The 144,179-nt window shown below is 44.7% G+C and overlaps 1 protein-coding gene and 1 pseudogene across 1 annotated transcript; one reads left to right on the plus strand and one right to left on the minus strand.

Annotated features, from left to right (window-relative positions):
- Positions 1-19,560: 19,560 nt before the first annotated feature.
- Gipc2 (GIPC PDZ domain containing family member 2) lies at positions 19,561-93,680 on the plus strand. Its single transcript, XM_052178950.1, has 6 exons — positions 19,561-19,933; positions 52,867-53,052; positions 61,010-61,190; positions 78,654-78,760; positions 84,990-85,071; positions 93,224-93,680. Exons 1-6 carry the CDS (start codon positions 19,694-19,696, stop codon positions 93,370-93,372), a joined length of 945 nt encoding a protein of 314 aa, XP_052034910.1. The 5' UTR covers positions 19,561-19,693; the 3' UTR covers positions 93,373-93,680.
- LOC127682558 (60S ribosomal protein L13-like) lies at positions 31,986-32,615 on the minus strand (annotated as a pseudogene).
- Positions 93,681-144,179: the final 50,499 nt, after the last annotated feature.

Below are 144,179 nucleotides of genomic sequence, written 5' to 3' on the forward strand. Positions count from 1 at the left end.
CTTTTGGCGCTGCTGGCTGAGCTCAGAGCTTCCTGCACACTGAGTGCCTCTGACATGGGGCTGTGCCCAGCCAGCCTCTCTCTTACCCTTGGTAGTATAGTTTTGGAGTTAGTGTATTCATGGACTTGTGCAGTTACCGTTGCTGCTGTCCCATTCCCATGAACAGCCTCTCTGCCCCTCTCCTCCAGCCTCGGACACTGATCAGCTTATGATGGATTCTGTCTTGTGATAGAACCAGTCAACAGGTGGCTTCTTCATGTGATGCTGTTCACCAGCACAGCATTGTTTTCAAGGCCTAGCCTGGCCTTGTCGTCAGTAACTTCTGCCCTTTTGTGGCAGATCATGTGCTGGGTAGAGTCCGATTCCATTTACCTCTTCATTGGTGTTTTGGGCATCTGGGTTCTATCTACTCAGTATGAATAATGATGCTATGAGCATTTGTAAACAAATTTCTGTGAAGACAGACGACTTAATTCTCTGAGGTACATACTTGAGAGTGGAATGGTTGGGAAAAGCTACATCCATTAGTTGCAGATAGAAAATGTTGGGGGCTGGAGAGATGGCTCAGCAGTTAAGAGCACTGACTGTTCTTCCAAAGGTCCTGAGTTCAAATCCCAGCAACTACGTGGTAGCTCACAACCATCCATAATGAGATCTGACTCCCTCTTCTTGAGTGAAGACAGCTACAGTGTACTTATATACGTGTAAAAGTAAATATTTAGGTCAGGCAGTAGTGGTGCATGACTTTAATCTCAGCACTTGGGAGTCTCTTTTCTTTTTTTTAATTATTTATTTTATTTTATATGAGCACACTGCAGCTGTCTTTACATACACCAGAAGAGGAGATCAGATCTCATTACAGATGGTTGTGAGCCACCATGTGGTTCCTGGGATTTGAACTTGGGACCTCTGGAAGAGCGGTCAGTGCTCTTAACCGCAGAGCCATCTCTACAGTTTGGGCAGGTGGATTTCTGAGTTTGAGGCCAGCCTGGTCTACAGAGTGAGTTCTAGGACAGCCAGGGCTACACAGAGAAACCCTGTCTCAAAAAACAGAAAGAAGAAAGAAACAAAGAAACAAAGAAAAGAAAAAGAAAATGTTAAAAATGTCAGAGTTGAGGTAATCACACCATCTCCTTGAACATCATGGAAATTCTCACAAATATAAAGAGCTAAAGTCTTGGAGTGATCGTTGTAGTTCATACTTGAAACCCACAGTATTCATCTTTTGGGTTGTTTGAGGGTGTGTGTGTGTGTGTGTGTGTGTGTCTGCTTGTTTTGAGACAGGGTCTTCCTCTGTAGCCCTGGCCGCTGGAATGCAAGGCATGCACCGCTTGCACCACACTTGCTTTGAACCAGCAATTATTATTACAATCTTATTGAGTAAACATTTTCTCTGAGCCAAAATTAAGGGTTTATAAACATGAATAATCTTTTAGTTAGTTTTTTTTTAGTACATAATTATTCTAACAGTAAAATAAATTTGTACTACTCTTGGGGCTGAGGATATGGTTTGGTGACAGTAGAATAAAGGTACAAAACCATACAAGTTTAGAGGAAACATGCTTCAGAGTGCATTAAGTGCCCATTGTTTCATTAAATATTGAATTAACAGTAATAGTAAAGTGTTAAACATTTTCAGATATAACTATGAGAGCACTTCTGATTTTTAAGATGTTCCTTTTAGGGGCCAGAAAGAGGGCTCAGAGGTTTAAAAGCTCTTGCGTCTCTTGCGGGTGGACTTGCATTCGGTTCTCAGCACTCACTTGGTGCCTCACAACCATTTGTGACTCCAGTTCCAAGGACACCGCTTTGTCTTTATGGGCACCAGGCATGTATGTGGTGCACCTACAGACATGCAGACAAACACAATCCTTTTTTTAAAGTGCTTACTTTACTAGCGCTCTTGCATGGCTCAAATGATTTTGCAGTGTCATGACTCCAGGAAACCCACTTATTAAAGATGTTTGTCTTTCCTACAACAGAGCAGTACATGTTGCTTATGTTAAAATGAACATATATCCAAGGAACTTACGGCCTGCCAGTGCACATGTTTGACTTGGTAGCTCAGTAGTTCAAGAACAGTTTTCTTAGGATGGTTCTAAGGAAGACACACTGCTCCATCATGTCTGTCCTCCTCCACAGGGTGCTTAGTAACCTGTGACCTTGAAAGCATTTGGGCTTTGACACCCACATCAGTTCTTCTCTGGCCATTAGTAGCCAGTCTTGGAGGCAAGGAGTTGAACAAGCCTCTTGTTTAGTCTTAGGAAATAGTCATTGGGATATTTATGATGGGTGAAATGAAATTAGTACTGGACTCAGTCAATGGTCTCCATGTGACACTCGTCTCCCATTTTAGGAATTATCTCCTCAGTCTCATGGAGTCAAGGTCAACATGATTTTCATTCAATAATATATAACGTAGTGTGACTGGCTGTCTCCACAAACTGTGTGTGTGTGTGTGTATACATAGGTGAACACGTGTGTTTAAGCAAATGTCTTAACATAAAAGAACTAATACTAAGGCAGGAAAAAGTTTTATGCTGCTTATAACAATGACAAATGACTAATACCCAAAGTTAGATTCTTGGTTTATAATCTTTAAGTTGTTTATACTTGATACTGAAGTTTTGTAAAATGGACTCAGGAAACAAAGCTAGAAAGTTACTTTGCCTGGGTTTCTAATATCCTTTAACCTTTTTGGAAATCTTTTTCTTCTAATTTTTTCTGAAAATTAAATTTGTTCTTTGACAATATCATAAATGTATATAATGCTTTCTGATTAGTCTTACCCCATGCTCGCCTATCTCCTACCACAGTCAAGGTCTCTTCCCCTACAGACTCCTTTCCCACACGTCATGTTTTGTCTGTGAACTGTTAGGTTTAACCAGGGCCGTTTGTATGTCCATGGATTTGGAGCTGTGTTTGATGGTGTGCATGCAACAAAAGACAATGACTTTCAATCTCCCAAATCTGTCAGTAGCCAATGGCTCAGCATCTGGGAGCCCCACCTCTGCCCATGATGACTGTGGACAGGACCAGTCTTGAGCAGGCGCAGCATGAATCACTGTAGCTGCTCTGAGCTCATGACTGCAATGACTGTGTTGTTCCCCAGAAGATGGCATTTGATTTCCCTTCTCCCTGTTGTGCCTCTTAGGATCTTTGTAGAGAGTCTTATTGGGGTGCCATGGCACCTGGCAGGAACTTGACATCAACCAATGTGAAGTTCCTCTCCCAGCCTTTGAGTGGGAACTCCTGTGTCGGCCATAATCCCCTCCACCTAGGGTAGAGTGCTCAGACCAAGGTGAAGTCCATGTTCTTCAAGGACCTGCAGCTTCCTAAGAAACACTAGCCACCTGCGGAGCAATCAAACTGGTTCTGTGGAGAGGTTTCCAGCCTTTGGGGGGCAGGGTTCCCCCCTGCCTATATATTAGGAGTCCTCCATTAAACTTGGAGACCTTGAGTAGCAGGTGTTGTCTTGTTCTTCGTCTCTTTTTGCCACCTTCCCATACATCCCCAGCTTCCTTTCCAGGTGACACTATCGATGTAACTGCAGGAAGTTACAGATCTTTTGTTCTTTCACCTGCTGTGATGTTCACTGAGCCTTAAAAGGAGGCTACAATTGTCCAATTTAGGACTGTGCTCCCAGCTGTCAGCTATCCTGGGTAGCCACTCACCTGCATTCACTGCAAAGAGGGGCTTCTCTGAGAAAGGCATTCAACCATGGGTTGTGACCTCACGGGTCATAGGATCATAAGGCGGTTTGATGGTGTGCCAATTCAACCAAACAAGCAGCAAGTTCTCTCCTGAGGCCCATGATTTCCCCAGCCTTGTGCTTCTACTAGGTTTACAGTGCTGGGCATTGATTTTTTTTTTTTAATTTTACTTTTCTGAGACAGTCTTACTCTGTAGCCTGAGCTAGCTATGAGCTCATGATCCGCCAGCCTCTGCCTAAGCCTCCTGTGTGCTGGAAGAGCAGGTGTATGCCACCATGCCAGGCCTAGATTTAGAAACACATTCACTGTTGTGTCTTGATTGCCTGCAGTCCTTCAGTACAGTAACTTGCCATGCAGGGGTGTGGCCTAAGCAGTTCGTTAGATTGCGCAGCCTAGCTGCCTAGTAGGTAATCCATCTGGATTTAGATACACACACTGATGTTAGCACCACAGAATTGCCTAATGGGAGAGGTCTCACCATGTGCCACACTGTCTTAGTTACTTTTTGATTGCTGTGACGAGATACCACGGTGAAGGTAACATAGAAGAAAGAGCATATTTGGGACTAACAGTCTCAGAATATTAGAGTCTACGACCATCACGATGAAACCTGATAGTGTGCAGGCAGGCAGGTCTGGCACTGGGAATGGCTGGACTTTTGAAACCTCAAAGCCTGACCCCAGTGGTATACCTCTTCCAACAAGGCCACACCTCCTAATCCTTCCTAAACAGTTCTATCAACCAGGGACCAAATGTCCAAACATATGAGCATGTAGAGGTCATTCTCTTTCAAACTACCACAGAAAACATACAAACATACATGCACATGCACACACACAAGTATAGTCACCTGTAGCTACATATAAACGGCTTGGGTTCCCTGGAAAAAGAGATGGGGAGAGAAAACTGGGTGGCAAGAAAAACATATGGAGTCAAGGCATGATTTCTTGCTCAAGGCTCAAACTTTAATGAATCTCTCCAAATATATATAGGCGGGGCAAGACCCCTCCCCCAAAGGCTGGAAACTGGTTCTGCTTGTTCTGCAGGAGGCTGGCATCAGGTGGCTGGGCTGCTATTCTTTGAGAACAATGGGTGAGACCCTCAAAGGCTGGGGGAGATCACACACAAGTACACATGTAGGCACACACACATGCACACGCATGTGTACTATGTAACATGGCTTTCTGAGGGGGTTGGTAGTTCTTTTTTATAACTGTTGTAAGAATACAATTTCATGCTGTCATCTAGTTGCCTTCATGATACTTTGGTATTAGTTTAAATGCTGAGTTGCAGATACACAATTTCTTGTCTATACAAAAGACAATATGACCTTATCTGATTCTTTCTCCCCTGTTTTGGGGTTTAAACTCATCCGTCCTGAGCAAGTGGCCCATGAATGAGCTACATCCAATGCCCACATTATCTGATTCTTTTAGCCCATGAAAATTATTTTCAGTTGAGTGATATTTGTGAAATTTCTCCTGAAGCAGGAGGTAAACAACTCAAAGTAGCCCCAGCAAGTGCCCGAGATGGACCAGATACTCTAGGTCCCTCCCTGCCCAAGAAAGTAACAAAAACCGTGAGTTTTTCTCATGGAGCAGAGCCAAGCTGCAAAGACTCTAGAATCAGACCAGCTGCCTGGAAGAAACAGAAACCAGCCAAGCAGCCTGGAAGAGGTTTAGACCAACTGAGGCGCTCAGGAATGACACTCTCCAACCTGTTGAGCAGCCTGCAGGCTGTGCAGCGTGCTCCAAGTTCCCAGATTGTGAGCTGTCACCCATGCTGGGGTGAGCATTGCTTTCACAACTGCATGTGAGTTTTTGCTGTTCCTGTAAGTAATCCCCCACCCATATACCTGCAAGGAACTCCAATAAGCTCACTGGCTCGCCGAGCTGGGCTTTAGTGTGCCGTGGGAATCTACCGGGTGAGTAGATGTGTGTTGCATGCCCCCAGGAAATGTTTTGTCACACACAACATAAAAATAGGACAATGCAACTTGTAATGCCGTGGCTTTAATTTCAGTTCTTGGGAAACAAGAGTCAGGCAAATGTTCTGAATTTTACGGTCATCGTAAGTGAATACCGATGCAGTGTGGGGGAAAAGCTATGTCTCCTGGGGTTGCTACCTTCATGGTTTTCTTTATCACTTGCATGTATTTATCTGTGCATGTGTGGACATGCGTGTGCCATGGTAATGTGTAGAAGTCTTCTTCCAACTTGTGGGTCCTGGGGATCAAACTCAGGTCATCAGGCTTCGCCACAAGTACTGTTGTCCTCCGAGCTATCTCGCTGGCCCACGTTCAGTGGTAAGCATTCATCCAAATCTTAGTGTTTTGCTTAGTATTTACATGTTGGGATTCAGAGACCATTAGGCAAGTGTCCTCTTTATCAATGCTATTTCAGTACAGTGTTTCTGGGATCTAAATAGAAGGGCTAAATGCATCTGTCTCTATGGCAACAGTGAAGAAAATGATAACGGTTCTCAGAAAAATTTAAAAATGTGGAGCTGGGCATGACTGTGTATGCCTGCTTTCTCAGCACAAGTCTGAGGCAGGAGGATTTTAGTTTGAGGCCAGCCTGGATTATGTAGTGGGACCCTGAGTTCAACAAGTAAGCGGACAATAAAAAATATTAAAAACATTAGAAAATTAATTTATATTAAGTGTGTGTGTGTGTGTGTGTGTGTGTGTGTATTATCTGTCCTCAAAGTGATGGAAGTATACTTTCAGAAAAACAACAACCTGTTTTTCTTTCATGAATTGGCTGCACATATGTAGCATTAGGTCTGGTTGCTAAGTCACTGTCCATAGTGAACGTCATATATAAGCGTGCTTCTTTTTCCTCCCCCAACAGGGCAAGGGGGGGAGCGGGTAGTCTCAGGTTTTACATTCTCCCCCTTTTACAGACACTAGAAACTATTACAGTGTCTGACTTGGTTATTAATAGTAGCTACCATTAACTACATTCTGGGACGTTATTGAATTAGAAGCCTATTTTCAAACCTTAGTTGCTAGCATTTTTTGATCACTCTCAATTTAACATTTATTTTTGGTTCATTTCAATTGTGTGTGTGAGAGAGAGAGAGACAGAGACGGAGAGACAGAGAGAGTGTGTTGGGTACTCTTACATTAACTTTATTCAGGCTAGAGTCATTTGAGAGATGGGAGCCTCCATTGAGAAAATGTCTCCCTAAGATCCGGCTGTTGGCAAGCCTGCAGAACATTTTCTTAATTCATGGTTGATGAGGGAGGGCCTAGTGCATTGTGGGTGGGGCCACCCCTGGGCTGGGAGTCTGGGTTTCATAGGAAAGCAAGAAGAGGGCACCTTGGGGAGCAAGCCGGTAAGCAGCACCCTCCATGGCTTCTGCATCAGCTCCTGCCTCCAGGTTCCTGCCCTGCGTGAGTTCCTGTCCTGCCTTCTTTCAGTGAAATGTTGAGCCACGGATGAACTGTTAGGCTGACCCAGATCCCTCTCCCAGGTTAGTTCTTAAACAGAACAATTTCTTAATGAATGCTGAGATAAATCTATGCTGAAGTGTTTAGTAAATGTTTTGTGAAACTGATTTGGTGATACATTTAAGTTATCCAAGGAGGAAGATAATGCAAAATGTTTTTGAAACATGCTAAGTTAAAACAATTTGGGAGAAGACTATTATGAATTAAGGGAATATAAAAAAAATCATGAAGTTAGACCTATTACTTTCCAATTAAGTTTATAACCTGAAATACTTACTTTAGGTAAATGTACTTCAGAACTCTATTTAAAGAACAGTTAATAGTGTGGTATTTAGTGTATTAAATTACTGAAATTTCCTACTATAATTTAAAATTATTGGATTCCAAGTGTTTTTTTTTTAACATTTTTCATATAACTGTTTGCCATTTAAACCAGTTTCTTTTTTTATTAATTTTATAAATTATAAAATTTAATTGTATTTATTCACTTTACATTACAATATCAACCCCCCTTCTCCCAGTACTCCCTCACACAGATCCTTACCCCACTTCTCCTCTCCCCTTCTCCTCTGAGAAGGGGGAGCCTCCCCTAGTCTCCCTCTGCCCCAACATCTCAAGTCTCCACAGAACTAGTCAAATCCTCTCCTACTGAGGCTAGGGGAACAGGATCCACAGGCAGGCAGCAGATTCAGGGACAGCCCCACTCTAGTTATTGGGGGACCCTCATGAAGACCAATCTGCACTTCTGCTGCATACGTGCAGGGGATGGGGGAGTTCCAAGGTCTAGCCTGTATATGCTCTTTGACTAGTGGTTCAGTCTCTGGGAGGCCCCAACGGTCCAGGTTCATTGACTCAGTTGATCTTTCTGTGGAGTCCTTGTCCTCTTTGGGTTCCTCAGTCCTTCTCCTGACTCTTCCACAAGACTCCTTGAGCTCCATTTCATGTTTGTCTGTGGGTCTCTATCTGTTTCCATGGTTGCTGGGTGGAGCCTCTCAAAGGACACTTGTGGTAGTCTCCTGCTGTAAGCATAACAGTATCATTAATAGTGTCAAAGATTGGTATACAACTCCTGTGCATAAACCCAAAAGATGCTTCGCCATCTCACAAGGGACACTTCCTCAACTATATTGTGAATATGCTTTATTCACAACAGCCAGAAACTGGAAACATCCTAGATGCCCTCAACTGAAGAATGGATACAGAAAATGTGGTTCATTTATGCAATGGGATACTACTCAGCTATTAAAGATAAGGACATCATGAATTTTCCAGGCAAATTGATGGAACTAGAAAATATCATCTAGCCTGGTCAGTGGTGGTATATGCCTTTAATCCCAGCACCTGGGAGGCAGAGGCAGGCAGATTTCTGAGTTTGAGGCCAGCCTGGTCTACAGAGTGAGTTCTATGACAACCAGGGCTATACAGAGAACTCGGTCTAGAAAAAAACAAAACAACAATAAAAAGAAAGAAAGAAAGAAAGAAAGAAAGAAAGAAAGAAAGAAAGAAAGAAAGAAAGAAAGAAAGAAAGAAAAGAAAAAGAAAAAGAAGCAAAGAAAGAAAAAGAAAATTTCATCCTGAGTGAGGTAACCCAGACCCCAAAGTGCATGTGTGGAATGGCCTCACTGATAAGTGGATATTAGCCAAAGAGTACAGGATAACCGTGCTACAGAACCAAAGAAGCCAAATAACAAGCAGGGCCCAAGGGAGGATGCCTGAATCTCACTCAGAAGGGGAAATAAAATAGATTTCAGAGGTAGATGGGTGAAGGGAACTGAGTGCGAGAAGGGGTGGGAAGAGTTGGGGTGGAGGGAGGGGGATCAGGTGTAGCGAGAGCAGGGAGGGAGGGAAGACAGAAATCTTTGGTGAGAAGGCGTCTCCAGGACTTGCCAGAGACCTGGGATTGGAGTGGGGGTGTGGGGGGTGGTGAGGCGAGGGAGGAAGCCCCAGAGTGCTATGGGGGGGGGCAACTCTAGCTTGGACTCTAGCAGTTCCAGATAAGGACCCTGAAGTGGCCACTTCCTGTAGCCAGGCAGGACTCCCAGAGAGGGGATAAGGCCAACCACAAAACCTTCAACCCAAAATGTGTGCTGCAGAGACAGAGGGACTGGCCAACCAGTGCACGGCCAAAATTGAAAACCAATGTTTCTTAATTCGAAATCCTTGGAATGGAATGCTATTACTCACAGCCGAGAGAGATGCTTAAGTATGGAGGTGCAGATAACCTGTTTTCAGAGTAGAGTCTAGCGACTCACGCCTGTAATCCCAGGGCTTTGAGAGGTGGAGGTAGGGCGATCAAAATGAACCTTGGCCACCGAATGAATTTGGGGCTAGCCTGGGATACATAGGACCCTGACTCAAACAGACAAAAATCCAAAATGCAGTGAATTATGCCACAAAACATGGATGGTGAATGGGGTCTGTGCTTTTCAGAAAGGATTATGTAATCCTGGAGAAAGTGGTTCATCTGCCTATGTACATCTAATACTGTGCAATAATATTAATATTTTTGTGTTCGTTCTGGAGACGGGATCTCATGTATCCCAGGCTTGCTTTGAACTCCAGAGCCTCCTGTCTTCACCTCACAAGTGCTGGGATTACAGGCGTGTGCCACCTTTCCTAGCACTAATACTTTTTAATCATTTACTGTGTGTTCAGGGCTCTGTCACCAGATCTACGAATCCTCATAGGACATCTCTAAGAAACTATTAGCTCAGAGAGATGAAAAGAACTTGCAAGATTATATATAATTCATGACAAGTTTTGAATTTGTCATCTGTTTTGTTTTATTCTTTTTTAAGTTTTTTCTCTCTCTTCCTCTTTGTGTGTGTGTGTAGATACCATTCTCTTATCCCTCATTTTTTTTTCTCTAAAAATCCATTTTAAAAAGGGACTGGGTGTCTGCAGAGGCGGCTCAGCACTTGCGAGCACTTGCTGCTCCGACAGGGCTGAGGTGTCTTCAGTGTCCAGCACCCACCCAACGGCTCACGAGGATGTGTAACTAACTTCCCTTCTGATGGTCGTTAGAACATCTAATATCCGATCCTGGCCTCCACAAACACCAGGCAGGCATGTGGTACGAAGACATGCATGCAGGCAAGCTCTCACATAAAAAAAAAAAATTAAACCCAATCAATGTGTTCTGTTACCCAGCTTTGGAGCAGAAAGCGAGTTTCCCTCAGGAATCCATTCGGAGTTTGGGATGTCTCTACCCTGTGGAAGGCAGCATTGTTCTCACCCTGTTGGCAGATATACCACCAAAATTACAGCAAAACCCAATCACTGATGTGGTGAGGTTTCATCTTCAGGTCACATTCTAATTTTAAAAATTTACTGAGATGCCAGGCGTGGTGGCACGGGCCTCTGATCCCAGCCCTCGGGATGCAGAGGCAGGCAGATCCCTATTTTTTTTCAGGCTAGCCTGGTCTACAGACTAAGTTCTAGACAGCCAAGGCTACACAGAGAAAAACCAAAAGAGGGACTGGAGAGATGGCTCAGCAGTTAAGAGCACTGACTGGTCTTCTGAAGATCCTGAGTTCAAATCCCAGCAAACACATGGTGGCTCACAACCATCCATAATGAGATCTGACTCCCTCTTCTGGAGTGTCTGAAGATAGCTACATTATACTTAAATATAATAAGTAAATAAATCTTAAAAAAAATTGTAAAGAATAAAAGCTTATTGAGTAAGTTCACGGTTACAAAATGAACGACCAAATGGGGCAAAAGTATTTTTGGATAATATTTCCTAATACAAAGTTTCCAGTGCAACTATGGGAGGAGAGTTGGAGTGATGGTGTGTGCCTGTTACTCCTGCATTTGGGAGGAGGAGTCTAGAGGATCAAGTTCAAAACCAACATGGACTACATGTAAAGACCCTGAACCAATAACATGATAAAACAAAACACCAACAGAAAATGAAATGAGAGATGTTTGGCTGTGATTGAGAGCTTTTCCAGTTATACTTATTTTAGGTTCAAAATATAACAATTGAAGAAAAAACCGCCCCTATCTTATTCCCAACAACCCCTGGTCAATGGTGGCCTGTGCCCCTTCTCTAGTGAAGGGAGAGTGTGTTGGCCACATTTCATTTAAAAATTTTGGGGGGTTGCTATTTTTCGAGAGACGGGGCCTCACTATATAATTCTGCCTGGCCTGGAACTTGCTTTGTATATCAGGGAGGCCTCCCGCTTATAGCAATCCTCCTGCCTTTGCTTCCCAAGGGCTGGGGTGACAGGTATGCACTATGTATAACTGCCCTCAGATTTCATATTGTAAAAATTACAATATAATTGCTAAAAATTCTACTCTAATGGTATGTTCTTCTCTCTTAAATATTTCCTCATTCTTTCCTCTGCCACAGCTACCTCTTGTCCTCACAATCAATGTAATGGGGCTGGGGCTGTAGCTTGGTGAGCGAGGTGCTTGCTTAGCATTCAAGAAGGCTAGGCTTTGATCTCTACCACCACATGCACCAGGCAGGGTCGGGACTTCAAAGTCATCCTCCGCCATATAGTCACTGTAAGGCCAGCCTGAGACAGTGAGACTGTCTCCAAAAATTAATAAATGAAATTCACTGTAAAAGTTATGTTCAGAGTTAGTTCTTTGCATTGAAAGTAATTTTGTCTATGTGCATGTGCCTGTGTGTATGTGCATGTCCATGTGTATGTGTGTGCGTGCATGTGCACATCCGTGTGTGTGTGTGTGTGTGTGTGTGTGTGTGTGTGTGTGTGTGTGTATGTGTACGTTCTTGTGTTTGTGTGAGTGCATGTCCTTGTGTGAGTGTGTATGTGAGCTTGTGCATGTCCATGTGTGAGGGTGAGTGTGTGTGTGTGTATGTGTGTGTGTGTGGGGGGGGGTCAAAGGGCAAAATCTGATGTTGCTTCTACCTTCCACATTTCTTGAGACAGGGTTCCTGCTTGCATTGTGAGCTTCTTGGGACTCTCTGTGCATTCCCTCCCGACCTAGTATGAGTGCTAGAATCACGCCTTTACTGCATCCAGTTTCATGTAAGTACTAGGCATACAAATTCAAGTGTTTTAATTTTATTTTAGGTATGCGGGTATTTTGCCTGTAATGTGCATGTGTGTGCATGTGTGTGTGTGTGTGTGTGTGTGTGTGTGTGTGTGTGCATGTCTATATAGCATGTAGGTGCTGAGAACTGAATCCATGTCCTCTACAAGAGCAGCTAGGCTCTTAGCTGCTGAGCCGTCTTTCCAGCCAGATTCACGTCTTCCTGTGAGCTCAGTGCTCTGCTGTGGGAGTCTCTGTGGGCTTTAAGGCCATCAGGAAGTGATCCGATGAGGTTAGAATGAAAGAGTTCAGCTTGGCTGAGTTACCTGGTGCTCTTCAAACTTCTGACACTGGTTGTTTTATTTTAGCCGTATGTAAGCACAGTGCGATTTTGGAAAAAGGTTTTCTAATAACAATTAACTAGTCCTACAAGTATAAGACATATATGTTTACACTGAAATTCTTTACAAAATACATCTGGTGTCTTTCACAAAGATAGGTTTTATTGACTCAGAGATAGTGCCCGAGATCTAGGGTCCAGGGAGACCGCCTGAGGTGGTCAGGATTAGCCTGTCCTTAAGAGAACATGGGTGTCAGGTTGTTTAAAGTACAAGTGGCATCTCTCACAAGGGTGGATTTTATGGCCTAGAAGCACAGCTCAAGATTTATGGGGAAAGAGTCTGGAATAAGTGTAATCCAAATTCTGGGGGGATATGGGTGACGCCTGGCTCTACAGATAGCAAAGGATCACCAGGGCACAAACGACATTCTTTCACAGCCTGGGGGGGGGGGGATGGGGAGGGGGCAGGTAAACATCTCCTTCCTGTGAAGAGATAAGCCTTCGTTGTTTAACTTTTCCTGGCTTCTCCAGTGCTTATCCATGTGCACAGTGACCTTTTGCCCTCTGCATTTCTCCCTCAGAGCCATCTCCTTAGCCCTTCAATGAAAATGCATTTAAAAACAAAACAAAACAAAACCTGGTCTACTACTTGGGGTTTGTATAACGGAAAGTGTTTGCCTGGCTCTGAGGCTCCAAAGGCTTGTGTACCAACCTGTTAGTGTTTCTATTTTCAGTTTTGTGTCTGATTCTGAATGGCTGGAGTATATGTCTCCTGAACATGTCTGCCTTTTCCTGTCTGTTATGGTAGGCACATTGTTTGAAGTAGCTTACCCTTCGGGCTGGTGAAATGTCCCAGTGGTAAAAGCACTTGCCAGCAAGTCTGATGACCGAAATTCCACCCTCTGATGCCATCAGGAGAAAGTTAGCTCTTGAACATTTTCCTCTTACCTCTGCATGCATACTCTGATACCTGCACTCGTGTGTGTGTGTGTGTGTGTGTGTGTGTGTGTGTGTGTGCGCGCGCGCGCGCGCGCGCGCGTCTCATACACACACACACACACATGTTTTTAGAGATGTTTTAGCTTTCAGATTTGTTCTTGCCTCTGTAACGTTTTATTTGCCATAACCTTGGAGAAGCAGAGTAATTGGAACTCTACATCAAGGCCTTTCTTTCAAGTCTGAGCAGAGGTGATGCCTGTGAAATGGGGAGCCCTGAGCCAGACACAAAGCCGTCGTCCACTAGACTCTTAGGCACCCGCTGTCTCTTATTGATCTGCGGGCTTCACATTCCATCTTTGTCCCCTTTTCTCCACATGTCAGTTCTCAATTTCCCATCATTCCTGGCAAATTTTATATGAATTTCAGCTGAGTTATTTCTTCCTCTCCCTGTCATCTTTCGTTGTTTGTGGTTGCCATGCAACCGTAAAACATGCTATCTTTAAGCCAAGGAAAACTGCATTGCATTTAACAAACCCTGTGTTTATTTTCTCCTAAGTGTTTGCTTACTGGATCCATCCACAGTGGGGATGCGGGGTGGGGACCGTGTGTGTTTATTCAAAGCTAATGTAATCAGAGGCTATATTTTCTGAGAAAAATAAGATAGTAACTTTATCTTCTGAGTCATTTAATGGTGTATATATTGTCTTATCAGCAAGGCAATAGATCTTTTGGCAGACAAAAGCATTATATTGATTTGAGAATTTTGATGATTCATTTATACTTGGTTCTACGATTGATGCTTTAACATTGTTCTAAATGCCAAAATGCCAGTGAGCAGAAGAAACAAAGACAGGCGATTGGGGTGCACCCTAATCCTAGATGCAAAATGAAAACCTAAATCTGCTTTTTAACTGTGCTGAGATCATGCACAGGTTAGCTCTCTCTTATCAAGCCACGAACTTAGCCAGATACTTTCAGTTGTGTTTTCTTAATTCATCTTTGACCATAGCAAAGGAGAATCTGGCTTGTTCAACTATACTTACTAATATTTATTACATAAATAATACAATAAAAATTAAACAGGACACACCAAACGAAATGTGAAATGCTTTCTCCTGTGGAGGATTACCTAGGTAGAGTCAACAATTCAGCAGGAAAAGTGAGGGAGTGGAAACCCAAAGACTCCAACCAGGAAACTCTCAGAGCTGGTGAGTACTTTCTGCAAAGCAGCAGGACAGGATATCAACCCTCAAAACCCAGCAGCCTTCCTGTTTACCAACGATGAAGTTGCTGAGAAAGAAGTCAGGGAAAACACAGTCGTATTCACAGTAGAGATGCTGCAAGACCACCACCCTCCCGGAACAGTGGGAAGAAGCCAAACCAAGGAGGGGAAAGACTTCTACCATGAAAACAGTAGACACTGAAGATAGACACTGAAGAAGACACTGAAAGTCAGAAAGAACTCCCTAGCTCATGGGTTGGCAGCACTAATATTTTTTTAATTAACCATTTTGTTCATTTACATTTCAAATGGTATCCCTCTTCCCAGTTACCCCTCCGCAACCCCTCCCCATCCCATCTGTCTCAATGCGATTCCCATTAAAATGTCAGGACATTTTTTTTTTTTACAGTAGTAAAAGGAATTTTATAATTTGTATAGAAACAGAAAAGACCAGGAGTGCCCAAAGCAATCCTTAGAAGAAAGAGCAATGTTGGGGATAACACAATCCATGATCTCAAACTATGCTGCAGAGTCATAGTGACCAAAACAGCACGGCACAGGCACAAAACCGGCATCTAGATTAATGGAGCAGAACAGTGCGCTGGAAACAAACCCACACAGCAGTAGCTACCTAATTAATTTTTTATTTGTGTGTGTGTGTGTGTGTGTGTGTGTGTACAGCACACACACATTTTGTGTAAGCTGGCAGGCACTGTACCAACAGCCACATCCCCAGCCCTCCCAATGCCAACACTTTTCCCTGCTTTTTTTGGTGTTTTATTGGATATAACTCAAAATCCTATTTTGCTGGGTGTGGTAGCAAACGCTGCAGTTCTAACACTGCAAAGGCTGAGGCCAGAGGGTTGTAAGCTAGAGGCATGAAGGGGATGAGACACCCACATTTTTCTCCTTAAAGGTTTTCTAAGGTTTACGCCCTGTGTTCCCAGATTCCCGAGACGCACCTGCCACAGCCCTGTGATGCCTTTTACTTAGTCAGAGGTCCCCTGCACTTTTTATACAATTAGGCGAGCAGTCCTCTAGCTTCCGCAGCAAAGGGCTGCACCACTTCTTTATACTTTTCTTCGCTTGTTACTTCTATTTGAGACATTGTTTCTCTCACCTGGTTTAGCCTCAAACTTGAGCTACATCCTGCCTCAGCCTCATAAGTGCGAGGCTTAAGTGCGAGGCTTAGGGGGTCTGACTGTGCTGGCTTTGCTCTTTTCCCATTAGGCTAAGACTGAGTGATACTATTTTGTGCTGCATACATCAGAGTCACAAAGGCAAATTCAAACTCTGAGGTCATATGGCAGAATTTTGGATTCAGTCATTCATATGAACAAAAATGTTCAATATGGACTGGAGAGATGGCGCAGTGGCATGACCATCTTTGAAGGGACCTTCTGGAATGACTCCTATACTTTTTTTGGGGGGGGGGATTTGGTTTTTTCTTTTCTTTCTTTTTTCTTTTTTTGGTTTTTTGGATTTGGTTTTTTCGAGACAGGGTTTCTCTGTGTAGCCCTGGCTGTCCTGAAACTCACTCTGTAGACCAGGCTGGCCTCGAACTCAGAAATCTGCCTGTCTCTGCCTCCCAGAGTGCTGGGATTACAGGCGTGCACTGCCGCCGCCACCACCACCCAGCTGACTCCTACATTTAAAAAAAAAATACACAAATAAATACACTTTTTAAAAAAGAATGTTCAATATGTTCATAAAATTTGTGTTTGCGCATTGTGCGGTCAGGGCCTCCTCAATTGCTTTCCACGTTATTTCTTTTTTGAATCAGGGTCTCTCGCTGAACCAGAAGCTTAGCAATCTATCTCAGCAGGCTGACAACAAACCCACACATCCTCTACTCTGCTTCCTGTGGGCCTGGATTACAAGCTTATGCCTCTCTGCCCCTGGATGCTGGGAATCCAACTTGTGTCCTCACGCTTACACAGCAAGCACCACCAGCAGCTAGATCTTCAGTGCCCCCGCTGCTTTTTGAAATGACAGAAACAAACAACAAAAACATTCAAATTATCCTAAGGATATCACAGACTCCTCTGTCCTCACCCCAGAACATCTACTAACCTTACCTGAAGAAACAGGGACTTCCTAGCACTGGCCTTACAGGAGAAGTGATGGGAGATGAAAAAAACTTGCTTTGATTACTCAGGATGTCTTGACGTGGACCACAGTCATGTCAGGTCTGTTTGCTTTAGTTGAGAACAGAGAAAGAAGGCACTCACAGGAAGAATGAGGTCAGTACGGCTGTCTGAGAGTATTTGTATACCATCTCCTTCCTGTGGGACTGAACTGCAGATCACGTAGTTTGGCTGGCAGTATCTGTGGAATGGAGGGTTAGTGCAGTCACTTGGAGGAGCACACAGGGATGCGGGAGGAGGGCTGAGTAAATCTGGGGAGCATCTGAAAAGGAGCGGCTCAACGGAAGTGAGGTGGCTCAGTGTCAAGAGGTACGAGAGGGTGTAAAGACCAGCACAGACCACTTAAAGCTACAGGCAGATTGATCAAAAGGAGTTAATTACATCAGGTGATTGAGGCATGGCTCACTGTACACAGCCTGTGGAGCACAGTCCGCTTCTCCTGAGCTAGCAGCAACTGCTTCTTTGTAAAAAGGAAGCAGCCTGAGGATACAGCGAGGATGAGGGACTTGGGAATAACGTGGCCCCAGGGGCTAAGGAAGAAATCAATAGGTAACTTAAAAGTAGACACAGCCTCAGGCTAGGGCAATGGCTCCATGGGTCAAGACTGTTTGCACAAGTGTGAGGGCTGAGCTAGGATTCCCCAGACCCTTTATAAAGCCCGATACAAAAGCACACAGGTCTGGAATCACAGCATGTCTGGGAGGGGGAGAAAGAAATCCCAAAAATACTTGGGCCAAATGCCCTGGCAAACACAGCATCATCCAAGAGACCTTGTCTCAAACAGGGAGGCAGTGAGGACTGACACCAAGGTTGTTCTCTGAGCTCTGCACACTCTCATGCAGCACACAGATGCAGCACTCAAGAGTGTGTGCACACACCCGTGAACACATACACACATGCACATATACACTACACACATGCAATTACATATCCACACATATACACATACACATGCATATATACACTACACACATGCACATACATATACACATATACACATACACACATACATGCATATATACACTACACACATGCACATACATATACACATACACACATGCATATATACACTACACACATGCACACACATATACACACATATACACATACATACATGCATATATACACTACACACATGCACATACATATAGACACATATACACATACACACATGCATATATACACTACACACATGCACATACATATACACACATATACACATACACATGCATATATATACTACACACATGCACACACATACACGTACATACATGCATATATATACTACACACATGCACATACATATACACACATATACACATACACACATGCATATATACACTACACACATGCACATACATATACACACATATACACATATACATGCATATATATACTACACACATGCAACACATACACATACATACATGCATATATACACTACACATATGCACATACATATACACACTACACACATGCACATACATATACACACATATACACATATACACATACATGCATATATACACTACACACATGCACATACATATACATATATACACCACACACATACCTATACACTACACACATACACGCGCGCGCACACACACACACACACACACACACACACCATTTTTTTCTTATAGAGAGCCTTGAGTGGAGAAATCAGATGGGGTCAGATGAAGGATTGCTTCAGACTTAGAGAAGTGAGGTGGATAAAATTCCTGATGAGGCTTGGGGATTTGAGGGCATGCACATCTCAGTGAATGGCTTCAGCTCTCTGAAGAATAGGAGTTTCTCTTGGATGTGGAACAATGGACTTGGGAATGTTAAAAACCTAGGGGAGAAAGTAGGCCTTCCAAGGGGAACAGGTTACAGAGAGGTGCTGCGGAATGGCTGAGGTATTTGACTTGACACTCTCAGGCAGGGTCTCTGACTCCTCTGCAGAGAGGGCCGGAAGGATGGCTTCTGCATAAGCTCCTATAGAGAGAGTCTCTGGCTGCGGTTACCCAGATGTGGCCGAATGCTGTGTCTACTACAACTTTTTAGGGTAGCACACCAGGTCATGAGGTTTCCTATGGCGTTTTCACACATACAGGTTCGTTGTGGTCTGTTTCTATGTCTCCTCCCCCACTGCTCTCTCCGGACCCCCTTCCCCCACCTACTTTCATGTCACATGTATTCCCTAACCCATGTCACATGTATTCCCTAACCCTGAGCCTCTCTCATAGTTCCTTCTCTGTTTGCATGTTCCCCACCACATGCTACACACAAGAAGAAAAACAGGCAACATTTTTCAAGTCTAGCCTACTCTATTTATCATAATAATGCCCTCTTTCTGTCTTTTCGTTTTCCTGCCCGTATTATAACTTGAGGGGCTTTTGGTCGTGGGTGTGTGTTTGAGAGGGGCTCACTCTGTAGGCCACGCTAGCCTCCAACCATTGCAATCATCCTGCCCCAGCCTTAACAGTGCTGCAATCACTGACCGGAACCACCACGCCCAGTTAAGCGCCCAGATTCTGGAAGGCAAAGCAAGGCCAATAGGCAAGCAAAGACCCTTTGTTAGCATACCCCGACCCTTCCTAGAAATCAATTCCTTTCCACTGAGAGGAGGCCTGAGTCTAAAAGGGAGTTGGCTCGTTGGGCACAGCTTTCCTTCTGCCTGAGTAGGTAGCTGCTCAGCTCAGGTGCCCTGTCCTTCACGGGGAGGGGACCTGAAGCCCGCGCCGCTAGGCGGAAGCGCTGCTACCATTGGCCCAGCAGCCGCTGTCACCTGCGCGGAGCCGGGCCCCCAAGCACAAAGTCCGCTGTCCGAGGCCAGGGAGCAGACGCCGCAGCACAGGTGGTCCACGCCCTCGGACCGGCAAGATGCCCCTAGGGCTGCGTGGGAAGAAGAAGGCGGCCAAGACCAAGGAGACCGCCAGGCTGGTGGAGGGCGAGAGGTCCAGTGGCAGCCAGGGTGTCCCCGGACCCCCAGCTCCGGCACGCAGGCTGGTGTTCCACGCACAGCTGGCGCACGGCAGCGCCACGGGCCGAGTGGAGGACTTCTCCAGCATCAGCGAGCTCTATGCCAAGATCGCCGGCGTGTTTGAGATCGCGCCGTCCGAGGTAAGCGCAGGGGACGCAGCCTGTCCGCCACCCAAGCTGCCTGCGCTGCAATTCCCGAGCTTCAAGTAGCCTGCAGGGCGGGGTCGGTCCCCAGCGCCTCAGGGGAAGAGAGTTTGGTGGTGGAAAGGCCAGTCCGGATGAAAGTATTCGCTCAGATCCGGCTTGTGGGTCACTGGCAAGGCCACTAGGCTTTCTTTTGTTAAGGAGTCTGCTGTAGACGTGCTCAGGGCTAGTCTGCAGGATAGGATGTGCGCCAGCACCTTCCGGGACTCGGATCTCCTGGGACAAATGAACGCCTTCCACGGGACTTGGACTTTACTCTTAGGCTTTCTGTCAGAGAGCTGCATTGGGAGTCTAACGAGAGTTAAAGAGGAGGGGGAAAGGCCTCCCTGGACACGCCAGAGTAAAGGGGAAGACCGCCTGGCGGGTGCAGTGCGAAGCTTTTCTCACCACTGGACTGGACGCTGGTCCAGCTCCAGGAAGAATCGCTTTGGTGGTAATATATAAGAAATGTAAAACATGGGTAAGTTACTTCCAAGGGAAGTAACTCAGAAAATCACAGCAAACTGTCCGACTAGCGCACACAGTTTTCACGGAAGATCTTAGCTTCTTTTTCCCTAGGTATCTTTAAAAAGAGACCAAGAAACGTAAGTAGATTGATGATTTGATGCCTGAAACCGGAGTTGCCATAGGTCCTATTTTAGGTGCATTAGTTTATGGGGATTTTTGGTGGACGCTTTGTGCTTACTCAAGAGAGCTACCTGCAAATGCAGGTGTGAAATAAACTTTTAGAGCTTTAGCAAAAGCAGAAGACCCTAGAGCTCAAATTCCTGACCTCGTCTGAAAAAAAAAAAACAAACAAAAAATTAAAACCACACGATGATAACCCCAGTGCCTAGGGATGGGCTTGAAGCAGCCTAGTCTACTTAGTATGTTTCAGGATTGTGAGAAAACTTAAAAAAAGAAGAAGAAGAAAACGAATAGGGTCTAAGAAGCAATGCTTAGGACTGTCCCCTGGCCTCTACAAGCAGCTGCACACATGAAAAACATTTTGTTCATTTTTGTGTGTGTGTGTGCGCGCGTGCGCGCGCGCGCGCGCGCGTGTTTGTGTTGTTGCCGGGGCACATGAAGTATGCGTGTGCGCATGCGCACATACCCCGTCTCTTTAGGTGCTCAGCGGGCTGTGGGCTTTCGGAATCGTAGAGGGCAACTTCTGGTTGTCAGAGCGTGGCCTACATACATCTGTTCTGTAATTACTTGTGCCGTGTTTTGTTATTTCTCTTTTTAAATTAGTTGTTTGTTAGGTCTGTTTAAATGAAATTGAGGTCAAGGCGAGGTTTCAATAAGAAAATAGTTATTTTTTTATAATTTTTTTGAGATTTAAAAATGTTTTATGTGTGTGGGTGTTCTGTTCGCAGGTGTCTGTTCAGTCTGATTCCCTAGAACTGGAGTTACAGAGGGTTGTCAGCAGCCATGGGTGCTGGGAATCAAACCACAGCTGTCTGGAAGATCAGTCAGTGCTCCTAACTATTGGTCCATCTCTCCAACCCCAAGAAAGGAGTTTTTAAAGTGCTAGTCTTTGTTCTTTTAGGGTTCCCAAGCTCTAAGGGACAAATCACAAAGTCTTTTTGTGGGTTCTTTATTTTAGCATAGGATCGCCATAATATCGTGTTTGTATAGGAATGTTCAATTGAAAAAGGACTTTCAAAGTAATATTTGCCCTTCACCTTTTCCAGGTGAGGTAGGTGATGGTTAACCATGTGGTTGACTGTGGAGCCAGGTTCTACTGACTTGCAGTAGCTGGGTAGCCTTGGCCAAGGTCGGCTTTTGTCAGCATGAACTACCTATCGGTGGAGATAAGGATGTCTCCCAACAAGGCTGTCCTTCAGATGGGAGGAGTCTGTATGTAAACCTAACAGGTTACACTGGATACGGTCAGTGCTCTGAAAACTGTAATTAATACCACGGATACAGGCCAGTTAAACAAGTGGGTGACGTGCAAGAGGTCGGGCCTTGACCGAGGTCAGGCAGCTTGGGAGAAAAAAGTGAGGCTGCTATTCAGGCTGAGTCGTCTGGCTTCCGAGCTAGTCCGATTGTTAGCAGAATTCTGGGGAGCTTTAAATGCTCTCCTGTAACCAAGGACCCCAGACTGAGTGTTCCTCAGGAGGAGTTTTCCTCATCACGTGTGTATACATGATTCTGAGCTAAAGATACGTGATTTTAGTCAATCTACTTAGTCTCTAAGAAGTATCATTGTGTTCTTGCTTCACAAAGAGGCAACCAGGGCTTTGAAGTTCAGATTCTAAGTCATACATTGTTGCAGGATATTCGATCACACTGTGAACCCAAAGATTGTGTCATTTACTGTGAAAAAGAAACCTATTTCTGGTTATGGTGTGGCTCAGCCTTAGCACATGCCTTTAATCCCTCTAGCTGGTACAGACATGCTCTTAGCACACACCTTTAATCCCAAACAATGAAGGTAAAGCTAGTTTGTAGAAGGAAGCAACCGTGTTTAAAGTGATGTCTAGTTGAGTGGCAGACAAAATGACCAATCAGAGAAAGATTTGACAGAATAGGGTATGCCCAACTCTCTTGAGAAGAGGGAGGAAATGGAAGCTAGTTAAGAGAAGGAGTGCAGAGGAAGAGGAAGGAGTTTTGTTGGGACAGTTGTACAGAGACAGGTTGCAGAGAGAACAACCTAGACACAGGCAAAGACAGAATGAGCCAGAGAATGATTGGAAGCCAGAAGATTAGAACGTGTTGCCAAAGTTAGTATGAGGCCAAGCAGAGCAATTTAGTCAGAAGCTGAAAGAGGCTAATTTAAATCAGTCAGCTTGGAGAGAAGTTTTGAGTCAGACAGCTGAGTTAAATCAGCCAGAGTTCAGAAAAACAAAAAACAAAAAACCAACCAAACAAGAAAGAGTAATCTTATTCAGCAGTCTCAGAGGCTGGAAATATTCTAGGCCTAGATAAGATTGTACAGAGGCTAGAAGGTTTTAGGCCTGGGCCTGGGTTAGCAGACAAAGGCAGTAAACCTCACAGACAACAGTTACCACAGGAGATTAAAATTTACATTTATGACACATAGTAAATGGCAGAGCCTACAAGTAAGCCCATTCCCCCCCCCCCTCCAAATTCTACAAAGCAATATTCCTAACTAGTTTTTCCAGTCCTTTAACGATAGCTTGGTAGCTATGTTAAGTGTTTTCAGTTTCCGGTGCGTTGACTTGCAAGATAAAATCCCAAGATATTAATGAGCATAGGTGTTTTGATGTGCAAAGTCCATAAGCAGATTTTTTATAGCAACAATATGTATGTTGGCGTGTTTGTGTGTACAATCAACATTAGTTTTCCAGATGGATTTTAAAACGTTAGAAGTAGGTGAGATAGCTCAGTGGATAAAGGCTCTTGCTGCCAAAGCTGGGTTCTATCCTCAGAACCTACTTGATGGAAGGAAAACAGACTCATGGGACTTGTTCTCTGACCTCTATACTTGTACTGTGACACATCGCCACCCTCTCTCCCAAAAGCGGAAACAACAACAACACCAACAACAACAAATGAGTATAATAAGTACATGCAGGCCAGAGTACTGGTCACCTGCTCCTCCCAGGGAAGTTACTGACTGCTGAGGGCTGCTGGGAGAGAGAGAGAGAGAGAGAGAGAGAGAGAGAGAGAGAGATGTCTTGAGTGGTGTAGACCACACTGCAACCCTAGCTAAACACAAAACCCCCCATATGGAAGTGGGAGGAGGAATTTTGGCAAAAGCTGGGGCTTGGCAGAGGCTAGAGGAGGATAAAGGGCATGGGGGAGGGTTTGACCAGATTACATTATACACACGTGTGAAATTGATAATACCGCTGCTCATCGTTGGAGACAGTAAACATCCCAGGGGCTGACACTGAAACTGAAGTTGTTTAATGAAATCGAAGACACATACAGCTCTTCTGTAACTGCCACACCCTCTTTACCATGTACTAAGGAAGTGACAAACAAAGCCAGAAACCTTCAGCTGCATTTTAAGAAGCTAAGGAAGGTGCCACGTACCTGTAACCTTAGCACTCTGAAGCTGAGGCACAAGGATCAAGAGTTTGAGGCCAGGCCAGGCTAGAGAGCAAGTCTGAAGCCAGCGTGGGCCACATACATGGCAAGACCCTGTTAAGAAAAAAAAGTACAGACAGACACAACAAAAAGCTCACCCTAGGGGTTCTGTTCCCTCTCCTGCTCTCTCTCTCTCTGGCGAGGGATATGGTGATATACACTTGTGTTTTGAGATGCACACACACACACACACACACACACACACACATTTATAAAAGAAAGAAAAAAAATCTCCTCCCTAAAAAGAGTAGACAGGGAACGCGGAAGCCTCCTGACTCTACAGAACTGACTGCAGGGATGGAAATATCATTGTACCAAGAGCTTCACTCTTTTGAGAAGAAGTCTGAGGTCAGGTGAGGCAGGTGCAGGCAAACTTCCAGGGACCCTGTGTCCCCAGCTGTGCTAGGCGTGCAGGGTAGGGTGTGGTCACTCTGCTCACTGGGTTCTGTTGCAGTTTGTAGTTGGACCAAGTGTGCCTCTGAGAAGTTAAGCTGCTTTTCCAGAATCCGTAGGCTCGTGGGAGCCAAGACTTAATTTGGGTTTCTTGGTTCTAATTGGTCGCACAGACGCTAGGAGGTTCTTAGTAATTGCACTCAAATTCTAAATACGAATTCAGAAAGACTGTTCTTTTGAGACTGGCCCTGGTTACGCAGCCCTGGCTGGTCTGGAACTAACCTTGAGGAGGCTAACCTTGAACTCACAGACTTTTGCCTGCCTATGCCTCCTGAGTACTGGGATTAAATATCTGTGCCACCACACCGTGTCAGGAAAACTTTAAAAATGTTTACTGAATTTTGGTGTGTATAGGTGTGAACCTAAATGTATGTGTATGCCGTACATGCATGCAGTGCCCTTGGAAGTCAGGAGAAACATTAGGTCTCCTGGAGCTGTAGTTACTACTAATGCTTGTGAGCCGCCATAGGGCTGCTCAGAACTGATCCTGAGTCCTCTGCAAGAGTGGCCAGTGCTCCTGAAATGTAAATAAAGAAGGGATCGAATAAAAAAAAGAAGCCCGGGCGGTGGTGGCACACACCTTTAATCCCAGCACTCTGGGAGGCAGCGGCAGGCAGATTTTTGAGTTCGAGGCCAGCCTGGCCTACAGAGTGAGTTCCAGGACAGCCAGGGCCACACAGAGAAACCCTGTCTCGAAAAAACCAAATCCAAAAAAACCAAAAAAAAAAAAAAAAAAAAACCAAAAAAAAAAAAAAAACCTTCCCTTTTATTATTGTTTTGCTTTACTTTTGAAGACAGGGTTTTTTTTTATGTAGCCCTGGCTGTACCAAGTAAAACCTTTTAGCCAGAAGCTTTTCAATTCAAACACAAAAATATGTATTGCTTTTGTTCCCAAAATGTCTTGTATTAGTCATTAGAAAAATGCAAGTCAGAACTACAAGGAGATCCCTTTACCAGATTCAGAATCGCTCTCATTAAATAGAACAAATGGCAGGGCTGGCAGTGTGGCCCAGTGGTAAAGCCCTTGCCTTACAAACCTAGTGACCTGGAACCGTGTCAAGGGAGAAGGAGAGAACCGACTTCCCCAAATTGTCCTCTGACCTGCACATGTGCCATCTGGTATTCCTGGACATACCTCATCTCACACACACACAGACACACACACACACGCAGCAACAGCAACTACAATAATAGACAGAACCAAACGTAACAGTGCACAGCAGGGCTCCCTGCATACTGTCAAGGGAATGTAAGGTAGTGCAGCTACTATGAAGTTACTATAAATGGCCCAAAGAGAAAATGCCATAGAGTAAACTGTAAAGCTTCTCGGCAATCACTCAAAGAACTTCAATTAGCATGTCACAGACATAGCCATGTTTATTGATGCACTGTTCAGAGCTGAGCTATGGTCACCTTAGGTGTCTGTCAACTGATGGAAGAATATAGACCATTTTATATATGCACACACATATATGTATGTATATACACACACATATGTGCACACACATACATGTACATATATACATACACACATATATATAATACACAGATACACTCAGTGGAGTTGTATTCAACTATAAAGAATGCAGTTGTGTTCTTTGAAGGAAAATGGATGTAACTATAGTTAATCATATTAATTGAAGGAAGCCAGACTCAGACAAACTGCACATTTTCTCATTTATATCATATATATTCTCATATGTATCACATATCCTAGATTATATAGGATGTGTGTACATCAATAATAACATATATTAGGAACAAGACTGGGAACAGGAAGGGACCTTACAGGGTGGGGGCTGTATGAGGAACAAATATGGTCAAAGCACTTGAAATATTGGAGTGAAAATATCTCTACAAACCCCAGCACAATGCACAGCGAACATACATAAAACAGACAATGCTTCTGGGCAGTGACTGCTCTGGGTTCCAGCTGTTTCGTGGTCCCTGGAGGAGGGAACAAATGAAGCCTGCGAATTGTTTCAGATTTGCTACTGATGTTGGCTGGGTACAGACTATCGTGCATGGAAACAGATGGCAATTATGCAAAAAACCTCTGTTGGATGCTTTTCCCCCAAATAACTAACTGAACAATTCAGTAGAGAGAGAGAGAGAGAGAGAGAGAGACAGAGAGACACAGAGAGACAGAGAAAGACAGAGACAGAGAAAGACAGAGGCAGAGAAAGAGAAAGAGACAGAGAGAGAGAGAAACAGAGAGAAACAGAGAAACAGAGACACATACACAGAGAAACAGAGACAGAAAGAGAGACAGAGATAGAGGAGAGAGGAGAGAGAAGAGAGGAGAGGGAGTCTGGCTAATTCATCACATAAATGAAGGACATATAATTCATCACACAAATGAAAGACCTTTCTTTAGAAAACCGACTAGCGTTTTTTTTTTTTTTTTTTTCATTTTTTTATTTGTTGTATGTGTGGAAGTGGATAGTGTGTGTATGTGGTATTCGTGTGGGGGTGTACGTGTGTGTGTGTGTGTGTGTGTGTGTCATGTGTATGTGTATATGGTGCATATGTTTGGCTCATACACATAAGCATGTATGTATATGCACATAAGACTTGAATTCAGAGGGCAGAGCAGAATGTGGGGTGCCTTCCTCTTCTCTCTGCCTTACTGCTTTGAGACAGAGTCTCTCACCTAATCTGACCTTCCCCGCTGCAGCGAGGGGGACTCTCAGACTCTGCCTGTCTTTGCCCCACAGCACTGGGCTCACGGGCATGCAGAGCCAGACTCAGGGTTTTACATGTGTGCTGGTCTCTGAACTCAGGCCTTCACCCTTGGATAAGCTCCTTAACCACTCGGCGGACCCCTAAGGTACTGGAAAAAATATTCAGATTATATAAGAGAGTTGAGTCATTGTGCCTGTAGTTCGTGGTTTAGGCACGTTATACATTTTGTTGAAGAGGCGTTTTGAATATTTAACTACTATAACTGTTCAGCAAGGAGCTGGTGGCTTGATATGTTTATAAATCCTTACTGTGGTGAAAGGCTGCAGGAGCAGACCGTCCGTTTGAATATGGCTAGAAGCTGGTCTATCCAGAAACCTGAAACTCAGACTAAGTTTCTTTACAGGATTCAGAAGTTATTTCGATGATCTTGGTTAGACTGGCTAGTGATTTTCCTCACCAGAAATGCTTGTGGCCAGGGTGTTTCAGGCTTCTAAATAAATACTTTGGAATATTTGCATACACACAATGAAAAGCCCTGGGATGGAACCTAAATCTAAACAGAAAATTAATTTCTGTTTTATGTATACTTTATGTGCATAGCAAAATGAATTTTATGCTTTGTATCCATTTTGTACAAAATCAGAATGTAATTTTATAAACCACTCTGAGTGCATGCCCAGATTCTGTCTGCCTTCCGTCCCATGAGGTCAGGTGTGGTATTTTCTGCTTATGCCATACTGATGCTTAAAGAGTTTCAGATTTCAGAATATTCTGGATTAGAGATATACAATCTTTATCAGTTTGTTTCGTTAGGTACTGAACAGCTTATCGGATGAGTGGGCGAACCGTTTGGTGGTTCCTTCTCTCTTGACATATCTCACAAGCGTTTGAAATGGAGGTCTCTCTGCTGTACAGACTTGCCTCTTAACTCTTGGCTTTAGACAATCCGGCCTTTTGAGTAGCTAGGGCCATGTGCTGTGTCATCATGCCTAGCCAAAAATACATTTAAAAATGTGATTTTAAATTTTCAAACTCTCAGCCAGGCAGCGGTGGTACGTGCCTTTAATCCCAGCACTCAGAGGGCAGAGGCAGGTGGATCTCTGAGTTCAAGGCCAGCCTGGTGTACAGAGTGAGTTCCAGGACAGCCAGGACCCACAGAGAAACCCTGTCTTGGAAAACAAAAACAAACAAACAAAACTGAAGCTCTCAATTTCAAAATATTTAATTATTTATTTTAAAGGGAAAACAACCAGTGCTCTTTTCAGGGCATTTGTTCCCATCTCTAGAGCCTGTTCCCAGCTTCATCTCTGTTGAAGAAGGGTCTCTGGTGTTTCCATCACTGCACCAAGTACTGCAGGCGTCCAGCCGATTGCCCTGCCTCAGTTCTCATCTCACCGTGCGAGTGCTGGGCTACAGATACGCACCACTGCATCCAACTTCTGATTAACTGGCTTCCAGAGACGGGGCTCAGGTCATCAGGTCACCAGGTCATCAGGTCTCGGTGACTTTTATTCATTGAGCCATACCCCTCCCCTTGGTCCCATATCTTCAGCGTACCACGCTCACCTCCTTTATAGAGAAACTCCATCAGGGCTGCTGTTTCTAATGGACGTAGTCAGCGTTTCATCTGTGCTCCCAACCCTTTATGGCGTCTCATCTCGTGTGGCAGTCAGGCTTGGACAGGAGTCTTCTGGCTGCAAGCTGTTTCCATGGCCAATGTCTTCTTGGCAAGGCTGACGTCTCATCCCCTCAGAATGTATAGCACCCTAACCGCTGCCTCGCTTAATGTCCCTCTGCTGCCTTCTACTGTCCCAGCCATACGATGTTACTTTCTGTCCTGCGCCCCTGATAGAGCAAAATCTCCCGAGGGCTACAACTTTTGTTTCTCTTGCTTACAGGCACAACACCAACAGCCTGAAAGCTGGGCCTGGCCTAGAACATCCTTGGAAACTTTATTTTGCTTCATGGGTTTTTTTGAGTCAGGTGCTGTGCAGCCTACGCTATCCTCGAACTCGCAGAAGTCCTTTTTCCTCAGTCTCCTGAGGGCTGGTGATACAGGACGCCCCACCACGCCCAGCCTATGTTATGCTGGGGACTGGGTACCGAATCCAGGGTTTTGTGCATGCTGAGTAAGTCCATTCTACCAACTGAACTATATCCCCAGCCCCGTGGGTTTATATTTATTATTAAAAATGTATTTGCTGAGTAAAAGAATCCCCACAAATTTAGTATTTATAATTCTGCATCATTGGCATTAAACCTTTAGCTTAATGTAGATATTAACTTTTTATATTGTATGGAGGAGAAGTGACTGCTCTCAGTAAGGAAAATGAGGAACATCATATCTTAATGTTTTCTCTTTATTTTCAATCTAATTCAGCTTTATGCCTGTGTGTGTGTGTGCATGCGTGCATGTATGTGTGCACGCACGCGTGTGTGCGTGTGTGTGTGTGTGTGTGTGTGTGTGTGTGTGTATGTGTGTATGTGTGTGAGAGAGAGAGAGAGAGAAGCACATAAGCTTGCCGGTGCACACACACCTTCCTGTGCATGTGCGGGGGTAGAGGGAGATGTTGGGTGTTTTCTTTTATTGCTTTCTATCTCTTGTCTTGAGACAGGTGTCTCACTGACTGGAAGCTTGCTTTTTTGGTCAACTGGCTACCCAGCTTCCAAGCTCTGCCTGCCTCTACTCCCCAGTGGTAGTCTTACAGGCATACACAGCAAAGCCCAAATGGGGATTCAAATTCACTTGCAAAGCTTCCTTTAACATAGCAATAATTTATATATGCTTAAGATGTGAAACAGTATTATATATAATATTAATATATACAATTTAATGTATTTAATATATACAATTACTGCAGTCAAGCTAATTAGCATACCCACCTTATAAATGGTGACATTTGCAGCTGTTTGCAAGCAAAGCCACTTCCCAGTGAGTCACAGCATAGGGGGAGCTGCCTTATGAGGCTTCTCAGAAGCATTTTCCCTTCCTGACTCCTTGGTACGGGCGCCAAGCTCCTGTGGAAGTCAGTACTATACACTTTGGCGGCAGTTCTGGAGAACATAAAATGTTCTTCTGTCTTTACCGTTTCCCAGAGACACAGATGACTGACAGGTGAAACTATTGTCACCTGGCTCATACACGGGAACTCCAGGAGGACTGGGGGACCTGGGATTCACAGGCCTGTAGTGAGCTCCCACACCCCAACCACAGAGTACCCCAAGGATGGGACGGGGGACTGAGTCTTTGGAATCATTGTTACTGCTGATTTCTGAGGACAGTGAAGTAAGCCCAGCAGAGTGCGAGGGAACCAGCTGATGCCTTGGGGTAGGCTAGTATTTGAGGTTACCTAGGCAACCTGCTCCTGTGCAGAAATAGCGTGAGGAGGTCAGGTTAGACCCCTGAAAGACTGGACAATATTGTCAATCAACAACTTTTCTAAGGTGCATGGTTGTAGGATGGGCCCCATGTCCTGAGCATGTACGGGTGAACCTGTGCTTTGATGGCCTTGCCCCAGATCACTGCTCACTAAACGTAGATCCTTCCTTCCTTCCTTCCTTCCTTCCTTCCTTCCTTCCTTCCTTCCTTCCTCCCTCCCTCCCCCACTCTCTCTTTTTCTCCTTCATTTCCAGTTGCTTCTGATTTAAGTTTTTATTCTCCGACAGGCTTTAAGCCCATTGAGTATTTTGATCAGATTCCTCTCTTCTTACCCTGTCTTGTCCCTTCCCAGCAAGCCCCTCTCTACCTTCATGTCCTGCTTTGTTTTGACCCAGTGAGTTTAGCTAGGGTTGCTTGCATAGAGCACGCGTGCGGACCTATTACTAGAGCCTGGGAGACTTACCAGTAGCTACATTAGCTACTGGTTGAAGAAACCAGGACATTATTGAAGAAAAATGACCCTCAGCTTCCAACAGCCATTCATTCTCAGATTCTCATTTAGCCAAATACCATCTTACACTCGTGTGTGTGTGTGTGTGTGTGTGTGTGTGTGTGTGTAAGAAGGGCTGGGGATTGAGACTTTGTGCATGTTAAGCCTGTGCTCTACACATGAGATACTGTCATCCAATGGTACATATGTGTGTATGCGTGCATATGGGGGTGAGAGGTCAACCTTAGTGGTTCTCAGGGTCTGCACACTTCTGTTTTTTGAGATAGGGTCTCTTACTAACATGGAGTCAAGTAGGCTGGGTGGTGATTGAGGCCCAGGACCCACCTGACTGACCTGCTTTTGCACTGGAGTTTACAAGTGCACATCTCCATGAGTATTTATTTTACTTACGTGTACACGTGTATACCTGCTTGTCTGTATATGTACTGCGTGCATGCAGATGCCTGTGGAGCCCAGAAGAAGGTGTTAGAACCTGTGGAGCTGGAGTTCCAGGTGGCTGTGAGCTGCCTAAAGCAGGTGCCAGCAACCAGAGGCCTCTTCAAGAGCGGCAACTGTTCTTGACCATTGAGCTGTCTCTGCAGTACGCCCTCCCCCACATGGGCTTATGGGAAGGAAGTCAGTTCTTCATGCTTGCAAGGCAAATGCTTTACTGTCCCAGCTGTCTCTCCAGACCTGCAAGCCCGTCGTTTTAGCTCCTCATCAAGACCCCCACGCTCCCCTGGGAATGCAGTCTCAGCGGTGTTCTCATTTATTACACGGACGACTGAACTTTGGGCTGTTGGTGTGTGTGCTACAGAAGCTCCCTCACTACACCTCCTCTGCCCTACTAGTCCAATTCTGTGATATTTCCTTTCTTTTTTCTTTTTCTTTTCTTTTCTTCTTTATGGAAAATTTATGGCAACTCTCCAAGCACACGCGCATTACTTTTTCTCTTCAACATCCTGCCCTGCAGCTTCTTTCGCCCTTCCCCCCTCCCCCCATGCCAAAGAGCCAGCACAGGAACCGGCCACGCGGAGGCTGGCAAAAGCCTTAAAGTCCTTCTCTTCTTCTGTGATGACTCTGGCCTTTTCCTTTTTGTACACATTCCGGATGGGTATCACAGATCGTGTTATCCGGGTGGCCAATTTAAGAACTGTCTCCTGTCTTTGGAGCAGAAGGCTTCCTGGGGAAAAGTGTCAGCTTGGAGCGGTCGGTCCTCCTTCAGGAGCTGCGTGTTGGCCTACAGTGATTCAGTGGATTTATTTCACCTCCTTGGGTCCACCGAGATGCTGATGGTGCGAGGCATTGTGGGTACCAGCCACCCTCAGGTCTTCCAGGCTGAGGGCCCTGTCAGCCCGGACTTTGGTGTGTTATCTAACTGTAGGGCACTTCACGAAGGGACTGATGGGACCAAGGATGAAGGGCAATGCGGTGCGCTTTCGCCTGCCGCCTGCCGGGCCTTGACGTCTGCGGATCTTGCGTGCCAGCTGGTTAAACCGAGTGTCCACTGGCTGCTGCCAGTCCTTGTGGAAGTGGGGCTTCAGGATCACGCCATTCCGGATGGGCGCCATGACTGCCTCCTACACAATAGATTCCATGATATTTTCAATCGTCAAGGTTCCTAGTTACTTCTAAATGCCCTCCGCCAGCCAAGAGGTTTCTCATCTTTTTGCTGTCTCCTGAGTCTTCCTCCTTGGCTCCTGTGCCCATCACATCTTTTGAGAATCTTCTCTTTACACCTCAGATCTTTCCGTTAGGGTTTCCTGTGTCCTGGGTTGGCTCTATGTGGATTAGGAAGCTCTTGAGTTTCTGATCACCATGACTCCACCTCCCGAGGGCTGAGGTTATAGGTGTGTCACCGAGCCCAGGTTATGGGGTGCGAACCCAGGTTTTTGTGCTTGTTGGCCAATTCACCAGCTGAGTCACATCGCCAGCCCCACATTTTATAGTTTTTAAGCATTTCATTCTACTGTGTCTTTTTTTAAAGTTGTAATTGTATTTATGTACAGAAAACTTAGCAGTCAACGTTTAACCCAGTTTGGTGATGAGTTCTTTAGCCTCTGCCTTTCCAGCTTGGCAGTGCGAGCCACAGACTTAGGACCCAGGATGCTGCCTCCCCAGTAGCGGCTCAGCTAACAGCTGAATATTGTAATTGGTGCTAACAGCTTAACTAACAGCTAAGCTATCAGCTTAGCCAGAGCGCCCTTGACTTCCGAGTTAACCTGTGTGAAGGCAACAGTGGTGCGTGTCTTCCTGTGGAGCAGGCGCCCCAGCCTGGCCTTTCCCTTGACGATGCAGTAGCGCGCCCCCCCCCCCTCATCTTTCGACACAGGGCAGGCAGGAAAACCACCAGCTCAATGGGGTCTACACCATGGGCAGTCACCACCAGCTGAGCCTTCTTGCTCTCCACCGAGGCGGTGACTGTGCTGACTCCTGCTCGGAGGACAGGCGGTCTCTCAGTTGGGACGTCCCCTTTGCCAGCGGCTTTCTTCTCAGCACGGGCCAGGAGCCTTTGCTGCTTCTCCTGCTTTGTCTCTGGCCTGCATTTGTGGGCAAGCTCAAGCCGCTGGGTCGCTGTTTGTCTGTCCGGACCTGGGTGAACTGGTTCCTGGCAGGAGGGACTTTGAACCGCTTGTAGAGGATGGCTCTGGTCGCTGCAGCCGGATGTAGCGGGGCCATTTGACCAAGCGTGTTAGGTCTCTTTTGGGCTGGATGTCCTGTCCAACGCTGAAGTTCTTGGGCCTGTTCTCAAACAAAGGATTGACCACCTCCTTGGCCTTCTGATTCTTCACGACAGCAGGGGCCGGGGCCACCGTCTTCCCCTTGGCCTTTTTTCCTTTGGGTATCTTGCTCTGCTGGAGGAGAGAGCCACTGTGCCTTTTTTAATGATGGTTTTTGTTTCAATTATTTGTTTTAAACTCACAGTCCAGTCTTAAAACTGCAGTTCCTCCAAGGAACTTTCCCTCTGGGCCTCGTGTCCCAACAGTGACAAGCACACACTGTGCCTCATAGCCTCAGCACCCTGCGCTAATTCAGTGACACTCCTCGATTTTGTCCCAGCTAAGCTGGGCTTGCTTCCTAAGTCACCAGATGGTCAGGTGCTCCATAGACCTGTGCTAAATGAATGTTCGTGATGGGTACAGTGGGACAAACTGAGAGTGTAGACAGGGGTGGAAATCTTTAGGGTGGTGGGGAGGGGCTATAGGGTGTGTGGGGAGGGGGCTATAGGGCATGGGGGAGGGGCTATAGGGTATGTGGGAAGGGGCTATAGGTTATGTGGGGAGGGGCTATAGGGTGTGGGGAGGGGCTATATGTTATGTGGGGAGGGGCTTTAGGGTGTATGGGAAGGGGCTATAGGGGGTGTGTGGGGTTTACTATAGGGTATGTGTGGGGAGAGGCTATAGGGTGTGGATGGGGGCTTACTATAAGGTGTGTGTGAGAAGGGCTTTAGTGTGTGTGTGTTTGGGGGGCCTTTAGGGTGTGTGGGGGGGCCTGAGTGTTTGTGTGGGGAGGGGCCTTAGGGTGTATGGGGGCAGCTGTACTATAGATTGTGTGTGTTGAGGGAGGAGGGGGCTGCTTTACTCTCCAGGCTGGGAGACTCAGTTTTTAGAAAGTGCAGAAATGCTTGACTCTTGCTCTACAGGTAGAACCTAATCAACTATGTATTTGCTCTGTTTTCTCTATAAATAAGGTTTGGTTTACTGGTATTTTCTGGATTTGCGCTCTCTTGTGTGTGAACTTATGAATGTGTTAACAGTCACTTTGTGTGCTTAATATTCCCCTATGAACAATATACATATATATTCCCCCACCCCACCCCAAACATTATCATGTGAAAGCTTCAAGAAAAATGACCCATTTTGAGAAGAAAAAGGGAGGGCCAGTAGGACGGCTCCATGGGTAAAGGCGCTTGTGGCCAAGCATGGGACCCCGGGCTCCATACCTGGAGCCCTAATACTGGAAGGACAGAACTGCCTGCTGCAAGATGTCCTCTCCCTTCCATGTTCCTGCTAGGGTACATGCTCATATCTGTGCACACACACACACACACTCATATCTGTGCACATACACATATGTGCTCATATTCATGCACACATACAGATATACATTCATATCCATACACACACACACACACACACACACACACACACAGGAGTAAGAAAGGGAGACCAAGAAGCACAGAGACAGTGCACAGTGTTGGGCTGAGCAGACCAGCCTGAGGAGCTGATTACATGGCACGCCCTCAGTCCTGCGCACTCCAGCTATCTGGAGTCTGCAGTAGGCATGCTGTACAAGAGTGGGACACTCAGATAACCTGGGCCAGACTGTCTGGGTGGCTGGGATGAACTACCCTAGACCAAGCGGCTAATAAGCTCCTTTGTAGGGCTGGGACATGGCTCAGCAGGTAAAGCAGCGGTGTCTCAGTGAGGGGCCCCAAGTGCAGATTCCAGAACTCACATAAAGCTGGATAGACAGCATGCCTATGATTTCAGTGTGTGTGCAGAAAGATAGAGACAGGAGACTCCCTGGGAGCATTAGAGCCTGTTGTCCCAGTGAACACGTCAGTGGGTGAAAGGAGAGAGCCCAACTCAAGCAAAGTAGGTGAGGACTGACTCCTGATGCTGCCCTCTGACCTGCACACACACACACACACACACACACACACACACACACGCGCGCACACACACACACACACACACACACACACACTCGCACATGCACACACAGATGCACACACGCATACCTTTTTGTTTTGTTTTGTTTTCAAGACAGAGTTTCTCTGTGTAGCTCTGGCTGACCTGGATCTCACTCTGTAGACCAGGGTGGCCTCAAACTCAGAAATCCTCCTGCCTCTGCTTCCCAAGAGCTGGGATTAAAGGCGTGAGCCACTATTGCCTAAGCTACTTTTCTTTTCTTTTCTTTTCTTTTCTTTTCTTTTCTTTTCTTTTCTTTTCTTTTTTCTTTTCTTTTTTCTTTTCTTTTTTTTCTTTTTTTTTAAGCAGTCTCTTCCCTCTTTTGCTGGAGGATTACATGGTTTTCTATGCCCCACACTGTGAGTCACAAACCAGTTTCTCAGAGTCTCTGTGTGCTCAGGGTCCAGTGTGGTGGCGCAGGACCCCCTCACGCCTGTGGCTCCTGGATTCAGCTCTGCGCTGCCTGCAGTGCAGTGGGCAGGCAGGGAAAGACTCAGGAGTCCTGCAGACGCGGAGCTGGCCATGCTGAGCTTTCTGAGGCAGCTTGAAGGCGTGCTGTTCTCTGGGTCCTCCATGCACCCTCTCCCCCTTTGTCTGAAAGTTTTCCCTCTGGTGTTTCCTGTTAACCTGTTCTTCATCTGGAGGACACAGAGCATCCCAGAGCCTGCCTTCTGCATTGTGGACTGCATTGTGTGCCTCTCCCCTGCATGTCAGACTCTTGATCTGTTCTCTCTCCTCTGTGATTTTGAGACCTACTTTGGGCAGGGATCAGCATTAGGCTACAGTTAAAAGTTTATAATGCTAAGCTTTTTATTATGGAAACTTTATATTAAAAAGCAAGAGGGTAATATAATTTATTCCCATGCCCGGCGCCAGCAGCTATCAAACATTTACCAACATTTCTTCATCTCATCCTCCACTAAAAGAAGAAACGTAAGCAAAGGAACGCACACGAGGCAAATATTGTATATAATGGAACGGCCTTGAAGCCAGGAGCATAAGGAGATAGACCATTGCCCAGAAGGTCCTTCAGTGTGTTTCCTCCCACAAGAGTAACCACAGTCTTGGTTCTTATGGTAATGTGTCTCACACAGATCTTTATAGTGTTTAAAAATCATTATGAGTGAGTACATGTGTCATGTGTATGAGGTGCTGAGACTGAGTATGTGTTTTACATGTATGCAGGAGCTGAGAGTATGTGTGCTACATGTATGCAGGTGCTGAGAGTGAGTATGTGTGTCACATGTATGCAGGAGCTTAGAGTATGTGTGTCACATGTGTGCAGGTGCTGAGAGTGAGTATGTGTGTCACATGTATGCAGGTGCTGAGACTGAGTATATGTGTCACATGTATGCAGGTACTGAGAATGAGTATGTGTGTCATATGTATGCAGTGCTGAGAGTACGTGTGTCACATGTATGCGGGAGCTGAGAGTGAGTACGTGTGTCACATGTATGTAGGTGCTGAGACTACGTGTGTCACATGTAGACAACTGGAAGAGGACATTGGATCTCTCAGAACTGGAGTTACAGATGATTGTGAGCTGCCACATGGATGCTGGGAATTGAGCCTGGGTTCTTAGCCAGAGCAGTAAGTGCTCCTAACTGTGGAGCAGTCTCTGCAGCCATTATAAGTTTATCACTTCAGTTTACCTCTCCATAAGGCACTGAACTCCATCTGCGAATGAGAAAGACCTTCAACTTCTTACATTTTAAATATCCTTTTTATTTATTTGTATGCGGAGTGCACAGCTACAGTGTGGACATGAGGCTGGACAATGGCGTGGGCACGTGGGACTTGGTTGGTTCTCTCCTTCCTCTGGGTGGATCCAGAGGCCTAACATGTCTGTCACCAAACACTTTTATCCCCATAGTCAGCTTTGGAGTTTCAATTTCTGAACCCCCTGTCCTACCTTCCTAAATTTGGGGGATTACATGACCAGCAAACTCAGTAATAATAATTAGTTTCAAGGGACTAATTGTGTGCTGTTAAGGTTTGAACCTTTGTGTCAGGTGTCATGGCTTCATGCATGCCTGGTAAAGATAATGTACCATAATTGCGTGGTTATTACTTTCCCCATACGTTTAAAATAAACCTGGTTGGAAGTATTCTGAACATCTTTTCTATATGGTTGGTAATGGCAGGAGAGGAGTGGTTTTAAGAAAGAGAAAGAGACAGAGGCCTGGGAAGGGAAGGCACAGTGAGCCTTCTGTGCCCCATGGTGTCTTCCAGGTGCTAGGAGAAATGATATTGTATCATCAAGAAAGAGCCAAAATTGAATGATTACTAAAACTCCTTGTGTCTCCAGGAAGGGTTTCTTCTGTTGTTTTTCCTGTCTCCTGAGATACTCCCCACCAGCTAGCCAAAGGTGTTCCTTGAAACTTATTATTCAGAAAGAAGTAACTAATTAACAAACAGCTTTGGGCTAGATGCTTGCTGAGATACAGAGGAGAAAGACAAGAGAAGAGGTGGCTTCTCTGAGTTAGGATACAAGAAAACCAACCTTGGCCACAGCCACAGGAGCTGCAGCTCTGGTGTGGTGGACTGAGCTGGGTGTTAAAGATATAGCTGGAAGTCAAAACTGGGACTTTGCTGACGCCAGAGAGGCCCTGCAGGTTTTCTGGATATCTGAAAAACGGGAAGGGACCTCAGAGTTTGCTAGTGGTAGGCTGTTCGCGGTTCAGAAATGTATCTGTCCTCTGTTAGTGGCTGAGTGGGTTAAGAACTCAAGCATTGAGAAAACATCTTTGTTATGTGTATGAAAATCTCCCTGGAGATAAAGTCTCATAGAGCGACAGGTCCAACTGTTTTCACTTGATGGCTGACACCCAGGATCCACATGTCAGCTGGTAAAAGTCACAGGTTCCTAAGTTACAGTGTTAAGGTGGCTTTGGAGGAATACACAGTGTCAGAGTTAAGGAGCTGGGGTGATTCTGCATCTTTGTCACCATCATTTGCACATCCAAGTGTCACGTTCACACAGCGGTGACTGGTTATTTGGTGTTAGCACCGTTTCCTTCCTGACTCGGGGCCAATTCTGACTCAGCTTCCCAAACTTGCTCACGTTCTGGTTTCTGTCAGGATGTTCCCCATCCCTGTCACTTCTGTCTCTTTCTGTATTCTTTGTATTTCCCATTTTGTAGTTCGATTTTCCTGTCTGTAAATAAACGTGGGAGACCGGAAGCACACACCAGAAAACAGGAAGAGCGCAGTTACTGCTGAACTCCTAGTGTATAGCCTTAACGTGCTATTTCATCTAAAGCGAGGATTCCTTCAGAACCTCCAGAAATTACCTCGATCCACAGCGGAGGTAACTGGAGCTCACAGCATAGGTGAAATACTCAAGGGCAGGGCAATGTCTTCTATCCCAAGTGTCTGTCCAAATCTAAAGTTTGTTTCCTCCCCTCTTTCTGCCCAACCACACAAGGTCTTCTTGTGTAGTTAGGCTTGCCTGTGAATCTCTGTGTAGCCCAAACTGGTCTCAAAATTGCCGTCCTCCTCTTGCATGTCTTCCTTCAATTCTGTACAGAATGATTCTTTTTAAAAATTAAACAAAAGGTCTACACATGTAATTCTAGCTGTCCTATATCCCATGAGGTAGACCAGGCTGGCCTTGAACTCACAAATGTCCACCTGTCTCTGCCTCTGAAGTGCTAGGGTTAAAGGTGTGCACCACCGTGTCTGCCTCCCCAGCTGATTCTTAACTTTATACTCAAATTTGTCTAATACTAAACGTGTGGCACATTTTTACCTCTCTGTAATAATATTTTAATCACCATCTATCTACATATGCAATTTAAAACATGGTATATTAATTGACCATAATATTAGAGAGAAATATATTTTTTAGTATACAGATGTTTGGAAAAAGTAGAAGACACATGAATTTATCAGGTGTTTGTACCTACAGGTAGTAAAAAAAAAAATGGACTTAACTAATAAAAACAGAATAATATGTGTCTGGTGCTGGAAGGCCAGAAGAAAGCCTCTAGTGCCCTGGAACTGGAGTTAGAGGCATGTGGAGGCTGAGAATTGAACCCAGGCTCTGGTAGAGTAGCCAGTGCTCTTAACTTCCAAGCCATTACTTCAGCCTCCCATGGAAATTTAAAATAGAGAACAACCAAGTAATGTTTCTGAACACTTGAAATTATTTATTGCAACACAGAAACACCAGGAGCTGGCTGAAATGCATGTTAAAGGTCAAATAACACGGGCAGTACCCTGGTTAGTGATGCCAATGTCTCAAATGAAGGATTCTTGCTTTTGCATAAAACAAATGGGTCTTTGATTTGGTCAAATCAAATGGTCACTGCAGTCTAGGAGAACTCAGAACAAAAAGTATTTACTTCACTTGTGAAACAGAGCCCAGGCTTAAGTAATTATATTTCCCACCTCATTGGTCTGAATATCTAACAGCACACTTGAAAATTATTTGGAATCTTTCCCAATTCTTCACCAAACCAGGCAGTCCACGTGGCATCTCTGAGCCCTTCCAAACCTTCTGCAAATGCCAGAGTCGCCTGATCAAGTAGCAACCAAGCACTTTCCCAGATCTCAGCTATTTCATTAGAGGTTGGTACCAGCCACCCCTGCCCTAGCCCTGTTGCTTGGCTTCTGGCTACTGCAGGCGATGGTTCACACCGGGAAGACCGGAGAACATCTCTGCTGGGTCTAGGCTTTTAGATCAATCTTTTTTTTTTTCCTACTTATTATTATAAATAGGTGCACTGTAGCTGTCTTCAGACACACACCAGAAGAGGGCATCAGATCCCATTACGGATGGTTGTGAGCCACCATGTGGTTGCTGGGATTTGAACTCAGGACCTTCAGAAGAGTAGTCAGTACTCTTAACCTCTGAGTCCTCTCTCCAGCCCCTTTCAGATCAATCTTATGGACTGCCTTGGTTCTCTAGATGTTGAAAATAGAAATCCAGGCAAGCACTGAGCCACAGTCCTGGCTCTCACAGGTGTATAACACACAGAATGGAGCATGTGGTTGCAACGCCTCAAAGTGTCACAGGCCACTGCAGCTCCGCACAGGTTTACGAGGCTCTTGACAGGTGGTGAGTCAGCACGGTGCAAAGGGAGAGGACAGGCGTTGAGGGTCAGATAGCAAGGTAGGCAGGGGAAGGCATTCCCTGTGTGTTATCGCTAAGCATGGAAAATGCACGGTGGGCTTCTTCTTAGCGTTTAATTCTGCTAATCTACTAAATGTTCTGCTAAACATGCATCCATGTTCAGCAGTCAAAGCTAATTCTCACCCCTCCCGATACCCATTCTGTCTCCTAGAATCTTGGTGATTAGGTTCATATTATGGCCCTAGAAGCCCAGACTGGGGAATCTAGGGATGGTCATCAGCGTCAGACACAGAATAATAATTCAAGTACAGTCTCTCCCCAGCACCTGTCTCTTAAGATTTTCCTTTATTATTTATTTATTTATTTATTTTTATTTATTTTTGGATTTTTTTTTTTTGAGACAGTGTTTCTCTGTGTAGCCCTGGCTGTCCTGGAGCTCACTCTGTAGACCAGGCTGACCTCGAACTCAGAAATCTGCTTGCTTCTTCCTCCCAGAGTGCTGGGATTACAGGCATTCACCACTACTACCTGGCTTTTTTTTTTCCTTTATTTTTAATTAAATGTTGCTATTACTGTTGTAATTGGTGTGTGTGTGTGTGTGTCTGTGTCTGTGTCTGTCTGTCTGTCTGTTTCCAGACATGTGTCATGGCATGTGGATGCCAGAGTACAATAATCAGGAGGTGCTCTGTCCTCTTTTTTTTGAGGAAGTTTTCTCCCACTCTTCCTGACATACTCGCTCCAAGCTCTCTGGTCCTGGCTGAGGCTCCTGTTCTGCCTCTCACTTTGGTATTGGAGAACTGGGTTTTAGGTGCCCACCATTAAATCTGGCTTTTTTTCACAAGGTTCTGGGGACCAGACTCAGGTCAGCAGGCTCAGACTGTAGGAGCTATTCCTGCTGAGCCATCCCACCAGAATCTTCTTTTTAATATATATTTTAGCCTCAACACACTCACACAGGACCATGCCAGTTGATTTCTTTAAGAAGAAATGAAACCCAAATAAGAGAAGATACAGTTATATCACACACCAAAATAATGCAGAGAGCAAAAGAAGTTGTGAGACCAAGGATAATCTGGGGTAAAGTTAACCTGATAATAACCAAATCACCTGGGGGCAGAGGAGGAGGAGCTTGGAGGTGAAAAGGTTTGTTGTACATTTGCAGTGGAGTAGCAGCAGGATTCTCCTCCATCCCTCATCCCCCCCATCTCCCCTTCTCAGAGTGGTGAGGAGGGTTACACACTGCAGGATCTGAATGGGTCTGGAGGAAGGGAGCATATGTGGTCATAAAAATAGAAGCAGGTAGCACAGGCACGGAGTCAGTACCCAGCCTGGAGCCAGGGCCTGGTACTGTTCGTTCTGGCTCTGGTGTGGTGACACATTCTTGGGAGCAGTAGCCTGGCAGCCTTTTGGGACCCTTCTGGCCCTGCTGGTCCTCCCTCCTCCTCCAAATACTCTGCCTGCCCCAGTACTAGAGATCTTGAAGGCTGAATAGATATGACACTGGCAAGCAGAGGGTGGGAAGAAACTATGGTGGGATCAGGGGTCAGGGGTCAGGGGTCAGGGGTCAGGGAGCAAGCTTAAGCAGTTCCCAGCACAGAAACCTTTACTTAGACCTGTGACCTACCATCCATAGAGATCTTTCAGCCCAATGTTTGGTCCTAGAGATTCCCATCCCTAGAGCAAGAAGGGAGTCAAAACTGAGCAACCCCAACCCAGCAGAAAGCTCCCACATAGTCTGCAGTAGGGGAAGCCATACTTGTGTGCTTAGCCATGCCTTCCCACTCACCCATTGTTCATTTCCTACAGTTTCCAGATTCCAAATAAAGATTATAGTTCCTGAGGTGGTCTACTTCCTTCTCCCAAATTCTTTAGCCTCATCTAGGGAATCCAAAAGGACTTTTCCCTAACAATCTCCAAATGTCTTGGTACAGAATGAATATCCATTTCCAAGTCCTTCTGCCCTCTCTTTCAGATAGTTTTTCTAGTGTACCCTTCTCCAAGTGTTCAGCTTGCTGTCTGAGTTCCTGCTCTAGACTGTAGTAACAGAATGTCTTCCTGTTCTAGACTGTGGTAACAGAGTGCCTTCCTGGTCTAGACTGTAGTAACAGAGTGCCTTCCTGGTCTAGACTGTAGTAACAGAGCACCTTCCTGCTCTAGACTATAGTAACAGAGCACCTTCCTGCTCTAGACTGCAGTAATGGAGCACCTTCCTGTTCTAGACTGTGGTAACAGAGTGTCTTCCTGTTCTAGACTGCAGTAACAGAGTGCCTTCCTGTTGTAGACTGTAGCAACAGAGCTCCTTCCTGCTCTAGACTGTAGTAACAGAGCACCTTCCTGCTTTAGACTGCAGTAATGGAGCACCTTCCTGTTCTAGACTGTGGTAACAGAGTATCTTCCTGTTCTAGACTGCAGTAACAGAGTGCCTTCCTGTTGTAGACTGTAGCAACAGAGCTCCTTCCTGCTCTAGACTGTAGTAACAGAGCACCTTCCTGCTCTAGACTGCAGTAATGGAGCACCTTCCTGTTCTAGACTGTGGTAACAGAGTGTCTTCCTGTTCTAGACTGCAGTAACAGAGTGCCTTCCTGTTGTAGACTGTAGCAACAGAGCTCCTTCCTGCTCTAGACTGTAGTAACAGAGCACCTTCCTGCTCTAGACTGTAATAACAGAGTACCTTACTGTTCTAGAGTGTAGTAACAGAGTGCCTTACTGCTCTAGACTGTAGTAACAGAGCACCCTCCTGCTCTAGACTATAGTAATACAGCACCTTCCTACTCTAGACTGTAGTAACGAAGTGTCTTCCTGCTCTAGACTGCAGTAACAGAGTGCCTTCCTGCTCTAGACTGTAGTAACAGAGCTCCTTCCTGCTCTAGACTGTAGTAATGGAGCACCTTCCTGTTCTAGACTGTAGTAACAGGCTCCTTCCTGCTCTAGACTGTAGTAACAGAGCCCCTTCCTGCTCTAGACTGTAGTAACAGAGCTCCTTCCTGCTCTAGACTATAGTAACAGAGCACCTTCCTGCTCTAGACTGTGGTAACAGAGCGCCTTCCTGTTCTAGACTGTAGTAACAGTGCTCCTTCCTGCTCTAGACTGTGGTAACAGTCTGTCTTCTTCCTGCTCTAGACTGTAGTAACACAGCATCTTCCTGTTCTAGACTGTAGTAACACAGCACCTTCCTATTCTAGACTATAGTAACAGAGTGTTTTCCCTGGTCAACTGCACTTTCACAGCTGAGTGGTCTCATCATACCATAATTCAGGTCTTATTTTATTTTGTGTGTATGTGTGTGTGTGTGTGCACGCACACACACGTGCGCATGCATGCATGTGTATACAGGCATACAAGAACCCACAGAAGCCAGAGGGCATCGGATGCCTGAAGGTGGAATTAGAGGTGGCGGTAAACTCCCTGACTGGGAACTGAGCTCTAGTTCTTTACAGTGCGGCAAGTCTAACTGCTAAGCCTTCTCTCCAGTTCCAATGTAGGTCATTTTCAAATGTCACCCGCACATTAGACATTTTATTCTAAGTGTTACAGGTCATCTTCCCAGGCCAATAAGAACAGAGTTCTTCATTCTGGAAAACATGGTGGAATATTTAGCTTAAAGACTGTCTTGATGCTGAATGACCATCTTTACCACTCTAAGTTCAGGTCTGTTGATGACTGGAGAGCTTAATTCACAGATCTCATCTCATATTTATTATGTTTATATAGCATCCCACTGTGTCAAGATGAAAACTGCTGACCCAGTCTCCTCTCCTGCCTGTGTTCTTCCCCATCTTTTGCAATTGGTTCAAAAGCAGGAAACGGAGGCATCGTTTGATTTGTGATGTCTTGAAGTTGGCGGGTAGCTTACCTTGCTGGATGGGTTAATCTACACAGTCTCCTCTCCTTGCAGGGATGTCGTGGGAGAGGCCATTGTCTCACTTACTGGGTTAGTATCTGGGTTGTGACCACATGGCATGATTAAAACTCAAGTTTTAATCCTGCCCTTCTCTTGGGTCTCAGGAACTGCCTTGCGATTTTGATGTTCTTAGATAAGTAGTTCCCTCAATTAGACCTCATAGCAGAAAAATTTGTTCCTTTAGTTATTCTGGGAAGTCATTTGGTGGTTTAAAAATATGGATTTGACTTTCTTTTTCTTTCTTTTTTTTTTTTTTTGATAGAATTCCTTTGTCATACTATTTTAGTCATTAGAAACACTGGGAAAAAGCAGTTGTGCAGGCCAAGGGTTACACAGAGTGATTCACTTCTTATTTAAGGCTTGCCACTGCTGACCTCGGAGGCTAATTTAGAAGTGAATCATTTATAGAAAGTTCTACCCTGTTCGAGGCGGGGCTTTCTACAATATCCTCATGAGGGCCTAAATAAAGCACACAGTATCGTGTTTCTAAATGTCTGTCTTGTTGCCAATTTTATATCTTTTCTAAGCTGTGAAACTGTTTCTAGTGACTACAGGTATTAAGGCATGATGCATGACGCACTATTTGAAACAATACTAGAGATTTGATATGTATGTTATATTGAGAAAATACTAGGCGGGAGATTTAGGAATGACTGTTTATAATACAGAGAAATGAATATAAATAGTTTAAAATCACCAGAAACGACATTAAAGGAAAGCCTCTCATTTATTATAATTCAAATCGAGCAAATCATGGTATTTGTACATTTCTTAAAACACCTACTGTGTGTGGCTTTTAGAGCCATTTACAAGAAATTTATTTTGGAAGCTGTCTTACTCCTTTAGAAAGCAAACAGTTTACTATACAAACTATTAAGTTCTACACAGCATAAAATGCATAATCTCTGAATTATAGAAGTTTCTCCCTGAAGACTGAATTTATATTAGCACCGTTAAGAATCATGGATTAGGAAAAAAAAAAAAAAAAGAAAGAAAGAAAAGAAACCACTGAAGCCTGAATTCTTGCTGTGACTTTGACCTTAGGCAGACAAACTCTCTGTGGTCTGAGATGTCCTGTTTGCTGAGAACACAGGCCTACATGCCTTCACATCTGAGTCAGAAGGATTAGTTGTGCTTACACTGAGAGGTGACGGGGCTTAGATGGCCCTGTGCAGATGTTAGCTCTCAGAGACGCGTCGGAGGGCAAAGAGACTGGAATTAGTCAACCGTGGCTGGAGTCCTTGACAAAACTTCTTTTTACTCTATAAACTATTATTTTCTAAAGTGGGAGAAGGTAGATAAAAGGCAAGGCTGGAGATATAGTTCAGTGGTAGTGTGTTCTTAAAGATTGTTTTGGGCGGCACCGTGTTTGGCGTGGGGCCTGTGTGGAAGTTGGAGGCCAGCGTTCCGCAGTTAATTCCCTTCCTTCCCTTGTGTTGAGGCCTCTCCTGTCTCTGCCTTCGTGCTGCATGTGTGAGCTTCGTGCTGCATGTGTGAGCTTCGTGCTGTATGTGTGAGCTTCATGATGCATATGTGAGCTTCGTGCTGCATGTGTGAGCTTCGTGCTGCATGTGTGAGCTTCGTGCTGCATGTGTGAGCTTCGTGCTGCATGTGTGAGCTTCGTGCTGCATGTGTGAGCTTCGTGCTGCATGTGTAAGCTTCGTGCTGCATGTGTGAGCTTCGTGCTGCATGTGAGCTTCGTGCTGCATGTGTGAGCTTCGTGCTGCATGTGTGAGCTTCGTGCTGCACGTGTGAGCTTCGTGCTGCACGTGTGAGCTTCGTGCTGCACGTGTGAGCTTCGTGCTGCACGTGTGAGCTTCGTGCTGCACGTGTGAGCTTCGTGCTGCACGTGTGAGCTTCGTGCTGCACGTGTGAGCTTCGTGCTGCACGTGTGAGCTTCGTGCTGCACGTGTGAGCTTCGTGCTGCACGTGTGAGCTTCATGCTGCACGTGTGAGCTTCGTGCTGCACGTGTGAGTTTCGTGCTGCACGTGTGAGCTTCGTGCTGCATGTGTGAGCTTTGTGCTGCACGTGTGAGCTTCGTGCTGCACGTGTGAGCTTCGTGCTGCATGTGTGAGCTTCGTGTTGCATGTGTGAGCTTCGTGCTGCATGTGTGAGCTTCGTGCTGCATGTGTGAGCTTCGGGATGATTCCCTGCTGGCCTTCCAGCTCTACGTGGGAATACTGGGATTGCAGATATGAGCAACTGCATTAGGCTTTGTGTGGATTCTAGAGATCGGACTCAGACTGTCAGGCTTGTGTGGCAGACACCGTGACCCTGAGCCACCTCACCGGCCCAAAGCATGCTCTTGTCCTGCTTGGATTCTAGTTTCATTTTTGGATTTTGGGATATTTTCACATTTAACACAAAGTGTATATATAAATTGTTTAATCTCATCCACTAGACAGAAGATAACAGTGTATAACACTTTAAAAAGTAATTTTGGACAGAAAACAAAATTTTTGTGGTATAGAATATTCGGCAATATAGTCAGGTACAAGATGTTTTGGATGGTGGAATTTGAACTTTCAAAGTAGTGCTGTGCCACCTGAAAGATACCATTACCTGGATTGTTTGTAACTTCAGATTGTGTAAGTAGCTGGTACCCATAATGCATCAGTGTCTCTTACACTTAATACTGATCTTCTTTTATTCTTTCAGACTTCCATCTCCTCAGCGTGCTGTTTTCAGTGTCATAGTTGAAGTAGATGCTGATCCACTGTGCTTTAGCAGAAGTAGGAGCCCATGTTGAACCGGTGTACACCTCACCCCAGTCTCAGGATAGTTAGGAAATAGTTTTAAGTTTTTTGATATAACATGTTTATTCTTTGAGAGTGTGATGGTTTGAATAAGAATGGCCCCCATAAGCTTATATATTTGAATGCTTAGCCACCATGGAGGAGAACTGTCTGAAAGAATTAGAAGGATTAGGAGGTGTGGCCTTGTGGAAGTGTGCCACTGGCGGGTAGGCTTTGAGGTTTCCAAAGCCCACATTGAGCGAGCCCAGGCTCTCTCTGATTTTGGATTAGGTTGTAGCTTTTAGCTGCTTCTCCAACAGCTTGTTTGCATGGTTCCCGTCATGATGAGTGTGGACTAAACCCGTGGAACTCTTAGCCAGCCCCAACTGAACACTTTCCTTCCTAAGAGTTGCCTTGGTCATGGCGTCTCCTCAGTAATAGAACACTGACTAAGGCATGGGGATCACATAGTAGAAGATGCTGATCTTTTTGGAAGATTATATCTATCTGTGTGTGTGTGTGTTTGTGTGTGTGTATGTATATATGTATATGGTCATTAGACAGTCTTCGCTGGCCTAGAACTCACTATATAGACCAGTCTTTAAGATGTAGACAATATGAACCTCCCAGGGTTGGAATGATGGTTCAGCAGTGAAGAGCACTGGCTGCTCTGTCAGAGGATCAGAGTTCAGATGCCAGTCACTCATATCAGGGCTCACAATCACCTGTAACTCCAACTCCAGGGGATCAAACACCTCTAGTAGCCTTAGACACCCTCACTCAGATGTACACACTCCCCCCAGACACATATACATAATTAAAAATAAATAAAACTGAAAAAAAAGGAGACCAGCCCGGGTCAAAGCTAGTCATTAACAACAGAAAGACAATCACATGGTTTTCTTGTGTGTAATGAGATGGGGTGAAAATCCTCACACGAGAGGGTGAACGCTTGGTTTAGTCTCTTTCAGTTTCCCTTTTTTATTTTCTGCATTGATGCTTGTTGCGGGAAATATTTTTTTTAAAAGGCACCAATTTCCTGTGCTACACCCTGCTACTGTCAGCCTAGGCGGTCTCGCTGGCCAGTTCTTATCTTGTGGAGACTCTCTTGACTCAGAGCTCCAAAATCTCTCCACCCAGCTCGCTAAATTCCCATTGGCGGGTCGTTAACTTGCCAGCCCCATGCTTCAATCCCCCACAGCCTTTGTGGTGCACCTCAGGCAAACCCACGCTTTGCTGCAGTACCTTTCTCTCTTGAGCCCAGATGAGACACTGAGTGAGGGAAAACACAATACAAACGTGGTTCAGAAATTACAGAAACTCAATCTCTGGGCGCAGCAACTAAAATCCTAATCTTGTACGCCTTATTGAATCTAAATCCCTCCAATGGCGAATCCTGACGGATCCACCATTGAAACCGGGAGACATTCATAGCTACATCTTGCCCTTACACTATTCCCATCCAAAAGGACCTAACTCTCTCCTGCTTCCGCTCTTCCTCCATCCATCCGGGAAGTCCCACCTACTTGCCCTGTGATTGGCTCCTTCATTCATTGGTTCACAAGAAGTCACCTGAGCATGAGACTCATTCCTAGTTTGCAGTCCCTCCCGGGAGAGCAGAATTAGCATCAAGATACAAACAGTCCCAGGGCTATCCACGACTGTTATTGCCACGATTCTTATTTGAGATAAAGGGTAAAAAAAAAAAAAAAGCAAGAGTCTTGGGAAAACTGAGATATAAGAAAGCAGTTGTATGAAAATTTTTAGTATTGCTGCTGTAGGTAGCCACAGGATATAACTGTTTCAGTGGCTTACACTTAACACCGAGTGTGTCTCTGACTCTTTTGCCTGCTCTTGGGATTCTTTCTCCTGTTGGGCTGCCTTGTCCAGCCTCCATATGAGGGTTTGTGTGTAGTCTTTTTGTATCTTATTTTGTTGTGTTTGGTTGTCGTCTCTAGGAGGCCAGCTCTTTTCTGAGGGAAAACAGGGGAGTGTTAACTACAGTCGGAATGTATTATAGAGAGAAGAATCTATTTGCAACAATTAAAAAAAACACACCCAAAAATAATGCACTTCTAGGTGCACAAACTATAACTTCTTTAGTCACAGATTGTTGGAACACTAGAATCTTTGGCCAGAGTAGTTTCTGTTTAAGGGAAACATCAAACAAAAGAGAGCTAGCTGGAAATGAACTCCCTGGAGTTTTAAAAATAATTTGGATGTGTTTCGGGGATTTGTTCATCTGTCTACAGCTAGGACATCTCCTGACACACTAGGGACAAGTATTCATTCTGTACTATCTACAAAGTATCCTTGTAGAATATGTAACAGCAGCGCCACCATAGGAAATGTAGCCTTGATGTATAGTGCTGGTTCTGCCCTCAGGCTTTATAGCAACAAGTACCAGGTAGGAATTTAAAAACACCAGGAAAGTAGCAATTCAAGTATAAATGCATAGTAAGAATGCTGTCCATGAATTATCGTTTAGTTTAAAATATTGAATAATATGATTTATTAGTCAGGGTTGTCTAGAGGAACAGAACTGATAGAATATATATACATGTGTGTGTATGTGTGTGTATGAAGGAGACTTACTAGAGTGGCATACAGGAAGGCTGTGGTCCACCTAGTCCAACAATGGCTGTCTACTATGACAAGTCTAAGAATCCATGAGTTGTTCAGTGGAGGCTGGATGTCTCAGCTGGTCTTCAGTATCTGTTGGAATCCCAAAGCAGGCTCTAGTGCCGGTGATGTAAGAGCGAGGGCCAGCATGCAAAGGGCAGAATCTGCCCTCCTCCTCCTCCTTATGTAGGCTGACTCCAGAAGGCCCAGCCCAGAGTCCACCTCAAGTGCTTAAGGTGGGGCTCAGATGACCCAGTTAGCTAATAAAATTCCCTCACATGTGTGCCTGGCTGACAACTTAGGTCAGTTTTAGTTACTTCCTGTTAATTAGTTAATTAGTAGGTTAGGGTTAGTTCATTCCTGATATAGACAAGTTGACAACCAAGAGTGGCCATCACATACGGTTTATGGGGGAAATGAAATTTATCCTGGTTATGACCTTTAAAAGCGAGCAGGATCTAATTTCTTCTTCCCAGATCCTGCAGTTTAATGAGGAGTTCTCGGGCATAGTTGAGCTATTATTCAGAAATTACCTGTCATGTGGGAGCAGTAGGGCAGTGCCCTCACTTAGAACTGTTGGTTTGTAAACTTCTTCTTCTTCTTTTTTTCCCCAAGACAGGGTTTCTCTGTGTAGCCCTGACTGTCCTGGAACTCACTCTGTAGACCAGGCTGGCCTCAAACTCAGAAATCCACCTGCTTCTGTCTCCCAAATGCCGGGATTAAAGGCATGCACCACCACCAGCCTGGCTGTAAACTTCTTCTTCTTCTTCTTCTTCTTCTTCTTCTTCTTCTTCTTCTTCTTCTTCTTCTTCTTCTTCTTCTTCTTCTTCTTCTTCTTCTTCCTCTTCCTCTTCCTCTTCCTCTTCCTCTTCCTCTTCCTCTTCCTCTTCCTCTTCCTCTTCCTCTTCCTCTTCCTCTTCCTCTTCCTCTTCCTCTTCCTCTTCCTCTTCCTCTTCCTCTTCCTCTTCCTCTTCTTCCTCTTCTTCTTCTTCTTTTGGTTTTTTGGATTTGGTTTTTTTGAGACAGGGTTTCTCTGTATAGCCCTGGCTGTCCTGGAACTCACTCTGTAGACCAGGCTGGCCTCGAACTCAGAGATCCGCCTGCCTCTGCCTCCCAGAGTGCTGGGGATTACAGGCATGAGCCACGGCCCAGCTTGTAAACTTCTTTTTATGTACAGTCCCTTACCGAATTCTGGAAGAGCTCTGCCTGTATCCCAAACTTTAGCAATACCATTCACACCTCGGGGTCTCATTGGGCAGCCCAGGCTGGTCTGGAACTCACTGAATGTTGGGATTTAAAGACATGCACCAACATGCCACATTCCTCCATCTCCTTTTTAAAATTTAAGCAGTTGTATTTGTTAGTTGTTGACACACAATTTATTCATAAAATATTCAATCCACTCTTTAAATTGTCCCCCATCTCCCGTGCTGGTGCTGAATTGATTAGAAACAAATAAAAAGGATCACGAGAGCCTAGGGAAAGCGGCTCCACAGCCAATTTCTTTTTTTGTAGAGAGCCTGGACCAGCTGGACCAGCAGACAGGTGGGCGGGAGGTTACTTGGGTTTTATTCTAGTGAAGGATCCTGCTAGGTTCAAGTCCCAGAAATACAGGGAGGTGGCTTTTGTATAAACAAAAGTTTTAGCTGATGGGGAAGATTTATGGAATATTGGCCCTTGGTGGGCTAGCCATCTTTGATAGAAAAAAAAATTTTCCCCCCACAAACCTTAGGCTAGATATATGCTAGGCAAGAAGTTCACCCTTGTGCTACATCCTCAGTTACACTTAACTTGCTACTTTGAATCACTATGATGCAAAAGAAACAAAGTATCCCTTTTTAAAAAGGATAAAGCCAGGTGTGGTACGTTGCACTCCTTTGATCTCAGTACCAGGGAGGTAGAGGCAGGCAAATCTCTGTGAGTTGAAGGGCAGCCTTGTCTAAAGAGTGAGTCTAGAATAGACTTGTTACACAGAGAAACACTGTCTCAAAAAACAAATAAACAGCTGGGTGGTGGTGGCGCAGGCCTGTAATCCCAGTACTCTGGAAGGCAGAGGCAGGAGGATTTCTGAGTTCGAGGTTTACAGAGTGAGCTCCAGGACAGCCAGGGCTATACAGAGAAACCCTGTCTCAAAAAAAAAAACAAAAAAAACCCCGAAAACCAAAACCACCACCACCACCACCACAACAACAACAAAACTCAAAAAACAAAAAAGATGTACTTACTGTTTTTGATATGGTTTCCATGGCAGTGTGTGTGTCACTATTATGCACGTGTGTCCTGGGGACCTTTGGGAATAGAACTCAGATCTCAGAGGGGATCACGCAGTTTAAAGCACTTTGAGGTCAATGTGAGTTGAACTCAGATATTTGGCTTTGACAAGTGCCGACTATGAGACTGAAAGCAAATTAGTTTATCTTGCTAAATCTCCATTTCCTGTTTGTGATATGAGGATAACTATGTCCTTTATATAGTCATGGTGAGTGTTAAATGAGAGAGTGGATGTAAATCACTTAGCATGGGGTCTGTTCTTCAGAAATGTTGAAGACCTGTTGCTTGAATGTAAACAAAGGAAAAAATATAAAAAAAAATGCTAGCATATGAAAACGTTGCCTCAAATTCTACCCACACACCAACTACTAATAATACGATGTCCCTCTTTATGACAGGGACATTTACATCATAAAATGAGGACTCTTTTATTCAATACATATTTATTGAATAAGGTCTTTAATGGTCAGGGTGTTTTGTTGAAGAAGACTAATCTAAAAGGCTGTTTCCTCTCTTTTCAGATCTTATTTTGCACTTTAAACACACCTAAAATTGACATGGGAAAGCTCCTGGGGGGACAGCTGGGCCTTGAAGATTTCATATTCGCCCACGTGAAAGGCATAAAGAAGGAAGTGAATGTTTATAAATCAGAGGATTCGCTTGGACTCACCATCACGGATAACGGTGTTGGCTATGCTTTTATCAAGGTAAGCTTTTGTAAAAAATATAAAGACAATCTTCCATTGAAGAGGGTTACAAATTTTCTTCGGGGAGAGGGAGAGCTAGCCAGCTCAGCTGGGGTTCACAAATTGGTGATTAACTTTTATTTTAAAAAATGTTTGAAGACAGCATTTTTGAAAAGCTGTTTTTGAAATTCTTCCCTTTGCTTTGCGCAGCCTCTACAGCTTAGAACTTGAGAATCATGGACCGGCCCCCGGACCTTCTCTTTCATTACTCAGGGAAATTGGACTGCTCTGAGAACTCTCTGGATGACTTTTAGAGATTCAATGTTACTTATAACTGCAAAGGTCTTTTTTGTTTGTTTGTTTGTTTGTTTGTTTTTTTTGTATATGTGCTGCCAAAGCCAGCACACTGCACAGTTGTTTTTTAAAGAAAACATTCTTCAGAGTTATCTCAATAATCTAATTCTTTTGTTTGAATACAGAAAAAGAGTAATATAGTATTGTAAGGAGACGTTTAAAATAGTATGAAAATGAGACTAGTCAAGTAAAAATTCTGCTGCTGTGAGAACAGCAGAGCCATCTCATGTATATGTGTGTGTGTGTGTATGTGTGTGTATACATATAGGTTGGTTGGTTCAGAAACCCCTGTATATGCTAAAAATCTGTGCCTGTCCAAGTGTATAATACAAATAGTTAGCTAGGCGGTGGTGGCACACGCCTTTAATCCCAGCACTTGGGAAGCAGAGGCAGGCGAATTTCGAGGCCATCCTGGTCTACAGAGTGAGTTCCAGGACAGCCAGGGCTATATAGAGAAACCCTGTCTCAACAAACAAAAACAAACAAACAAATAGCATAGCATTTACATATAACTTGTATACATCCTCCTGTTCAGCTTAAATCGTCTCTAGATCTCTTATGACATCTATATACATAGTTATGGTATCATGTTTCTTAGAGACCAAGGAATGTCTGTGTAGGTCCAGTGCACACACAATTTTGTATGTTCTTTTGAAGCAGTTCCTTGCTGTGTTGCCAGGCTGTCTATGGACTCCTGAGTTCAAGTGATTTTCTTGCCTGGGGTTGGCAGCTGTATTAGCCAAGGTTCTTTATAGCCACAGAACTTATGAAATATCTCTATATATTAAGGGAATGTGTCATAATGACTTACAGGCTGCAGTCCAACTAACCCAACAATGGTCAGCTGTGAATGGGAAGTCCAAGAATCTAGTAGTTGCTCAGTCCCACGAGGCTGGTTGTTTCAACTGGTCTTCTGTATAAGCTGGAGACCAGGTTCCAACAGATGTGCTGGCAAGTACATGCAAGCAGGTGAAGAAGAGCGAGTCTTCCTTCTTCCAGGCCCTTAAGTAGGTCTCCAGCAGAAGGTATGGCCCAGATTAAAGGTATGTACCACCACACCTAGATCTGGACCTTGCTTTGTCCCAGGCTGGCCTTGAACTCAGAGATATGCTTGCTTTAATTTCTTGGGATTAAAGGAGTGTACTACCTTGCTTGGGCCTAAATTTTTCATGGCCACTATGCCTCAAGATCTGGATCAAAAGCGTGTGTCATCCCATGTCGAGATCCAGGTCAGAAGCCTGTGTCTTTCAGCCTTAAGGTTTGGATCACAGGTGTGCCTTGCATTTGCCTTCATAGCAGCTGGCTTCCGTAGAGTGCTCACCAAACGCCAGCCACTCTGCATGCATTTTTGTTTAAACTTCACAGTAATCGTAGTTTGATTTATTTTAATTTAATTTTATGTGTGTGGTAGCGCCATTGGTATGGGGTGTGGCTGGTGCACGTGTATGTGTGTGTGTGTGTGTGTTTAGGCCAGAGGCTGATCTGATGTCTGAGACAAGATCTTTCACAGAATCTCGAGTTCACAGATTAGGTTAGGACGGCTGTCAAGTGAACTTTCGGGGTTGCCTGATCTGCCTCCCCACTGCTGGGATTGGAGGTGCATGCCTGGCTCTTTGTGTGGCTGCTAGAGATCTAGGCTCTGAGTGTAAAGCACAGACACAACTGAACTAGCTCCCACTCTCACAGCAATCTGATTTTATTGGCATGATGTCTTTTTGAAATTTCTAGTGTTGCACATTGTTTTTAAGTTCAGTTTAATGAACATTCTCATAGTAGTGCCAATCCAGTGGTGTAAGATCCACAGGGTTGTAGGAATTGCATGTCTGCTACCCCAAAGACTCCCTTGTGCACCCTTCCAGTGACATCTGCCCTGAAAAATGGCACCCACTGCCACTTGCTGCTTGAGATTGATTGAATCAAGCATTCCATATCTGCAGTCTCTGACTTTCTCAGTGTGTCTTTGCAATGTGTACCTGGTGGGCAGAGTTACCAAAGTACAAAGATAGGATGAGCACAGTTAAATAGCCTGGTCAAAATTATCAGGCTGGGCAGGTTGGGGATTTGAACCCAAGGTGTCTGACTCTAGAGCTGGCATTTCTATGCACTGAGCTAAGAACCAGTACTGGCTTCATGCAGTGCAACACAGTTTATTACGGCTTTAAAGAAACAATCGTAGGGAAGTTATCTTAGCTGTAGATGCCTCTCTAACTGCCTGCTCGATAGGATGGCTATTTTTAGCTGCAGAAGATAGAAATGCACTGGATGTGGAGTGGGTGACCAAATGGAAAACCCTTGAGCTGGGAAAGTCATGTGGGAGAGTACAGGGGAAGTTCAGGACACCAGGGACAAGCAGCAGAGCCTGCCTGCTGTCTGCAGAGGAGGGCCCAGAGTTTCCCCAGTGTGTGGACGCTTCAGACGTTAGCCTCTAACATTCCAAGCTTCTGTTTCTATTTTCTTTTTGTCTTGTCAAACATGTGTCTGATTCGAAGTCCTTGTCACTAGTCCTTTGCAGACAGAAAGCATGATGAGAAAGGAGGGAGCCAACTCAGTCTACTTTAAAACACAGATGATAAAAACTTTATAAAAATTGGATAATTTCAAAACTGAAAATATTACAGTAATTATAAAAATAACTTTTATATGTAATTTACCTAAATTCTGTTTTTATCATCCACTCGTGTGCTGTGTTTTTCATGCACATTTATATCTATATCTGTTTTTCTGTCTAGACTTATCCTTTTTACACCGATCCAGTTCAGAGAGTAATCGCTAAGAATAAAAATATTCTTTGTTGCCTATACTCATAGTGCAATTATGAAACTGAGAAGAATCAAGCATTGGCTTGACTGGAGTACCTAACCCCCAGGGCTGGGGATGTGGCTCATCCCCAGCACAGCATAAAAGTGGTCATAGTGGCGCACGCCTATGACCCCTGCACTCAGATGGTAGAGGCGGAGTGATCAGAAGTGCCACGTCATTGTTGGCTCTGTGGGGAGTTCGAAACCAGCCTTGTTTAGAGCTCTCATCTCACCACAAAGCAAAGAAGGAAAACCTGTCTCTAGTCCACTTTGGTTTTCTTGGTTATTTTCCCACATCCCCTCCCTTCTGCAAGCACAGGGCAGCATCTGCTATCCGGTGGTTGTTTCAGTCTCTGGAATAATCCCTTAGCCTTTACTACAGTTCTCCATAGTCTATTATTTTCCTTCATTTTTTTTAATATGTGTGTGGGTGTTTTTTCATACACAAACCTCTGTGCATCATATGAACACCTGGCATCTGAAGAGACCAGCAGGGCTGTCAGATCATGTGAACTGGAATAAAGATGGTTGTAAGTGTCGTGTGGTTGCTGGGAATTGCACCAGGGTCCTCTGCAAGAGCAGCCAGTGCTCTTAACCTCTGAGCCATCTCTTCAGTCCCTAATCTGTTATTTTCTGACATGTTCTTGAGAGACAGGATATACTCTCTGGAGCAGGGAAATTATCCAAGTGCTGAAGATTCCTCAGAGGACCAGTCAGAAGGGCAAAGATAAGAGAAGTTCATTAGATTCTTAAATGAACATAGAATAATATATTCTATATATACAAATATATGCAAATAATGCTCATCTTTCATTTCCCTTGATTCTTTGGACCAGAAAGTACCCTGAACAATGTTATTAATCTCTGTTCAGATACTATGTGATTATTAAAACACATTCATATTTCAGAAGTTTATATCTATTGACATCTCATATAAATAAAAAAATATGTTCACATGTGTATAGGCATATGGTCAACATTAAGCGGTGTTCCTCAGGAGCTATCTACTGTCTTTCCTGAGACAAGCTCTCTTACTGGGATCAGGCAAATCTCAGGCATCCTCTTGCTTCAGCCTCTCCAAGCTGGGATTGGACACACATACCACCACTGCTGACTTTTATGTGCCCATGCTTGCACACATAGCCAACACTTTGCTGACTGAGATAGATACTGCTTGTTCTCTGTTGGTTCTCCTCTTCCCTTCTCTTCTCTTCTCTTCTCTTCTCTTCTCTTCTCTTCTCTTCTCTTTTCTCTCTTCTCTTCTTCCCTTCCCTTCTTCCCTTCCCTTCCCTCCTTTCCTATCCCTTCCCTTTTCTTCCCTTCCCCTTTTTTCCCTTCCCTTTTCTCTCTCCCTCCCTCCCTCTCTTCCTCCTTCCCTCCCTCCCTCCCTTCCTCCCTCCCTTCCTCCCTTCTACCTTCCCTCCCTTCCTTCCTTCCTTCCTTCCTTCCTTCCTTCCTTCCTTCCTTCCTTCCTTCCTTTTGTCAGCTTGACACAAACTAGAGTTACCTGGGAAGAGGAACCTAAGTTGAGACAATGCCCCCATCAGATTGCCTATAGACCAGTGGTTCTCAACATTCCTAATGTTGTGCCCTTTAATACAGTTCTTCCTGTTGTGGTGATCCCTAACCATAAAATTATTTTATTGCTGCTTCAAAACTGTAACGTTGCTGTTATGAATCATAATGTGGATATCTGTGCTTTCCAATGGTCTTAGGTGACTCCTGTGAAAGGGTCAATCTGTTCCAAAGGGATTCATAGGTTGAAACCTGCTGCCATAGGCAGATCTCTGGCCATATTCTTGATTAATGATTGATGGAGTGTTAGGTCACTGTGTGCACTGCCATTCCTGAGCAGATGGCCTTGGGTTCTGTAAGAGAGCACGCTGAGCAAGCCGGGAGGAGCAACCAGGAAGCAGCATCCCTCCATGGTCTGTGCCACTTCCTGACTCCTGGTTCCTGCCTTAAGTTCCCACCTTGGCTTCCCTCACTGGGACCTAGGAAATCGAAGCCAAATAGACCCTTTCTTTCTCATTGTTGTTTTTGTTTTGTTGTTTTTGTTTATTTGTGTGTGTATGAGAAAGAGAGACACAAAGACAAGAGAGACAGAGAGAGACAGAGTCTCTTTACATACCCTGTCTGTCCTGAACTAATTACTCAGGCTAGGCTGCCTCAAAGTCACAGAGATCCTCCTGCCTCTGCCTCCAGAGTATTGAGATTAAAGACATGCGCCACCATTCCCAGCCCTGGTCATGGTGTTTTATCACAGCCACAGAACCCTAACTGAGACAGCTACCACCTTAGTTTTTATTCTGTTGGCTCAGGAGTCCAGGGCAACACATAAAATAGCCAGCGTCACAACACACTCCCACATACAGGGCATCTTTAGATGGTCTTCTCCAGGTTTGACTTTTTGGTTTTCCTCCCTGTCTCTGCTCCATGTCTGTGACCCACAGGTACTCTGACTCTCTCCCCACTGCTGCCTGGCTTCTCTCCTGCTGCTCTCTGACTTCCGGAGCCTGCCTTTCCCCTCTGGCCTGGGCGCTCTCTGGTGACCTTTCTATCATCTTACAGCTTGGGTGACAGCATCTCACTGTTACTCTGACCTTTAATTCACAGGTAAGAGTCATGCATCACTTCTAAGTCTTTAGCTTGATTAAGCTTATGTATTTCCTTATTTTAAATAAATTTATAACACATAGTTAAAAAAACAAAAGATATGTATGAGAACACTGAAATCTGTTTTTGTAATTGATTGAAAGAAAAAAAATAGGCTCCAAGTGAATTAAGACATCAATTAAGATTTTTCTTTTTTTTTTTTTTCTTTTGGTTTTTCGAGACAGGGTTTCTCTGTGTAGCCCTGGCTGTCCTGGAACCCACTCTGTAGACCAGGTTGGCCTTGAACTCAGAAATCCGCCTACCTTTGTCTCCCAGAGTGCTGGGATTACAGGCATGTGTCACCACCGCCCGGCTAAGATTTTTTTTAAAAGTCAAAGTTAAATGCAAATTCTCAAATTCCTTACTGGGTCAAAAATGGTTATTTAACAGTGTATTTTATAGTTTTTTTCTTCTTTAGATGTCAGTCTTTTGTTTAACTTTGCTATTTTCTGCCACAGTTTAGAATCTAGATTTTTAAGTGGTGTGTTATTGATTCTCTTCAGAATTCTCAGTGCCATCTAATGGACTTTAGACCTCATAGTAAAACTGCATTACAGGCACATTGTAGAGAATTGATACTGAATAAACTGGATATAAAGGCACAGGATCCCTTTATTTAGGAGCCAGAGGCAGGGGGATTGCAAGTTGCAGGCCAGCCTGGGCTACCTAGAGAGACTGTGGTTCTAAAAACTGTAATCCAACAAACTGAGGCTGTCGAGGTGACACAGCAGATGAAGGTGGTTTCTGCCACGCCTGACGATCTGTGTTCAGTCCTTGGACACACATGGAGAAAGGAGAACACTGGCTCCTGAGAGCTGTCCTCTGACTTCCACAGGCACGCCACGGCGTCCTGCACCTGTGTGCACAGGCACACACAGACACACACACACAGAAACACACAGACACACAGACACATAGGCACACACAGACACAGACACATAGGCATACACAGACACACAGACACAGAGAAACACACAGACACACAGACATAGACACACAGACACAGAGAAACACAGTCACACAGGCACACACATAGACACACAGGCACAGACACACAGACACAGACATAGATACACAGACACAGACACATAGGCACACACAGACACACAGACACAGACACAGGCATACAGACAGACACAGACATACAGACACAGACATAGATACACAGACACACAGGCACAGACACACAGACACACAGACACACAGGCACAGACACACACACAGACACACAGGCACAGACACACAGGCACAGACACACAGGCACAGACACACAGGCACAGACACACAGGCACAGACACACAGACACACAGACACACAGGCACAGACACACACACATACAAATAAACGAATGTAATAAATATGTAACAAACAAAAGAACGCCCTCATGAAATAGCTTGCTGTTCTCTGTGGCCCTGGCCTCTCTCATTTAGAATGCATCAATGGAAATCAATAGTGTGAACCTTCGCTTGCTGAGGGATGTAAAAGCCCAGTCTCACTGACTCCTGAACCGTTAGCCATGCTTGTCACTCAGGGGACGCTGGCGTCCTTGCTGTAATTACAACATTCGTTAAGCCTTCGCATTTGTAACAGGTTTAAGCACAAAGCTGCTAGACAGAGCTTGGGCTCTATGTCTCACTTATCATGGAGAGGAGAAATACCTCAGTGGTTAAGGGCACTTGCTGTTCCTCCAGGGGCCATGTTTGGTTTCCAGCACCAAAGCCCTCTGTCACTTCATCTGCAGGGGACATGATGGTCTCTGTAGAGTCTCACAGGGGTTTAGGAGGAAGTGACGTGGTCGATATGAACAAGTTTACATTGTGGTGCTGCGTGTACAGGGACAGGTCCACAGAGGGAAGAGCAGTGTCTCACCCCTTCTTAGGGACTGGGTCCGAAGACACTGGGTTGGAAGACGCTGAAGAAAGGTTTCCAGGGGAGATGGTGGCTATGAGCTAGCCGCATTCCGAATGGAAGGAAGGTGAACTGCCTTGTGGGGCTGTGTGTGTCTGAACCGATAGGTGGAGATAGGACGTTTGTTCTTTCCCGCTTCACCTTCTGTCCCTAAGTGAGCATTAAACTATATTGTAAATATGTCAGCACAGCACGTCCCAGGAGCACAAGAGGTAACGACACACGGTTCCTATTGATATCACCACTGATTTTCTTTCTTTCAGAGAATCAAAGATGGCAGCACCATTGACTCAGTTAAGACGATCTGTGTTGGGGATCATATCGAATGTATAAATGGAGAAAATATTGTTGGGTGGCGTCACTTTGAAGTCGCTAAGAAGTTAAAGGAATTGAAAAAAGAGGAGCTCTTTACTTTGCAATTAATAGAACCCAAGAAGGCATTTGGTAAGTTGTGTGTGTGTGTGTATGTGTGTGTGTGTGTATGCATGAGAGAGACAGAGACAGAGACAGACAGACAAAGAGACAGAGACAGAGACAGACAGACAGACAAAGAGAAACTGGTTTCTTCCCCTTGCTTATCTAAGAGGCTGGGATACTGCCATTTGGGTTGTGTGTGTTCTTCACATGTTCTTCACATGTTCTTATCTACCGTACTAGGGAAGAACATAGACTATTACACACAGCATTCCTTAGAAGGAAAGTAACTCTGGAAGGCAGAAGAAAGTTTCCCAGTGGAGGACCTCTTTCTAAACCTTGTTCTGCATCTGCAGAGTCAGATGTCCGGGGATGGAACTGGAGGTTGGACTTTGTCAGCTTCTGCTGTATTGTTTCACTGTGCTGAGCAGGGAGCTTTCTGACCAGGCTCTTCAAACCACAAATGTTTTCCAGGGACCCAAGCGACAGAGGTTAGCTTTGAATGGAAGTGGTACTTGGCACAGTCATCTGCTCTGTTTCACAGACTCAGAATACTTTCTCCTTGACATTTAGAGTTTGGGACGCCATGGAGTGACTCCCTCTTTCATGTCACATGTGGTTTTAGCCACAGCAGCTGTGTCTCAACTCTTGCTGAGTCCTCCAGGGCCATCCAATGGTGTGACAATGTGCCAACTTCTCTCGCTACTGCGCACTATTTTAATGCACAGCAGTGCTAAAACATCTTCAGCAGACTCATCCCGGCCTGCCCTGACTCATCCCTGCCCCACCCCCACACACCCTGTGTTCTTGCTGTTGCCCTCATAACACAAATATTTCTTCTAACTTGTCTCTGATGTTGTTCCTCGGGGCAAGGGATGACATTCCACATTGCCTTCCCCCTTCCAGTGAGTGACAGGTCAGCTCTGAATCCGTGGAATTAGGAAGTACTCCCCGTTCCCAGATTGATAACTCTTTGTCAGTTAATAAAAATGCAATGGGAATCATGTTGTACCTGGGGACAGTTCCACCGACAGACTGGGAGGAGGGTGCTTGGTGCCTCATTGGTTCTCAGGGACCTTGGTAGGAGCTCGAAGTGGTGCTGTGAGGCTCCTGCCTGTGCCTCAGCACCGGTGCCTTTCTCCCCCTGACGGAGGCAGCCCCCTCCACACGGCTCTTCTGAGGTTCGGTTTCTACACTGATGGGAGTCAGGGGTGGGGGACTTCACATACATTGTCTTACACAATGTAGACTCTTTGTAAAGCAAGCTATTCTCTATATAAGTTAAGAAATAGAACTTCTTCCTATGCTTATCTCCAACACTGTTTTTGTTAGCGTTTATTGTTGTGAAGAGACGTGATAGCCACCATAACTCTTATAGAGGGAAACATTTAACCGGGGCTGGCTTACAGTTTCAGAGGTTCAGGCCATTATCATCATGGCAGAAGCACAGCAGTGGGCAGGCAGACAAGGTGCTATCATCTTGATCTGCAGGCAGTAGAAGGACACTGTCCCACTGGCCATGGCTTGAGCATCTATCTATAAGACCTCAAAGCCTGCCTCTTCAGTGACACACTTCCTCTAACAAGGTACACCGACTCCAACAAGACCTCACTTCCTGTAGTGCCATTTCCTATGGGCCTTTTGGGGCTAGATGCATTCAAACTACCACCAACACAACCTGTCTTCCAGAGTTAATCTTTTTGTATTTTTTCCTATTGTATGTACTTCTGTTGTTGGAGTTGTTTTCGTTTTTGTGTTGTAGCTCAGGTTGCTTTCAGATTCACTATATATTAGAGGATGATCTTGAACTCTTGATCTGGAATTGCAGGCGTCTACCATGACTTTCAGCGGTTGTATACATGGAAACCACTGGAGTCCCTGTGTCTATTTGGAATATTGTTAATTTGGGTGCCACTTTGCTGATAGTTTAGAGACTCATGACTGTGCTTGGTCATCCTGTTCTGTGATTAAGCCTTGTTTTCTTCCTTCAGCATCACAGGGACGTGTATAAACATACGTATGAGTTCAGCCTCTCTAGAGCCTTCTCTAGAACCTCATGGACTCCATCTACACATGGAAAAGCCCCTGAGGAGGATTTTTCTAATGGAAGACATTGATCTCTCTCCCCTCCCCTCCCTTTTCCCCTCCCCTCTCCCCTCCCCATCCTCTCCTATCCCCTCCCCTCTCCTCTCCTCTCCCCTCCCTTTTCTCCTCCCCCCTCCCCTCCCCTCCCTCCTCTCCTCCTCCTCTCCCCTTCCCTCTCCTCCCCTCCCCTCTCTCTTCCCCTCACCTTCCCCTCTCCTCCCCTCCCCTCCCCTCTCCCTTCCCCTCCCCTCTCCTCTCTCCTTTCCCCTCTCCTCTCTTATTTCCCCTCTCCTTCCCTCCCTTCCCCTTTCCCCTCCCCTCCCTTCCCCCCTCCCCTCTCCCCTCTCCCATCTCCTCCCCTCCCATCCCCCTTCCCTCCCTTCTCCTCTCCTGTCCTCTCCTGTCCCCTCCCCTCCCCTCCCTTCCCCTCTCTGCTCCCCTCCTCTCTCTCCTTTCTTGGTGATTATGGCAATTCTTATGAAAGAAATAATTTAATTAGGGTTGGCTTATAATTTCAGAGCTTTCTTCTGTAATGATCATGGCAGGGAGCATGGCTGCACTCAGGCAGAAATAGCTAAGAGTTCTACATCTGGATCTGCAGGCAACAAAAACACCTGGCCGGCTTGGGCTTACCTCAAGGCCCACCCCCAGTGACACACTTCTTCCAATAAGACCGCACCACCCAATCCTTCTCAAGTAGGGCCACTGCCTTAACATTCAAAAGTATGAATCTATAGGGGCCATTCTTATCGAAACCATCATAGGGATGAAGGAAAAAACATTTCATTGCCTGTTCTTGGACCATATATAAAGTTCTTTGATTCTCCAACTGTCTAGAATATATTAATATTCTGGCTTTTATCCGTTCTAGGTAGATGTCAAGAACACACTGGTGCATTTCTTTCAAAGCTTTCCTCTGAGCCATTGGTGTGAGCTGGTGTCAGGGTGTATGACTTGGCTCACTGTGTACTGTCTCTGGACTGTATGCTCGGTGTATGCTAATCTAGATGTACAAACTTGTATCTAGTGATAGGAGGTGAACATGAAAATAAATAAAGGGAACAATTGGTGTTGAGGGGCTAAATTCACTAGAAGTGTCAAAGCAGGAGTGAGGTGTTAGGGGAAGGTCTGGGAGGGACGGAGGGAGGGAGGACGGAGGAGGGAGGAGGAGGAAGGGAGGAAGGGAGGGAGGAGGGAGGGAAGTGAGATTGAGTCTGGGGCCTTGCTCATGTTGGCAAATGTTCCTCCTTTCAGTTATATCTCCAGCCTAGGAAAAGTCTTTAGAGTAGGGATTTGAGCTACATCTGAGAAGTGATCCAGCGCTTGGTCTGTACACTTATTGGAGAAAGGTGACCCAGGGAACAGGAGAAGAATGGGCTCAGTACAGAAGGCCATTGTGCTTTCGAGAATGGTGCATACACCAGTGTGTTGGAAATGACAGCCACGTGTCAGGAAGGCCCACCTTATCCAAATCCTTGTCTGTTAAGACAAAGCGTGGTCCATGGAGAGCCCAGGATGGGGTTTCAGAGGCAGTCGCATGGCAGGCCCTAGATCTCAGAATGACAACCGAGACTGTGTCACATGACCGTAGAGGATTTGATGTTGCAGTCAGGAAATCAGAAAGATCATATTACATTAGCTATGGAGAATACAGAGTCCTGAATTAAGGCTGGTCCCACAGGAGAGGAGGAATTGCTTGGAGGAACAGCTAAGGGTGTGCAGGGACCATTTGTAGATACCATTCCCACCATGGGGCAAATTTGACTGCTTATGAAGATTGTTAGAGTGGGTTGTTTATACATCTAAGTAGGCAAATGCCAAAAGACATGGTTTTTGGGACAATTCCAGGGCATACTAAACACCCTACAACTGAGCTACCTGCCCAGCCCAAGACAGAACTTCTATTTAGAGAGTTGAATATCAAATGTTTATTACATATTCCTAAATGTTATGAAGATTGGATTGTAACTGTTGAAATCAGAGGTAAAGGAATAAGTCATTGCAAATAATAGATTTGTGGGTTGGTTGAGGGATTCTTTGAGGCGAGACAGGGAAGAGATGGGAGTACAGTTTGGGATCGCATGTGTTTGAAGCCTATGAGACAGTTCATTTGGAAATGTATGAGGTTATGGGTATTGAGAACTGAAGCCTAGAAGAAGGGTTTTTATGAATGACTGAACTATAACACTCTGGGGGAAAAATCTATTCATTCAGCGTGAAGGCAAAGGACAGAAAATGGAGCGTCATGGGAAATGCCATCATTGACACAGCAGAAGCAAAGGGGGCTAGCATAGTGAGGATGGCCAGACAGAGGGAAGGAGTAGGTGACTGTAGGTCTCTCTTCCTAAGAGCAGATCCCCTGGGCTTTTCTGAGTCAGCTTTGGGGCTCAGGGAGGAGTCAAGGCCACTATAAAATGTATCCTTGGTGTTGCAAACAGGTGCTTCTCTTACACACACACACACACACACACACACACACACACACACACACACACACACGGATGGTGACGTGGTCACAGGTTAAGGTCAGCTGAACGGATTCTGGGAATATGGTGACTGTTGCCATGGCAACAGGTCCGGTAACAACACTTGGGGTCGTTTGTGCTGGTCAGCAATCCAGTCACTAGGAGGACCAGCCACAGTGTGTAGACCACAAAATAGAGCAGGGTTGAAAAAGCCGCATATCTTAGGGTTTCTATTGTGTGAAGAGACACCATTACCATGGCAACCCTTATAAAGGAAAGCGTTTAACTGGGGCTGACTTATAGGTTCAGAGGTTTAGTTCATCAGTGGGAAGCATGGCAGCGTGCCGAGAGTTCCACATCTGGGTCCCCAGCCGCAGGAAGAGAGCGTGACACTGTGTTTGGCTTGGGCTCTTGAAATCTCAAAGTCCAACCTCCCAGAGACGCACTTCCTCCAACAAGGCCACACCCACCCCGATGGGGCACTCCTAATCCTAAATGCTGCCACTCCCCTGATGACAACCATTCAAATCTGTGAGCCGATGATGACTCAGCAGCCAAGTATATGAACCTCTGGGGGTCGCTCTCCTTCGAGCCACCACAGTGATCCTAAACTTCTGATCCTTCCTCCTCTGCCTTCCAAGTGCTGAAGTACTCTAAGAACTGAGTACTAATACGCTGTTTCTGCAGTGCTGGGGATTAGAACCAGGGTCTCTTGTGATCTCCGCTGCAGTCTACTGACTGAGCTCCATTCCCAGCCCCAGGGAAAACTTGTTGCAAACATGGGTCAGTTTCAGTTATGTCTGTCTGTTTGTGTGTATGAACAGTACACATTATACATTAGCATGTATCTGTTTCTCACGGCGAGTCACAGCAAAACCACAGCACTTAAAGCTTCCAGGCAGGGGGACTTCCCTGTTGGAAACGGGAGGAGAAGCTTTCCCGCACCTGACGAACCTGAAGCGGTTTCCCCTGGTTACTTGCTATCTGATCCACTTTTCTTTCTTGAGCCGAGCCTTCTATGCCCTTGTCATGGCCGCCTTCCAGGCCTTATCACGTGTTGGCTGGAATGTCTCTGAAGATATTTTTTAGGGCTTGGCTCATTTCCTTTCTCCTTGTGCCAGTGTAAAGGGACATAGCTTTCACAATGAGCTCAACCCCTGCTCCTTGCAAACCCAGACTGTCCTCAGCTGTGAAACCCAGTTGACTGTTGAAATTACTCTTGAAACCAGACCAGACTGACCGGTTCCTGTTCCCAGGAGACCTTTGAACTGTAGGGGGATAGCTGCTGGGGCCAAGGGGCTTGGCTCCGTTTTGTTTAAATGAGTCTTAACTGGTTTATCCTGGAGCAGCTGCCCTGTATGTGATGATTACCCTTCCAGCAAGGGTGCTCCCAGAAGGGGACCCTTGTTTTCCAAGTCAGAAAGGGAATTAGGAGGAAATGGTTTCCTCTTAAGACATCTGCAGGTTAGATTTTGGGGGGTGTTTTGTGGCAGGTCTGCTTTTAGAGGCTTCCTTTCTTCGATGTGTACCCATCAGAACGGGATGCTAAGTGTGTGGAAAAGTGTGGTTAGCCCTCGGAGTGCCGCAGCAGGAGATGACACAGCCCTGCATCAGTTTGCTAAGCTTTTCAAACGCTGCCCTGGAAACTCTAGGAGAAAAATAGTCCTCCATTACACAACTTCCTAAACGTCAAGCAACCCCTGCACTCCCTTCCTCCTCTTCCTTCTTAGGGTCTCACTATGTAGACCAGGCTGGCCTGGTGCTCACTATGTGGACCAGGCTGGCCCCAGTTTTGCAGAGCCAATTCCCTGGCTTCTGCTTCCTAAGTGCTCCTATTACAGAGAAGCTACACAGATCTTTAGAGGATGATTTCAACTATTCATGCTACGCTTAGTGGAAAAACTCAACTACAAATACTTTGGGTTGTTCGTTGTATTCTCTGGACTCTACAAACTACCCTGGACACATAGGAAACAACTGACAGGAGATGAGGTGGACACTTAGGCCTGTCACTCTGCCCGGTGCTGAGTCTGTGACAACGAGTGAGTAAATGTCTCAACCTTTCTGCGCCTTCGCTTCCCTACAACAAAAGTAAAGATGCCGATGGACTTTGCCACATTACTCTGCTGTGAAGATTACACTGGAAAGGTTCTGCAGTAGTCCTTGATACATCGAATCTTCAATAATAGTTAGCTGTTATCACAGGCTAAGCATCCCTTACCTCAAAGTCTAAAATCAGAAATGTTCTCTAACTGACAGTTTCTGAGGCACCAGGTCTTACTAGGAATGGAAAATTCCATACCTGACCCAATGGGTTGGGCCCCAGTAAGAACACAGAGTGTCCCCGGGGTACCCCATTATACACAGGTAGGTGTCCCCGGATCTGGAAACCTGATAGCTGAAACACTTTGTCCCCAAGATTTCAGACAAGGACCCTTCAGCCTGTGTAGTCCCTGCAAGGGTGTAACGTCTTTGCAGGGAGTAATTTTAGCAACAGAGGAACTTACAGGACGCAGGGACAGGAGAGCTGGCGTAAACAGACACCTAAAAGCTGGCACTGTCTCATGATCAAATGGCAGAAGATAGCAATATATTGTGATAGTAGCTACCATTCACTTTTGTAAGGGCTCTCTCTGTCTCTCTGTCTCTCTGTCTCTCTCTGTCTCTGTGTTTCTGTCTCTCTCTCTCTGTGTATGTAACACGTGTGTGAGAGGAACGTTCACGTGACTGTGGCTTACATGTGGAGACCAGAGGAGGACAGTGAGCATCTCTTCCACCCTCTGCCTTGTTTCTTGGAACAGGATGTCTCGCTGGACCCGAAGCTCACAGTTTCAGCCTGGCTGACTGGCAGTGGAGCTCCTAGGCTCTGCCTGTCTCTGTCTCTCAGCCCTGGGGCTGAGGCGTGAGCTGAGGCGTGAGCAGCCATGCTTGCCTTGCTCGTGTAGGAGCTGGGGAGCTGAACTAAGCTCTTCAAACAGCAGCAGTGCTGCTTCCCACTGAGCCATCTCTCCCATCGGCTTTTGTAAGTGCGTTCTAAGCAGGAAACCATCGAATCCCCACAGTCACTCCAACCTTAGAGCTGTTCTCCCACAGAAGGAGGTTGCAGTGACCAGAGCCTGCTTCCTGACCACTCCAGTGCTGACTCACTGTTTGCTGTCCTCAGGAGTTCACGTTTACATAAAGAGGCAAATACACTAAGAAGCTACTAATCTCACTAATAGTGATAACAGTGGATTTGCGATTGAAGTACGATGAAGGGGAGACGAAAGACTGAGCCAAGACATTGGTGTTTGCATCTTTTCCTTGATTCTTCTTTCTTTTCTTTTTTGATTGATTATTCTATTTATTTACAGTTCAAATTTGTCCCCCTTCCCAGTTTCCCCTCCACAAGTCCTCTATCCTCCCTCCCCTGCCTCTATGAGGGTGCTCCCCCACCTGCTCACCCACTCCTGCCTTAGAGGCCTAGCGTTCCCCTACCCTGGGTCATCAAGCCTCCACAGGACCAAGGGCCTCCCCTCCCAGTGATGCCCGACAAGGCCATCCTCTGCTACATATGCAGCTGGAGCCATGGGTCCCTCCATGTGTACTCTATGGTTGGTGGTTTAGTCCCTGGGAGCTCTGGGGGCTCTGGTTGGTTGATATTGTTATTCTTCTTATGGGGTTACAAACCCCTTCAGCTCCTCAGTCCTTGCCCTAACTTCCCCACTGGGGTCCCCACACTCAGTCCAATGTTTGGCTGTATACATTCACATCTGTATTGGTTCAGCTCTGTTAGAGCCTCTCAGGGGACAGCTATACCAGGCTCCTGTCAGTAAGCACTTCTTGTCATCATCAATAGTACCTGGGTTTGTTGTCAGCAGATGGGATGGATTCCTAGGTGGGGCAGTCTCTGGATGGCCTTTCCTTCAGTCTCTGCTCCTCTCTTTGTTCCTGCATTTCCTTTTGACAGGAGGAATTCTGGATTAATATTTTTGAGGTGGGTGGGTGGCCCCATCCCTCCCCCGGGGGCCATGGCTCTCCTTTGGATATGGTCTCTACAGGTTCTCTCTCCCCTTGGTTGGGTATTTCGGCTAATGTCCTTCCTGTTGGGTCCTGGGAACCTCTTGGGTCCCAGGCATGTGGGACTCTCTAGGGGTTGTGCACAGTTCCCTCTCTACACACCTACTTTCAAATTCCTGACCCTCTATACTTCTCCCCCATACCTGAACTGGCCCCCCCCTTTCCCTTCCCCCTCCTCTCATGTGTGTTCTTTTGTCTCTGGGTTACTTCACTCAGGATGATATTTTCTAGTTCCATCCATTTGCCTGAGAATTTCATGAAGTCGTTGTTTTTAATAGCTGAGTAGTACTTCATTGTGTAAATGTCCCACATTTTCTGTATCCATTTTTCCTTTGAGGGACATCTGGGTTCTTTCCAGATTCTAGCTTATTAGCTCAGTGATCACTGGTGCTACATAACCCGGATTTCCCTCTTTCTAATCTATAACGTCTAAATTTTACAGGAATTATGTATGTGAAGTACTTGGAATAGTACTTGAGTCACAGAGATGGGAGCTAATGTTGCCAGGCCTAGTGCCGCCATGGCCTGAGCTAATCCTCAGACTATTCCAAGAAGACTTTTCCAGAGCAACCTGGGTTTTGGGGTGGTTTAATTACTCATTGTCACATAGGGTGGAGTGGAAGTGTAGGGAGAGAGGAGTCTAGACTTCTCCCAGGTGTTAACAGTGTATGTTCCTGCTTTAGAATATCCCACAGGCTCAGAGGCCACCTCACCTCTCCTGTGAGAGTTGGACATCTCCTGTTCTTCCAGGTCTTTCTCGGATCTGTCACCTTGTCTGCTACCCAATTAGACATCACTTTCAAACTCTGGTGCTCCCTTCTACAAACTAACTTTCCTTCATTGTTTGGGATTAAGGGTGTGTGAGAAGGGCGTGTCTGCATTCCAGCCTGAGATGTTAAAGGTGTGTGCTAAGGGCTGGGTCACACCCTAACTAGAAACAGCTTCAAATATCTCCTTAAGGGCAGAAGCAGGTGGCAGCTGGCTTGCTGACACCTAGGATAGGAGGGAAGCCCATAACTCAACCTTACTCTCAAGATTTCTGCCTCAGAATGCTGGAAAAAAAAAAAAAAGAATGGTGTTAAAATTACAAAGGGCATTTGGGGTATGGAAGGGGCTCTGGGGAAAGTCGGGGCGACTTCAGTTTTAGAAGTATATTGCATCTTATCTGTCATTGATGAACATTGTTTTAGTCAAGGTTTTAAAGTGTTTACAAGGACAAAATGGGGGTGTCACTAATGGTTAATGCAGTATAACTCATTCTGGTCTTCTAATATCTAGAAATATCTAAAATCATTGTCAAAATGATTCTAGGGAAGAAGATGAATGAAGAGCCAGCTTGGCTTTAACGGGGCGTAGTAGATGTTTGAGATTAATTCTAAGCAAAACTGGTCTAAATATTTTTAGTGGAAGACCCTGCTGGTTATCCACACAGGGACTCTTTCTAAGCTAGCTGTAAACCCTTATTAAAAATGAAAACTTGCAGGAATGGTGGTGCAAGCCTTTGAGCCCCAGCACTCAGGAGGCAGAGGCAGGCAGATCTCTGAGTTTGATACCAGACTGGTCTAGGTAGTGAGTACAACTCCCATCGAGAGAGAGAGAGAGAGAGAGAGAGAGAGAGAGAGAGAGAGAGAGAGAGAGAAATCTGGGGGCTGGGATGTAGCTCAGTTGTAGAGTATTTGCCTAGAATGCCCCAGTACCACATAAACCAGGACTTTAAGAATCTTCAACCTGTAATCTCATCACGTGGAAGCTAAATGTAGGAGGATCAGGAATTGAAGATCACCTTTGATTACAAATTAAGTTCAAGGCCAGTCTGGGCTACAAGAGACCTTGTCTCTAAATAATAAAACAAACAGACACATAAATAAATAAAACTAATAACCAAAAAGTTGTTAACTAATAAAAAAAAGCTAAGAGCACAGTGTGCACGTAACACTCATAAACGCAGCAGACATAATTGCTAGCTCCCAGTTTAGAGCCTTGGCCTAAGGGAGCGCCCTTCATGCCCGGCCCTTTGATCTCCTGCCAAGTATCCCCAGCAGCCCAGGGCTCCCTCAGCTCAGCTCTCAGCAGCTGGGAGGGAAGTTTTGGATGAATCACTCCCAGGGAGTGAAAGGGCAGAGTCACCCAGTTGGGCAGGACTTTGAAGCTTCCTTCTTGCTTTTGGAGTCTCTGACTTTGCAGAACCCATGGGCTGGACCCCTCTCTCTGCTCAGTCCTCCTCTGCCATTGGCTGCGGTCATCCCGCAGTCTTCACCCCTGGCGACTGGGTGCTTACACATCACCTCGCCTTAAAGGACCACTCTGGCCTCTGAACATAAAGTCCAGTAGCCTGTTGGGCCTCTGCGAGCTGCAGATTATGGTGTTAAGGGCATGGATTCGGGGACTGGAGAGATGGCTCAGCAGTTAGGAGCACTTGCTGGTCTTCCAGAGGACCAGAGTTCAGTTCCCCACACCCGCATCATGCCAGGGACAACTGTCTGTAACTCCAGTTCCAGAGGACCCAGTGTCCTTCCTGTTCTAGCCTCGGAAGGCACCTGCTCTCACGTGCACTGACCCCCCCTCTCTCTTTCTCTCTCTCTCTCTCTCTCACACACACACACACACACACACACAGACACACACACACACACACACACACACTTAAAAATAATCATAAAATTGTAACAACAAAAAAGAAATAGACTTTAGCTAGGCAGTGGTGGCTCATGCCTTTAATATCCCAGTACTTGGGAGGCAGAGGCAGGTGGATTTCTGAGTTTGAGGCCAGCCTAGTCTACAGAGTGAGTTCCCTCCCTCCCTCCCTCCCTCCCTCTCTCCCCCTCTCCCTCCGGTCCCTCCTTCCCACCCCCCAGTCACCCTTTTTACCCTCTCTTAAGCCTCTGGGCAGCCACATCAGTCTGCTAATAGGCTAGGCTGCCAGGCCCAGAGTCCTCCCTATGTTAGCCCTACAGTGTTCAGCACTGTAGACGACATTCTGCTCACAGATAAGGATTTCTCCTCAGGCTGTAGATGGAAGCTCTGGGGACGTGCGCTCAGGTGTCCAGAGTCTAAAGTCATGTTTTTAACCACTACCTGTGGGTCATGGTGCAGGCTTGACCAAAGGGCGATTGTCGGATAGGGTAAACCATTAGCCATGGCCATTAGAACATGGCTGTGAGCTATGAGGTGCTGTGTGAAAGCCAAGGGTACCGCGGGGGCAGTCGGATCTCAGTAGAAAGCCCCCACAAGATGTCCCAAAAGGTCAGGGCAGCTGGACTTGGTGGCTCATGTCTGTAATCACAGAATCAAGAGGCTGAGGCAGGAGGATCGTTGGAGCGTGAAGCAGACCTGTGCTTTATAACGAGTTCAAGCAGGTCACCCTGAGCGTGGGTAAGAAGAAAAGAAAAAGCAAAAAGAAAAAAAAAAGGTTAAAAGACCAGATTGTATATTTTTGAGGAGTTAGGAAAATGAAATGAGCCCATATGTTCAGCTGAAATCTAATAAGAAATATATAAAAAGAAAATACGTCAGTTTCGAACTGTAAGAGATGAATTTCTTCTTTCTATGTCACTAAAATACTGATTTTTTTTTTTCTCTTTCACCTTCATTATAAATGGCTTCCAGCCATCTGGGATGTAACCCTTTCCTACCATCTCTTGTGTGCTCGTAAGACTGATTCTGTTCTCCCTTTCCTCCTGACTTCTGAAACTTAAACAGAAGTTCCAGGTGGATCCCAGGGTCTTGGGTGTGGCAGGCGCAGGCTCTGAGCTACACCCCACTCCCTGGACTCTCTTGGCCGATGGGCAATTCTCCTGTTCTTTGCCCGTCCTCACGCGTGGCATCAACCTCCAGGTTAAGGCCCTCGCTGCTGCAGAAAAGGGAGCGTGTGCTTCCTCTCGCCACAGAGGATCTAAGCCATGCTCTACAATGCATCTCCTGAGAACAGGCTTTTAAATCAGTTTTGTCTACACTGATTTCCCTGTGGTTCACATCCTGGCTTTGGGGCGGGATTGGAGACAAACGCTTTTCTTCCCACCGTACAACTAAGATCTGGAGTTTGTAGGCTTGCTTGAAAATGCCAGCTAATAGTCACTAAAGCAGTTCATGTCAGTGCGAATGCTGCATTTTAATTTGAAACGCATCACCGTCATCATTTATTTTCATTCATCATTATCATCATTATTAGTATGTATGTGGTTGGTATACACGAGCCATAGCCATTGATGGAGGTCAGAAGGTGACTTTTTGCGGATCCTGTGGACGGGACTCAACTTACCAGGCTCTCAGCAGTTTTGTCCTCTAGCTCCATCACACAAACCACACAAACCACACAAACCACACAAACCACACAAACCACACAAACCAGAGTGTGTGAAATCTCCCCTCCCAGCTTGCTTCCCTCAGATCTCTCGTAGCCAGGGCTGGCCTCGAACTCTGATCTTCCCTCCTCTGGCTCCCAAGTGTAATGGCCGCCGCATCTAACTGGACATCTTTCTTATATAATCACAGCGTTAAAGAACTCATGTGAGTTCTTTCATTAAAAAGAAGAGCCCAGGCTTGTAAAATGATGGTGGCTGTAATACTTTTTCTTGTCTCCGAGGGCCGTGCTGCCCACACTCCTTGCTTTCTTTTTTTCCCCAACTCTTACGGAGTTGCACCGAAGCGCTCAACCTAATTTTCGTGGTAATTATAGCGCCCCATGTCATCAGCTTGAGTTCTTTAAAATTAAATCACATAATTAGAGTGACAGATATAACAGCTATGAGGTTTGGGAGAAACACAGCTGTCTCTCGGTGACACTCAGTTCACTGCAGAAGCAGCCGGCCTCCCCGCAGCCGGCCTCCCCACAGCGGGCCTCCCCGAGCTGGGGCGCTCTGTATTCTAAGTGGCTGTGGCAGGCAGGTATCCGTGCGTCTCCTGGGCCGAGAGGAGAATCCTTACTCGTGGGTGTAGTGACTTTACAGGTTGGGGCTGGTTACCAGATCTACAGTCTGAACCATGACCTCTCCTAACTCATCCCCAGAGAAGCCTTATGTCTACCATTTCTGTGAACTGATGGATTTAGGGCTCCGGCCAGGCTGCCCAGACATGCTGAGGTAGTCTACACTCCAAATTCGGCCAGACTATCAGCGTTCAGAATCTTTTAAACATTCCTCAAACATTAAACCTGTCTTCTCCCTCGCCGGCCTCACGGTGAGCCAGCAGGGCCATCCTGCCTGTTTTCATGTAGGAACAAGTTGACCTGTCCGTGAAACCTCATCAAATCTTGGAAAAAGCCTGGCTGGGCGACGCCAGAGCTTAACCTCTGCTTTAGTGCCCCCAAGTGGTAAGTTTGGAAGTGACACTCTCTGAGAAGAAGATGGCTGTCAAAGAAATGATGATGATAAAAACAAAAAAACAAACAAACAAAAAAACCCAAAAAACCGAATCCTATGCTAAGGAGGTTTGGGGCAGGGGCGGTACCCTTCGTGATACTCAGTGATGGCTGCAAGGCCCCAAGCAGTTGTGACGACATATAAGATACCAAGAGTGAGCCCAAGTGTCGGCACGGACTCTGGGCGATAGAGATCAGTGCTCCGGTTGGGGAGGTGCGGCTCCTGCGGCCCCGGCTGTGGGGAGTATCTGGGCAAACTGCCGTATGTTTTCCTCTCTTTTTACAGCCCTAAGAGTAATTTATTAATAATAAACACTCATCTACTTTACATAATTTTCCTTCTAGACTGTTGTGGAGAGGAGTAAGGTAGGGCTTGTCCTGGTTTCCTTTCTGTTGCTGTGATAAAATATCCTGGCAGAAAGTGGAGAATACATTTATTTTAGCTCACAGTTTCTGGGTACAGCCCACCATAGCAGGGCGGTGATGGCGACAGGAACTGAAGTCATTTCTCATCTACAGTCAGTGTGTACCTGCTTTACCACGCAGCTCAGTTTGTCTACACTTACATTATCCAGGACTCGAACCTGAGGACTGGTGCCACACACTTTCCGTCTGGGTCTTCTCCCATCAGTTAACATGTCTGCAGGGCCAATCTGCTCCACACAGTCTCTCACTGAGATTGTATCAAGCTGACAAACCACCTCTCACAGATATTGTCTGTAGAGGCTGGCTGGTCTCACAGAGATCACGCCTTTCAGAAGCTACACACTTCAGCACCTGGGTTCTCAGCTTTGTAAACGTGAGGAACCTACTATTTGTTCAATGACTGAGGAGCTGGTTCATTTTCTAGGAGTAGATTGGAGTCTTGAACCTTTAAGCAACTTGTGTTGAAGCACATGCTAATATATACTTGATTAGACACAAGTATGTAATTCTAGAATAAAACATACGTGTGTTAAGTGAGCAGTTTACTGTCTGCTCTGTAGGAAATGTTTTTGTTAGGATTCTGTCCGAGTTCCACTCCTCAGTTGCCTGGCAACAGCCAGGTAGGTCTGGCCCACTATAAAAATGGCTGCTGGCCCCTCCTCTCTCTTATCCTCTTGTTCTCTTGTTCTCTTGTTCTCTCTTTCCCTCTTGGGCTCTTCCCTTTCCCCTTCCCTCCTCCCCCCCCCCCCACATGCCCATGGCTGCCCTCGACTTCTCTACTTTCTCCTCCTCCCTGCCTTTCTCTGCCTCTACTACCCCCTTAACTCCCCTCCCCATGCCCTAAATAAGCTCTATTCTATACTATACCTTCGCCTTTGTCCTGTGTGGTCCCTCATGGGGAAGGGATGCCTCGCTGAGGCACCCCCTGCCCATAGAACATATTCTTACACCACTTTCTCTTTTTATGATCACAACAGTTTGCTGGTTAGGTGTCAGGGAGACTCTGTGGTGGTGGTGTGTGCTGTGTGTTGTTTGTCCAGAATGAAGTGGGCTGTATGGTTCCCAGCTCTGTTGAGACATGGTAAAACTTGAGTGTGGTGTGTTGTTCACTCTGGTACCACACAGCTAAGCCGGACTTCTCCTTCTCCACTTTCTGACTGTGACCCTGGGCTGGGAACACTCCCACTGCTGGCCAGTGCCGATGGCAGACTGACCTATTCTTTCTCACCGGACACTCTTTTTGGAACTGTGCTCTGAGCAGCTGAGAATCCTGTCTTCCCCAGGGACATGTAGTAACTGGCACGGCCAGTGCCATGAGCTTGCAGGTGTGGCCCCATTGTTCTGGAAGGTCACCCAGTCACTGACGAACGTCCGGGCACCATCTCAACACCACTTGTGGCTTCTTTCTTATTTGGGGAGGCTGTCTTTTCAACCTGTGGTAACTTTCAGAGGAGAACTTGGATTTTGGAAATTCTAGCCCTAAATTTAGGTTAAAATGAATGTGTGAGATTCTTTTTTTTTTTTAAATTATTTTATGTATATGAGTACACTGTAGCTGTCTTCAGACATACTAGAAAGAAGAGGGCATTGGATCCCATTACAGATGCTTGTGAGCCACCATGTAGTTGCTGGGAATTGAACTCAGGACCTCCAGAAGAGCAGCCAGTGCTCTTAACCCCTGAGCCACCTCTCCAGACCCTGTGTGAGATTCTTAACCACATTGACCTAGATATCCAGAAAGAAAACAGAACTTGGCAGAAGGTGCAAACCGGTCTAGGGTTCGTCTCGAGAACACACCCACATGCACCTCTGATGTCTGCACAGACCTCTCTCTGCCTGCTTGAATCCGGCAGCAGGTTCTGCAGGTCTGCACTGACTGCAGGCTCAGCTGTCGTCTTGGTGGCAGAGCCCCCGTACCCCACCGCAAGCTGCAGCTGCAGAAAGAGCGCAGCCAAAGGGACTTTTGCAGAGGTTATGGGTTGGTAGCCTGTACTTATTTAGATACTGATTTTTTTAAAAAAATTTTTTTGTCAGTGTGCTATTTTTAAGGGATTGGGCTTAATGGCTTAAATTGAAAAAAAAAATCAGGAAACCTCATACAAACCTCTGAGTATCCAGTTTCTATGCCAAACACTGAATCTGGCTAAGCAGGGCTTTGTTCCCACAGGGCATGTGTTACTGGAGGTCTAGATGGGGCACACCCCTTCCGATCACCCACCCTCCCCTCTCCCTGTGTTGTTTGCTGCTTAGGATTAATGCCTTTGGACAACAACACTTGGTGCATTGCAAAAGAAAAACCAAGATAAAGTGTAGCCAACGGCAGCCCCGGGACAGCAGTGTGGTCACAGGCAGCCCCGGGACAGCAGCGGCCTCTCCTGGATGGTCCCTGGAGACTGTGGTAGTTCCTTCCTCAGAAGCGCCCCGTTGGGACCCCACTCTGGAGAGTCTCCTTTGCAGCCATTCCTTCAGCTTCTGGTCGCTATGGGGCTGCTGTGTTGTTAAAGCAAGGAGTGAAGAGTTTGGGATCATGTGATCTGAGTTTAGCAATCCCCCTGCCTCAGCCTTTGAAGTGTTGGGATTAGTCATGAGCCACCATACTTGGCAAGACCTGGTTTTGAATTCTAGCTGCACTGACTTTAATTTCCTTATTTGTGAGATGGGGCTGGTAACAGCTGGCCTCGCAGGGCAGTGTGTGTGGTAGGTGCTTCCCCTCCATCTCTCTTCCCCAGCGTCCTGACAGAGGGGAAGTCCCCGTGGGATCTCCTGGCTGCTTTCTGGACCACTCCCACCTCTGCTCTGAGAGTAAAGCCAACCCCTTTGTTCCTGTGTAAAGCTTCCAGCCTCTCTCACCCGGATGTTAGATCTTGTAGACCCAGCTGCCCACGGACATGGGAAGAATGGAAGCCAGGCTGGCTTGCTGTGTTTCAGTACCTCTGTTAGAAGGCACATCCCTTATCAAGTCTGCTGTCATTGCATTGTCGTCATTGCGTCGGAAACCTCCCCGCTCTCACATCCTCCGTTGGGATCCTTTCTGAGCTCATGCCTTTCTTACTCACGTGTTTTTTGTTTTTTGTTTTTGTTTTTTTTTTTTTTTTTTTACAGAAATAGGACCAAGGTCGAAAGCTGGAAAGACAGCAACAGAAAAAATTGGTACTGCAACGGGGACTCTTCGTCTGAGATCGAAAGGCCCCGCTGTAGTAGAAGAGCTGGTATGTTACTTCATTTCGTTCCCATTCTGTTTGGAAATGTACAGGTCTGAATATCTGTTAGAGCTGGAGATAAAGCTAACAGTCATTGATGTGTGTATAAAAAGATAAAGAGATATAAGTTATGTTCTATAGGGGTGTGGTGAGGTGTGGGGGAAGGGGAAAACTAAGCAGGGGCCCATGCCTTAGTCATCCCTTCCCCCTGAGGGACCAGTCACGCGACAGTGTAATATAAAATAGAGTTTATTCAGGGCATTGGGAGGGGAGTTAAGATGGTAGTAGAGGTAGAGAAAGGCAGAGAGAGGGAGAGAGAAGTAGAGGCCGGCCATGACCACATGGAGGGGGGGAGAGGGAATGAGGAGAGACAGGAGCAAGAGGCAAAAGAGAGGCAAAATAGGGAGGAGGGGCAAGCAGCCCCTTTAATGGTGGGTCAGGCCTACTGGCCGTTGCCCGGTAACTGGGGAGGAGTTTAGACCAAATACTAACAGTAATGGCAGGTAAAATGGGCTCTGGCGCACAACTCATGCTTTGAATTCATTTCCTCCTCATGCAACAAGAAAACCGCTGAGGCAGTAAGAGTTAAATACACCAGAGCTTGGGAAGGGGCTGTGGTCAGCGGGGATCCCCGTCCCCTGCAGATCGCTAGTCTAGACTTGTCTGTGGACATTGGATTATCTAACACTTAAAAGAACTCAACCCAGGCAGAGTCCGGAGCAGTGCACTTATGGAGACTGTTATAATGAAAGATTGTATTTGTGACATTCCGTCTCCTAAGATAAATATTTCCTGTCGCCCTGGCTCTTCTTGTTCATACTCTACATTCTTCCTGCCAGCAAAACCCTGTGGGTGCCGCTCTGTGATACACCAGACTCCAACCCCCCTCCCGCCCTCATGCGATACACCAGACTCCAACCCCCCTCCCGCCCCCATGCGATACCCCAGACTCCAACCCCCCTCCCGCCCTCATGCGATACACCAGACTCCAACCCCCCTCCCGCCCCCATGCGATACACCAGACTCCAACCCCCCTCCCGCCCTCATGCGATACACCAGACTCCAACCCCCCTCCCGCCCTCATGCGATACACCAGACTCCAACCCCCCTCCCGCCCCCATGCGATACCCCAGACTCCAACCCCCCTCCCGCCCTCATGCGATACACCAGACTCTAACCCCCCTCCCGCCCTCATGCGATACACCAGACTCCAACCCCCCTCCCGCCCTCATGCGATACCCCAGACTCTAACCCCACTCCTGCCCTCATGCAATACACCAGACTCCAACTCCCTCCTGCCCCCATGCGCTGAGACCCCAGGCACCCTTGTCCCACCCTAGAGGCTGCTGTCTTTTCCTTCTGTGCTGGGCATGTCAGCCAGGATTACCCTTTCAAAATGCAGGCAGGGCAGCTGTGTGTGGTGTGCTCTCACTTCCTCATGGTTTGCCAGTATATATCACCTTCTGTATGCCATCTTTTCTGAAAATGTGGCACAAGTTGCAATTCTCTCTGCCTTTCCCACTTTTTAACCTTAATTATTATTTTTTTGTTTTACAAAACACAAATACTGCTGGCTTTATATAGTTATTTTGTTTAATCTCATCCATTTTTAGTTCATAGACTTGGTCATCTAGAACAGAATCTCAGGTGTCGTAGGAACTCAAGTATTTTCAGCATTAATGAATTAATTATGGGTTTGTTTTAGGTTGAGAAAAGCAAGGGTTTCACATATTGACTGACTGTCAACACAAAGGTCTGTGTCAGAGAGGAAAGTGCCAGAAGGTGAAGAGACCTTGGAGGGAAAGAGGGGAAGGCAGAGAGCTGCGGTGTAGCAGGCAGAGAGGCGAGTGGGCGGGGCAGAGGCTAGTCTACCCACTGCAGTGGGGGCAGCGCCACTGAAGTAGAGGTGAAGGCTCCTGAGACTTGCAGCTCTTGAGAGCAGAGCCCAGGCTCTCATTGTCTGTATGAATGCTGCCCTCTGACCCCGGGCCCTCACAGTCTGTGTGTGAATGCTGCCTCAGAGTCCCAGGTTTGGGGAACAGAGGATGAGTCAGGTGACTAGGTAGGATGCAGTTTACAGAGTGGTCCCCAGAGCTTGCTGGATGTAAGGTGTCCGGGGTCAGGGAAGGTCTGGTTTGATAGAGCAGATACTTAAAGAATCAGTGGGTCAACGCTGTCTTTGGGATTGTGTGAGTCACTCGGGGTGCTGCGTGCTTGGGGGGACCTACAGGAGGCTGGAGAGGTAGGCATTCAGTTCGTTGTGCTGGGGAAAAAAAGGCGGGAGCTTGAGCAGAGGCTCTTGGAGCTGGTGCTCGGCTCACTTCCTCCTCTTTGTTCTGGGACCCCAGTTCATTCAACAGTGCCGCCTGCCCACCCACCCGCCCACGCTTAGAGTGGGTCTTCCTATGCCAGTTAACCTGATCTAGAATGCTCCTCACAGAGATTCGCAGAGATGTGTTTCTACAGTTACACTCACAGTTACATTCTACAGTTACACTCACAATTACACTAACAGTTACATTCTACAGTTACACTCACAGTTACATTCTACAGTTACACTCACAATTACACTAACAGTTACATTCTACAGTTACACTCACAGTTACATTCTACAGTTACAGTTACAGAGACACTTCATTTAGTTGTCAGAATTTGCCAGCACAGAGGCAAATGCAGCTGCGAGTGCAGCAGGAGAGTCAAAGGGTTTGAAAGGGAGCGGATGAGTTCTGTGAGGAGCGGCAGGGCAGGAGCGGCAGGGCAGGCAGGAGCGTCTGGCCAAGTCCTTACTTCTCCCTTTGCTCGCACACTGCCTGGTGTACTGCTGAAGACTCCACTGTTCCTCCAATCACTGAACAAGCAAGCCTCAGAGCAAGGCAGGCATCTGTGAGAGAATGTGAAGTCAGTGAGTGGGAGCCTGCAGCGAGCCCTGGGAGAATGTTCTCTTGGCTTTCTGTTGGAGGCTGTGAGGAAAAGTGAACAGCCTTGCCGTAGCGTCCAGGAGAAGCAGAACACCTTCGTGTCCCATGGGAGGAACATCATCTCCCAAGAGTTCATGCAGTTAATGGGTGTCTGTCAAGCACCCTGTTCTATAGGGTGCTTGTAGGTTTCAGTGAAAGGAGGGTAGCTTGTGATCTATCTGGGGAGCCAAGAAAAAGTTATTCAAATATAAATACTAAAAATCCACAGATGTGCATAGTCTGTTTAATTAAATAGGCCAATTAAAATTAGCCCATAATGAAAAGAAGCTAGTTTGATGCTAATATTAAATTGGTACAAATAGCCTGCAATCAAGTTTCTGAAGGACTTAAAGAACTTACAGGATTTCAAACAACCTCCCTTCTGACCTGGCACGAAGGCAGGAAGCAGACCACGATGCTCCACTCCCAGGCCGCATTGTTTATTCATTGCATTTGCTGAGCCTGGCAGTCTGGGCACCGGTGGTTCAAGATGAATAAAGGCCCTTTTCCTCCCTTAAAGAGAGACAGAAAGGCATTAACAGAAGCCATTAGGAACCAGGGGTCAGGGCTGAAGAACAGAATGGGACACAGTGTCACAGTGAAGATGCTGTCAGAGACAGGGAAGACAAGAAATCAGCAAGCAGTTCTCTCCAGAAGCGCCAGAGTCGGTGCAAGTGGGAGGTGAACTATGAAACAGCCATGGGTGTGGGGACGGCGCATGCTGCCTGAGAGACGGGAGCGGCTGCAGCAGGTGGAGAGGAGGCTGCAGTAAGAGACCGTGAGGGCGTGCAAGTCCCTGTGGTAGCTGTGGGGGCAGCGACACTGTCAATTGTCTATTTTAGAAGAATTCCTTGGCTGGGGATGCACTGTAGGGCAGGATGGGTTTGAGAGAGAATGGCAGGGAAGGAAATTAGGACACCTCTGCCTGAAAGAAAGAATGGGGACCCAAGCAGACAGGATGTGGCTGGAAAGAGGCAAGGGATGGAGCTGTCTCAGGAAGCAGGAGCACCGCTGCTTGTTAGCGCTGCTCACACTGTGGTCAGGGAGAAACAAGGTTAACATCAGAGTTAGCTGATGCACCATGTTCAAGCCTTGGCTTTAATCCCCACAAGGCAGTACACTCATGTAAACACTTCCTACACATGTGCACACACATACATTTATACACTCTCACCCACATAATAACCATGTGCACACATTTGCACTCACACATACATAGAAACATACATACACACACACTCACACTGCATAGTACTCACACTTACATAAACACACTCATACACCAACTCATGTACTCTATACGCACACTCCCACACATTCACATACAACATATATGCACATAGATCACACATTCTACATAGCTAATGATATATATATATACATATATATACACTACACACACACACACTTACATCATATACTAATGCTCATACATTCATACAATAAGGCTAACAAACACAGCCGGATATACCCCCTAGTATACATGTGTATACACATGAATACTCCATACCCCCACATACATACTCATATACTCATGCAGATAGTTTGAGCACATACTCTCTCATACACTAATGCACATACACATTCTCACAAACACATTATAAACACACAGATGCATATACTCATATACACATTCACATGCTTACCTTATATACAAACTTTCTACATACTGATGTATACACAAAAATTCACCTTTTCACATAGACTTATACACATGCATACACCCACATTTTTCTACATGCACACATTACATACATACCATCTCACGATTCACAGTCAAATATTACACACATGCACACAGAAAAGCTCGCCCATCCACACTTACCCTTTATACAAATACATAGACTCACACTCCTCACATATGTACACAGTCATACATGCACTGGCATTACACATGTGCACATTCACACACTGATGATCCCAGGAGGGGGGGGTGAGACCGAAGGCTCCCTTGTGCTTGCCAGCTGAATAGGGAAGCTTCAGGTTCAGAGAAAGACCCTGACTTGAAAAATATAAGGGAGAGCAAGTGAGGAGATCACTTCATGTCAGCCTCTGATCTTCACACACATACGCTGCACATGTACATATACATGAAACACACATAGACACGCAGATACAGACACACTGACACAGAGACATACAGATACAAACACACACACAAACATACAGATACACACTGACATACTGACACTGACACACTGAGACACACACAGACACACTGACACACATAGACATACACAGACACAGAAACACTGACACACACATGGACATACAGATACACACTGACATACACACATAGACATACAGACACACACACAGAAACACTGACACACACATGGACATACAGATATACACTGACATACTGACACCCACAGACATACCACAAAGAGACATACAGATACACACTGACATACTGACAAACACAGACATACTGACACACACATAAACACGGAGACACAGACACTGACACACACAGACACACAGATACACAGACATATACAGACACACAGACAAATGGATACACACAGAAACATTGACACACACAGAAACATTGACACACAGACACACAAAGAAATACAGATATATAGATGCACACAGACATACTGACATACAGATACATTGACACACACAGACACATTGACACACACACAGACCTACAGATATAGACACATTGACACAGACACAGGCAGACACGGGGGTGGGGTGGGGAGAAGAGAGAGAGAGAGAGAGAGAGAGAGATATTAAGGATCCCCAACCTTCCAGTGGCACAGGCCCCCTAAGTTAGAGCTACCTGACCGTGTTCTCCAGGCCTATGGGCTTCTTACAGTGACGGTAACAAGTTCTTCTATCAGACGTCACACATTCTCGTGGGCTTTCCATGTATGTCGCCTTCTCCCCGAGGTGTCTCTCTCCTGTGTGTCTGACCTCCCACGCTGGGAGACACGGTTCTTAAATCACGTTCTCCTGAAGCGTACCTGCTATGCCCTTTAAGATGGTTGTCTAATCACTTATGCTGAAACTTTGTCCTGTTGAGGCAGTTCTGAGGAACGCTGTCCTTTTCTTTCTTTTTCTTAAAAAAAAAAAAAAAAGTCCATACAATTTAATGCTGACACTATAGCTAAGTATTTACCATATAAATTTATATTTAGCTATAAGGTTATGCTATATTCCAGATATGCCCACTAAAATTAGCTGATGGACCAGCTGCTTCCTGCTGTGTGTGCTCAGACCACCAGGGGATTGTATTATGTAAATGTGATATCCTGTCTTTCTCTTCACAGCCCTCAGAAGCCAAAGCAAAGGCAATTGAAAAGGTCGATGATCTCCTTGAGCTGTACATGGGGATCCGAGATATTGACTTAGGTAAGATGGTTAACGACCACTTCCGTGCCATGCCGTGTAAGAAGCCCAGTTTTACTATCGAGATAAAAAGGATTTGTGGAGTACAAAAGAACATAAAAACAGTAAAGAGTAATGATTCACTCTGTTCCTTGCTGTGAGGTTAAGTCAACTTTTAAAATTTTATCTAGACCGGGTGTGTTGGCCCCGCCTTTAATCAGCACTTGAGAGGCAGCGATGGGTGGATCCCTGTGAGTTCAAGGCCAACCTGTTCTAGCTACACTATGTGTTCCATGACAGCCAGAGCTACAGAACAGAGACCCTACCTCAAAAAACAAACCAAAAATTTAATAAAATTTTAATCTAGACACTGCAAATAATAATACCACCTTTATCATGTTCTGTGTGTGTATATATATATATATATACACACACACATGATACATATATACATACATATCATATATATGATACATATATACACACATATCATATATATAATACATATATACACACATATCATATATATGATACACACACATATATACATACACATATATATGATACGTATATACACATCGAACTCAGAAATCCACCTCCCTCGCCTCCCAGAGTGCTGGGATTACAGGTGTGTTCCTAATCTCCCACCTGCTATCCCAGGCCTAGTTAGGGAAGCGGCCAATGGCTACTCCCCCTGAGATCTCACATGGCCCATGGGGTGGTTCTTTCTCCCTTTGAAGCCTTTCCTCTTCCTACGTCTGCTAGCCTGCCTATGGGGAAACTGGAAATCCCGCCTCTTCTGCCCAGCTATTGGCTGCTAGCATCTTTACTGCTCAATCACAAACCAATTGGGGAACAGGACCTTCAGCACTCATTCGGAGAGTCAGACACCCCCTGTACCTTGCAGTTGCAGTGGGTGGGCGGGCTTGCTACCTTCCTTTAGACTTGAGTGCTCTCTCTGTCTCAGCGGGTACCTGTTCTTGGTTCCAAGGGTCTGGCTGCAGCAGGATGTGGCCTGATTTCTCCCAGGCTGCTGCATCTGTTCGTGAGCATAGGCTCATGTTCTAACTCCCGGGGAGCCCAAAGTCAACCTACGACACCTCACATAAGACGTATAGCCAGAGGAGGTAGTTGGACGTAGAGACTGGGAAGATGAGACGGCCACTCTCTCAGTTTCTGGGCACTGGCGTCATTATCCTAGGATGAATTTGCAGTCTCATAGTTCTGAACCCGACGCCAGGGGTTGAACAACTCTGAGCCACCCATGACTGCCCACAGGGACTGAGAACTCTGTGGCTACACGGAAGCACTTGGCACCTGCTGCCTACCATCCTCAGGGCATCTAAGGCTTAGAGGGTTTTAAATGTTGAGTCAGGTTGGCCTGCACAGACCTCACGGTTGTGTTTACATCTCTCATTCTTAACACGTTGAGAGACACTCCCTCAGTTGGAACATTAGTCACTCTGGAGTGTCTGAACTGAGAGGTTCTGGGGCACAGCAGACCCCGCCTCCCGCCTCCCCCCTCCCCCCGCAGGATGCAGAATAACAGAATAACAGAATAATAGAATGTTGTTAGTAGAAGTCCTTGCTATGCGAAGAAGCCACAGAAGGGAAGAGACTGGGGGACAGCTGACCTGGGACCTACATTGGCACAGCAGTGGCATCAGATATAAGACAAGAGTCTATGCGCCCTGGCCCCACAGACACCTGACTTACCCAGAGAGGCCAGTGCAGCACGCCACCTGTTTTGGTAGACCTTGTTTTCAGTTTTCTTTTTATTATGCTTTTGGTATATTGTTATCTTATTTCCAAAGCTCTTGTGTTTATATTATTTCTATGATGTTGTTTATGAATTTTTCATGATGGGGTGACCTCCTTTTGACTTTCATTTTCTTTCAGCTTTCTCCTCAGCACACGGATTTATTCTTTGTTTCCATAACCTAGGACCTCTTCTGGCTCCCTTCCCCTCCCCGCCTCATGTTCCCATGTCTGTCTCTGTGCTAACCTCACAGTCAGCTCTGCTCCTGTCAGTTTATGGTAGGTGGTGATGTATTACGAGGTTTTTATCTAAGTGTACCCGCTGCGTCTTGTTGGGTTCCCTGTGTTGATGTTTTAGTCATTTGTTTTTGCCTCTCTGAGAGATGCAGGTGACTGAACCTTAGGAACAGGCTGCTCATTAAAAGCCAGATAAAATGGATGCAGCATACAACCAACAGATGCACACCTCACAACACAGAAACACAAGAAACACAAAAACCAAGGAGGCCTGATTCTTCAGCTAGTCAAAAGACCCTAAATCTTCAACAGTTGAGTTCAAAAATACTAACTACACTGGGTAAGATGTCAGACAAAGGATTTAAGAGCATACTTATAAGATGATCAGGGACAACACACAAGAAACATAAAGACAGATAAATGAAGTAAGAAAATCAATCTTGAGTGTAGAAAAGAAATGAGAAATTCTGCAAGAAAATTGAAGGTTTTTTTTTTTTTTTTAAAGCACTGTGCCAGGTGCTGTGATGTGTGTTCACTTTTTGGGGTGTCCAGGGTGGGGGTGGGGCGGGATTTATTTGGCTTACACTTAAACATCACTGCTCATTATCAAAGGAAGTCAGGATAGGAACTCAGACAGCTCAGGAAGCAGGAGTCAGGAGCTGATGCAGAGACCATGGAGGGTGCTGCTTACTGACTTGTTCTCCATGGCTTGTTCCATCTGCTTTCTTATAGGGCCTAAGACTACCAGCCCAGGGATGGCCCCACCCACAATGGTCTGGGCCCTCCTCTGCCAATCACTAATTAAGAAAATGCCTCAAAAAACCAAAAAACCAACCAACCAACAAACAGCCAAGGCTACACAGAGAAACCCTGCCTTGAAAAACCAAAAAAAAAAAAAACCCCCCCCCCCCCAAAAAAAAAAAAAAACCAAAAAAAAAAAAAAAAAAAAAAAGCCTTACAGCTGTATCTCATGGAGGCATCTTCTTAATTAAGGTTCTCTCCTTCCAGGTAAATGCAGCTTGTGTGAAGTTGACATAAAGTCAGTCAGTACAGCGTGATTTAGTTATTCTGTAGTGTAAACACACGAACACACAGAAACATCACATTGTACTGCTTAAAAATGGCACATGCTTTTAATACCAGCACTCAGGAGGCAGAGGCAGGTGGATCTCTGTGAGTTCCAGGACAGGCAGGGCTACATACCGAGACCCTGTCTTAAAACCCAACCAACCAAACAGAAGGAAATGTTGGAAATGGAAAATTCAGTGAATCAAAAACAAGACAAGAAACAAACCTGAATCAAACCACGGTGACAGCATCACCAATAAACGAAATCAAACAAAAGCAAGAATATCATGATCAGAGGACAAGGCCGACAGCAAAGCAGTAAAGCCCACACACTTTCAAGATCAGCAAACCCGGAAACCCCAGGGGCAGACAAATGAGCAGAGATTAAAAACTAAAGGTGTAGAAAATCTAGTCAGTGTCTAAGAAAATCCCCCAAATCTAGGGAAGGACCTGACTAGCCAGACTCAGTAGAACCCCAAGATGGTGAGAGGAGAAAAAGCTGGAGTTAAACCCAACCTGGGCATGTCAGGGTCACCTCATCTCCAGAATTCTGCTTTTGGGGGAATTCTGGGATTGGGATAAATGACTCAGGCTTGTGACCATAAACAGATGCATAGAAATGAGGGGAAGAGGGTTCAGAGAGGGCAGTGACCTCAAAAATACATGCGGGCAGTGCTTGTTGGAAAATGATCTAACTCGTTTGACTTTAGTTGAGCTGGGATTTGGGAGAAGCGCAGCTCTTGATGTTGGGCCTTAGAGCTGCCTTCAGCTTTATAAAATTTCACGGTTATTGTCTTAGCCAGGGTTTGTACTCCTGCACAAACATCATGACCAAGAAGCAAGTTGGGGAGGAAAGGGTTTATTCAGCTTACATTTCTACACAGCTGTTCATCACCAAAGGAAGTCAGGACTGGAACTCAAGCAGGTCAGGAAGCAGGAGCTGATGCAGAGGCCATGGGGGGATGTTACTTACTGGCTTGACTCCCCTGGCTTGCTCAGCCTGCTCTCTTATAGAACCCAAGAATACCAGCCCAAAGGTGGTACCACCCACAAGGGGCCCTCCCCCCTTGATCACTAATTGAGAAAATGCCCCACAGCTGGATCTCATGGAGGCACCTCCCCAACTGAAGCTTCTTTCTCTGTGATAACTCCAGCCTGTGTCAAGTTGATACAAAAACCAGCCAGTACAGTCATATAAATCAGAAATAGTTATTTCTATTACAATACAAATACGGGGGCCGGAGAGATGGTTCATCAGCTAAGGCTGCTTGCTGTTCATTCATCCAGAGGATGTGATTGTTTCCTAGGACAATGGTGAGTGACTCACACAGCTACTGTAACTCCAGCTCCAGAGGGTCTGGGACTCCCTTCTGGTCTCCTTGAGCACTGCCTTCCCCCAACACATGTATTTAAATATGCAGGGATACAATGAATCTGTTGCTTATGGAAGCCTAAGGAGGCCCTGCTGGCTCCTGGAACCAGAAATGCATGCGGTTGGGAGCTGTCTCTTGGGCACTGGGACTCGATCCTTAGCACTACTAACTCTCCAGCTCCTCCCAACAAAACAATTACTTACATGTATGAGTGTTCTGCCTGTATGTAATATGTATGTGCACCATGTGCATGCCTGGTACCTTCAGAGGTCAGAGGGGGTCAGATCCCCTGGAATTGGAGTTACGGATGACTGTGAGCCGACATGGGAGTGCTGGGAACTGACCTGCATCCTCTGCAAGAGTGAGTGTTCCTAACTGATGATTGTCCTAGTCAGGGTTTCTATTCCTGTACAAACAGCATGACCAAGAAGCAAGTTGGGGAGGAAAGGGATTATTCAGTTTATATTTCCGCATTGCTGTTCATCCCCAAAGGAAGTCAGGTCAGGAAGCAGGAGCTGATGCAGAGGCCATGGAGGGATGTTTCTTACTGGCTTGCTTCCCCTGGCTTGCTCAGCCTGCTCTCTTATAGAACCCAAGACCACCAGCCCAGGGATGGCGCCACCCACAAGGGGCCCTCCCCACTTGATCACTAATTGAGAAAATGCCCCACAGCTGGATCTCATGGAGGCATTTCCTCAACTGAAGCTCCTTTCTCTGTGATAACTCCAGCCTGTGTCAAGTTGACACACAGAACCAGCCAGTATAGATAAGTCATCTCTCAAGCCCTACACATTAAATCTTAGAAAATACAAGTATAATACAGCAGAATGCTAGATAATGGTACAGATGATTATAAATGAATTTAAGGCACAAGTTTTTAAAGATGAATTTTCTGGATCAATGAAGGCACCACTATGCACTTGAGGACACACACAGAGACACACAGAGACACACAGAGACATACACAGACACACACACACACACACACACACACACACACACACACACACCACACAATGGAGAAATGTAATTTGAAAAAGAATCTTAAAAGTAAATTTTCTCTTCCTCTCAGAAATTTAGACCATTAAATAGTCTAAAAAAATTCATCAAAATCAGCCAGTGGTCCCTTGTCAGTTTAATTAAATGTCTGTAGCAAATTCCTTGATTGACACAAAGCTATTGTCTCCATACATGATTAGTAATGTGGTCAGTCACTTAGGGAGTCAAAGTGTACGGAAAGTAATTATTTGAAGAACGCCAGCTGTTGTTAAATTAGGAATTTCTGTTGTCAGATATAATTAGCATGAAATGTACTTCAGAAATGTGAGACTAATGGACCAGACGAGTAGGCTGCCTGGAACTTCCCTGCAGTCCCAGCATTCTTTGCTTTCAGAAACTCTCTCTCTCTCTCTCTCTCTCTCTCCTCCTCCTCCTCCTTCTCTCCCCCTCCCTTCCTCCCCTGCCCTACTTTGGTTTTTCCACACAGGGTTCTCTGTGTAGCCCTGGATGTCCTGGAACTTACTCTGTAGACCAGGCTGGCCTCGAACTCAGATCAGTATGCCTCTGCCTCCAGGGCTGGGGTTAAACGCATGTGCCACTGCCCCCAGATTCATAAGTCTTTGTAGGATGAATGTACTTCACTGGTTACAAAGTTAAGCTGCGACATGTGTTGAGTCCCCTGAACTGATCTAACTCAAGGACACGCTGTCATAAGTTCCTTCTGGAAGCTTTGAGGCAACAGCTAACTGCCTACAGTGTTTTCTAATACCAATTTAGGATTTTGGAACTAATTCTGTCAGTTTCAGAATTTAAAAAATGTATCCTACTAAAAAGGTAGAAATATGTGGGGAGGCAATTCAAATGGTAGTTCCTAAGTTATTCCCTCCCCCCCAATTCCTTTTATAGCTGGTCAGAAAGGTGTGTATTAATGATGCTTCACAGTGGGGAACGGATTTCTTGCTGGGGCTTGTTTCATTGGTCAGTGATACAATGCACACCGTGAAGAAGAGCCCTTTCGAAATTGAGATTCATGGAATCTGGAGTAGATTTCTATTAAAAAGAGCATTGTAGGGCCTGGAGAGATGGTTTGTCAGTTAAGAGCACTGGCAGCCCACACAGCATCTCACAACCATCTGTAACATCCAGGGGATATACCACCCTCTTCTGGCCTCCACAGGCACTGCATAAACTGCATATACCTGGTCTCAGACATACATCAGACATACATGTGGGCAAAAATCATCCCCCCACATGAAAACAATAGATAAATAAAATATTTTTTAAAACATGTAGGGCTGAGGGTGAAGCTCTTAGTAGAGCATCTACATATGCATACATATGCACACATATACACACATAAATATATGTTCATGTACATATACACATACAAAGATATTAAGAAATAGGTTAATTTTTCCACCTAAAACTTGTTTAAATATTTACAAACTTAATGGGAACTGTTGTATATTGGTTAAAATTTTGTGGTGGTAGGAACATAAAAAAGATTCTCAGAGAGGCCACAAGAGGTCAGCACTTAGCTGTAGTATGTATGGTATTAAAAAGTCTTTTTGGTTTTTAGTGCTTATAAGGGGGAGAGCAAACATGTAGGGCGGACTCCATGGGTATCTAGTTCTTGGGGAAAGTTTTTTGGAGATGTGTACTGACGGACGCTGTTTCTGAGACACAGAACACAGGGTTTAAGTAGCTTCCTATGGAAGGCAGAGCACAGATGCCAATCTGATTTTCCACCCTAAGCTAGAAGTTGCTTAAGAAAACTGTCATAGAACTCCAAGGGATGTGTAAACTGCTCCTCTGGTGAGGAAAGTGGGTGTGCCATCTGGGGGAAGGGCGGGACAGATTGTCAATCACTGAGGGAGGACAGCTGTGTGCGCACGCGCACTGACTTTCCTGGTGAGGTTAGCATGGGGGTTTCTCACAGTGTGTCTTCACCTGTCTGGATACAGAGAGGGATTGGTGAAGTGCTTCTCTTGGAAGCACAAGTTTCCACAGAGCCCATGTGGAAATACTAGATATAGAGTGGTCTGTGCTTTCTTTTATTTTTTAAAGATTTATTTATTTATTATATGTAAGTATACCGTAGCTGTCTGTCTTCAGACACACCAGAAGAGGGCGTCAGATCTCATTACAGATGGTTGTGAGCCACCATGTGGTTGCTGGGATTTGATCTCAGGACCTTCGGAAGAACGGTAAGTGAGTGCTCTTACCTGCTGAGCCATCTCTCCAGCCCCAATGTGTGTGCTTTCAAACTTAGTGTTGGGGTAGTAGAGACCGGAGGATTCCTGGAGCTGGCTAGATTGCAGTATAGTCTAACTCTTGAGCTCCAGGCCAAAAAGGTCTGAGGCTTGAGGTTCGTTCTCCAAAAGAGGTGGGTGCTGTTTCAGGGGATGACATTTGAGGTTATATTCTGGCACACACACATACACACACACACACACACACACACACACACTACAGCCCCCACCAGACAAAAGAACAATAAAAACGCCAAACAATCCAAAACGATTGCTAGAGACTCCCAAGTGACAGGCTCCCAGGTTGGGGACAGGGCATCGGTGACAGCTGCACACCCAGTACAGTGGACAGATTCTGAAATCCATCTCAGCCCCATGGTAAGTGACAGTGTGTGTGTTCCTTTGGGGTAAGCCATGGTCCTGCTAACATCTCATCAGTCCCCTGATGCTAACTCATGGCTCACTAACTTTTAAACACTATCTTGACAGCTACGACCATGTTTGAAGCTGGAAAAGACAAGGACAACCCAGATGAGTTTGCTGTGGCGCTTGACGAGACTCTGGGAGACTTTGCCTTTCCTGATGAGTTCATGTTCGACGTCTGGGGAGCCATCAGTGACGTGAAACAGGGAAGATGATGGCGTGGCCGGTCTCTGCGGAGATGACCACAGTTCTTTTGCAAGCAGCCTTCTCAGGAGTCTTAGATACTGCTGTGAACTGTACTTTAGCTTTATGTGTACGAGGTGTAGTCTTCGAAATTAATTTTGATTTATGGATGGTGTTTAATGTCGTTTCTTATGTGGTATGCTTAAGGTAAATTAAAGTATGATCCATTTTAATATTTGTCCAAAAGTGTTTAGGTTTTTAAAGGAGTCTTTCTACGTAGGTGATGTTGGTCCCTGTTTGTACTTACGGCTCTTTCCACATAAAATACTCGATTACAACAGCTTTGTGGGTATTTTTCTTCAACATCTTGCGTATTTATGACCATGTTTAAAGCTGTGTATTTATTGTTACAAATATGTGCTTAACTCTCTGTACACCCTGCGCATGAGGTGCTTCAGGAGGCCAGAGGAGGGCATCTGTAACCATCTCTAACTCTCCAACTAGAGCGACGGGCGGTGGCCACCTGTCCTGTGGGTGCTAGGAAGTGAACCCAGGTCATCTTCAAGAGCAGCCAATGTTCCCAAGTGCTGAACGGCCTCTAGAGACCCCTTTCTTCAAAATCTTAATATAACAGGAATTAGGACCAGAGTCTGATCTACCTCGTAGCATTTTTTGTTATATTGACTTGAACAGGATGTGTTTAGAAAACGGAAGGCAGATGATGTCCACCGTAGGTCTAGAAGCAAGAGAGGTGTTAGGTCTGGCTCGCTGTTCCCTAGGACCTCTTTTTTTTTAATTGCTCTTAAAAGCAATTGGTTGGAATTGTTCTGTATGCAGGTGTGTGTGTGTGTGTGTGTGTGTGTACACGTGTGTACAAGGTAGAAACATGACAAGTAGAAGCGTTTGTGTTTGATTGTTTTCAGATCCTTAAGTATTATTATTACTTATTTTCACCTATAACCTCTATCCTGCTTACTCTTCTAAGGTCTCCAGGGCAGTGTTTTTATATTTGCAGCATTTACGCTAAAGCACATTTGCGCAGAAAATAACTATGTCTGACCCGCTGTCTTTGGCGCGTGAGTGTGTGTCTTAAGCAGCAATCGTCTTCAGACTCCTAAACATCAGAGGAAATGCTGTCAGGAGCGCGTTCCCGGGTGTCTGTGGAGGAGGAGGGCGGAACGGAAGAGCATGTACGTCTGTTATTTTAGAGTCCCGGCACCCTTCCTCTGACCCTTGCTTGATTGAGAAGATTGAGAGGAAATGACAGTCTCAGCCTTCGTGGACATTTCACGGATGTAAGAGGAATGGAAATAAATGGCCCCAGCGCAGACCATTTAGTAAGGCGGAAGAGGGCGTGGCCAGGCACTCTGGTACATCTGATGGACGATGCAGAGCCCTCGGCAGAATCAGAAATGATAACGGGAGGGCATGCTCCAGGAAACCAGAAGGAATGTCTTTTTCATGCTGGGTTAATGCCTAGATAACTCTGTCCTTTTTGGCAAAACGTTACTTTTGCTGTCTTCTCAATCACAGTAGGGCAGCGCTGTGGTTCATTTTCTTCGTTTATTAATCTGCGCCCTGCACAGGAGCTATTTGAATCCTTAAGGAGAAGCACTAACAGCCCGTAGGATACAGACTGTTTAATTCCTTTGCGCATTATTTGAAAATAGGGTTCAGCTCAAGCTGTGGTCTGTTAGTAATTGTTCACTGAGTTTTCTATGGAGGTTTTAAAAGTGCTTATAACATATTAGGCACAAAAGAGAGCTGGTGTTTTAGGAATGGTAAAGTTACCCGATGAAGTAGGAGGCCCATAGAAACATCGTGGCTTAAACAATAGCAAAAATGTAAATTTTTGGCCACTAGATGTTAGATTTGAAATGTTTATTGTATATTTTTGTCATATGAGAGTTTATGAATGTGTGTATGTGTGAATGTATATGAATTAGAGAATTTCTTTGGGGCTGTATCCGTTTCTCCTTTGGAGGTCTTCAAGGAGACTAGAGCTCAGTTTCCCTGTGCCTTACAGAAAATCACTGTCATGGTGATCTTTGTAGAACTTGGGCATGCAAGGCACCAGTATCTGAGAACAGCATCATCTATTCTTGTCTGTTAGAATTAGAAGGTCACTGTTACCAAGGGTGTCAGCTGGACCCGGGTGCTGCATACACTGAGAGGATTCCCTCTGAAATGTTCTCATCTCTTTCCTCCACTGGGAGACAACAAGGTCAGTTCCTCGTGCCATTTTGTCTCCACACCTGCGGAGACATATGTTTGTAAGCTTTGCACCTTTTGGCAATGCACAGTGCAGAATTATTTAGAGCAGCCATCTATATGTGGGTTTTTTTTCTGTGTGAGACAGAATCATCTTTTGAATGCTTTCGTTTCCTCTTGTATAGTTTGAGGGTGGTGTGTGTGTGTGTGTGTGTGTGTGTGAGTGTGTGTACATGTGGCTGCACATGTCAGTACTTGCTCATGTGGAGGCCAGAGGTTGACATCTGTGTCACCCTCAATTGCTCTTTAGCTCAGTTTTTTGAGACAGGGTTCTCACTGAACCTGGGACTCATCGATTTGGTTAGCCCAGCTGGCCAGTGAGCTCCCGGGATCTGCCTCCCCAGCACGGGGATTGCAGCCACACACACCACACCCAGGGTTTACACGGGAGTTGTGGATTAGAGCTCCGGTCAGAGCAAGCACTTTACCCTGAGCCATCTCCCCACAGATTTTAATGTTATTTGAATAAATTTGACAGGAATTTTATGATTATTCAGGCTTTCATTTTTTAACATAATGCTGTCATTTTTTGTAGTGTTATCCAACTCATAGTCCATGGGCTATGTGCAGCCAAGCATAGACTGTGAGTGCAGCCTAATGCAAAATTGCAAACTTAAATATTATTCCAATTATTGGTGTGTGTGGTGGTTTGAATAGGAATGGTCCTCTTCGACATATTGTTTATACACTTGGCCCACAGGGAGTGGCACGATTAAGAGACGTGGCTTTGTTGGAGGAAGTGTGTCACTGTGGGGGTGGGCTCTGAAGTCTCGGATGCTCAAGCTGTGTCCAGTGTGGAAGCCTCCTCCTGCTGCCTTTGGATCAAGATGTAGGACTCTCAGCTCTTCCTGCACCATGTCTGTCTCTGTGCTGCCATGCTCCAGCCTGCTGTTAATGGACTGAACCTCTGAGACTGTAAGCCAGCCCCGACGAAATGGTTTCCTTTGTATCAGTAGCCATGGTCATGGAGTCTCGTCACAGCCATACAACCCTAACTGAGACAATGAAGAATGTCAACAAGTATTTGGTCGGCCGCCTCAGGTAATCCTTAGTAACCCCTTTAGTAACACTCACCTCATTTTAAATATTAAAAAAAAAAGGTTGTGGGAAATTGAGTCACCTGCTCAAGGGCACATATGCAATTAGTGGCAAATTCAGGACTTGAACATGGTTTGGAGCCAAATCCTCAGTTCTCCGCAAAGCTAATCCTGCTAATGTTTTTACGGGAACAATGTGAAATGTACAGGTCACTCAACCAAGGAAAGTTGCATAGGGAATGAGAGCCCAGAAAGCAAGGTTCAGCTAACGGTTCTTGCTACGAGAACAAAGAGCAGCTGCAGAGACACCAGGCACGGGAAGTAGATTTAGATGGCTAAATGACGGATTTCAGGATGGAAAGGTACTTGGTTCTTTAGGTTAGGAAAACTGAAATTAGTAATAATTATGCTTGGTATTTTTACTTAACATTGGTCATTGCTGTAACATATTCTTCCTAGGATGACTTAAATTTTTTTTTTTTTTTTTTTTTTTTTTAAGAAATCAAAAGTTGGGGCCATTTCTCAGCAAGTAAGAACTGTCTTTACAAATCTGCCTTTTCTGGTTACAGTGATTTCATGGTTTAATTGATTTGATTCCAGCTATGAGTACTTTGCTGTTTAGATTTAATGAACACGGTATTTCGGTTTTCTTTTCAGTTAATACATAAGGAATATTTGAAAGGCTGTCATCAATACTAAACTCCAAATAAAGTTACCTTTAACTGTACTGTCCAGAAACCAAAAAGATTCTCCTTCAGAGGTGATCAAATGTTCCACCGTCTGGGGATATTCTCAATACATTCCACTTTAACTGGTTCTGTGTGGGAAGGCAGATTGGCATGGGGTCCATGGCATTATCTAATCATTCTAAACTTCTACGGAATATGACCACATTGATCCTTTAGTTTTCTTGATTAAACATCACTTATTAGTTGGGATTAGTCTTTTAAAGTGAATTAATTCAGAGCTGGAGAGATGGCTCAACAGTTAAGAGCACTGAATGCTCGCTCTTTCAGAGTGCCAGCACCCACGTGGTGGATCATGACTCTATGTAACTCCAGTTGTAGGGCATCTGATGCCCTCTTCTGCTCTCTGTGGGCACAGACGTGCACGCAGGCAAAACACTCATAATAATAAAAGTTTAAAGTGAATTAACTGTCATAATAATATGATAATTATAATAATAAAAATATCAAACTAGATATTATTAAATATAATAATAATAAAGAATGAAAGTGAATTAACTGTCTTCCAGATAGACTTATCCAAGTGAGCCAATTCTCACTTCAAGGCCCAGGTGGGCCAACCCTACTTTTTGTTTACTACCTCATCTGACCAGTAGGTGGCACTACTTGCACAGGCTGCCTCCTGGAGGCTGCCCTTTCTCTTCAGTGACTCTGCATAGGTTTGTCAGGTGTTTGGGTACTCTTCATTCTGGCCTGTCTAGTCTTTTGATTCTTAATCCTAGCCCCTGGCAGCTAAAGTGTCTCTGATACTCAGCTACTTTTCTGAGCCTTGGAGATTGCACTTGAGAGTACTGAGACTGAAGACAAATTCTACCAAAATCAGCCCAGGTTCCACTAACCCAGAGAGGCTCTGACCAGTGGACCGTACTGCCAGAATGATTGTGCTTAATATCCTGTGAAAATTAGAGACGACTTCATACCAAGCAGAAAATTAAACAGGCGCATTAAAAAATTTTAAAGCTTAATTCATGGCTGCAAAACTTTTAAATGAGTTTTGGGCAAACAGGAAATTGTGAATTAAATGGTTCTTTGCTTGAATAAGCAAGTCAAGCTCCTTTGCAGCTGATGATCAATACTCTGTAGCTCATGAAAAGGCCTTTATCTTTATTATGATAGGATTCTGTCCTGAGGTTGATTCAGATTTTACTGTTCGAACTGCGGTCAGTTGAGTTTCTTATTGTTTGTGGTATTTTTCACATTTAAGTAATTTACCAACGCATTGAGCTAGAACACTGTTTTATCTTGGGAATCTTCCTTTTTATGAATTACGTTTTAATTCTACTGCCTCCCGATGCTGCTGTTAAATTTGTTATAAACAAGAATTTTCATTTATTTTTATCTTCTTACAGGCATATGTAGCCTTGGCACCTTTGGTTAATTAGTGAATAATTAATTCTGTGTTCATGTGTATGATGCGTGTGTTTGCGTGGTCACGAGTCAATGCATGCATGGGAGGTCGGGGAAAACTGTGGAGGGTTGGTCCTCACCTTCTCCTCTGTTCTGAGTCAGGGTCTCTTTAATTGGGGCTGGCTTACAGGTTCAGAGGTTCATCAAGGCGGGAGCATGGCAGCATCCAGGCAGGCATGGTGCAGGAGGAGCTGAGAGTTCTATGTTTTCACCTGAAAGCTGCTAGCTGAAGACTGGTTTCTAGGAAGCTAGTGTGAGAGGCATAAGCCCACATTCACAGTGACACACCTGCTCCAACAAGGCCACACCTCCAAATAGGGCTAAGAGTATACAAACCATCACAGCGAGGCATTAAGCTATTGTTAGAGTCACAGACATTGCTGATGTGTGGTTCCCTTTCGACACTGTTGTTTGTTTTCCTTGACCACCCTGTTTTATTAGTATGCCAGTTTCTTCTTTTTAACTGAAACTGAACATCCCAACAAAATGTCGCATGTGGATCTTAGTAGGCTGCGAGGGGCTGTGTTTTCTTGATTGACAGCCACAGAGATCTATGTGATTCACTTTATATGGACCTGGAATAGCCTAACAACCCTTTAAAGTCATCTACTGGCTAGTTTTATGTCAACTTGACACAAGTCAGAGTCATCAGAGAGGAGGGAGCCTCTTGAGAAAATGTCTTTGTAAGAACCGCCTATAGACAAGCCTGTATTTTCTTATTTACATATATAAGTACACTATTGCTCTCTTCAGACACACCAGAAGAGAGCATAGGATGCTATTACAGATGGTTGTGAGCCACTATGTGGAGGCTGGGAATTGAACTCAGGACCTTTGGAAGAGCAGCCAGTGCCCTTAATCACTGAGCCATCTCTCCAGCCAAGCCTTTATTTTCTTAATTTGTGGTTGGTGTAGGGGGGCTTAGTCCACTGTGGGTGCTGCCACTCTGGGCTGGTGGTCACAGGTTCTATAAGAAAGGAGCCGATCAAGCCACGAGGAGCAAGCCAATAAGCAGCACCCCTCCCTGGCCTCTGCATCAGCCCCTGCTCCAGGGTCCTCCCCTGCTTGAGTTCCCATTCTCATTTTTTTTTTTTTTTTTTTTTTTTTTTGATAATGAACTGTTACACGGAACTGTGAGTGAAATAAACCTTACTCTCCCCAAGTTGGTTTTGGTCATAGTGTTTCATCACAGCAATAGTATCCTTAACTAAGAGAAGTTGTTACCAGGGACTGGGGTATTGCTGTGACAGGTCTGAATAAGCTTTTAGGCTTTTGGAAGGCCTTTGGACCTTTGGTCTACAAAAGTCATTGACTGTTTGAAGATTGGTGAGCTTTTCTGTAGGAACTCAGATGACTGGAATGTGGAGAGAAGTATAGATGGTGGAGGTCTGGTGTGTGACGTTCCATCGGGAAATTCAAGAGCCAGTTAAGACGCTAAGGGCTGTTGCCATTTTCGAGTTGAGAGTCCATGTTTCTGGTTGAAAGAGGGCCAAAGCATAAGCTATGATTAACAAGGGTCTAGATCGGGAGCCACTGAGCTAAAACCATCGTTTTACTGCGACAACTGATGATGGTCAGCTGGAGCTAAGAAATGATCAGTGATTAAGAAGAGACCCATACACCGAGGTGAAATTTTCTGAGAAGGGTTTCCTCAGAGTCGGCAGCACAGTCAGCCACCGAGGCAGCCACAGGTGTCTCTTGCACTGGCAGCCAAACTTGATAAGGGGTAAGTCACCCAGGTGGTAATAGTATTGATGACATGAGGGGTCATGAGAAGCAGTTAAGGTATGGCACTGTGAGAGGCCAGAAGAGGCCACTGGAGAAGATTCAGCTCTAATAGCAATGGAAGCCCCAGGATTGAAGCGGTCATGGAGACAAGGTGAGGCTTGGCATCATGAAGAGAGTCCAGGAGAGGCTACTGGTAAAAGTGCAGCCCAGTCTCAGCAGAACCCCCAGCATTTTGGAGATGCCATTACCATGGAATGACCCCCACGAACAGCAGCAGTGGGAGGAGAACCTGCCTGAGTCTAGAAGACACGATGTGTATGGTGCAGAGTGCTGAAGTGGAGAACAGGCCCAGCCCCTGGGAGGAGCACAGATCATGGGTGAGTCCTAGATACTGGTCACTGAGTGACTTACACTGCTGGAGTGTGGTTCTGTTTTGATCTGATGGTGACTGTGCCCTGTTGTAGATGGGTCTAGTGCTGTTCTTGTGAACCAATCCCCTATTGAATAAAGGAGCCAATCACTGGGTGAATGGGAGGGACTTCCAGGTTGGACAGAGGAAGAGAGGAAGCAGGAGAGTGTTGGGTGTAATTACTAATGTCTCCCAGTTTCAATGGTGGATTTGTCAGGATTCGCTACCGGAGGGTTTAGATTTAATAAGGTTTACAAGATTAGGATTTTAGTTGTGCCCAGAGACTGAGTTACTGGTTGAGCTTCTTCTTCTTCTCCTTCTTCTTCTTCTTCTTCTTCTTCTTCTTCTTCTTCTTCTTCTTCTTCTTCTTCTTCTTCTTCTTCTTCTTCTTCTTCTTCTTCTTCCTCTTCTTCTTCCTCTTCCTCTTCCTCTTCCTCTTCCTCTTCTTTCTTTCTTCTTTCTTCTTTCTTCTTTCTTTTCTTCTTTCTTCTTTCTTCTTTCTTCTTTCTTCTTTCTTCCTTCTTTTCTTCTTTCTTCCTTCTTCTTTCTTCCTTCTTCCTTCTTCCTTCTTCCTTCTTTCTTCTTCTTCTTCTTCCCTTCACACGGTGGCAACTTGTCTGGGGTATGGAGGCAAAGTGTAGTTTTGCCTGAGGTGCACTACAAAGGTCGTGGGGTTTGAAGCACGGGGTTGTCGTGGTAGCTACTCACTAATGGGAACTTAGCAAGCTGGGTGGAGACATTTCAGGAGTTCTAGGTCAGAGAGACTCCACGAGATAAAAACAGGTTGGCCATTGCCCACCAGGGCAGAGTGTTGCTGGCTCCGGAACATGCCGTTCTTTTTTTAATATTTCCTGCAACAGTGCCCTGGGATTTGTTGAAGTAAGGAAGTACTTAACTTATTTCTGATTTTACAACAGTCCACAGTTGAGAGACTGAATTTTTTCCTCTTTTCTTTTTTTTTAATTGAAAAAGGAAGTAAAAACATTTTATGATAAAATCGAAGATTTGCATGGAAAATATTTCTGACAAAACTGAAGAAATATATAGAAAACAGGTTGAAATTGACTTATTTCTTGGAAAATTATACAGATAAAATGGTAGGCATAAAAATATTTCTAAGTTGATTGAAAGTGGAATTATAAACATTTTCTGATAAAATTGAATATTTACATGCAAAATATCTCTGATAAAATTGAAGAAATATATAGAAAAACATGTTAAAATTGAAGATTATTATGGAAAATAATACAGATAAAATGATAGACATAAAAATATTACTCAAGTAATTGAAAGAGGAATCACAAACATTTTCTAAATAAATTGAAGATTTACATGAAAAGTATTTCTGTTAGTCTATGTCTTTTTATTGGGGAATTGAGTCCATTGATGTTAAGAGATATTAAGGAATAGTTGTTGGTGCTTTCTGTTATTTTTGATGTTATTTTTATGTTTTTGTGGTTACTTTCTTTTGGGTTTGTTGGAAGATTACTTTCCTGCTTTTTCTAGGGTGTAGTTTTCCTCCTTGTGTTGAAGTTTTCCATCTATTATCCTTTGTAGGGCTGGATTTGTGGGAAGATACTGTGTAAATTTGGTTTTATCATGGAATATCTTGGTTTCTCCATCTATAGTGATTGAGAGCTTTGCTGGATATAGTAGTCTGGGCTGGCATTTGTGTTCTCTTAGGGTCTGTATGAGGTCTGCCCAGAATCTTCTAGCTTTCATCATCTCAGGTGAGAAGTCTGGTGTAATTCTGATAGGCCTGCTTTTATAAGTTACTTGTCCTTTTTCCCTTACTGCTTTTAATATTCTTTCTTTGTTTAGTGCATTTGGTGTTTTGATTATTATGTGACAGGAGGACTTTCTGTTCTGATCCAGTCTGTTTGGAGTTCTGTAGGCCTCTTGTATGTTCATGGGCATCTCTTTCTTTAGGTTAGGGAAGTTTTCTTCTATAATTTTGTTGAAGATATTTACTGGTCCTTTAAGATGTAAATCTTTGCTCTCGTCTATACCTATAATCCTTATGTTTGATCTTCTCATTGTGTCCTAGATTTCCTGGATGTTTTGGGCTAGGAGCTTTTTGCATTTTGTATTTTTTTTTTGACTGTAGAGTCAATGTTTTCTATGTCATCTTCATCACCTGAGATTCTTTCTTCTATCTCTTGTATTCTGTTGTTGATGCTTGCATCTATGACTCCAGCTTTATTTCCAAGGTTTTCTATCTCCAGAGTTGTCTGCCTTTGTGATTTCTTCATTGTTTCTACTTCCATTTTTAGATCCTGGATGGTTTTGTTCAGTTCCTTCACTTGTTTGTTTGTATTTTCCTGTAATTCTTTAAGGGATTTTTGTGTTCCCTCTTTTAGGGCTTCTGCTTGTTAGCCCATGTTCGCCTGTATTTCTTTAAGGGAGTTATTTATGTCCTTCTTGAAGGAGAGACTGGATTTTTAAAAGAGACTTTAGGTTTTAAAAGAGACTTTGCATTTTTAGGGAGATTGATTTTTAAAGTGCTTGAATCTGTTAAGGCCACGGGACATTTTAAGTTTGTAAAATATTTTCCACTGCGATGTCAATACTAATGTGTGTTCTTGGGGATGAGCAAGAAAGGAGATGTTGTGGCTGTGTGTGATGTGTGTGTGTTTGACAACCATGCTGAGTAGTTCTATGTCGACTTGACACAAGCTAGAGTTATCTGACAGGAGGGAACCTCATTTGAGAAAATCTCTCCATGAGATCAGGATGTAGGGCATTTTCTTAATTAGTGATTGGTTGGGGAGGGTCCAGTTCACGGTGGTGGTGTCTTTGGGGTGATGATCCTGGGCGCTGTAAGAAAGCTGGGTGATAAATCCATGTGGAGCAAGTCAGTAAGCAGTACCCCTCCACGGCCTCTGCATCAGTTTCTGTCTCCAGGTTCCTGACATTTTTTTGGTTCTTGTCCTGACTTCTTCTTTCAATGACGAAAGTATTAGCCACATAAACACTTTCCTCCCTAGCTTGCTTTTGGTCGTGGTGTTTCGCCACACCCATTAGAAACCTGACTAAGACGGCATAATCTCCACCAGAGAGCATCAGGGTTGCTGGTATTGAGAAAGGGTTCTTCTCTTCACGGTCTTACACTGCGTGCTGCCCCTGGGCTCCGATAAGCTGAGCTTCCTGTACATGACCCTATCAGGACCGAGTTACAGAGGACAGAATCTGTGCACCCTCTCCTCTGACTTTTCTACCTGAGGCCAGGTTCCTGAAAAAGAACTCGAGGCTTGTTTATTTATGAATAAATGCCTATACCATAAGCATTGACTTATTCCCCGACGAGCTTGTAACTATACAACCTGTTTAAAGTATTCTCTTCCGCCGTGACGCTAGTTACCTCTCCTCAGTTTCGCGTGGCCGACTTCCTCTGAGTCTGGGTGAATCTTCCCACCTCTGACTATCTCCCAGAGTTCCAATCTCTACCGGAACTTCCACCTTTACTTCCTGCCTTTTGCTAATAGGCCATCAGCTTTTTATTGGCAGGTGGTGCTTCCACACAGTGCACAAGAGATTATCCCTACAAATCTGTTCTAAGAAGAAAGGGGTTAGGTGAACGGCCCAGAGTTTTTAGAAGGACTCAAGGGAGTGACTCCAGGCAGCCTTGTTGACCCGGAGTGTGCTGCAGAGGGACTGTTGCTACAGCTGGAAGCTGCTTCTGCTGTTTGCAGCCCCGACCCTGAGAACACAGCTTACGAGCCAAGTCTTAGCGTCTTTCTCAAATCTTACCTCTTACCATTTGTGAATGGAAGGACTTAAGTCATATTGAGAATCTGTTTCTACTAGAAACCTGGAGGAAGGTAACTTTTATCTTTTTAAGCCAACTCGAATTTGCTTTCTATTCATTCAGACTTGTTGGACATGATACACAGACATGATACACAGTAAGCCAAAAAGCGCGCGCGCGCGCACACACACACACACACACACATACACACACACGTGCACGCACACACGCACATACACATACACACACATACACACATGCACACACACGTACATGCACATACACATGCACATACACACACATACACACACATGCGCACACACACATGCACATATGTAACTTTCTTTTTGGACTACACTACCATGCTTCTATTTTCTTTTTTTTCCGAGACAAGGTGTAGTCCTGGCTGTCCTGGAACTCACTCTGTAGACCAGGCTGGCCTCGAACTCGAAAATCCACCTGCTTCTGCCTCCCAAGTGCTGGGATTAAAGGTGTACGCCACCACTGCCCTATGCTTCTATTTTTAAATAAAGCTAATTATTCAATAAAAGCTAGCTACGATTCTCTTGGAGGCTATGTGAAAGGTTGGTGAAGATAGCTGTTGAATTTAGGATAAAACAATGTCACCTCAGCAGACATTATTGTCTTAAGACAGATCCGTCATTACATTAGAGGGTTTTAAAAATGTGTGTGTGTGTGTGTTGGTGGGTGGGTGGCATGTGCTTTTCTCTGTGTGTGTGTGTGCATGTGGAGCTCAAAGGCTAATGTCAGGTGTCTCTCTTATGTCCCCACTGAACCTGGAGTTCACTGATTCCCTGGGATCACCCTGACAGAGAACCCAGTGGCTCCCCTAGCATCAGCCTTCTGGGTTTTGGAGTTCACTTCTTGCATAGCAAGCGGCATGCCTGTTAGCATTGCTGACTGAATGCTTACCAGAGAAATTTACTTTTAAAGCACAAAATAAGCTTCCAAGATCCTTCTTGAGTGGCCGTGGAACCGGGCAGCATGCCCCTGCCTCCGAACGCCTGTCCTTGGTTCTGCGGGGTGGACGCTCCTCACTTGGGACTCAGTGAGAGGGCCATCCATGGGTTTTTTTAAGAAAATCTTTTTTTCATACAGAAATTGTGGTTCAGTTAATTGTATTTGGTCAGCTTCATTGTGACAGAGCATCTCAGGGTCCAGACGGGTCACTAAGTTGTTAGCATGCAGGAGCGAGGGGCTTTCACCCTGCTATTGCTCAGGGTAGCCATCTTTCCAATAAAGTACATATTTACTTTCCAAATTGGGCTCTCCAAGCAATACTAAGCTAGAGTAATATTTTCCTTTGTTTACTCCAAGAATGGAATGCTTATTCTCGCTTCATTTTTTCAGTTACGGACTCCTTTTTTTAAATTGAATATCATCTTCATTTACATTGCCATGGTAAAACCTTTCCCACTTTCCCCCCTTCCCAAAGACCCCCAACCCCTCCTCCCTCCCCCTGCCTCCATGTATATGCCCCCCTCCCCCTCTCAGTTTCCCTTTGTTGGGGCCTCTGTTGAGCCTTTACTAAGGACCTAAGGACCATTCCTCCCACTGATGCCCAACAAGGCCTTCCTCTGCCACGTTTTTGGCTGGAACCATGTGTGCCCCTTGGTTGATAGTTCCGTCCCTGGGAGTCCTGGGGCGTCTGGGTGTCCGAAGTCATTGTTCTTCCCATGGGGCTGTAAACCCCTTCAGTTCCTCTGGACAACCCTCCAGCTCCTCCACTGGAGCATGCCCAGTCCAATAGTTGGCTGCTAGCATCTGCCTCTGTATTTGTAAGGCTCTGGCAGGGCCCCTCTGGAGACAACCATGGCATGCTCCTTTCGGTATACACTTCTTGTCATCCTTAGTAGTGTCGGGGTTTGGTGACTGTTTATAGGATGAATCCCCAGGTAGGGCAGTCTCTGGGTGGCCTTTACTTCAGCCCCTGCTCCACACATTGTCTCCCTTATTGTTCCTGTGAGTATTTTGTTCCCTTTCTTAGAGGAACCAAAGCACCCTCACTTAAGTTCTCCTTCTTCTTGAGCTTCCTGTGCTGGGTGAATTGTAACTTGTTTATTTTGAGCTTTTGGGCTAACTTCGGCTTATTAGTGAGTGCATACCATGTGTGATCTTTTGTGATTGGGTTGCCTCACTCAGGATGACACTTTCATGAATCCGTTGTTTTTAATGGCTGAATAGTACTCCATTGTGTATATATACTACAGTTTCAGTATCCATTCCTCTGTTGAAGGACATCTGGGTTCTTTCCAGCTTCTGGCTATTATAAATAAGGCAACAATGAACATAGTGGAGCATGTGTCCTTATTAAATGTAGGAGCATCTTCTGGGTATATGCCCAGGAGTGGTATAGCTGGGTCAGCAGGTAGTACTATGTTTAATTTTCTGAGGAATCACCAAACTGATTTCCGGAGTGGTTTTACCAGCCTGCAATCCCACCAACAATGGAGAAGTGTTCCTTTTCCCCCACATCCTCTCCAGCATCTGCTGTCCCCTGAGTTTTTTATCTTAGTCATTCTGACTGGTGTAAGGTGGAATCTCAGTGTTGTTTTGATTTGCATCTTCCTAATAAGTAAGGATGCTGAACATTTCTTTAGATGCTTTAGATCCATTCGAGTTTCCTCAGTTGAGAATTCCCTGTTTAGCTCTGTACCCCATTTTTTAAAAGGGTTATTTGACTCTCTGGAGACTAACTTCTTGAGTTCTTTGTATACATTGGATATTAGCCCTCTATCAGATGTAGGGTTAGTAAAGATCTTTTCCCAATTTGTTGGTTGCCGTTTTGTCCTATTGACTGTGTCCTTTGCCTTACAGAAGCTTTGCAGTTTTATGAGGTCCCATTTGTCAATTCTTGTTCTTAGAGCATAAGCCATTGGTGTTCTGTTCAGGAACTTTTCCCCTGTGCCCATGTGTTCAAGATTCGTCCCCACTTTCTCCTCTATAAGCGTCAGTGTGTCGGGTTTTATGTGTAGATCTTTGATCCACTTGGACTTGACCTTTGTACAAGGAGATAAGAATGGGTTGATTTGCATTTTTCTGCATGCAGATCTCCAGTTGATCCAGCACCATTTGTTAAAAATGCTGTCTTTTTTCCACTGGATGTTTTTAGCTCCTTTGTCAAATATCAAGTGACCGTAGGTGTGTGGGTTCTTTTATGGGTCTTCAATTCTATTCCATTGATCTTCCTGCCTGTCTGCATACCAATACCAAACAGTTTTTTATCACGATTGCTCTGTAGTAGAGCTTAAGGTCAGGGATGGTGATTCCCCCAGAGGATCTTTTGTTGTGGAAAATAGTTTTTGCTGTCCTGGGTATTTTGTTATTCCAGATGAATTTGAGAATTGTTCTTTCTAGAGCTATGAAGAATTGATTTGGGAATTTGATGGGGATTGCATTGAATCTGTAGATTGCTTTTGGCAAGATGGCCATTTTTACTATATTGATCCTGCCAATCCATGAACATGGGAAATCTTTCCATCTTCTGAGACTTTCTTTGATTTCTTTCTTCAGAGGCTTAAAGTTCTTGTCATATAGATCTTTCACTTGCTTTGTTAGGGTCACACCTAGGTATGACATATTATTTGGGACTATTGTGAAGGGTGTCATTTCTCTAATTTCTTTCTCATCTTGTTTATCCTTTGAGTAGAGGAAGGCTACTGATTTGCTTGAGTTAATTTTATATCCAGCCACTTTGTTGAAGTTATTCATCAGCTTTAGAAGTTCTATGGTGGAAGTCTTGGGGTCACTTAAGTTATACTATCATATCATCTGCAAACAATGATATTTTGACTTCTTCCTTTCCAATTTGTATACCTTTGACCTCCTTTTGCTGTCTGATTGCTCTGGCTAGGACTTCAAGTACTATATTGAAGAGATAGGGTGAGAGTGGGCATCTTTGTCTGGTCCCCAATTTTAGTGGGATTGCTTCAAGTTTCTCTCCATTTAATTTGATGTTGGCTACTGGTTTGCAGTATATTGCTTTCACTATGTTTAGGTGTGGGCCTTGGATTCCAGATCTCTCCAAGACTTTTATCATGATGGGATGTTGGATTTTGTCAAAAGCATTTTCAGGATCTAATGAAATGACCATGTGGTTTTTTCCCTTTAGTTTGTTTATGTACTGGATTACATTGTCAGATTTCCATATATTGAACCATCCCTGCATCCCTGGGATGAAACCTACCTGATCGTGGTGAATTATAGTTCTGATGCATTCTTGGATTCGGTTGGCCAGGATTTTGTTCAGTATTTTTGCATCAATGTTCATGAGGGAAATTGGTCTGAAGTTCTCCTTCTTTGTTTGGTTTTTGTTTGGTTTAAGTATAAGCATTATTGTGGCTTCATAGAAGGAGTTGGGTAGTGTTCCTTGAGTTTCTATTTCATGGAAAAGTTTGAAGAGTATCGGTACTAACTCTTCTTTGAAGATCTGATAGAATTCCCCACTAAACCCATCTGGTCCTGGGCTTTTTTTTTTTTTTTTTTTTTTTTTTGATGGGAGACTATTAATGACTGCTTCTATTTCCTCAGGACTTATGGGACTATTTAGATGGTTTATCTGATCCTGTTTTAGTACTGGCACCTGGTATGTATCTAGAAAGTTGTCCATTTCATCCAGGCTTTCAAACCTTGTTGAGTATAAACTCTTGTAGTAGGATCTGATGATTTTTTGAGTTTCCACAGTTTCTGTTGTTATGTCTCCCTTTTCATTTCTGATTTTATTAATTTTGATACTGTCTCTGTGCCCTCTGGTTAGTCTGGCTAAGGGTTTATCTATCTTGTTGATTTTTTCAAAGAACCAGCTCCTTGTTTTGTTGATTTTTTTGTAAAGTTCTTTTTGTTTCTGCTTGGTTGATTTCGGCCCTAAGTTTGATTATTTCCTGCTTCCTACTCCTCTTGGGGGTATTTGCTTCCTTTTGTTCTAGAGCTTTCAAGTGCACTGTCAAACTGTTAATGTAATCTCTCTCCATTCTCTTTTTGGAGGCACTCAGAGCTATGAGTGTTCCTCTTAGCACTGCTTTCATTGTGTCCCATAAATTTTGGTATGATGTGTCTACATTTTCATTAAATTCTAAAAAGTCTTTAATTTCTTTCTTTATTTCTTCCTTGATGAAGCTGTCCTTGAGAAGAACATAGTTCAAGGTCCATATGTATGTGTGTTTTCCATTGCTTTTGTTTGAGCTTAAGACCAGCCTTAGGCCATGGTGATCTGATAAGATAAATGGAATAATTTCAATGTTTCTGTATCCATTGTGGCCCATTTTGTGACCAATTATATGGTCAATTTTGGAGAAGGTACCATGAGGTGCTGAGAAGAAGGAATATTCTTTTGCTTTAGGGTAGAATGTTCTATAAGTATCTGTTAGATCCATTTGGTCCATAACTTCAGTTAGTTTCACCTTATCTCTGTTTAGCTTCTGATTCCATGATTTGTTCATTTTTGACAGTGAGGTGTTGAAGTCTCCCACTATTATTGTGTGGGGTGCAATGTGTGCTTTGAGCTTTATTGAAGTTTCTTTTTTTATTATTTGATATATTTTTTACTTACATTTCAAATGATTTCCCCTTTTCTAGCCCACCACTCCCCAAAAGTCCCATAAGCCCCCTTCTCTCCCCCTGTCCTTCCACCCACTCCTACCCACTTCCCCGTTCTGGTTTTGCTGAATACTGCTTCACTGAGTCTTTCCAGAACAAGGGGCCACTCCTCCTTTCTTCTTGTACCTCATTTGATGTGTGGATTATATTTTGGGTATTCCAGTTTTCTAGGTTAGTATCCACTTGTTAGTGAGTGCATACCATGATTCACCTTTTGAGTCTGGGTTACCTCACTTAGTATGATGTTCTCTAGCTCCATCCATTTGTCTAAGAATTTCATGAATTCATTGTTTCTAATGGCTGAATAGTACTCCATTGTGTAGATATACCACATTTTTTGCATCCACTCTTCTGTTGAGGGATACCTGGGTTCTTTCCAGCTTCTGGCAATCATAGATAGGGCTGCTATGAACATAGTAGAGCATGTATCCTTATTACATGGTGGGGAATCCTCTGGGTATATGCCCAGGAGTGGTATAGCAGGATCTTCTGGAAGTGAGGTGCCCAGTTTACGGAGGAACCGCCAGACTGATTTCCAGAGTGGTTGTACCAATTTGCAGCCCCACCAGCAGTGGAGGAGTGTTCCTCTTTCTCCACACCCTCTCCAACACCTGCTGTCTCCTGAATTTTTAATCTTAGCCATTCTGACTGGTGTAAGATGAAATCTTAGGGTTGTTTTGATTTGCATTTCCCTAATGACTAATGAAGTTGAGCATTTTTTAAGATGCTTCTCCGCCATCCGAAGTTCTTCAGGTGAGAATTCTTTGTTTAACTCTGTACCCCATTTTTTAATAGGGTTGTTTGGTTTTCTGGAGTCTAATTTCTTGAGTTCTTTATATATTGGATATTAGCCCTCTATCTGATGTAGGATTGGTGAAGATCTTTTCCCAATTTGTTGGTTGCCGATTTGTCCTTTTGATGGTGTCCTTTGCCCTACAGAAACGTTGTAATTTTATGAGGTCCCATTTGTCAATTCTTGATCTTAGAGCATACACTATTGGTATTCTGTTCAGAAACTTTCTCCCTGTACCGATGTCCTCAAGGGTCTTCCCCAGTTTCTTTTCTATTAGCTTCAGAGTGTCTGGCTTTATGTGGAGGTCCTTGATCCCTTTGGATTTGAGCTTAGTACAAGGAGACAAGGATGGATCAATTCGCATTCTTCTGCATGCTGACCTCCAGTTGAATAAGTACCATTGTTGAAAAGGCTATCTTTTTTCCATTGGATGTTTTCAGCCCCTTTGTGGAGGATCAAGTGGCCATAGGTGTGTGGGTTCATTTCTGGATCTTCAATCCTGTTCCATTGATCTGCCTGCCTGTCACTGTACCAATACCATGCAGTTTTTAACACTATTGCTCTGTAGTATTGCTTGAGGTCAGGGATACTGATTCCCCCAGAATTTCTTTTGTTGCTGAGAATTGTTTTAGCTATCCTGGGTTTTTTGTTATTCCAGATGAATTTGATAATTGCTCTTTCTAATTCTACGAAGAATTGAGTTGGGATTTTGATGGGTATTGCATTGAATCTGTATATTGCTTTTGGCAAAATGGCCATTTTAACTATATTGATTCTGCCGATCCATGAGCATGGGAGGTTTTCCCATTTTTTGAGGTCTTCTTCCATTTCTTTCTTCAGAGTCTTGAAGTTCTTGTCATACAGATCTTTCACATGTTTGGTAAGAGTCACCCCAAGATACTTTATACTGTTTGTGGCTATTGTGAAGGGGGTCATTTCCCTAATTTCTTTCTCAGCCTGCTTATCCTTTGAGTATAGGAAGGCCACTGATTTGCTTGAGTTGATTTTATAACCTGCCACTTTGCTGAAGTTGTTTATCAGCTGTAGGAGTTCTCTAGTGGAGTTTTTTTGGTCACTTAGGTAGACTATCATGTCATCTGCAAATAATGATAGTTTGACTTCTTTCTTTCCAATTTGTATCCCTTTGACCTCCTTATGTTGTCGAATTGCCTGAGCTAGTACCTCAAGTACAATATTGAAAAGATAAGGAGAAAGGGGCAGCCCTGTCTAGTCCCTGATTTTAGTGGGATTGCTTCAAGTTTCTCTCCATTTAGTTTGATTCTGGCTACTGGTTTGCTGTATATTGCTTTTACTATGTTTAGATATGGGCCTTGAATTCCCTTTTCAAGACTTTAAGCATGAAAGGATGCTGAATTTTGTCAAATGGTTTTCTAGCATCCAATGAAATGACCATATGGTTTTTTTTCTTTGAGTTTGTTTATGTAGTGGATTGCATTGATGGGTTTCCGTATATTGAACCAACCCTGCATCCCTGGGATAAAACCTACTTGATCATGGTGGATGATCATTTTGAGGTGTTTTTGCATTCGGTTGGCAAGAATTTTATTGAGTATTTTTGCATAGATGTTCATAAGGGAAATTGGTCTGAAGTTCTCTTTCTTTGTTGGATCTTTGTGTGGTTTTGGTATCAGCATAATTGTGGCTTTGTAGAAGGAATTGGGTAGTGTTCCTTCTGTTTCTATTTTGTGGAATAGTTTGAAGAGTATTGGTGTTAAGTCTTCTTTGAAGGTCTGATAGAATTCTGCACTGAAACCATCTGGTCCTGTGCTTTTTTTGGTTGGAAGCCTTTCTATGACTCCTTCTATTTCTTTAGGCATTATGGGACTGTTTAGATTATCTATTTGGTTCCGATTTAAATTTGGTACTTGGTATCTGTCAAGGAAATTGTCCATTTCCTCCAGATTCTCCAGTTGTGTTGAGTATAGGCTCTTGTAGTAGGATCTAATGATTTTTTGGATTTCCTCAGTTTCTGTTGTTATATCCCCCTTTTCATTTCTAAGTTTGTTAATTTGGATACTTTCTCTGTGCCCTTTGGTCAGTCTGGCTAAGGGTTTATCTATCTTGTTGATTTTCTCAAAGAACCAGCTCCTGGATTCGTTGATTCTTTGTACGGTTCTCTTTGTTTCCAATTGATTGATTTCAGCCCTGAGTTTGATGATTTCCTGTCTTCTACTCCTCCTGGGTGAATTGGCTTCTTTTTGTTCCAGGACTTTCAGGTGTGTCGTTAAGCTGCTAGTGTATGCTCTCTCCATTTTCTTTTTGGAGGTACTCAGGGCTATGAGTTTTCCTCTTAGCACTGCTTCCATTGTGTCCCAAAAATTTGGGTATGTTGTGCCTTCATTTTCATTAAATTCTAAAAAGTCTCTGATTTCTTTCTTTATTTCTTCTTTGGCCAAGGTGTCATTGAGTAGAGTATTATTCAGCCTCCATGTGTATGTGGGCTTTCTGTTGTTTTTGTTGCTATTGAAAACCATAGTGATCTGATAGGAGGCATGGGATTAGTTCAATTGTCTTATATTTGTTGAGGTCTGCCTTGTGACCAATTATATGGTCGATTTTGGAGAAGGTACCATGAGGTGCTGAGAAAAAGGTATATTCTTTTGCTTTAGGGTGAAATGTTCTATAAATATCAGTCAAATCCAATTGGTCCAAAGCTTCAATTAGTTTTACTGTGTCCCTGTTTAGTTTCTGTTTTCCCTATCGGTCCATTGAGGAGAGTGGAGTGTTGAAGTCCCCCACAATTATTGTGTTAGGTGCAATGTGTGCTTTGAGCTTAGTAAAGTTTCTTTTACGAGTGAGGGTGCCCTTGCATTTGGCGCATAGATGTTCAGAATTAAAAGTTCTTCTTGGTGGATTTTTCCTTTGACCAGCAAGAAGTGTCCCTCAGTGTCTCTTTTGATGACTTTAGGTTGAAAGTCAATTTTATCTGATATTAGAATGGCTACTCCTGCTCGTTTCCTGTGACCATTGGCTTGTAAGATTGTCTTCCAGCCTTTTACTCTAAGGTAGTTTTTATCTTTGACACTGAGGTGTGTCTCCTGTATGCAGCAAATTGTAGGGGTCCTCTTTCCTTATCCAGTCTGTTAGTCTATGTCTTTTTATTGGGGAATTGAGACCATTGATGTTAAGAGTTATTAAGGAATAGTGATTATTACTTCCTGTCATTTTGATGTTCTTTTTATATTTGAGTGGTTATCTTCTTTCGGGTTTGATGAAGGAAGGTAACTATCTTGCTTTTTCCAGGGTGTAGTTTCCCTCCTTGTATTGGAGTTTTCCTCCTATTATTCTTTGCAGAGCTGGGTTTGTGGAAAGATATTGTGTAAATTTGGTTTTGTCATGGAATATCTTGGTTTCTCCATCTGTGGTGAATGAGAGTTTTGCTGACATTTGTGTTCTCTTAGAGTCTGCATGAGATCTGCCCAGGCTCTTCTAGCTTTCATGGTCTCTGGTGAGAAGTCTGGTGTGATTCTGATAGGTCTTCTTTTATATGTTACTTGGCCTTTTTCTCTTACTGCCTTTAATATTCTTTCTTTGTTTAGTGCATTTGGGGTTTTGATTATTATGTGACGGGAGGTATTTCTGCTCAGGTCCAGTCTGTTTGGAGTTCTGTAGGCTTCTTGTATATTCATGGGCATCTCTCTCTTTAAGTTGGGAAAGTTTTCTTCCATAATTTTGTTGAAGATATTTGCTGGCCCTTTCTGTTGTAAATCTTCACTCTCATCTATACCTATAATCCTTAGGTTTGGTCTTCTCATTGTATCCTGGATTTCCTGGATGTTCTGGGATACAAGCTTTTTGCATTTTGCATTTTCTTTGACAGTCGAGTCAATGGTTTCTATGGTATCTTCAGCATCTGAGATTCTTTCTTCCATCTCTTGTATTCTGTTGTTTATATTTGCATCTATGGCCCATGATTTCTTCTCAAGGTTTTCTATCTCCAAAGTTGTCTCCCTTTGTGATTTCTTAGTTGTTTCTACTTCTGTTTTTATATCCAGGATGGTTTTGCTCAGTTCCATCATTTGTTTGTTTGTGTTTTCCTGTAATTCTTTAAGAGATTTTTGTGTTTCCTCTTTCATGACTTCTGCCTGTTGACTCAAGTTCTCCTGCATTTCTTTTAAGTTTTTTTTTGCCTTTCTTCTTTATTGGCTTCGATCTCTTGGGCCTATTGCTCTGTAGTATTGCTTGAGGTCAGGGATACTGATTCCCCCAGATTTTCTTTTGTTGCTGAGAATAGTTTTAGCTATCCTGGGTTTTTTGTTATTCCAGATGAATTTGATAATTGCTCTTTCTAATTCTACGAAGAATTGAGTTGGGATTTTGATGGGTATTGCATTGAATCTGTATATTGCTTTTGGCAAAATGGCCATTTTAACTATATTGATTCTGCCGATCCATGAGCATGGGAGGTTTTCCCATTTTTTGAGGTCTTCTTCCATTTCCTTCTTCAGAGTCTTGAGGTTCTTGTCATACAGATCTTTCACATGTTTGGTAAGAGTCACCCCAAGATACTTTATACTGTTTGTGGCTATTGTGAAGGGGGTCATTTCCCTAATTTCTTTCTCAGCCTGCTTATCCTTTGAGTATAGGAAGGCCACTGATTTGCTTGAGTTGATTTTATAACCTGCCACTTTGCTGAAGTTGTTTATCAGCTGTAGGAGCTCTCTAGTGGAGTTTTTTTGGTCACTTAGTTAGACTATCATGTCATCTGCAAATAATGATAGTTTGACTTCTTTCTTTCCAATTTGTATCCCTTTGACCTCCTTATGTTGTCGAATTGCCCGAGCTAGTACCTCAAGTACAATATTGAAAAGATAAGGAGAAAGGGGGCAGCCTTGTCTGGTCCCTGATTTCAGTGGGATTGCTTCAAGTTTCTCCCCATTTAGTTTGATGCTGGCTACCGGTTTGCTGTATATTGCTTTTACTATGTTTAGGTATGGGCCTTGAATTCCTGTTCTTTTCAAGACTTTAAGCATGAAAGGATGCTGAATTTTGTCAAATGCTTTTTCAGCATCCAATGAAATGACCATGTGATTTTGTTCTTTGAGTTTGTTTATGTAGTGGATTGTAGTGATGGATTTCTGTATATTGAACCAAGCCTACTTGATCATGGTGGATGATCGTTTTGATGTGTTCTTGGATTTGGTTGGCAAGAATTTTATTGAGTATTTTTGCATCGATGTTCATAAGGGAAATTGGTCTGAAGTTCTCTTTCTTTGTTGGATCTTTGTGTGGCTTTGGTATCAGCGTAATTGTGGCTTCATAGAAGGAATTGGGTAGTGTTCCTTCCGTTTCTATTTTGTGGAATAGTTTAAAGAGTATTGGTGTTAACTCTTCTTTGAAGGTCTGGTAGAATTCTGCACTGAAACCATCTGGTCCTGTGCTTTTTTTGGTTGGAAGACTTTCTATGACTCCTTCTATTTCTTTAGGCATTATGGGACTGTTTAGATGGTCTAGTTGGTCCTGATTTAATTTTGGTATTTGGTATCTGTCAAGGAAATTGTCCATTTCCTCCAGATTCTCCAGTTGTGTTGAGTACAGGCTCTTGTAGTAGGATCTGATGATATTTTGGATTTCCTCAGTTTCTGTTGTTATATCTCCCTTTTCATTTCTAAGTTTGTTAATTTGGATACTTTCTCTGTGCCCTTTGGTCAGTCTGGCTAAGGGTTTATCTATCTTGTTGATTTTCTCAAAGAACCAGCTCCTGGTTTTGTTGATTTTTTGTATGGTTCTCTTTGTTTCTACTTGATTGATTCCGGCCCTGAGTTTGATGATTTCCTGCCTTCTACTCCTCCTGGGTGAAATAGCTTCTTTTTGTTCTAGGGCTTTCAGGTGTGTCATTAAGCTGGTAATGTATGCTCTCTTCATTTTCTTTTTGGAGGCACTCAGGGCTATGAGTTTTCCTCTTAGCACTGCTTTCATTGTGTCCCATAGATTTGGGTATGTTGTGTTTATATTTTCATTGTGTTCTAAAAAGTCTTTAATTTCTTTCTTTATTTCTTCCTTGACCAAGGTATCATTGTGTAGAGTATTGTTCAATTTCCACGTGTATGTTGGTTTTCTGTTGTTTCTGTTGCTATTGAAGACCACTTTTACTCCATAGTGATCAGATAGGAGGCATGGGATTAGTTCCATCTTCTTATATTTGTTGAGGTCTGTCTTGTGACCAATTATATGGTCGATTTTGGAGAAGGTACCATGAGGTGCTGAGAAAAAGGTATATTCTTTTGTTTTAGGATAGAATGTTCTATATATATCTGTTAAATCTAATTGGTCCAAAGCTTCAATTAGTTTCATTGTGTCCCTGTTTAGTTTCTGTTTTCCTGATCGGTCCATTGAGGAAAGTGCAGTGTTGAAGTCACCCACAATTATTGTGTTAGGTGCAATGTGTGCTTTGAGTTTTAATAAAGTTTCTTTTACGAAAGAGGGTGCCCTTGCATTTGGAGCATAGATGTTCAGGATTGAGAGTTCTTCTTGTTGTATTTTTCCTTTGACCAGCAAGAAGTGTCCCTCAGAGTTTCTTTTGATGTCTTTGGGTTGAAAGTCAATTTTATCTGATATTAAAATGGCTACTCCAGCTTGTTTCCTGAGACCATTTGCTTGTAAAATTGTCTTCCAGCCTTTTACTCTAAGGTAGTGTTTGTCTTTGACCCTGAGGTGTGTTTCCTGTAAGCAGCAAAATGTAGGGTCCTGTTTACGTATCCAGTCAGTTAGTCTGTGTCTTTTTATTGGGGCATTAAATCCATTGATGTTAAGAGATATTAAGGAATAGTGATTGTTACTACCTATCATTTTTGACATTATTTTTTAAATTTGATTGCTTAACTTCTTTTGGGTTTGATCAAAGGTTACTATCTTGCTTTTTCCAGGGTGAAGTTTCCCTCCTTGTATTGGTGTTTTCCTCCTATTATCCTTTGTAGGGCTGGGTTTGTGGATAGATATTGGGTAAACTTGGTTTTGTCATGAAATATCTTAGTTTCTCCATCTATGGTGATTGAGAGTTTTGCTGGATATAGTAGTTTTGGTTGGCATTTGTGTTCTCTTAGAGTCTGCATGAGATCTGCCCAGGACCTTCTAGCCTTCATAGTCTCAGGTGAAAAGTCTGCTGTGATTCTGATAGGTCTTCCTTTATATGTTACTTGGCCTTTTTCTCTTACTGCCTTTAATATTCTTTCTTTGTTTAGAACATTTGGTGTTTTGATTATTATGTGACGGGAAGTATTTCTGTTCTGGTCCAGTCTGTTTGGAGTTCTGAAGGCATCTTGTATATTCATGGGCATATCTCTCTTTAGGTTAGGGAAGTTTTCTTCCATAATTTTATTGAAGATATTTGCTGGCCCTTTAAGTTGTAAATCTTCACTCTCATCTACGCCTATAATCCTTAGGTTTGGTCTTCTCATTGTGTCCTGGATTTCCTGGATATTTTGGGTTACAAGCTTTTTGCATTTTGCATTTTCTTTAACTGTTGAGTCCATGGTTTCTATGGAATCTTCAGCATCTGAGATTCTTTCTTCTATCTCTTGTATTCTGTTGTTGATATTTGCATCTCTGTCCCCTGATTTCTTCCCAAGGCTTTCTATCTCCAAAGTTGTCTCCTTTTGAGTTTTCTTAGTTGTTTCTACTTCTGATTTTAGATCCTGGATGGTTTTGCTTAGCTCCTTCACTTGCTTGTTTGTGCTTTCCTGTAATTCTTTAAGTGATTTTTGTGTTTCCTCTTTCATGACCTCAACCTGTTGACCAAAGTTCTCCTGTATTTCTTTAAGTGTTTTTTGCGTTTCCTCCTTGTTGGCTTTTGTATTCTCCTGGATTTCTTTCAATGATTTTTGTGTTTCCCTTGCAAGGGCTTCTAACTTTTGATCCATTTTCTTCTGAATTTCTTTAAGTATGTCCTTCATGTGTTCCTGTACCAGCATCATGACCAGTGATTTTAAATCCAAATCTTGTTTTACTTGTGTGATGGTATCCAGGACATGCTGGTAGAGGAGAATTGGGTTCAGATGTTGCCATATTGCCTTGATTTCTGTTAGTGACGTTCCTGCATTTGCCTTTTTGCCATCTAGTTCTCACTGGTGTTACTTGGTCTTGTCAGTGCTGGACTCACCAGTGCAAGCTGCTCCTTCCCCATTGGCCTCTGGTGCACAGCTTACCCCTGCACTGCCTGTAGACAGGGTGCTGCTGCCCAGGCTGATCAGATCCCGAAGCAGGCACCAGAAGGCTCCCGCTGGGGCCCACTGGATTCACTGGAGCACACCGACTTCTCCCAGCTGGCCACCCGGAAGCCCCTTTAGCCTCCTGCAGGACCTGGAGATGTGGTGCGGCTGCCCAGGCTGATCTGGATCAAGAAGCGGAGAGAGTTGAGCTGAGGGCTTCCACCTGAGGCCTTGCCCCAGATTGTGTCTGTGGACCAGATGGAGCTTGTGTGCACCCCCAGGGAGCGCTGACGGTGTATGCTGCTGTGACCTCCCCTCTGTTCTGCTCACTCAGCTGGGCAGCCGATCCCCCAACCGGGCTGGCGCACACAAGGTTAGCATGGCCGCCCAGGTCCTGAGTCCAGGCAAAAGCCTGGGAGGCCAAGGTCCGAGCAAAGTTCCCCAAGGCTATGACTGTTAATTGGGTTCGCTAGGTGACCTGGATGGCGGGCGTGCGCCCGCGCTCCCTGAAAGCGCAGGGAGAGTCTGCTGTGCTAACAACCTCCTGGGCGGGTTGACTCACAGATGGCCCACCAAGCCGCCCAGTTCTTGGGGTCAGTCCTGTGCCTTTTGGGGCCTAGACCCCCGCTTTGTTAGCCTCAGGCTATGCCTGTTACGGGTCTGCCCGCCAGGGCTCTCTGTCGTCCTGCAGGCAAAATGGTGGCGCACGCGCTCAGGCCCAGCCAAAAAACCTCCTGGCTGGGTTGGCACCCCGATGGCCCCCGAACAGCCCAGGGCCTGGGTGCAGGCCAACACCCGTCGGGCTCAGACCCCCGCAGTGTTGGCCTCGGATTATGTTTGTGTACCTCAGTCTGTCTGATCTCTGGAGTCCGAAACCAAGATGGAGATGAGCCTCTCCTGACTGGCGGGAGGCCGAGTTCTGAAGTGGCTTCTGTGCAGCGAAAGGCGCCGCACAACCACAGCTGCTTGCCGCCCGGCTGGTCAGCGAAGGTCAGTGGTCGTGGGCGCAGGGCCTAACTGGACCCTGTGTCGCCTTGGTTCCACTGCTGATGGCCCTTCAGCTGGACCAGCCACTGCTGCACTGCCGCCGCCGCCGCCCCAATCTTTGACTCTTAAATAGTGATTGTCTTTGTCACTGAGGTGGGTTTCTTGTATGTAGCAAAACGTTGGGTCCTGTTTACGTATTCAGTCTGTTAGTCTATGTCTTTTTATAGGGGAATTGAGACCATTGATATTAAGAGATATTAAGGAAAAGTGATCGTGCTTACTGTTTTCTTCTTAGTTAATGGTGAAATTCTGGTTGTGTATCTATCTTCTATTGGGTTTGTTGAAAGATTACCTTGTTGATTTTTCTATGGTGTGGTTTGCTGCCTTGTGTTGGTATTTTCCACCCATTATCCTTTGTAGAGCTGGATTTATGGAAAGATATTGTGTAAATTTGCTTTTGTCATGGTAATTGAAAGTTTTGCTGCATATAGTAGTCTGGGCTGGCATTTATGCTCTCTTAGGGTCTGTATGACATCTGCCCAGGCTCTTCTGGCTTTCATAGTCTCTGGTGAGAAGTCTGGTGTAATTCTGATAGGTCTGCCTTAATATGTTACTTGACCTTTTTCTCTCACTGCTTTTAATATTCTTTCTTTGTTTAGTGCATTTGGTGTTTTGATTACTATATGTCGGGAAGTATTTCTGCTCTGGTCCAATCTGTTTGGAGTTCTGTAGGCTTCTTGTATGTTCATGGGCATCTCTTTCTTTAGGTTAGGGAAGTTTTCATCTATAATTTTGTTGAAGATATTTACTGGGCCTTTAAGATGTAAATCCTCGCTTTCTTCTATACCTATAATCCTTAGGTTTGGTCTTCTCATTGTGCCCTAGATTTCCTGGATGTTTTGGATTACAAGCTTTTTGCATTTTACATTTGCTTTGATTGTTGAGTCAATGTTTTCTATGGAATCTTGAGCATCTGAGATTCTTTTTTCTATCTCTTGTATTCTGTTGTTGATGCTTGCATCTATGACTCCTGAATTCTTTCCAAGGTTTTCTATCTTCAGAGATGTCTCACTTTGCGATTTCTTTGATTCTGTTTCCAGTTTCAGATCCTGAATAGTTTTGTTCAGTTCCTTTACTTGTTTGTTTGTTTCTTCCTGAAATTCTTTAAGGAATTTTTGTGATTCCTCTTTAAGGGCTTCTACCTGTTGACCCATGTTCTCCTGTGTTTCTTTCACTGATTTTTGTGATTCCTCTTTAAGGGCTTCTGCATGTTGACCCATGTTCTCCCATACTATGGGATTTTTTTGTATTGCCTCTTTAAGGGCTTCTACCTGTTGACCCATGTTTTCCCATATTTCTTTAAGAGATTTTTGTGTTTCCTCTTTAAGGGCTTCTACCTTTTGATCGATATTCTCTTGTCTTTCTTTAAGGGATTTTTGTGTTTCTATCTGTTGACCCATGTTCTCCTGTATTTCTTTAAGGGAGTTATTTATGTCCTTCTTGAAGTCATCCATCAGTAATATGAGATGTGATTTTAAATCTAGCTCTTGCTTTTCTGATGGGATGGAGTATGCAGGATTTGCTGCTGTGGGAGAACTGGGTTCTGATGGTGCCATGTTGCCTTAGTTTCTGTTGGTAATGGTCTTGTGTTTGCCTTTGGCCATCTCGTTATCTCTGGTGTTAGCTGGTCTTGCTGTCTCTATCTTCTCTGTCCTGCAGGCCTGTGTTTCTGCACTCCTGGATTTCTCTTTCTCTCTTATGCCCTGCAAACAGCTGGTTCTCCAGGAAGTATCAGGTGATGTGGTCTCTCCTGTGGCAGACTTGGCAAGGGTCAAATAGCCTGCTGGCTGCTATTTCTCAAATGTTCTCCTGCTGCCAGTTCTCAAATGCTCTGCTGATGCTTGTTCTCGAATGCCCCGCTTTTACCATTTCAAATGCCCTTCTGGCGTCAGTTCTGGAATGACCTGCTCCTGCCCGTTCTCTAGAAAGTATCAAGAAGTAGGCTCCTCCCGGATAATCTGCTCCTGCCATTTCTCTATAGAGTATCAGGAAATGGGATCTTCCTCATGTCAGATGTGACACAGGTCTACCACATCTGACAGAATGGGGCAGTGGCGGAGGAGGGAGGGGTATCAGGGAAGGAAGGAGAGTAGTGTTCTGGGGGGTTGCTGGGTATGAGTCCCAGAGTGGCTCTGGGCCTCTGGGGGTGCAGAGTGATTCTTACCAGATAATCTGCTCCTGCCAGATCTCTAGTGAGTATCAGGAAGTGGGATCTTCCTCTTGCCAGATGTGGCACAGGTCTACCACATCTGACAGAATGGGGCCGTGGCGGCAGAGCCAGTTACAGACTCTTAATTAGCATAAGCCCACCCCTATAGTTGGACAGCCTTCGTCAGTGTTATAATAGATTTTTTAAATTTTTGTTTAAAAAAATGTAGATAATGTAATTTTATTCTGTTTGTTTTGGGAGGGTGGGTGGGTGGATATAAGAGTTTCTTTGCATAGCACTGGCTGTCCTGTAACTTGCTCTGTAGACTAGGCAATCCTCAAACTCAGATTTGTCTGTCTCTGCCTCCTGAGTGATTGGATTAAAGGGTGAACCAGCACCACCTGGCCATGTAATGTTTTTCTTGTTGTCCATTTTTAATTTGCTTTGAGGCAGAGTCTCACTATGTAGTTCTGGCTGACCTTGAACACACTTAAGTAGACTAGACTGGCCTTGAATTTGTAGAGATCTATCTGTCTCTGTCTCCTGAGCACTGGGATTAAAGAACACACTGCTAAGCCTGTCCTAGGTGTATGTTTTCTAATATTTCATGCACTGAGAAATTTATTCTTCTATAGACCTCTTGACTCTAAGATATAATGGCAGCCATGCAAACAAAACATCACCATGACATTTAATGTAGGGCAGAATAACCCTGGACTCAGAACTTCATTTTGATAAGAAAGTGAGGCATGTAGAATATTTTCAGTTTTGGAAAACTGGGATTTCCTAAGCCTATGGCTCTTGGAACACATTAAAAAAAGCTTCCCTCCCCCATTTTAAAGGCAGATTAATATTTTTTGCTTAGAGTTTTCATCATCTCTAACAGTTGAAATATGTATCCAACCACATCACACACATTAAGTTGAAGAATGGCAGAGAACGATGACTCAGAATGGACAGGAACATGGCAGCATCCTTACAGAAATGAGCTGAGTCACCCAGACTTGGATACTAGATCAGCGTCACCCTCCAGGTTAGGGAAATCACCCAACGTCTCCACTATGCTACTGTCCCTTCTGAAGTAGTAACAACAGTACCTACTTGCTGTCAGGGTTGTGTTTTGATAATACATTTAAAGCACAGCACGATAATTATTTGACAAATGTATTTAGTTTTCTTTGTATGTGTGTTGTGCATGTATACAGTACATGTGTGTGTATTTGTATATGTATGTTCATGTATGTGTTGCTGTGCTTATGCTGTGAATGCAGTTGTGTGCGGAGGTTAGAGTTTGATGGTAAGTGTTGACTGTCTTCCATTTTATTTGTTTATTTATTTAGGGATAGAGCCTCTCACTGAACCCAGAGCTCATCCATTGGCTAGACTGCTTGTCAGTGAGACTGGAGAATCCACGTGTCTCTGCTCCTCCCTGGCGCAGCTCTGATGTTACAGACACAGACTGTTCACTTGACTTTATGTGTGTGCTGCAGATCCAGACTCAGGTCCTCAGGCATATGCAGCTCTTTACCAACAGTCCTCAACAAATCGACTTATCACTGCTGTTAGTGAAGCTCCAGGCAGACCCCAAGTCCTCCAGGGCTGGCACACAGGCTTCTGAGCAGCGGTGGCTAGCGGGATGTGCCTGCTATGTTTTCTCTTGCTTTTTCATTTATATAATCCTGGAGTATTTTGAAAACTAGAACTTACTTAGATTGGTCCAACATGAATAGAAAAATTCAATAGTTCAAGAGCTGTGGGGGATTTACAGAATTTATATTTTGGAAAAAGATTTATGTTATATAGAAATAGTTGCAGAGGCAGTGTACTACAATTTTGCCAATTAAATACTTAATGTAACATGGTGCTGATATAATAATAAAATCATTACATTTATTTTTGTTTATCTCCTTGTGTGTGTGTGTGTGTGTGTGTGTGTGTGTAGGTTGGTAGCCACAAATGCTGTGTATTCACTGTTGCAATGGTCATATCCTGTCCAGAAGACAGCATTTACCGTACTCCTCCTCTTTCTCCAGCTTTTATGTCTGAGTACCCAACAGTCACTCAGTCTCAGCACTTGACCAATATGGACTTCATACCTAACAGTTACTCAGTCTCAGCACTTGACCAGTATGGACTTCACACCCAACAGTCACTCAGTCTCAGCACTTGACCAGTAAGAAGTTCACATTAGCACTTTCCTTGCAGAAGATGCTTCTCTGAGTGAGACAGAGGGCAGCATTGGTCAGTGGTATAAACACAAATATTTAGAAGCCAGTTTTACTGCATTTACTTAGCACAACATTACTAGTAACTTCTCTCCTAGGGCCTGTGACTGCCTGCTACACAGTGCATGCTCACTGGACAATAGTGGCAAAGCTGTTTTGTGGGTAACCAGATGCTTTAGTGCTGGGAGCTAAGCCCCGGGTTGGACCCTCTCTGGGGAAATTGCAGCTGAGAGGGAAGAACATTGGGTGGTGGGGTGGGTGGGTGGGGGTAAGACTTGGTCTTGAGAGAAATTGAGTTTGCTTGAGTCTAAGCTACTCTGAGGGCAGAAGCTGCAGGTCTCTGGTGAACTAACACCCTATTGTCAAACAGTGCACTGTGGGGAAGAGTTAAGGAAAGGATTAATTGCTGGGCCTTCTTTCTCCCTTGCCTGGGAGCCTATCCTCTCACTGGCCAGGTGAGAGGGAGGCTTGGAGCAATAGAACTTTAACTGAACCAGCAGTAGAGAGTCCAGGAAAGACTTTTACACAAGGAGACACACGCACGTTCACACATATGTGTTCATCCATTCTTTCATACACTTGTGTCGACCTGGGTACTTATCTTACACTTACATACTCACACCAGCACACCTCTACGTACATATGCAACATGGAGCAAAGCCCAGGTGCTAGGACAGAAAGGACACGCTCATTCCGGGTGAAAAGTAAGCTTCAACTTCTATTGCAAAGGGGAAGAAAAAGCTTCCACCTTTTTAATTACTAAATGAAGGAAACCCAGATCTGTAAGAAAAAGCCCCGCCCGTCCCTGTAAGAAAAGCCTGCCTGCTGCTCTCTGCTCTCTGTGGCTCCGTCTGCTGTCTCTGTGTTCTAACCTGCCTTGCCTCTGCTCAGCGCTAATGCTTCTCTCCTGTTCTCTTGACTAATTAATTCTGCTCTCCTTCTGCCTTCTTAATGTCAGTTTTTATTCTGTCATATCAGATGTTCCGGTAAATAAACATCTAGTTTTTTTTGTACCTTTGCAGGAGAAAAGATCACACGGTATCCCAAAAGTTCAGACATAAATTCATATCATAAATTGAATAAGAAGTAACAACAGAAATATGTTTACATGTGTTTCCACTAAGAGTAGTTATCTCACCAGACATTCAGTATCTGTCACCAGCCCCACAGGCTCATTGAGTCTAAAACTATCATTTTTATGACTAAGTTAACATTGAAGTTTTGTATAGATAAACCCAGTCCATATATTATGCTCTTGTACTTACAATAAATTGTTCATTCCTTTTACAACCTTTACTGAATGGTCTTATGGCCTAAAGGAATGTACTATAAATACATTCCTGAGCTGTAAATCTGTATGCCTGCTTGTAATTGTAAATCTAGTGCAATTAGCTTGTGAACAGTTATAATAGTATAAATTTAGAATTCTTTGTTTTTTGTCTATTTGAATTTTTATTAGATATTTTCTTTATTTACATTTTAAATAAAGAAAACCCCTTTTTACCCCTCTGAAAACCCCCTATCCCATCTCTCCCCCCCCCCCCCCGCTCAAATTTAGGAATTCTTATAGAATCATCATTAGGAATTTAGAAATCATCTATTTGTCTCTATAGCATGTAGACTACAAGACAGTACATCTTTGTTGATCTGCAGAAAATCTGCCCAATAGGATGGGCTAGTGCCTAGAGATTATTATAATTAATTTAATCATGGCAGGAAAGGCATATCAATAGCAAGAATCAATCCTGAGTCATTGGTTCCTCGGGCTGTCCCTCCAAGGGCTCATTCATCGCAGTTCCACAGTGGAACCATCTCAGGAAAATCACCTGCTCGTCTTAGCCGAGATGGCTCCTGACACTTTTGATTGAATTTGAGGCTTACTCCATTTAGTAGTGTAAGCCTGAGTATTTAAACTTCTACATTTTCAGAATGTTTTGCTGATGGGATCATATTAAATATTTTTATAAGATTTCAAAATACATTTTGTAAAATAGAACATTTTAATAAAAGCTCAAATATGAAAAAGTTGAAAGCAAAAATTAACTCATGATTTTGCCACTCCAACAGAACAACAATTATTATTTTGATGTGTATGTTTCCTCTTCCCTTTCTATAAAATCAGGATTATGTTCTAATAGTGTTTTTCATCTTTTCGTCTATCATAACTATGTAGTTCAGATACATTCACATTTCATATTCTTCTATATTTTTAAATGGCTGCAAATGTTGTCCTTGTATAATCTATTATCATTTATTTAGCCAAAACTCTATTACTAGATAGCTCAATCTATGTTTAAATTTGGATACAATTTGGATAATTCTAGAAAATTAAGGTTATATAGATGACAATTGTTTATCTCAGAGATGTAAGTGATAAATTTTCAGAGAATTTAACCTCCCTCCCTCCCTCCTTCCCTCCCTCCCTCCCTCCCTCTCTCTCTCTCTCTCTCTCTCTCTCTCTCTCTCTCTCTCTTTCTTTCTTTCTCTCATTCTCTCTTTCTCTCTTTCTCTTTCTCTTTCTCTCTCTCTCTCTCTCTCTCTCTCTCTCTCTCTCTCTCTCTCTCTCTCTCTCTCTCTCTCTCTTTTGGTTTTTTGAGACAGGGTTTCTCTGTGTAGCCCTAGCTGTCCTGGAACTCACTCTGTAGACCAGGCTGGGCTCGAACTCAGAAATCCCCCTGCCTCTGCCTCCCAAGTGCTGGGATTAAAGGCATGCACCACCACTGACTGGCTTAACCTTTCTTCACAATATTTTTATTGATGATTTGGGAATTGTACATCTCGAACCCCTAATACACTCACTTCTCAGTCCTTCCTGGTCCACCCCCACCCTAGCAAACCCACACTCAAAAAAAAAAAAAGATGAAGAGAAAAAAGAAAACCCAACCCCAAAACAATAACAACAAAACAAGTCCTATTTGTGCTGCCCATATACTCGCTGGAGTACAGCCGAACTCCCAGTGGCCAGCCCCCGAGTCCTTGCCCATCCCCACACCCACCGGAAGCCATCAGTTGTGAGGAGTTGTACTTCAGTATCCTATCACATTTTAAGAAAGTTCTCTTTGATGGTTTTCTGTCTAGGCTGTTACTCTTTTGGGGGTGGGGTGGGTTAGTCTGGGGTCAGGGTAGGAGTTGTTGCAGTTCTATGTCCCTCTTTCTCAACAGTGGGTCTGCCGTCATCGATACCACAGCAAAAGTGGCTTCTTTGCCACAATCTGCAGGAGCATGGATCATGGACGCCCACCTGGTCTCTGGCTTCAGCATATGCTGTGCATCCCAGCAAGGTCTCTGGTGGCTGTACAGACCATGGACATCTACACAGCCTTCTGCCATTGCACGGGCCGTGACACCAACATGGCTTTAGACTGCAGCACAGACCATGGTCATCTGTATGACTTTCATTGGTAACACGGGCCATGGGCATCACAGACACGGCTGCAGTAGGAACTCGGACCCAGCCATCCTCATGGCCTCAGGGGCCTCAGGAGGCAGTGCAGGCCACTCAGATCAACACGCCTACCTGTAGCTCATCCGCATGGCCGCAGACAGTAGCACAGACTAAGGACAAGAAGCTATACCTTTTAAAGCGGATTATACATTAGTTTCCGGAAAGCTTCTTGAGGGCCGCTTTGAAACCGTGTCAGAAAAAGTGCTCGCGTGAACGCATGACTGAGCAGAGAGGCAGGAAGTGCAGGGAATGGTAAACACCTGGGACATTACTTATTGCAAACTCTTCTTGCAGGAAAAGATGGGACGTCTTTGAACGTGAGCTGCTGCTTAAACCCACAGGGGAATGTTAGCATAAAATATCTGCCTCTCTCCGCATCAGCGAATGATCGCGCCAGTGGGCAGAGGTCCCAGTAAGGCGCTTGTGGGGCAGTGGTTTTTCACTGTTTTAGAGAGAAGAAGGAAATGCCACATTTTATTAAATTAAAAAAGAAAGAATTTCCTGAATAACATTTCATATTTCACTTTCTTTGGTTTTCGGTAAGCTGTTAAAAAAAATTTAAAGTGTTTAAAAGTTTTTAGATAGTGTCTCATTGTGTAGCCCGGGCTGGCTTGTATTCTATTTCTTTGGCCTCTGTTGCCTAAGTGCTAAAGTTATAGGTGTTTTTCTCCACACCCAGCTTGGCAAGCATTTTTTTTTTTTTTTTAATATCCTACTGGTGTGAAGTGTTATTCCATCAACCAAGGAAACCGCTAACAAAGCAGTTAGAGGATTCAAGAGGGTTGTGAATTTATACAGGAAACTAAGATAGTGCCACAATTCTCTATGCCTGTAAAAGTCTTAGGTTTGGTTAAACCTTCTAGTGTCTATAAAGACAATTTCTGTTCAGTAAATAAATATAAAATTGCCAGCAACTTAAAAGATGCTACACTCAGGCTTTTTCTCATTCACCTCCGTTTCCGTTTAACACAAGAAATGAATTAAGTGATATAAACAGCCATGAGTGCTGGTTTTTCTTGTTTTGTCAGCTCAACACAGACCCAGAGATATCTGGTATCTTAACTGAGAAAATATCTTCATAAGATTGGCCTGCGTGCATTGTGTGATTAATGATTGATGTGGGAGGAGCCATCTCTCTGTGGGTGGGGTTGCCCCTGGACTAGTGGGAGGAGCCATCTCACTGTGGGCGGGACTACCCCTGGACCAGTGGGAGGAGCCATCTCACTGTGGGCAGGGCTACTCCTGGGCTGATGGTCATGGGTTTTATTAGAAAGCAGGCCAAACAAGCCATGAAGAACAAGACAGTAAGCAGCATCTTTCCATGGGTTCTGCATCAGCTCCTGCCTTCAGGTTCCTGTTTTTGAGTTCCTGCCCTGACTTCTAGGGATGATGAACCGCAATGCGGGAGTATAAGCAAAATAAGCTATTTCCTCCCCAAGTTGCTTTTGTTGATGGTATTTTATCACAGCACAGAAACTCAAGAAAGAGTATCTGAATCAGGCAAAGTGTATTGTCCTTGAAACCGCAGTCTATTGATGCCTTGTTTGTGGTGCGTTCCTCTGACCTTATGATTTAATGAGTAAGAGTGACTAAAAATGTTCCTAGGTTGACATCTAGTCCCAGAGTTAATAGGTGAACACACTTTAACCCTAATGAAATCTCCCCTCTGGATGATCTTCCTAATGTGGATCAGAACACGCAACTGACCAAGGTGAGTCTCCCAGAGTTTTCTGGTTTTGGGGTCTTCAGGCACTCTCTGATGGATGCAGAGGTCTGGACCCTGTGTTCTGTGGCAATGTTCTTATTTCTCTCTGCAAGTTTTGAGAAGGTTTCCCTGAACTGGTCACGGATCGATTGTGAAATTTTTGGATTTCTTCCCAGAAAATGTACCAAACGAAGTGAAGAGGTTTTTTTTTTTTATTTTTTTATTTTTTTATTTATTTATTTTTTTGATGGCTATATATTTATATGTTTGTGTGAGAATTTTTCCAGTTGGGTAGGAGCCGTCTGACCTCTGACTGCGTCAGAATTCTCATAACACCACAAGCAAACCCAAGCTGCCCCTGCCTTCCTACTTGGAACTACAGTTGACATAAATCTCAGTATAAATCTGTCAAAAGAGACTCCGTTGGAGAAACAAAGACCAAGTGCTAAAAGGTGGTAGAAAGAAATGTCAGAAAAAGAGAATTTGAAACAAACATTATTCCTTCCCCCATTAATCCAGATAAGTCACTAGATTTTAGGGAAAGAGAAATGGTTGAGTGCACTGTTATTTGGTGTGAGTTCTAAGTGTCTAAGCTTACTAAGTTCTGTGTTGTAGGGACGAATACAAGTGTTTTCTGAACTCAGCAAATGTATCAGGCTCTGGGGACTGCCCAGTGCAAAGAGAAGAATGCCTTGGTGTTGCTGCTTCCAAACCCGATAAATCTGCAATTTATCCCACCCCTCCTTCCTTTCCCCTCTGTTCCTTCTGCTAGATAATTTCCTGTAAGAATGCACTACTTTGGTTTCAAAGCATCTTTGCACCTCCTGTTGTGAGGTCTTGGGGACACATAGATGGATTCCTGCTGTCTGAGAAACCCAGTCTCAACACTTAGTCCAAACTCTAACTTTCAGCTCCTGGCTGGAGGGTTGTGGACACCATTCTCGCGGTGTCTCTCCTTCACTTTCGAGTGCCACTAGCTGATCTTTATATATCTTTATAACTTACCTCCTCCTCTATAACTTACCCTCCTCAGCACTCACGTCTCTTCCGAAAGCGCCTTTTCTACTTCTTTTTTGACTATTTGTTGAATATTAAAAAATAAAATAAAAAATTCACTTAAGGTTTTTTATCAGGCAGGCTCCTACCTTTGAAAGAATAAACTTCACACTTGCATCTTAGTGAGTTTGTGTTCCCTGGGGACCTAGTAATAGAAAACGGACATTTCCAGTCTAATGGAGACTTTCAATTACTGTGTTTAAGATCAAAGGTACCAGTGTAAACATAGCCCAAATTGTTATATTAATATTTGAGACTGAGAAATACTTTTATTGCATAAAATCCAGATAAGTGAAGAATATAATTTATAAAGCTATACTAAGAATGTATTCTTAGTATATTCAAAAGGGTCATTTGATTTTATTTTACTATGTTTTTAAAAAGTCTTATTTATTTATTTATTTATTTATTTATTTATTTATTTATGTGTGTGTGTGCGCGCGTGTATGTGTTTGTGCATATGTATGCAGAGGTCAGAGGAGGACTCCTATCCCTGAGAGTTGGCATTACAGGCAGCTGTGAACCACCCTAACTGGATACTGGGAACCAAACTCTGGTTCTGTGAGCAGCAAGGGCTTTTCATAGCTGATCCATCTCTCCAGCCCCATTTACTCTTTTTTTTAATTTCTATTTTTTATGTTTTTGAAATTGGGTCTTGACTGTGTATCCTAGGGTGGCCTGGCATGTAGGAGTGCTAGGATTACTGGCATAGGCCACCACAAGTGGCTTAGAAAGGTTCCCGTGTTGTGTGCGTGGCATATTTACCGGCTGTGGGACCGTCGTTCCCGGGCCGTACTTTCTTCAGCCGGCTTGATGGTAACGTTACCCTTTGGGGTTGTCGTTAGGAAGGATGGAGAAGAAAGTGAAGTAGACACTGGCGCGATCGATCTATCGATCGATCGCTGACCACATACACCGCATTCACGGCCTTGCTGTCACCAGCTCTCCTGCTTACCCAGCCGCGCCTGGGGAGCAGTGCAGTCCACTGAGGCAGTCAGAAAAGACGCTGGCTTGTGTTCTCACCCGTCATCCTTCCTCTTCTCCTGCGGCCCAGAACTGGGGGCCTCTTGACCGTCTATCATAACAGACCAGTGTTTTAAAAAGAGTAACCCTTGACTATTGTAATACAAAGGTCACTTAATATGTAAAACATTGTTTTGCTTGCATTATTTCATCTTTTGAGGAAACAAAGTTCTCCCCACCCTGTCCTCTCCGATTTAGGAACAATGTGAATTAAAAAAAATGAATTAATTTCTTTTCTTACATTCCATATTTTATTCCCCCACCCGATCCACCTGACTGTTCTACATCCCATACCTCCTCCCCGCCCCCTGACTCCACGTGGATGCCCCCACCCTCCTCCCCACCTGACCTCTAAACTCCCTGGGGCCTCCAGTCTCTTGAGGGTTAGGTGCATCATCTCTGAATGAGCACAGACCTCTACTGAACTTATATAGGAAACTTAGGTACTTCAGAAGTTCCTCACATCTCTCAAAATCAGGTTAGGTTGGGCTTGACCTCTAGTTCTGTAATGTCCCGCTCCTTTTTGTTTGGGTTTCTTATGCTCTAATTCCTCATGTCGCGCTTTACTCTTTGCTTAGACAAACCCAGTGTCCTCTGGAAGTTCAGCCCCTTATCTATCTCCCACAACATTGTAATAAGTATATATAGAACTGTTTGGTTAACGGTCCCTGAGAGACCGCCGGCCATCTTGCTTGCTCTGCTCCTCCCTTTTGTCTTCTCAGAGTCTTTCAAAGTCCAAGCTCTTCTCATAATCCCTTGCACTGCGTATGTGATCCTGAGAGCACGCTCCTTCCCATTGCGCAAGTGTGTGTGAGGCGCCACTCTCCTCACTGCGCATGCTCTGCTGAGGAGTGGCATTCTGTCCTGGTGGCTTCTCCCACAGGCCCGTGGTCCGCTGCTTGCCCGGGCTTTCGTTGCTCCTCACTGAAGTCTCTGTTTGTGTCAAAGGGTGATAGGTGTGCTGGAGAAGTCATTGCAAAATTCCCGTATGTGGCTTGCAGTGTGGTTTTGAAGGTCGCGTTGTAGAATAATTTAGTGGCCACCTGGCTTCAGACCCCAAGATATTATTATTCCCACAAAATGTCATTAAATTAATGGACCTATTTTTTTTTGAACCTTTTCATATTTTGATGCTTTTATTCTCTTGGTTAACAAATGCTTAATGGTTTTTCTTACCAGGAAAAATAACTTGTACATCTATTTATCCCAAATATGTCTCTACTGAAATATTAAGCATATATCTTTCCTATTATATTTTAGACTGCAGTCAACAAATCTGAAATATTTAATATTTCATAGACATTGATCTTTTCTGCTCTCAGCTTTGACTGTTTTATAGTGAATAATGCTGATGAGACCCCGGGTTTTACCTTACAGGCCTCTCACAGCTTCAGTGCCGGGACGCTATGAACAGTCAGTCTTCACGACCCACTGTGGCCCTCTTAGCCCCGCCATTTACTGATGGGGCTGACGTTGCAAAGACGACTGCCCATCTCCTCCTTGCTGGACTGTATAAGAGAAAACTCTGCCATGCCGTTTTAAAAGTTAATGGAGATTCTCCACAAAACAGTATTTTCGTCATAAAGAAACCTTGGAGATTGCAACTTTTTTTAAGCAGTAAGTTTAGATGAGCTTGAGGTGCCGGGCAGTGGTGGTGCACACCTGTAATCCCAGCACTTAGGAGGCAGAGGCAGGCAGATTTCTGAGTTCGAGGCCAGCATGGTCTACAGAGTGATTTCCAGGACAGACAGGGCTACGCAGAGAAATCCTGTCTCAAAAAATAAAAAAAAAAAAAGATGACTTGAGGCATGATTCTGGTGACATGGCTGTACCTGGAGTCAGGTGTGTAGTGTAGCAGTGTTTATACTTTCTACCTGATCACTGAATTCTCTTAGAAAATTTGCCTTCTCCCTGAAGAAAACACCATATATTTCCTAATAGTGAACTCTGCACCAAAGAGTGTCTTGTAGTGTATAGACACATGGGTGTGTGTAGAGTTAGTGTCTGCAGGTCTTGGATTTTGGACATAAGATTCTAAGTTTCAGAGAATCCTTGCTGAACGTCTTCTATGGACATGCAAGAAACTCTGATTGCTATCGCAACTATAAGAAAGGAATAGAAATACTCCTGGTCCTCACAGAGCTTAGAGTTTAGAGACCAGACGAGATCAGTGAGAAAGAAAATAACTGGGATAAAAAGGACAAAGGGGTTTCCCATATTCAGGGAGTGACGCCACTTTTTGGTCGTCAACATGAAGGGCATGACATTAGCCATGGCACGATCCTCTCAGATTATATGGGCTCTGGGCCTCCCAGGGACACAGGCGTCCAGTGCTACATCTGGCTGGTGTATGAGCAGGACGAGCCACTGAACTGTGCCGAGCCCGTCCTCAGCAACAGGTTCGGAAATCACAGCGGCAACTTCAAGGTGGTGCCTTCTGCAAGAAGTATCACCCGGAAGCCCTGGTGGCGGGCGCGTGTTACCAGAAAGGGTGCAGTGACTGCTCAAGCTGTAAGAACAGTTGTCTGGGAAGGAGGGGCGCCAGCGAGGCCAGTGGTCCTGGGAACCGCCCACAGCAATGTTAAGTTGTGTGAAGCCTGCCGTTTCTTCCAGGTCCTTCCTACCCTCTCATAGGGAGTTCTCACGGTTTAGGGTGTCTCCCTGCTGCCTGTCATTACGATTCTAGGAGGTCACATCCCACTTGATGTGTGATTGAATTTAGTCCCTATCTAGGGAGGTGTCTGGTGTTCTGATGGAGTCATTCTATCATTGATTTAAGGAGGCCAACTCTGAAAAAGAAAACATTCTTCCAGGAGCAGGTCTATAGGAGAGGGCCAGAGCTAGTGTTATCTATAAGTGGCTTAACAAGAAAAACTGGTTCAGAATCAGGCACAGTGTTTTTAGGGTACTGTCCCCCCGATTGAGACAAACCAAGGCTCTCATCTCAGCCGAGGCCTGACTGTCCAGGTCAGGCGGCTGCACGGGTGTTGATGTCCTGTAGCTCTAAAGAACAGTTCTGCTTCATGGAGATATGGCTGGAGAGGGGCCCTGCTAAGCCTGATGCTTCTCAGTAGGATGAGCGAAAGTCACTGGAGTTGCTGGGTGTGTTAATCCTGTTTGTCCAACGTCAGATACAAATAAAAGGCACTGGATTCAGGAAAATAAAAGCAAATAAGCAAGCAAGAGGCAGAGAACAGGAATGCTCCTGGAGACAGCCAATGGGACTGCAGAATGAACAAACTCTGGCGGAACCAGGGAAGCTTTCTGGGTAAAATCATAGGTCTATCAAACAGTAGCCAACAAGGGGGCAGGAAAGAATTCACAGCAGAAGACAGGGTGTTGGCTAGAGATCCCTTATAAAAAGCCTTGAAATAAAATAATGGAGACCTCCCAACTTCGCTCTTTTCAAGTTATCTTGGTTGCCACAGGTCCCCCGCAGCCCGTTCAGGTTTCATCGCCTTTTATGTAAATTGCAACGTGAAATCCTACTTGGAGGAGGAGCTCAGGGTGAGGAAGTCAGAACTTACAGAACTGAGTTGGCGAATGGAAGAGTGACGGAGGAGTCCTCTGGAAACTGGCCTCGTGGACAAGTTGGAGCTTCTGGGGAGACAGCTGGAGGTGAGCTGACAGGATCTTGTGTAGAGGTCCACAGAAGGCCTTTCATTGGCTGTTGCTTCTATGAGTTTATAACAGAAGGCCTGTCATTGGCTGTTGCTTCTGTGAGTTTATAATAGAAGGCCTGTCATTGGCTGTTGCTTCTGTGAGTTTATAACAGCTCCCGGGTTGCCGCTGGTCATCAGGGCTGGTGGATGGAAAGAAGAGCTCACACACAGTAGCCTCAGGGGACGTGGAGCTGAGAAGAGGCAGGAGAGAGTGACATCTAGCACTTGTTACCTTCAACACCTATATATAAATCACTATCAGAGACGGTGGTTGCTACTGCACCCTCCAAAGCTTGTACACGTTTCTCTCAGACTTAGAATTGAAGGACGGAAGGAGACTGTAGAATGTGGTCCTGATTTACTCAGGTGGACAGAACAAAACCTATTTCATCTCCGTGATGGTTTGTATATGTTCGGCCTAGGGAGTGGCACCATTAGGAGGTGTGGCCCTGTTGGAGTAGGTGTGGCCTTGTTGGAGTAGATGTGTCACTGTGGGTGTGGGTTTAAGACCCTCATCCTAGCTGCCTGGAAGTCAGTTTTCTGCTAGCAGCCTTCAGATGAAGATGTAGAACTCTCAGCTCCTCCTGTACCATGCCTACCTGGATGCTGTCATGTTGCCACCTTGATGATAATGGACTGACCCTCTGAACCTGTAAGCCAGCCCCAACTAAATGTTGTCCTTATAAGACTTGTCTCTGTCCTGGTGTCTGTTCACAGCAGTAAAATCCTAACTAAGACGATCTCCAATTGTTCTTTTAGAATTACTTTCCTTACTCACATAGACGTCAAATCCTGCCGGTCCTGCCTCCCTGACATCCATGAATCATACCCTTCTTTACCACTGCCCTTCCTTACTTCAGGCATTCATATTTTTATGTGTGGATAGCTTTAATTGCTATTGCACCTCCAGGGGCTGTCCCTTACAGACGGCAGCTCAGCGAGCCTCCAGTGTAGGACAGTCCATTCCCAGTGTCCTCCCAGTGCCTCCCCTCAGTGACTTCAGATGTCCTGCACAAAGGAAAAATGAGCGAGTCTTTCTGTTCCCTCTTGACCTCTCATGGGCTTTGTGGCTATGGTCAGATTCCTTAGCAGCACAACACAAAGTCTAGCAACACTCAGAAGATGTGTCCAAAAATAAAAACCGAAAAAATATAGTTGGAATTCTGCCTTAGCCACTTAAAAAAAGTGTACGTTCCTGGACAAGCCGGTTATTGTAACTGGGTTTATATTTTTTAAATTGTAAAATGGAAGAAGGTTCATGATAATCCTTTCCTCAACCGTTCTGGTTAGAATTTAATGAGATATAAAGCACTAACATGTGCTAACTTTGCAACAACTGATTTATTGAAACATTATTATTTCTTTGATACTGCAGTCTCCTTCCAATTTGCATCTCCCTTCAATGATGTTTCTGTGAAGTCGAACTACTTATTCTCTGTGTTGTGTCCCGTCCTGCCTGTCCCCATGGCTAGAAATATGCTCAGTCTCCATTTCTCCCTGTCCCCTGGAAGGGAGCCCAAATGCCCCAGTCTTGATGATATCATAATAAACTCTATTGCTAACTACCTAGTCTCCCCCACAAATGTACCCAATATTACCCAGGTTCTCCATAGAGACAGAACAAATAGGCTATATACAGGCACACACAAATATATCAGGGCAATTTATTATGAAAATTGATTCTTGTGACTATGAAGGGCCCTCAGTCCACACCCCACAGTATACAGCACTTGTCTGTCTGGGTCTGGCTTACTTTGCTTGGTAAAGTTATCTCCAGTTCTCTCTGACGGCAGTTCCATTTCATAGAGAAGGCAAGGGATTACTATTAAAACTTTTTCTCTTGAATTTTGGATTTCCATGCTGAAATACAGTATACCTGTAACAAAACTTTCATATTTCTGTATTAATAGTCATTCAATTTTTAGAAATTAGGATTAGCCAGGCAGTGGTGGTGTACACCTGTAATCCCAGCACTCTGGGAGGCAGAGGCAGGCAGATTTCTGAGTTCGAGGCCAGCCTGGTCTACAGAGTGAGTTCCAGGACAGCTGGAGCTACACAGAGAAACCCTATCTCGAAAAAACCAAATCCAAAAAAAAAAAAAAAAGAAATTAGGATTAAAATTTAGTATTAATAGATGTTAAGGCTAACATTTCCATGGGCCGTTCACACTGACCCGCTGCTCTAGAATTCTGTCTCTTTTTCAAGGACGTTCTTTTTCTTTTTTCTTTTTCTTTTTTTTGCTTTAAAGACAAGCTTGGATAAATATGGAAATAATTGCTTTTAGCATCATGCATGCCATTAAGCTTGTGACTCTGACTCCTGCCCTGTATGCTATAATTCTGAGGTGAAGGAGAATGACCTAAGTATGTTTTTGCATTTTATAACCGAGTAAGAATAGATGAAAGTCTCATTAGAGAAATGGGCAAGGGTGGTTATCAAAGGAGTCAGAAAAGAAGAAATAAAAATAGCCAGGGAGTGTATGAGAGTGCATACCATGCGGAAAACACTTTGACCTCGCTAGTACAGAATTCCAACTGAACCAATAATGAAGTATCGTCCGACCGGGTCAGCCCGGCAGAGTGTGAACGAATGGGTGGTCGCCTCCACTGCTGTAGGGAATGGAGGTCTGTGAGCCATCTGCTAACTGATAACGTGGATGAAAAGGCTCAGAGCTGCCCTTTCCTCTCTGTCCCACTTCTAGAAACTTGTTGAAATTCCCTTAACCAGGCCAACTACGGAAGTGTAAGTGAAGGGAGATTCGCTGGCCTTGCTGACACCGAGGGCGAGCCCCCACTTCTTCGACACCCTCCTCATTTCTGTGGGGAGGTGCCTGTGGCATCTGTGCCCTCACTCAGCCCTCTCAGGGTACAAGAAATTACTTGTTGAGTTTCGGGGCAGGGGTCTGCCTCTCCTACTGTCTGCCTGCAGAGTCTGAGCTCTCTGGGCTGCCCGCTAAGATGGCTTTTAGGAAAAGGCATCCCTTTACTGGGAAGGCCTGGTGTGCAGCTCCGCCTGTGCCTGTGGGGGATGGATTTCCTTTTAATTCCAGGTTAAGAAGAGATGATGGCATAATCCACACATCAAATGAGGTACAAGAAGAAAGGAGGAGTGGCCCCTGGTTCTGGAAAGACTCAGTGAAGCAGTATTCGGCAAAACCAGAACGGGGAAGTGGGAAGGGGTGGGTGGGGGGACAGGGGGAGAGAAGGGGACTTACGGGACTTTCGGGGAGTGGGGGGGCTAGAAAAGGGGAAATCATTTGAAATGTAAATAAAAATTATATCAAAAAAAAGAATCCTCCTTCAAAAAAAAAAAAGAAGAGATGATGGCTGAAGCAAGGGAGCAGTTACAAAAATAAATAAATAAATAAATAAATAAATGCAAAGGTGAGGGAGACCATGAAGTCACAGCCCCCGGAGCCGGAAGTACGGCTTTGGGGTTTTGGGAGGGGCAGGCAGCCCCTGGTTTGTCAGAGCTCAGCGTGGGTGGACAGAGAGTTACAAAGAGTCCGGAAAGAGCATCTGGCTTTGATAATGGAGGGCTGAGGGAACAACCATGGGAGCAGGGCGACTAACGCAGTGAGGGGCGACTAACACAGCTTTCTGCAACCAGAAGATGGCGATGTGGTTGAAATGGAGACAGGTGTGAGTGGCTTCAAGAGATGCTGAGGAGAAAAATCTCAGTTAGTGATAATCTGGACAAAAGGGATGAGACAATGGTTTCAGGAATTCTTTTCTTTAACCAATCAGGTGTGCTGGTAAGATGCATAAGAATAATACACAATGCATAGATATATAAGAAAGATGGTTGCACAATATAAAGTGTTAACAAAATTCCCTGTGAAGAGGAGGATTTTGCACGGGAGCTGTGAACGGAACACGTACGCAGACACTACATTGGTCAAGTCATGTGAGACACCGACTGACCAGCAGGACTCAAGTGGGCTCACAGAGATCAGGGAGCCTGGGTCTGACCCAGGTCCTCGGTGGGGCACTGGACCATGCCAGAAAACTTGGTAAGGCCGAGTGGATTCAGAAACCCCGGGATGCCTGAATATGGTAGGTGTTTCATCTGCTCTGGACCAGTTTCCTGTGCTGGAACACGTGACCACGACACCCCACGGAGAGGATGACAGTGGCAATCCATCTGCAGATAAGGCATCCCTAACATCTCAGGGCAAGCCGACAGAAAGCATCTCAGACCCCAACCCACCCCAGAATGTATGTAAGACCCAGTTCACAAGGAAAAAAGCATATGTCATTTCATCTAAGACCATGCTGCGCGGAAGATCAACCCCCCTTCCCCTTTGGAAAACACAACTCTTCAGCTGCTCTGGCTGGGCCAGAGCTACACAGATCTCCACAGATAGCATCTGGTACACAGACAGGCATGTAGCTGTGTTCTTGTAGGATTTCTAATGGTGGGAGCCGGGGCTGTCTCCGACTCTTTGCCTGCGTTTGGGGCCCCTTTTCTCCCGCTGGATTGCCTCACCGGCCTCGATGTGAGAATATGTGCCTGGTCTTATTGTCACTTGTTATACCATGTTTGGTTGATACCCCTGGAAGGCCTGCTCTCTCCTGAGGGGAGGTGAAGTGGGGGAGGGGAGTCTAAAGGAAAGGGGAGGTGGGGCGGAAGAGATGGGGGAGGGGAAGGAGGGCAAACGCAGTTGGGATGTAACTTAGGAGAGAAAAATAAATGCAAAGGAAAAAAGGGTAATGTGGGCATTAAAGTCAGCTGTCATCACCAGAGGCTTAAGGACATTCGATGATGTGAGTTATTAGGTAGGGAAAGTGAGGCCAGTGGGGGTTGGCTGAGAAGAAGCCCAGGCAGGGCTTCTAGAAAGGAGAGGTTTGCTCAGCACGAGCCCTAAGGTAGTGAAGAAGGTGTGTTTGGCTAGGGACAGGATTTGCTACAGAGTTTTCTTGGTGACTCATTTATGGGTTTTGGTTCATTTAGCCAATTAAAAAGGTCTTAGATTTATTTTATTGTAAATTATGAATTTTTCTTTTTTGTACACATATGTATGTGCACCGTGTGCTTGTCTGTTGGGTTTCCTGGAACAGGTTATGGATGACTGTGAGCCACCACATACGTGCGGGGCATTGGACTGAAGTCCGACTGTTGCTGGACTGCAAGGGCGGCAGATGCCCTCAGCCCTGGGCCTCCATTTAGCAAATAATTTGGAGCTACTCTTAACTTCTAGACACTGTCCAATCTTGGAAAATCAATGATGAATGACATAGCGAGGTGCTGATGTAGAAGGTCAAGGTAAGCTAACTCACTGGGGAATATGTCCTTGTAAGCCAGTACAAACCAGCCAGCATGCTCTAGGCAAAGAGAAGAGTGTATTAGGAGAGCCAAGTGGGAGATTGGCTTTGTGTGACTAGCTAGGGAAGGTCTCTCCAGTGAGGAATGCCCTTGGGTTAGGGCCTGAAGGGGGAACAGGCATCTCCAGGCGTCTTTTGGGGAGAATGAAGAACACAGAGTCATCACCACAGGAAAGCACTGGAGTATGTGGTGAACTGCACCACTGGAATGTTTGAGCGGGATCTTACTCATGGCTGGCAGTAGACCGAGGCAGTCACGGACGGTGGCTGGAGGAGAGGAGGCCAATCATACTTACCTTGATGGAAAAGCCCAGATTTGTGTGTGAGAACACTGGCTCTTTCTTCCACGTCACCCCCCACCCCCCACTCTGTGTGAGTTTGGTACCCACTCTTATCTATCCTGCGATCAAGGAAACGGTTTGATACTTTCTCTAGGGCAAGCATTAGAAAGTTACCCACAGGTGGAAATGCCCTCTGTTATTAATCTTGCTCAGTCATCTGGTTGTAGAACATTTTGTGTCGCACACACTGGTCACTTCTGGTTTAGATTACTTAATAGTCCCAACTAATGGGATAGTTTATGTGCTTGAAAAGGCGGGAAAAACAGTTACAACTTTGTAATTAACTTCAGCTCTTGGGCAGTGTTCTTTCTGTTCTAGAAGCATTGCTCAAAGCTGTTTCAGAGATTGTTACTCAAGATGGACTTTCCCCCTAATTATTGTGTATCTTTCTATGAATCTTTTAATTACTTAATTCTTTTTTTAACACTTCATATTTTATTCCCCCCCCCCCGCCCGTCTACCCTCTGACTATTCCACATCCCATACCTCCTCTCCACCCCCCCCCCCCCCGTGTCTCCACGTGGATGTCCCCACCCCCACCCCACCTGACCTCTAAACTCCCTGGGGCCTCCAGTCTCTTGAAGGTTAGGTGCATCATCTCTGAATGAGCACAGACCCGGCAGTCCTCTACTGTATGTGTGTTGTGGGCCTCATATAAGCTGATGTGTGCTGCCTGGTTGGTGGTCCAGTGTTTCAGAGATCTCAGGAGTCCAGATTTAATGAGTCTGCTGTCTTCCTACAGAATTGTCCTTCTCCTCAGCTTCTCTCAGCTTTTCCCTAATCCACCAGCAGGGGTCAACTGCTTCTGTCCATTGGTTGGGTGTAAATATCTGCATCTGACTCTTTCAGCTGCTTGTTGGGTCTTCTGGAGTGTGGTCATGATAGGTCCCTTTTTTGTGATCGCTCCATAGCCTTAGGAACAGTGTCAGGTCTTGAGCTGGATCCCACTTTGATCTGGTCGCTGGTCCTTTTTCTCAGGCTTCTCTCCATTTCTGTCCCTGTAGTTCTTTCAGACAGGAAAAATTATGGGTCAGAGTTGTGGCTGTGGAATGGCAATCTCCTCCCTCATTTGATGCCCCGCCTTCCTGCTGGAGGTGGGCTCTTCAAGTTCCTTCTCCCTACTGTCAGGCATTTCATCTAAGTCTTGAGAGTCTCTCACCTCCTAGGTCTCTGGTGTATTCTATGAATCTTTAAAACATTGCACCATCATTTAAGTAGAATTTTGACACTTGGCATAGCTCTGACTTAACGGTCATTAAATTCCTTTGATTGTGCATTAACTCCATTCCCCAAGTTGTATCCTTTTGTTTCTTGGTGACTTTTATGTGGATATTATATGTTTCATTTCCCCTGGAAGGTGCTTTTTTGTAGACTGTATTTAGAGGCCATTGTGGTACAGTTCGTGCTTTAGCAGAATTAACATTGACATCAGCTTTGGAAATGGGCAGCCTTGTCTATGATTCTAACCTACTGTTTACCTGGCTGTTTGGTTAGTTGTTTCAATTTCAAGTCTTAAGTTCTCCTTATTTGTAAAATGGGGAGAATAATCGCTTACTCACAGAGCTTCAAGACCAAGTGCGGTGATCCGGAGGGCACAGCCCAGGTCCTTGCTCAGCGGTGTTTCACTCTTGAGTGCAGACTTTGGCGGGTCACGTGAAGTCCTGAGGATTGTCCTTCTGATAGAAGACACAGGTCTGAGCTGGCTTTTCTTTTGTCTTGTCAGGCTCCTTTGTGCACGGACACGTCTCTTTCTCACTTTGGGTTAGAAGAAAGGGGATCTGGGTAGAACCTGGTCAGCTGTGGCCTGGGAAGAACAGCCAAGGTTCACATTGCCTTTATGTGAAGGCTTGGCAGCTGCATTGACAAGCCCAGGCAAGTGTTTAAGCAAAGGGCTTCCACCTCGATGAAAAAAGTATGACGTATAAAACATAACCCAGAGCTGTGGACCAGCAAGCAAGCAAGGGAGCAAGCAAATATGGTGTTTATCTAAGATACATCTGTACCAAGCGATGGTTTAACCGAGCTCACCACAGAAGGGAGGGGAGCTCAGGTGAGCACAGGGAGGTTTGGAGTCACGGTACAGTGTGGAAAGTTCCATCATGTGGGGTTAAGGAAGGAAAGGGTACAGGAATCCAAGTGTTTGATAAAGAGGGACAGGAGGTGAAGTAACCACACCCAATGTTGCTACTTTGTTTCCAACCTAATTCCCCGGTAAAAGAAATCTCAACTCAATCAGTTAACAAGACAAGCTACAAGCCTAGATTGGGGGACCTCCCACTACACTACTCTATTTCCGTCTATATTGTCCTATATAACTTGCCATTTCTCCAGGCCCCCAGCTTCTCTCTCTCTGCCGCCTCTCCATTGATCTCCCTCATCTCCTCTCTTTCCTCTTTATCCCCGTGGCTCCTCCCCTAGACTCTCAGCTCCTCCCCCTTCCTTCTGCCCAATCATTGACTCAAGCCTTTATTTGAAAAGTTAAGGTGGGGAGAAGGTTCACAAGGCAACTCCTTATTTGCAGGCCCTCTGAGGAGTGGAATTAGCATAAAAATACAAGCCCAGGGCTTGACCACCAGCAACAAACAGGAGGGTAAATGATGGCCCATGTGATGAAGAATGGTCTCTGACAACCTCTTGTTTTCTGCCCTTAGGACGGAAAGGAGCCAACAAGTGAGGTAACGAGGTTGGTGCTGATGCGAGGTTGGTGCTGAGGGTACCCATGGGGTGCTCTTGGGGGACTGGATGCTGCTCAAAGGACGGAGGACTGCTATGCAATTTATTGGGAACAAAACTTTGGCTTGCTTTCACTGGCTTCAGCAGATTCAAAAAAGACAAAAACATGGTATAAGCCACCCAAGCACATGATATGTAACTTCTGCAGGATTCACTGAGAGCATGGTCAAAGTCAACCTGCAGAGTCAAGAAAATGTCTACCAGCT

The sequence above is a fragment of the Apodemus sylvaticus genome, chromosome 4, assembly GCF_947179515.1.
Source record: "Apodemus sylvaticus chromosome 4, mApoSyl1.1, whole genome shotgun sequence".
Taxonomy (NCBI): Eukaryota; Metazoa; Chordata; class Mammalia; order Rodentia; family Muridae; genus Apodemus; species Apodemus sylvaticus.

What these genes read in the sequence shown, in the direction of transcription:
- Gipc2 (XM_052178950.1), top strand. Translation starts at nt 19,694, where the DNA reads ATGCCCCTAGGGCTGCGTGGGAAGAAGAAGGCGGCCAAGACCAAGGAG. An exon ending in CCGCTGTAGTAGAAGAGCTG is followed by an intron (nt 78,761 to 84,989) that starts GTATGTTACTTC and finishes TTCTCTTCACAG; the next exon opens with CCCTCAGAAGCCAAAGCAAA. An exon ending in GATCCGAGATATTGACTTAG is followed by an intron (nt 85,072 to 93,223) that starts GTAAGATGGTTA and finishes CTATCTTGACAG; the next exon opens with CTACGACCATGTTTGAAGCT.